This window comes from Myotis yumanensis, unplaced genomic scaffold, assembly GCF_028538775.1.
Source record: "Myotis yumanensis isolate MYYU_CA2020_CCGP unplaced genomic scaffold, mMyoYum1.0.hap1 SCAF_11, whole genome shotgun sequence".
NCBI lineage: Eukaryota > Metazoa > Chordata > Mammalia > Chiroptera > Vespertilionidae > Myotis > Myotis yumanensis.
The window spans coordinates 40,205,156-40,349,334 of NW_027223762.1; the positions used below are offsets into that span (position 1 = coordinate 40,205,156).

The following is a 144,179-nucleotide window of genomic DNA, read 5'->3' on the forward strand; positions in this document are numbered from 1 at the left end:
CCCTCTGAGTCTCTGAGGGAGGATCTGCTTGCTGTCTCCTCCAGCTTCTGGAGGACAGGCACACCCCTTGCTCGTGGACCCCTTTCTCGGACCACTCTCACCTGTGCTTCTGTGCTCATGGCCACCTCCCCTGCCTCCCTCTCACATGTGAGTACACTGAGCCCACCTGGGTAATCCAGGATGATGTCTTCATCTCAAGATCCTTGACTTAATCACACCTGCTAAATCCTCGTACCATGGAGAGTAACACATTCTCAGGTTCCAGGGATTGGAATGTGGACATCTTTGGGGAGCCATTATTCTCACAACAACCTTGTCAGTTATTGTTTTAAGGGAATGTAGCATTATTATCATTACTATTTAACCATGTCTGTTATGTCCCAGGAAATTTACATACATGAAACCTAACCCTCACAGAAAAAGCCCACAGTAGATCTTATTATCCTGTCCCTGTGGATGAGAAGCCTGGGGTTCAGAAATGACAGGGTTTGGCACCCTGACTCTCATGCATCCAGGTTTACTGTGTACCTCTTGGTACCTGGCTCATGTCATCAACATAATCACCTGATTTATTCCCCAAATCAGGACGAGCGACATCAGCCAGTCCAGAGTTGTCCACTCACTGTTATGCCCACGGATCTAAAGCCCATGCTTACTTTGAGAAGGAACTTTTGAATGTTATGCAAATACCAGAGTGATGGTTTTGCTCGACCAAAGCCCTAGCAGCTTCCTGTGTGCGATCAGCCGACTGATCAGGACTCATTTCTAGAAATCACACACCCAGACAGGAAGGTCCCCACCTTTAAGAATCACAGGAATCGGACATAAATGCTGACCCTTAGCAGGGGGCAGTGTCAGACGCGTCACTCTGACGAGCTGCCCTGATAAACTGTGGCTCAGACTTTTGGTGGGGCAGAGGAGTGAAGCTAGGGCAGAACAGAGATTGCAGACATGGAGACATTTCAAACAGGTTTTTACAAAAATAGCTCCTATACTTGCTCTGGAAGCTTTTCGAGGGGCAGAGATCAAGTTCCCCTCCATTATGTGGCTATAATCACTTTGTTACTGGAATCATTCAAAAGGGTAAGTTCTTTGTACATAGAACCACAGTCCGCTCTCAGCATTTTCAACCTCCCAGATTCAAATGTCCCTTAGTAAGGTAGGCAACATCTGTGTGATTTAAATTTATAAGCTATTTTCAATACACTCCCCACCTCCAGATATTTTGGAATATTTGAAGGTGATCCTAATAGACTCCCCTCCTTAACCAATATTATCTTTCAAAACTGAAGCAAGTGTTTATAGAAATCCACAGATGTGATTGGGTGGGGAAACACTTAAGACACCCCCAGACTCCAAAGCCCCATAGCATCCTCATTCTTTTTTCCTGCCCCATGTGTCTGGAAGCACACGTGAAATTTCTTGGGGATAAGAAGTTTTAATAACTAATACCAACTCTACTTTAACATTGGAAATAATCCTGTTTCAAATGAAAATGTGCACAGTTTAAAATTTCCCTGGCTACTTAAAATTTTATAGACAAAGCTTTTTTAAAATAAGAGATAAAACAAATTGTTTATGAAATGGGCCCAAACCTGAGCTTTTGGCTGTCAAAACTAACAATCGAAAATGAATTCATTGCTTTATTTTGAATGTTATACTTTATGTTAAGGATTATGTTGTATATTTTCTGAAGAAGGTTTGCAACAACACATGGACAAAATACAGATTTCTGACCAACCCTCTAGGCATATTTCCTCTCCCGTACTTGCCTCAGTTTGCTTATCTGTAAAATGGGATAAATAATATCTGCCCTATTTACATATAGAGTTACAATGAAAATCATGAAGGGAAAATAAGTTTGCAGTGGGTATGAAAGTCCAGTGTTCTCTCTGCCAACGTGTGGAATGGGTTTAAAATGAAGTTCACAGGCACTAACGCTTCCCTTCCCCCAGCAGGGTTTGGCTGTTCTGTGTGTAATTACTCAATGTGAACTGTGGGTTTCATATCACCTGCAAAATCAGCTGCCTCTGTCACTTCCCGTTCTGGCAGTGCCCTGCTGAGCACCTCGTGATCTCAGGAGCGTAGACGCTGGCTGGAGGCGCGGTCCAGGTTTGGCTTAAAAACACAGTCCTTGAACTGTTGGGTTAGGTTTCCTCGCAGCAAAACCCCAGGTAGACAGAAGATGACATGTTTGCCTTTCTGCCACTTGGATCCCTTTCCTTTCCCTGGGTGTCGCTACCTCTGCCCACAACACCACTTCCTTGCCTTCGGTTATGTCCAGCCAAGCCGATCAAATTGGGTGTGTCGTTGTTTGCACATGTGCTGGGCAGGCCCCAACGGGCTCTCGAAACCACACCACTGGTTTGTGGTCCAGAAGTAGCATCTCAGCACTGCAGTGCTTTGTGGACAGACAGCTCCCTTTCATAACCTCTCTGGGCCCCAACCCAATCGGCCCCAGAGGGCTTTGCAGCTTGATAGGCCTCTTAACCAAGAACAGCAGGACCCTCCTGGTCCCCAGGTTGGAGCCAAAACAGCATCTATTACCTTGTTAGCTACTTGCTTCCTTTCTTATTAAGTCCTAGGAAACGGAGCTTGGAGGGCTCTGAAGGACACGTTATTTCAGCCAAAAGAAATTATTGTCTTCTCTAAGGTTGTTTAAGAACTTGCCACATGCCAGACACTGATGTGAGTGTTTTTTGGTGTATTATCTCATCAGCCCTATGAGGTAGGCATAGTAATTACCCACATTTTGCATATGAGAGAAGTAGAGCTGAGAGATGTTAATCAACATGCCCCTGGGCAGCTGAGGAAGCAGGATTCAAACCAGGGAGCTGGGCTCCAGGGCCCTTGGTCATAGTGCTTCTCACCCCAGCTCAGGCTCCTGAACCCCCAGACCCTTCCACATCACTGTGGGCACACGGGTGCTCAAGGACAGCTGTGTACAGCACTGTGCAAAGGGCTTGGGGCAAGCACTTGGCCAACAGGCCCCCCGTTTCCCCACTCTCCAACCTGGGGAGAGGTGAGCTCGGTGGGGGTTCACCCGGATGCACACAGGCCGGTGTTCCAGCAGAGGGGCTCCACCACCTCTCTGCTCTCTCTTTATGGGGCACATGTGACTGCTGTGTGTGGCACTTGAGCTGGTCATTCCAGTGCTCATTTAGCCATAGCATTGGCTAGGGTTGGTAAGGAGTGTAGAATAGCCAGCCGATTCCATGATGCTGGGCCCACTGGGAGGCAATGGTCACAAACGGAGTTTCAGTTGTCAGAGCTTCCCAGCACATGACAAAGCAGGTCATTTATAATCTAACCGTCTGTGGCCGTCCACTGGGGAGAGGTGGACTTCACGCCGTGAAAACGCATTCAAGAAAGTAAGCCCCCCATTCAGGAGCAGGGAGCCTGTAAAGCTAGTCTGCTCACAGTGGGCCCAGCTAGACCCTCCGGGTTGACTACTGCTCACTTAGCTGTCCACAGTGCAGTGTTCTATGTCCAACACTCCTTGTTGGCCTTTCCAGGCCGCAGGACAGTCACCTCTCTGTCCTGGGTCTGAGCAGGGACCCTGCAGGCCTCAGAGGTCTGCTGTGGGTGCACTATAATGGCTGCTACATCCAAAAGCTCCTTGGGGTTTTTCATTCCAAAAGCGGTCCCTCCTGCAGAGCACACTGCACATGCGTGGCCGAGAGGAGGGGACCACAGATATCTGCTGGCAACTTCAGCCCATGGCCCCAGGCTGCACAATTGATGGCACCGGTGTTTTCCCTGGCAGAGTGAGCCAATGTGGGATGAATGACAGCCACTGAGTGTGCAGAAGGGGCCCACGAGGGCTTCCAGGGTGGAAGATATTTCCCCTTCCCCAAGGGTGATAGCAGGTCATGGGAGAGATGTAACCAGGTTGACCACAATGTCTTTGGGCCACCAAAACCCTTGAGAGAGTGGGCCTCTGGCCCTCAGAGGGGCTGTGGTCTGGTGGCCATGTTTTCAGCCCTCAGAAACCCTGAGTAATGGTTACCCACAGCGGGGTACTGGGGCCACAAGGCTGCTGCCTTCAATTCTTTGCTACCTACTCATGATCATGAAGGACAGGGGAAGAATGGGACCAAAGGCCTTAGGGAGCCTAGTTTTCTCACTCCAGAAAGCCCCAAGGTATATCTGTACAACAAGAATCTCCAGCTGGAATCTTTATGCAGGTGAGTAAGGCCAATGACAGGCAGTAGGGGGTTAACGTAGAACTTTTTGTCGTAGAACAAGGTATCTAGACTGGCCGATGCAGAGGGGCAGACACACCTGCCTCAGCCGTGCACTAGACCAGTGATGGTGAACCTATGACATGCGTGTCAGAGGTGACATGCAAACTCATTTTTTTGGTTGATTTTTCTTTGTTAAATGACATTTAAATATATAAAATAAATATCAAAAATATAAGTCTTTGTTTTACTATGGTTGCAAATATCAAAAAATTTCTATATGTGACAGGCACCAGAGTTAAGTTAGGGTTTTTCAAAATGCTGACACGCAGAGCTCAAAAGGTTCACCATCACTGCACTAGACACACACTGAATAGGTTTACATACCTGTATGGGGTAGGTAGCTTCCCAGAGACTCTGGATGCCAAGTTGAACACCTCTGCCAGGACTGCAGGCATCACCTGGGCTCTGCCTGCCCTATCAGCATGGATTGTCAGAACCTAGGCAGGAAGGAGTCAGTTCCCAGATTCTAACCAGGAAAGAGGAGAGAATGGGCAGAGGAAGCCCAGGAGGGAAAGGTGAGTGAGCCAAATCGGCCAGGAGAGCCCCTCACAGGGTAAGAAGGCGAACAGCATTTTTTGTTATGGAGAAATGGGGGCGTTTTTAATTCTTAAACCTGCGGACAATACTGAAAGCCTCAAAGGGAAAGCCAGGCCCAGCAGAGTCTGAGGAGAACCCAGGCTTGTGTTCAAGGCCAGAGGACAAAACTGGGCTTAAGAGAACCTGTGGGCAGCCATCTTGGTGCCTGCACTGTGGCTGCTGGCAAGGCGAGGGGGCAGGATGGTCAGCCAGAGGGAGGGGTGTTCTGGTGGACTTGCTTATGTTGAGCTCTGGGCAGCCTGCCCAGACCTGTAGACCTACTGTGGGACCAACTGTGAAACAGAACACCCATAAACTACCCGAAAACCTGGAGAGACCTTTGGAAAACTATAGGAATAGGCTACATTTATTGGGCACCTCCTAGTGGCGGATGCTAATAGTTGGGACAGAGTAAGAAAGGGCAGATGGAAACCTAAGCAGTTATGAGAAGGAGGGGGGCCATCAGAGCATGGTCAAGGTAGGAGAAGGGCAACAAGGGCTTCCTGTTAGCTCTAGGGCTCCCTCTAGGGATCAGTGAGCAAACTCCTACTCCCCACTGGGTTCTGAGGAGTTGGAGGAGAAAGAAAAAGACACTGAATCTTGTCATCTTGACCATTTCAATCCAACTTTGGGGTCTTGTGTGAGCGGAGTGCTTGGGAAATGCTGATATGGAGGGACTCCCTGAGGGGGGCAATCATGAGGCCCAGGATCCTTTGTTCTGGGGAGACTCCTGATCCTGGAGGGTGGAGGCATGAGGATGGCGGAGGAGTTACCCTGCCAAGCCCTGCTTACCTGGCCTGCTGGCTTGGTTGTCCTGCAAGTGGCTCTGACCTGTCCTGGGGTTAGTGCTCACAGCTGCAGGACACTTTAAAAAGTATTTTTAAAAAGGGCTTGAGGGAGGGGAAGAGGGTGGAGACAGGCCCCCTCACTGCCTACAGGCAGTCCGTCTAGGATGGACAGGTTGGACATACAGACATGTCTTGGCGATTTTACTAACACGCTTTCTGGTCCTGAAGGTCACATGTGATGGCAAGATGGAGCCTCCCAGAGTTATTGCTCTAAAGAGATGAGTAAATAATTTAGCTCACTTTGGAAGGAAAGAAAAAGCCCAGTTGGTTGGGCTTGGACAAGTTCAACACTGGGAAGTGGGAGGGGTGGGGTAAATAATCTCCCTCTTCTCACGTCAGATACAGCAGAGCTGATGACGAGCCTCTGCGGTGGCCGGGCAGAACTTTAGCTGAGCAAGACCATCTGCTGAGTGACCTGAGGACTTCTTTGCGTGGCTGAGAATCCGGTTTCCCTTCTCCCAGCGAGGAAGGTTGAAATTCTTCTGGACTCAGCTTCTCACTGGACTGGGGCCCCCAGCTCTGCAGGTGTTAGAGAGGTGGTATTTCCCCAACTCCCATAAACACCTGGCCTGTAATTCAGTCCCTTTGACACCTGAGCCTGTGATGTTCACTTCTCCTGGGCAAATCTCTCTCCTATTAGTCCCATAGGAAGGAGAACAACCTTTGGCAGCCGCCCCAGTTGGGGGCAGCCCCACAGTGTGTAATTTCTACGAGATGCTGAGAGAATGGGGGCCTGGGCGCTGGGGGACTCTTCAGGTTATTACCAATTGCACTGGCAGATGTTCTTCCTGAGCCACTTTGGGGATCCAAAAAAGTGTAAGGTCAAAGAAATGTCTTTTTAAATGATCTAAAATGTCCATTCAGTAGACCTCAGCCCTGAACACCAGACTCATATCCAACTGCCCCCTGGACCATCTCCACTTCGATGTCTATGGGACATCTTTACCCACAATGTGCTCACCCCCACCCCCTCTCCCCAGACCGCTCCTTCCCAGTCTTTCCCATCTCAGCAAGTGGGAATCCATTGTTCCATTTTCTCAGGCCATGATCCTTGGAGTTTCCGTTTCTCTCGCATCCCATCAATCCAATCTGTTAACAGAGTTGAAAGGATTGATCCAGGATCTCAGCACTTCTCACCAACGCGCTGACTACCACCAGAGCCTGTGCTGGTCCTTATGGCATTGCTTTTGGAAAATTCAGAAAAACATCACCCCGGTGATTCATGGGTACTCAGAGCCTTTGTGCAGAAAGAAGTGCCCCTTCCTCTGGAGCGACGTGGCCCCACATTAGGCTCTGGGCCCTGGCTGGGTTCCGGCCTTCCCCCAATGGCACAACCATGGGTGGTGGTGGTCTGCTGGCTGGTCCACGTGGTGTAGACCCACCATCCTGTCTCACACGCCCCGAAGCTTCTGAGGTCTCTGCTCCTGCTTTTGCCCTCCTACCTTTCAGACTATTCCCCCTTTTTGCTTCTTCCCTCCCTGCTTTATCAGGGACCTCTCATTTCATCTCTGGTCCTTGACATGGATGCCAGAGCGATCTCTTAAAAGGTCAAGTCACTCTTCTGCTCAAAACCTCACTCCAAATAGAACCCGAAGTCCTGGACAGGTCCCAGAAAGCCCTGTACAGTTTGTCCCCTGTAACATCATCAAGTCTGTCCCCAGCAAGCTCTTTCTTCTTCCCTTTGCTCCAGGCATACAATCTCCTTGCTGTCTATGGTCGTACTTGTCTTGCTCTTGCTTCTAATGGGGCTCTTGACCTCTCTCTCCCTTCTGCTGAAAGGCTCTTCCACAGATATGTCCCTGGTTCATCCCCACTTTCTCAAGGTCTTTCCTCAAATGTGGCACTGTTGAACTATTTATACGTGCAGCCACCCCTCCTAAATCCCAAAACATCTTCCCCCTTCCCACAGCACTTTCACTTCCTCCACAGCACTCACCACCATTGAACATATCATACTTATTTTACTTATTTATTGTGTTTGTCTGTCCCTTCTCAACAGAATAATTCTCATAAAAGAAGGAATTTGTGTCTGTCTTGCTCTTGGCTGTATCCCAGCTCCTAGAAAGGCCTGGAATGTAGTAGGTGAACGATTCATTTGGTATTTGTTGAGTAGGTGAGTGGCAGAAGCAGAGTAGGCATCTTACATGGAACCATATAAAATCATTGTTTTGTTTTTTTTAAAAAAATATATTTTATTCATTTTTTTACAGAGAGGAAGGGAGAGGGATAGAGAGTTAGAAACATCGATGAGAGAGAAACATGGATCAGCTGCCTCCTGCACACCCCCTAGTGGGGATGTGCCTGCAACCAATGTACATGTCCTTGACTGGAATCGAACCTGGGACCTTTCAGTCCGCAGGCCGACGCTCTATCCACTGAGCCAAACCAGTTAGGGCTAAAATCATTGTTTTTACAGGCCAAAAGCAGTCAAGTATCAGCAATTTCATGATAGAAATGTAATCCACATCACTGACCCAAAGGAAGTGTTATGTGGGAGACATTTGACCCTGATTAGCTCTGGTTCTATTCTGACTATAATCCCTGGGTAACAAATTTCTTACTGAAAGAGACATTTCTCTCCTTAATCCCATGACCCATGGAACAGCCTTTCTCCAGATAGAGCCTTGGCAGCAGCAATACTAGTCTTGTTGCTGGGCAGGACTCTAGATACATTTGGGTGGAGCTATGGGATAGTTAGGGAAAGCAGAGGTTAATAGGCTATCAAACCGTGACCAGCCATCAGAAGCAACATCAGAGACTAGGCAGAGGTGAGATCAGTACGGAGGCAAGGCACAACCTCCTCACTGCTCAGGCCCCGGAGGAAGGAGGCTCTGAACCCAGACTCCTGACCGAGTCCCTTGAGCTCAAGCGGAGTGTTCAGAAGACAGAAGTCTCTTCCTCTGCCAGGTTGTTTGTTTGTTTGTTCCTGTTTTCTCGGTATAGCCAAGGGAAAAGGGCATAAAGCCTTGAAGTTGTACTTTCTAAATTTGACTTTCTTAAAGATATAGACTATTAAAATCCACATGAAAAAATATATATATATTTGGAATCTCCAAATGCCACACTCCAGGACACACATACGGGGGAATCCTGGAATTTGAGGTTTCTTTTAAGGATGATAAAAATGTTCTAAAATTGATCATGGTAATGGTGGTACAGCTCTATGAATAAACTAAACACCATTCAGTGTACAATACTTTAGATGGGTGCATTGTATGGCCTGTAAATTGTACCTCAAGAAAGCTCTTAAAAAGCAAAACCAGTGAGATGAGGAACAAACATGACAAATTGTGTCAAAATGCAGAGGACAATAGCACAGGTGGCGAAATGAAAGGTGGCAGTAACAGAGTAGAGAGGTAGCACGCAGATAAGGGGAGTTTCTGAAGGAGATCCTGAAGTGAGTGGAATGAAAGCCACAGATAAAGACATAAGAAAACCTGCTTTGCTGATTCCCTACAAAACCACTGACACATGGACACCTAGCCATATCTGACCTGTACAAATGACCAGTACGCCCATTAAGAAATAACTTCAGTTTCACTATTTGATGAAGAATTGTTTGCTTGAACAATTGGCAATGATTTATTAAAAAATATCAACTGCTAATGAGGTCACGAGGGAACTGGGCCCCTTAGGTATCACTGATGGGACATAAACTGGCAGAACCTTCCGGAGGATAGTTTGGAAATATATATCATGTCTTAACTTTCTTAATTCACTTCCCCACATTTCTATCTATGAGAATTCACCTGGGGGCAGGGAGGGGAAGAATGAATTAACCTAGATCTGTACACGAATATTGTGAAAATTTGTATACATCTCAAATGCTCAATGACACAGAGATGTGTTGAAGACTGTCATCACATAATTAAAAACTGTGAGGTTATGAAGTTATTAATAATAATGTTTTAGAAAATGCTTCATGACAGATCTGTTTTTTTGTCAAGGGAATATAACATAACAGTTTATAACACAACCTGCACACTATTTTTAAATAATTTAATTTTTATTTTTAAAATTTATCTTTATTGTTGAAAAATGTTCCCTTTTTCCCCCCACTTAGCTCCTGCCCCCTCCCCAAGCCTTCACGGCACTGTTGTTGGTGTCTATGGGTTATGAATATATGTATATAAGTTTTTTGGTTAATTTCTTCCTTCTCCCCCTCTTCCTCCCTTTTTCCCTCTGAAATACTTCAGTCTGTTGCATGCTTCAATGTCTCTGGGTCTATTTTGTTTGTCAGTTTATTTTGTTCATGAGATTCCACATATAAGTGAGATCTGGTACAACCACTATTTTTCAATTTTAAAACACATACATACGGGGCTGAATGTACAGCATGGTAACTATAATAATATGGTACTGCGTGCTTAAGAAGTTGCCGAGAGTAGAGTAGATTTTAAACATTCTTACCACACACACACAAAAAGGGTAATTGTTAACTATGTGAGGTGACAAGTGGGTTAATTATCTTGATCTTGGTAATCATTCTACAGTGTATAGGTATATCTAATCACCACATTGTACACTTTAATCATATACAATTACACATGTCAATTATTTCTTAATAAAGTTAAAAGTGCATATATACATATATTACATATACAGATAAACAGAAAGAATGAGAGAGATGGAAACTGAGAATGGGAAAATTTTTCATTACACATTAAATGGTAACAATGATTTTCATTTTCTTTATGCTCATATAAAGTTGCATAGAAGTCTAAAATGGTAAAAATAACAATAAAAACGTTGTTTAAAAACTCCTCCAATGACCGCCTCTTAGGACAGAGTCCAACTCCTCAGCCAGTGCCAGAGGCTCTGGCCCAGCGGCCCCTGCCACCTCTGCTGTCCCCTCCTCCAGCTTTGGCCTGTAGCCACACACCATTCCTGGTACTTCCCTAAAAGGATTTATCATCTTAGCAGCGATCTGCTATTTCATCTCTGCTATTCCATCGGCCCAGCACATCCTCCTCCCACGCCCCACCTTGCCTCCTGCCCGGCTGCTCTCTCCTGGGTCCCCTGTCCCGGGAAGCCATCCCTGGCCACCCAAGCAGAATTCAGCCTTCCCGTTCTCACCCCGCCCTGTGCGTGCACTATTTTTGTACCTGGAACAGCACTGCCGTTATGTTTACACGCCTCTCTCATGAGTCATTTGAGGATTAGGTTCTTAATCATCCTTGTTTACTCAGCATCCAGCACAGTCTCGGATAAATGTTTATGGAGTGAGTGAGTGAATGAATGAATGAATAAATAAATGAATGTCTACTGAGCTGTAGGTTCACATACCGGCAGGACGTCTGTACTTAAGTGCCCCTTAGGTCTCTAAACATAGCATTTCCCAAACTGAACCCAGCATCTTCTACCTGGGCTACCTCGACAGCCCACCCCACTCCTCATTAGCAGCCCTCCACCTTGTGCCCTGCCCATCTCTGTGACTGGAGCCTCCAACCCTCCAGGGACTGGAGCCAGACTGTGGTGGAAATTCGCTGGGGCTTGCAATCCTATCACCTGGGTGCTCTTGAGTTGTTTTCCTTTCTTTCCCTACACACAGCCACAGCCTCATCACCCCTGCCCCAGGGTAAAGTCAAAACTCTTTACCAAGGCTTACCAGGGATCCTGCCCCGGTCCAGCCCTGTCTGTCTCTCCAGCTTCATCTCTCCTCTATCTTACCTCTTTCATCCATTTCAGGAGCCACCTGATGAGATCTTTTCTGCCTCTGTGCCTCTTGCATGCGGTTTGCTTTGTCTGGAAGCCTTTTTCCAATCTTCTTGCCCCCATAACTCATTCATCAAGCTTTAATTTAAAGGACACTTCCTCCAGGAAGCCTTTCCTCATTCCCCAAGTCCCAAGTATGCCCCTCTGACATAAACTTCCATAGTTTCCTTCAACATAACCCTTCTCATGCTGTGTTTAACTATTTACTTAATTGTGCTTCACTCTCAATAGATAGTAAGTTGAACAGGAGCAGAAACCAAGACTGCTTGTTCGTGAGTGTGTATAGCAAATTCAAGTCCTTCCTCAATAAATGGTTAGCACTCAATAAGCAAATAGATGAATGCATTTTTGCTTTTGCTATTACAGATGCTGATTGTAGCTTCGGGACCAGATAAGACATCTTGTTCTTCATTTTCTGGAAGAAAGGATGAGGGGAACGGTGCTGCAGTGGGGAGCTGCCCAGTACCCCTAGCCAGGCAGCTGGCTGACCCATCCTGTGGAGTTATGGGGGCTCTTCAGAGGGAAGGCTGCTGTGTGAGGCCTTTCCGGGGGTGCCTTTCCTCCGATCGCCGTTTCCAAGTACTCACAACCAACTTCCCCCTCAGTCATGAGTTTTTCCAAGACTTACAGGAACCCACCCTAAACAGTAAAGGAAGTTCCCTATATGTTTCTAAGTGCTGCTTCACAATATTGTCAGAGTTCCTGAGTTAAAGGTCCCAGGACTGAAACTTTGGATGGTGAAGATGCTGCTGGGGCTCAGGGTAGCTATCTACTACCCCAACCCAAGTCAGGGCAGAAAAAATGAGCAGTGGTGTTTCTGTCTGGCAGGTACTAATGCAGAGGGTGGGGGAGCTTCAAAGTTTCCAGTTGGCTGAGTCAGGTTCAGAGGAGTCCTGCAGCCCTGGGGAGACCAGAGGGTAGCTGGGTAAAGTGGGTTGGTGTGATGAGTTGGAGTTTTTATCAGCAAATAAATATTCCCTGCCTTCTCCTTCTCCCATCCCCTCAGGGAGGGTGTACTTCCTGCCTCACTGACTTTGGACTTGACCATGTGATGTGAGCTAGCCACTGGAATATGAGCAGACATGCTGTGACCAGAGGCTTTAAGTATACTTGTGTGGTTCTTCCCTCTTACGCTCCTTTCATTCACAATGAGAAGAATATGCCTCAGGTCACCACTCTTTCTTCAGCCTGGTCCCCGAAATAGAAGTTTCAGACATGTCTAGTTTGAGATGGCAGAGATATGTATGATCTGGGGTCCAGGGGAGGGTCTGGCTGGAAATCTATACTGGAGGCATCAGACAGGTGACATTGAGAGCTTTGAGACAGAAGGACTCATCATGGTGTGGGTGTGGATGGAAACGAAGCCCACCGAGACTTGATTTCCTTCAATATTTAGAGGCCGGAGAGATGAAAAGAAAGCAGCAAAGAAACAGAGCTGGAACATCCAGAAAGGCAGGCAGACAACCAGGCCAGGAACAGTCCTGGGAGCCAAGAAGAAGGAGGCTTAGAGTTGAAGACAAGGATCAAATGTGTCCAAAGCTGATAAGTCAGTGCGATGATATGGAGAAATGACCAGTGGGTTTACTGACAGCGATGTCATCGATGCCCTTGATCGGAGTATCTCCTGTGGAGTTATGGGGGCAAACACATCAACAGAGGGCATTCGAAGAGAATAATAGCAGAGACATTTGCAAGTGTAGACAATTCACACCAAAGCTTTGCTCTGAAACAAAGAAGAGAAACGGTGCTGTCCGAGAGGAAACTGGCATCAAGAGAGGCGTGTTTAAATGATGGGCTAAAAAATAACAAGCTTGAATGCTTACAGGAATGATCCAGGAGAGAGAAGAAATGGATGATGCCGTAGAGAGGGAGGTGTGATGACAGTTGGTTCACCCACGGTGACCGGGAGAAGGCTGAGTGTGTGGGCCTACATGCAGGGGGGTGGCAGATAGGGCGGTGGGAGCCTGCAGACATCCTCTTCCAGTTGCAACAACTTTCTCAATGAAACTGGAAGCCAGGTCACCAACAAAAAAGTGAGCTCATGGGAGGTAAAGAAGAAAGTATGACGGAGTCCTCCAGGAGAGTCCAAGAATGAATGGACTACGATGTGTAGCTTGCATGTTAGCCAGCAGTGACTCTGTTATCTGCTATCTAATAAGGCCCCACGCCAGCCCTATGAAGCAGCGCTATTATTTGCTTCATTTACACATGAGGAAATTAAAGCACAGAGTGGTCAAGAAACTTGTCCTTCATCACACAGTAAGAAAGTGGGAGAGCTAAGATTTGAACACAGGTGGTCTGGCTCTGGGGCCAAACACTTAAAGACTAGGTTAGCGTGACTCAGTTAAACCTATAAAAGCCTGTCACGGAACTGAGCTGAAGAGAATTAGGGTTGACATAACGTTTGTGGTGCAACCACTGTGTGTCGAGTTCGGTGCTAGATGCCTTCGCTGTTCCGTGCAGTCACGCTTATCATCAACCCCATTTTACCACTGAGGACACCGAGGCCAGAGAGATTCAGCCACTTGTTAAAAGCTGCAGAGCTAGGAAGTGGAAGAACTGAGTTTTGACCTCATGTTGATCTGATTCCCAAACCCACACCCTGCACAGAATGCCAAAGAACCATTAAAACATGTGCGAGGGTCTCCCCATCGAAAGCCAACCTACTAGCTACATACGTGAGAACCCTCCCTAGATCAGGCCGAGGTCACTTGGCACCTTTATCCTGAGCAGGTGGAGAACTTACCATGTGGTCCGTGGAGCAGGAAACATGTCAAGGAAGGTAGGTTTGGGGGGATGCTGCTTGTCTGACTGATCATTTTTGGATGCCTCATCCATGTGGTGAGGAGGAGAGCTTAGAGGTAGATGGCGAGAGTCTTGGAATGTTCTTTTTCTTGCAATCAAAGCTCTAGCCCTCTAGTGTAAGGGCACTCATTGTACTTATGCAAGCATTTCCAAAAAACCTCTTCTTAAGAAAGAGTGTTCAGAATGTATCATCTACACGGAGCAGCCACCACTTCCTCAAATGCAAGGAAGCAGACAGTTAACAAAAAAAAAAAAAAAAAAAAGCCGAGAGGCAGCAGCGTTGTTTATGAGGACCACGCCTCAGAGAGGCCTGAGATTCTCTCAACCAGGGGCTTTGCTTCCCACGACACAGAGCGAAGTGGCAACTGGGATATTTCTGCTAAAACTGAAAGCAAGAGAAGCAGGGTGCACACTTCACGAGATACCAGCCCCTGGGGGCTGTGGGTGGGGTTTGGTGGGGGTTTGGGTGTCATCCCTCAAGTCACAGATGATTGGACCTTTCATCCGAGAGAAAGGAGGACACACGCTGGCAAATCAACCTCAAACCCAAGACCGCCCGTGAAGCAATCTGAAAGGAGAAAACACAGGCACCAGCCACAGCCACAGGGAAAGCTTGGAAAGGCCGGCTGAACCGTGGCAGGCTCACTGCTTCAGCAGCTGCTCACCAGAACCGGAAGCAAAATGTCCCTGAAATTGCCAAGAAACTGGGATTTCAACCTGAAAGGAGAGGCTGGGAAAATAGGTACGGTCCGTGTCTTTTTGCTGCCTTCGGAGTTCTTCTACTTGAGCCCCCACCATTTGCATGTTGGTCTGCAGGGAGAATAGTTTACCTAAAAATGGGTCTTGGCAAATCTGGGTTTGGGGGGAAATTTGCATTCAAGTTGATAGGTTGGCTCAAAGTTTCCAAATGCCGGGAGGGGTTTCTCTTTTGTTAGGAGGTGGCCGTGGAATGGAGCTCCCTGGTGTGTGGGATCTGGGTCACTTTGGATGGGTTAAAGCTACCGATCGCACACAAAACTGTAAGTTTTTCTCTATCATGGAAGGATTATTCCCCTCCTGTGTGGACACTTATCCATATTTGGAGTGTGTTTTGGTCAGAGCCCAGATTGTGGTCTTTGAAGTGCTTGCTCTGCGATCAAAGTCAAGGTAGCCTGTTCCATGAGTCCACTGGGTCTCTAGGCCCTCGCGGCAGGCTCGTGGCTGAGGTGGGGCTGAGACTTGCAGCAAAAGGAAACAAGGTAGACAAGACAGCAACATGGAGACATGTAAAGGGATAATAAAGATAATTTTAGTTAAAGGGACAGGATGGAAGGGAATTCTTAGGTGGAGAAGTTGAAAAAGAGCGATGCATTTTAGATTAATTATCTTAATGGACGCTGGCATGTTTTCTGAATTCGCTGACCCTTAAACCACACCTCTTCTCATTAATGATAGTGACACCCTAACTTCCATTTGTTATATAATTATTATTATGTGTTTCTCTATATGCGTTTCTTCTACTATTAAATTGATCACAGTAATTTAGGTAGAGCAATTGGGCCAAAAATGATTCCTCATGCTTTATTCTTCTACCCATATGGTGAGATAACTTCCTTGATATTAGACAAGTGTTAGGTGTTTCTAATGGCTTGGAACAAACGTTAGATTTGGGCTTCTAATGGTGGTTAACGTGTTGCTAAAATAAGTGATCCATTGCAAAGTCACATAATGGAATGTTAATATATAGGTCCGAGAAAGGATTTGAAAGAAAATCGAGAGTGATCACAGAAGCCATTTATCTTGGTAACCAGGAAGGTTAATCCTAATCAAGCCAGGATGTTGGTTCAGTGAGTAGCTAGCATGTATGTCTTACATCAGCAAGAGATTCTTCTACTAACCAATGTATTTGGTTGATTTACATTCTGTTATATGTCATAAACATTTGTTTATAGAAGTAAAACTTTTATGGTTCTGTTCCATTTGGGTGTCCTGCTTCTGGTTACATGAGGTCATTCTACCCTTTCACCATCTGTGTTTGACAGGTCTTACTCGCCTTCTGTTTAAAAATGGGAAATGTGAGACCAGGAATGATTAGATGATTAAAGAGTTACATTTTTTTTCAGGGTTATAGAAAATTACATTAGCTCTCAGGTCTGCATATTCTCAGGCCTGGGAATGGGTTGGGTAGATTTTATGTTTTCTACCAATGTTCCTTAAATCATGGTCCCATGGGTAGCCTGTATCATAGTCACTTAAAGTGCTTGCTCAAAATGAAGATTCCTGGGCACCATCCTGACTTGTGAACTCAGAATCTCCGGAGGGAGGCCCAAGCACCTGCAGTTTAACAAGCACTCACCTCTCCATCCCACTGGATGAAGTCTTGCTGTAGGGGCTATGGTTGAAGTTAGAAGATTCCGAGAGTTACCATTCATCTAGAGTAGAGCACAGTGCCTGGTCCTAGAGGGCCCACAGTGAATGTTTGCTGACCGAATCAATGACTGATTACCAACAGAAGATATCGTTTAGTACTAGTTAGTAAAACATAATTGTATAATGAAATATAAAGGAGCGCTTGTCATTATCCAGGCCATTTATAAGTTTCTCATCCCTAGAGACTGGACTGCAGTCGGAATACCTTTCATGAGTGTCCCATCAATGAGAATTCAGATTATAAGCTGAGGCCTCCAAGAGGAGAGAGTCCCTGAATCATAGGACCTCCAATCCCCTCTCCAGAGCCCTGTGTCCAGGTGGGGCAAAAGTAGGTATACAGTTGTGAGTATGTGAAACACAGAGTTTATTCTTGGATTATTATTAATTGTATTGTTTTCCATACAAACAACTACAAACCTACCTACTTTCGCCCCACCCTGTATGTCAGAGAAACTCACCTCTATTAAGAAGATGTGTGGAGCTGGGAATCATGTCAGGGAAGCCAATGGCTTGTGGTTTTTCCAGCCTGGCCTAGTGCAGGGTAGATCAGGGTTTCTCAACCTGGACACTATGGGTATTTTGGTCTGGGTAGTTCTTAGTGATGGGGGCTGATCTGTGCATTTTAACACAATAGCAGCATTGTTGGCTTCCACCCACTGGATGATAATAGCACCTCTTCCCCCTACCACCACCGGTTGTGACAACCAGACACGTCTCCAGACATGGCCAGACGTCTGGGGAGGGACACCTTCCCTAGCTGAGAACCACTGGAGGAGATGATCACCAAAACAGTGTGACTTTAAGGTCACTTGGGGCTGGAAGCCAGATGTTACCTCGTGATTCACTGTCCTGGTAAATTTTCAAGAGGCTCTTAGCAAGATAGAACTTCCGTGGCCCGGGCAGTAGCCTGCAGAAGATGCCGGGTTCTGCACTTGCTTAGGAAAACAGCAAGACACAGACTCATTATGTAGCCCAGAAAGGGGCCCCAGCCTTTCCTTTTTTTTGGTGATCTGTGCTTCCAGTTTCCCCTCGATCTTGTGGGTGCTGAGCCAGGCCTGCTGTGAAAGTGAAAGTGTCTGAGAGTGGGGGAGGGACTCTCCACTGGACTCCCATCTCAGAGATCGGGGGAGGCCCCGCTGGATGGCAGAGCTTCCCGGAGACGACCACCGTGGACCTGACATGGGTGGGAGGAGCTGACCCTGGCTCCCCTGCCTGTGACCCATGGATCCTGGTGGAGGCTGGAAGAAAGGGAAATGCAGAACCAACAAACTTCACTTGAGGCGGCTCCCAGGGCACACATTTCTTCTTTTGCTTCTTGATCATTCATTTTAGTCCAACAATGAAAATCGTGACAACCCTCCACTGCTTTCTCACACTGTTACTCAAAACTCTTACTCTTTCACATGTCTTCCTAATCCATTGTACGCCCTGAAGGGTGGGTTGTGGGACATAGCATCCTTTCTTGCACTGTCCGGGGGGTCTGACATCCAGTGCTTGGCATGTAGGCGCTCTATTGAGAGGGTATTGACCATACAGGGAAAGCCCCTGCTGCCTGTGGTTTGGGAGTGTTTAATTGGAAGATTGCTGGGTGAATGTCAGGACCACCCACACTGTATCCAGTCACAGGCACATCTTTTTTTTCTCTTCTCAGTTCCCCCAGTCAAAGTAGGGCAGAACAGGCCCTAGAGAGCTTGTGACTCTGAGATACATAATGAAAGTGACTATGAGGGGGGTTGTTTAAACTTTTCTTCTCTCTGAAATTTAATGTTGAAAAAAATTATTCAGAAACAAAAAAATCATTATGCTAGTCTCCAAAAGGTAAAGTGAATAATGACAACAGTGGTGGGTTTTTCTCCACTTAATTTTTTTCCATCTGATAAATTATAATTTGTCTGATATTGGGTCTAGTTCTGTCCCTTAGAAAATCAGAGTAAAGGGAATGAAAACTTTTGTACTTAAAACCTTCATAACTAGAGCAATTTATAAAACCATATGGCTTTATTCAATGCAGGTTATTATTCTTATTAAAAGAAGTCTTATTTGAAAGTGTGCTTTTAGATAGATGCATCAATAGATACATAGATATACAGAGGTAGAATTAAATATATAAAGCAGTACTATAAATCAATAAAAAATGATAAAAAATTAACAAACAACATGAATGGATATTTTTCAGAATAGGACTCCTATATAATAAAAGCCTAATATGCTAAGTGTCCGTCATCCCGTTGGCCATTCAACCAATCAAAGTGTAATATGCTGATGATATGCTAAGGCCACTCAACCTCTCACTATGACATGCACTGACCACCAGGGGGCAGATGCTCCAACTGGTAGGTTAGCTTGCTGCTGGGGTCTGGCCAATCAGGACTGAGTGAGATGGGCCAGACATGCCTTGGAGCCCTCCTGCAATCCTTCCCCTGCTGACCAACCTTCCACATCCCTCCCCAGCCCCATCCTGCACTGGTGGGGTCCCTTGGCCTGGTCTGCACCCTCTTGCAATCTGGGACCCCTCAGGGGATGTTGGAGAGCCAGTTTCGGCCCAATCCCACAGGCCAGGCCGAGGGACCCCACTGGTGCATGAATTCGTGCACCAGGCCTCTAGTAATACAATAAAAATGGAACTATTCCACTCAGCCCATAGTGAGCTGGTCGGTTTGGCTTTCAGCATTGTGAAACTTACAATGTGCTAACCTGGTCTGGCCTGGGTTCTGGACCAAATGTTGTCCATTTGCTGTGGCTGAAGCCTCTGCACTCCCTGAGCAGCTCCTGGTCCCTGATAGATAAAGGTCTCCACACGTGCAAGCAGCGCCCAGGACAAGAACATGCCTTCCTCAGATAGTGAACACAGACACAGAGGAACACCTGTTAAGGTCCATACCTGTCTTTATTACTGTTCAAGTAAAAATGTCTGTCCCTATGTTGTCATTGACTTACCTTTAGGCATAAACTAAGCTCTTTCTGAAAGGCACATGCCTCTGACTGCCCAGGTCGAGAGCCTCCTGGCCACCTGGGGGATAGGGACTGATATTACCCTAAACATCAGGAGAGAGAGGGCCAACTTGAGTGATGACAGGAAGTCAAAATCCTGTTTGCTGATCCCTCATGGACAAAGTACAGATACACTTGGGTTGGCAGAGGTGAGCTCAGTGGCTCTCAGTGCATGTATCTCTGATAAAGGGTCTAGAGCAGGGGTGGGCAAACTTTTTGACTCGAGGGCCACAATGGGTTCTTAAACTGGACCGGAGGGCCGGAACAAAAGCATAGATGGAGTGTTTGTGCGAACTAATATAAAATCAAAGTAAACATCATTACATAAAAGGGTACGGTCTTTTTTTTTTTTTTTTTTTTTTTTTTTAGTTTTATTCATTTCAAACAGGCCGGATCTGGCCCACGGGCCGTAGTTTGCCCACGGCTGGTCTAGAGTGAGGATGTGGCATGGTCCTGGCCTGGTATACACAGCTGCAAGTGCCTCCCAGACATGGTAGTCTGCCGTCTTTGGTCTAGTTTATAAAGCATGTACACAGAGTATCTATTGGGAGAACTATCGAGACACCATCCATCCCCTTTAGAGCTGGAGCATGGCCCTTCAAGTAGCCAGTGCCTTCCATGGGGGTTGAAAGATCCAAGCACTAACCGAGAAGAGTAAGTTGGTGATGATGGTTCCTTCACACACTTGAAAGAAAAGAAGTGTAACCTCTCACGGGGCAGCACTGTGCTTGGCTAATTGGATGCAAGAGAAGGGAGTGTGTGAAGAGCTGAAGTGAAACCCAGCTGTGGCTACAGTAAGTGAGACAACAGGGCAGTGTGGAGAGCCAGGAAAATACCATGGGAGCCCAGGTCAATCAGAGTGATTCCATCCAGGGGATGGTCTGTAAATTTTGTAGACTCCCCAGAGGGGAACTGAGATATGGAAGTTACAAAGAGAGAAAATACATTTCTTGTCTTATGCTTTACTCATCACCATTTTTCTCCTTGTAAACTTTTTTTCTGCTTTGGACAATATTTAGAAAACAAAAAATCATCTTACAAATAAAAAGGCATTCCTGCTCTCTGTTTCTGCAGGGCTCATTGGCTAGTGGGGGCAGAGATGAGGAGAAAACTTATAAGACATCTAGACAAGCACTGGGCTGAGAGCAGCCGTGGGAGCCGCAGGACAGAGCCTATGAACAGGAGCTGGTCCTGCCAACATTCTTCCCATCACGGCCATTTCTTTTCTTTAAGATTTAGATTTGTATGTTCTTCAGTGAGTCTAGGATTTGCCATTTTTCTCACATTGGTTTTCCTGTACACAGTCTCTGTTTCTCCAGAGAAGAAAAAACTTTGTAACTTTGTATAGCTCCTCCTTGTGGAGGGATTAAACCGGAAGTCCTACGTCCTGGCCTTGCTCACCCTCCCACCTGTCTCTTCCCACACCAGCCCCCTCAGGCACACACACTCTCACATGCCAGACCTCAGTCACTTATCTCTTTCAGTTCTCTGTTCTTTCTCATCTGCCTGGAGCCCACTCTACTCGGGGCTCCCCTACGACCACCCAATTCCTCCCTGTGATTTAGCCACAAGTGTGGACATCTTGTCCTCTGGGAGTCCCTAAATCTGCAAATCACTGGAAGAGTATCATACTCCTTCCTCAAGTCGTTTAAACAGAGAGGCTCATAACTTTAGACACTGTGGGCTTCCTTTGAGGTGAGCTCAATGAACGCTCCTGAACTTGCATGATATGAGTCGACCCTACCAACAGATGGCTTGGTTTTCAACAGAGAAGTATGTCCTTAATCAGTAATATCTAACGCCAGTGCTCTCGGCCTTTCCTAGAGAGAATAAACTCGAATAGCCTGGAAAAAGCTGCACTGACAAGATTGTCTAAGGCACTGAACTGCCCATTGGCTCTCCTTTCTTTCTTTCTTTCTTTCTTTCTTTCTTTCTTTCTTTCTTTCTTTCTTTCTTTCTTTCTTTCTTTCTTTCTTCTTTCTTTCTTTCCTTCCTTCCTTCCTTCCTTCCTTCCTTCCTTCCTTCCTTCCTTCCTTCCTTCCTTCTTTCTTTCTTTCTTTTTTTATTGTTTTATTGCTTAAGGTATTACAAAAAGTATTACATATGTCTCCTTTTTTCCCCTGACCTTGACAATCCCCTGGTCTCCCGTAGCCCCCAGTGTCTTATGTCCATTGGTTATGCTTATATGCATGCATACAAGTCCTTCGGTTGATCTCTTCATTGGCTCTTCTTGATGGGAGTGTGGGAGGGGAGGAGGCTGTGGGATACAGAAAAGAGTGCCTGAGCTTGGGACCCTTCTGCTACTTTACAGTGAATCCCAAGGTCAAGTTGCTTAGCATAATTATTCAATAGAATTCATAATACGTATGTTGAGAGGAAGAAAATATTTCATGCCTATAACATACGGTAGGCGTCAGCAAACATGTGTTTCCTTTTGAATAGATAATCTCATTTCCAACCTCAGATCAAACTACATTATCTTGATACCCTCACAGTATGGGTGCACTGAGTTATGCTTTAATGTTACACCCTCATTTTTTAACCATTACTGCAATTAGTGATTTCATGGAATTTGTTTCTGAGTGTTCTGTGAACATGAGAGCAAGGAATGGACAATGCCAGCCACTCTCCTATGTGTGACTTGATGTGAGAAAATTTGTTGAGAATTGAGTGCTCAGAAGTACTATGTGTCCTTTGAGGGGCTGCCATGCTTCCTCCTTTCTGGTAAGACAGCTGTGCAATTTATTGTGTTTCTTATTTTGTCTTGGCTCCCAGGAAACTCAGAGTTAAATGGAAGCTCAGAGCTAAATTGACCCTGAATCACAATATATTTTCCTTTGTCTTTGAAATATATTTATGTCTTGATTGTAAATAAAATTTCTATTTAAATATGAAAAACCCATTACATCTTTTACTTTAAGAAGAGCATGGAAGTATAGGCATATCGGTAGCCACAACTCCTCAGATATCCTGTGGGTAGATGTCATACTTATTAGTAGCAACTAGACATTACAATTTTCAGTTCATAAATCAAAACACGGTGCTATGAGCACTCATATTCTTTCCCTGGAGTTGCATAAAACAATGGTATCTTTAGTGCATTGAGGCTGAGCATTCCATTCATTCATTCATTCATTCATTCATTCATAAAGCAACTCTTTGCTCACCTCTATATGATAGGTTCATTTCAAGGAGCATCCTCAATAGTGGACTGCTCATTCTGACAGCACTCCCTCACTCACACCTCTATCTTTCCAAAGAAAAAGTGTTTTTCAACTTTGGTGCTGCCACATATTTCCCATAAGCTGTGAGTTGTCCGGCACCAGAACTGTGACTAACTCAGGTGACAACTGCTTCACTCCCTTGCTCCCTCCCTCAGCTGCCCATCCCCCCTTCCCAAATGTGCACACACAGATCTTAGTTCCAGAGGGGCCTGGCGATACTCTACTGCTGGGTCTCTGGCCTATGGCTTGTGAACCATTTATATGCTTCCTTGTTGGTTTGGGAGTTTCAAAGTGAAAGAAGAAGTGCTACAGTATAAAGATTTTGAGACGGATGCAAAATATTTCCTCAATATTTTAAAATAATTTTATAAATTTAACAAAAAGAATTTTCTGACAAAGTCTGAACTAGCAACAATAAAATGAGCCAGTTACACATAATATGGTATTAGAAAGCTAGCTTTGGAGTCAAACTGCCTAAATTTGAATCCCACTATCCCTAATCACTAGCTATGTGACCTTCATCTTTAGCTTCTTCATCTGTAAAATGGGCACATTTGTAATATGGTTATTGTGAGGATTAAAAGAGATGATCTTTGTCAAACACTTCCTATAAAAGCACCACTGGTATGTGTTTCATAAACATCAGTTGTCATCATAGCACCACTATGGGCCTTGCTACGATGTAGGCATGATATTAGCTCCTCCTAACCAAGTCATTGATGAAAGCCACAGCCAACAGTGCTAGAGCTTGGCTTGTCCTACTCCAGTTTAGTTCTTCTTTCTTTTCTTTAGAGAAATAGTGTTTACAACATCTGCTGATCCACTTTCCTGGCCCACAGCCACGCTGCTGGCCTGTGGTTGATGGGCCACGTCTTGCTTCCACTCCTCTTACCTTCAGTGTTTGAACGTGCCGTCTTTAATGCATACGACTGTTATCAATCATGTTTATGGAGTGATATCAGTTTCCTCCTTGTTTTTCTTTCTTCTCTCTCTCTATTTTATTTTTGGCCATTTCATTCCCAAGTCAGTAAAGCACCTGAGCTGTGACTCTCCAATAGAGTAGTGAGGAGCTCCTGTAAGTTTCCTACTGGCTGTAGAGACGCCATGGTCTCTGAGCTATTGCGGTGAGAGCAGTTCCTCCAGCTTCCCTTCCTTTGGGTAGGAAAAGAGTGACTGTGGGCTGTGCGCCGCCTGGAAGACCCTCCATTCCTGAGCAGCCGCTTCCTCCAGAGCTGCTACGTCCCCTGCTGTCCCGTGGACCTCGGACCGCTGGAGTGAAGCTGAATGTTGTTTGTCTGGGTCTCCGTGGCGCCAAGGTTTAATGCCTGTGATCACTTACATGTGGGTTACAGCAGCAGCCGCCGACTTGTTTTTCTGATTTACTGTAAGAGTCCTGCACATGGCCTCTTCATTTTCAGGCCCTTATTTTTAGATATAATTGTGAGAAAACAGCCGGACCTTCGACATGAGACTTTCGTTTCCTTGGACCCAGTTTCTGCTGTTGCTACTCAAGGGTTCTTGTGAGTGTTTTCTTCCTCTCTCACTATCCTCCGGAATTTATTCTCTTCACTTGGTCATTTAGAACCCAGAAATCCACAGCCGGTGGGTGAGAAATCTCACCACACACAAAAGCCAGCATTATGATAATAATAGGTACAGTGCACGTTGTCACCCCAGCTCTCAGCCAAGGTCCTTGTGCCCCGTTCTGAAACCACCCTGCCTTCCCTTCATGTGGCACTGATCCCTTTCTGAGCCATTCTCAGTTCTCTGGCTCAGCTAGGGTGACCAGCCATTCCAATTTGTCTCAGAGTCAGAGGTTTCCACAATATGAACACTCAGTAAAAAACCAGGAAAGTCACCCTGACCCCAGTGCTCTATATTTGAGAAAACCAGGTATCTTGAGAAAATAATGCCATCATTGTGATAGGTGCTCTATATATCTACTGAGTTAAATTTCCAGTGAGGTCACACAGTTTAATGTGGGAAAAAAGAGAGTTCAATTATGGGGAAACTTTAAAACCTTATATTGGGGTGTGTTTTTTCAAACCCCAACTCAGAAGTTCTTTCTTTTGATATATATCAATTATATACATATATATATAATTATATATATATGTATATAATTGATTTCAGAGAGGAAGGGAGAGGGAAATAGAAACATCAATGATGAGATAGAATCATTGATTGCATTGATTCGCTGCCTCCTGCACACCCCACCACACTGAGGATCGAACCCACAACTTGGGCATGTGCCCTGACCAGGAATTGAACCGTGATCTTCTGGTTCATAGGTCAATGTTCAACCATTGAGCAACACCGGCTGAACCAGAAGTCCTTTCAAATTCTTTCTTTAGCCTACCTGAATCTGACATGTTAATGACAGACTGAATCTGTGCTTATGACATTTTTTATTCTTATTCATACTGGAAGGATTGGGAGCCACACCTGTCAGTCACATGGAAGGGAATTTCTTTTCAGAATCACACAAAAACCCCTGCCCTGTGGAATCTATATCTGATTCCTAGGTTTGCCATTCTGCTTTCTGGATTTCTTTTTTCAACTCTACTACTCCCTCCGCATCACCATGGTCACCACCACTCATCTCCTCCTGGAAGACTTCCTGGATTGCCCAGGTAGAATTAATCTCTCCTTCTGTGGAATTATGCCATGTGGCTCATTTTCCTTCCACTCTGATTGACACATTTATCAAACACCTACTGTGCACTGGGCACTGTACTAATGTAAGAAGATTAAAAAGATCAAGCTCTTAACCTCAAGCAGCTCACAGTCTCATTGAAGAGACGCTCAGAGGGAAGTGGAGCTCTCCTACTGAAGATAATCAATTCCTAAGTGACACCATTGCAATTATGACACTTAAAAAGCTGACACAGGGTTTGTTCTGTAACTAAAGTTTTTTTTTTGGTTTGTTTTTTGTTTTTGCCTCCCGAGAGCTATAGACTATTCTGCTTAATGGCCAATAGAGGGCGTCCACAGACAATGTACAGTAGTTGTATTACTACTGATCAACTTGTTTTGTTTGCATTGTTTCCAGAAAGTCCTGGATTTCACCAGTCTCTGGCCAGCACAAAGTTATCCCATATCTCACCCTTCTGTGGCCTGAAATGCCCAGGGTTATAATGAAAGTGAGTGATGATTTAGTCATCTTTGTGTCTTTACAGATAAAAAGTGAGGTTCCAGATAAAAAGTGTTTCTTGAATGAAGACACACCCCTCCCCCTCAACTCCACTTAGCTAAGAAGCCAAACTGAGTGTAGGGGGATGGGATGTCCTTAAGAACACCACCCTTGAAGTCAGATAAACCTGGATTTGATTTCCAGCTCAGCCTTTAATCACCTCTTTGAATTTGTGAAAGTAATTAATCTCTCTGTACCTGTTTTCTCATCTGAAAAACAAGTAGTCCTGCCACTTTATAATGCTGTTATAAGAATCAAGTAATGTGTGTACAAGTCACTTAACATCGTGCCCGGCCACCAATTGTTGTTTTATTATTGGTAGTATTTCTCCTTTAATGGCCCCATCTCCAATAATACGTCCTCCAACCAGCTCGGCCACTCATACTCATAAGTAAACCATGTCATCCCTATAATTGTAACATCTCTGAAATCTTGTTTTCAGGCTTCCCACGCTGTGACTGCCACACCCTTTGAGCCCAGCTCACCCACTCAGCAATTCTCTGATCTCAACGTGCTACTGCTCCCATGGTTCTGTGACTTTTTTACTACCAGTCATCCATTACATCCCCTTTAGCGTAGATTCCCAATTCCGGCATTGTAGAAATACTGAACAAACACCCTCAAATCTCCCGCCCCTCTCTCCTGCTGTCTAACCACGTGGAAAACCCCCTAAACCTGTTTAAACAATGGTCCACCTTCTCAGTGCCTGTACCTGGGCAGCTGAGCATGGCTGGGGAACATGAGATAAACGGGTCACCTGGACTCACTTAAATTTGTGACCGAACATTTTAGGTAGACAAGCATACTACGCCTACCTAGTAAATCTACTTTCCTTTTCCCCAATACTTATTTTTCTTTTTCTCCTCAAGGCCTTACCACCTCCTCCCACCAACACTCTCACTTTTATATTTCATAAAGAAAACATATGTTCAAATGAATGAGAACCCCCTCATTTTACTGCCACCAAGTCCTTTCACCTACCCACATCTTCACCTCCAGTACTACCCGTAGCCCTGGGCAATGAGGGCCCCCATCCAGAGACCCAGATCTTACAGGGTCCAGCTTCTGCTGTATTCCTCCTCATGGGGTGAGGTGTCTGGCCAGGGGAACGTGCCCACATGTAGCCTGGATCCTGCTTGCCTTCTAGACCACTTGGGACTGTGATATGCCCTGGAGGCCAGAGCTGTTCCCAGGGCCCACACAAATGTTTCACTGGGTCCCTCTAAATTCTTCTCTTTAACAAATTCTTATCTTCAACATCTTTAGTATCCAGGGAGCTCCTAACTCAGGTGCAAGGCAGCTTTACTCAAGAAATACAAATACTAAGGTTCTACATCAGTGTTGTCATATGGTCAGTTGGTATAAGTGGGTAGCTGAGGTAAGTGGTGAGGAGCAGCATGGAAAGGGGGAAATGAGGAAAGACAAAGAGAGTAAGACAGAGGCGCCCAGATGGAAGGATCTGGTAAAAGGAGAAGGGAAAAGTGGAGAGTGTGAGGTGAGTGGAAGAGAGAAGCCTCCATATGGTTGAGTGGGAAAACATCCCATGGGTTCCCTAGTCCACAGTCTTTTTCTGATCCAGTCTTCCTGGCTGGGGCCAATAGGATGCTGACACCTAACTGAGAAATTCCTAGAATTGCTTCTTGTTTCTAAAATGCAGGTCCTAGCCAGCCAAGTGACTGCATCCTGTTCCTTGATGTGCAAATGAAGCTGCCCATGGCCACCAGATGGCAGCACATCAGCCAGAGCTGGGGTGGTTTGGTTGGGGCAGCCAGACCTCTGGAGCGGCCACTGGCAAGCTGAGCAGGTTCATGCCACCATTTCATCAGCTTCAAAATAACTTGACGTGTGTGTACAGTGGATGATTGCATTTGGGGCTCTGCTTATTGTGTTGGGCAGTGATTTACTGCACTTTCTATGATCTCACTTGGTTCTTATAACAGGCAGGCAAAAAATTACCTTCCGCATCCTCTCAGCTCAAAGGAGGGAAAACTTGGACCTGCCAAAAAGAAGAAAAACTTATTAACGTGCATGAAATCAGCCATGCAAACTGTGGAACATAGTCATGGTTTTGTTTGTTCCGTAGCAAAGATTGCAAACTGTTCTGCAAGATCAGAAAGGGGGAAACGACAGATTAATAATTCCTTTTCAAGGAGAGACCTGCTATTTCTCCTTTCAGGTGACCTGAGGCCCATGGCCCTTTGTTTAGCAGTAGGCTTCTAGAAGAGAGGTGGCGCTATTGTCACTTTTTTGGATGAATATAACAGGGCTCCTTGAGGCTGTTTCACCAGCTCTTGCTCTCAGAGGGCTCCCAGTCTCCATGGTTGGCCACAGGCGTGGCCTTTGTAACCTTGACACTTTGGACGGTGTTGACTGGAGCAGGGTGGGCAGATGACTCAAGATGCATCTATCTTGTTTTCTCCCAGCCTGAAGTCCGTAGAGAATGGGTGTTTGAAACTGAGCCCTGAAAGTTGTAGGGCACTAACAGGATGGCCCTTGAGCTCTGGTAAGAGCTCATCACTAGCAAAATCTACCTTGATTTTTACTACTCTGAAGCCATGTTATTTTTCTCAACATTTCTTAGATTTTTTGAAATAATATGCTATCCTTAAATAATTGTACACACATGCACATGCTTTATCTATCTACCTACCTATCAATAGATATGTATGTGTCTATATTTATATCAGGGTTTCTCAACCTCAGTATTATTGCCATTTGGGGCCAGACAATACTTTGTTGTCTGGGGCTTCTCTGTGTATCGTAGGCTGTTTAGCAGCATCCCTGGATTCCACTCAGTTAATGTCAGTAGCAGCCCTCTCACTTGTGACAACTAAAAATATCTCCAGACATTGCCAAATGTCCCCTAGGGGATAAAAACCATCTGTCTGTCTATCATCTATCTATAATCTATCTATCTATCATCTATCATCTATCTATCTATCTATCTATCTATCATCTATCTATCTAATATTATAAAAGGCTAATATGCAAATTGACCAATCTGCAGAATGACCAGTCACTATGGTATTCACTGATTACCAGGGGACAGATGCTCAATGCAGGAGCTGCCCTCTGGTGGTCAGTGCGCTCCCACAGGGAGAGTGCCACTCAGCCAGAAGCCAGGCTCACAGTTGGCTAGCACAGCAGTGGCACAGCACTAAGGATGTCCAACTGCTGGCTTAGGCCCGCTCCCCATGGTCCTAAACCATCAGTCAGACATTCCCTGAGGGCTCCCAGACTGTGAGAGGATGCAGGCCAGGTTGAGAGACCCTCCCCCAGAAACCCCCACTCCTCCCAAGTGCATGAATTTCATGCACCAGGCCTCTAGTCTATCTATATTAAATCAGCTTGACTCAGAATCTGTTCCTTGCAGCCAAAAATTTGTTGACTAAGACAATGATAAAGCATGGAGAAATTATGTGAATACAGCAAGTTAGCAGCATAACCGAGACTGGATAGCAGGTTTCCTGGACACTACCCAGTGGGCTTCCTACTACTTTCCCCAAGAGAATTCCTTTGCAAGGTCTTTAAACCCACTATCTTGCCAACATTGTGCTATTCCTTATGCTAAAACCAGTACCACTGGAATTAACAGATTGTGTGTGTGGAATGAAACATCCCTTGCTCTAGTCTCTTATTTGTCTGGGACACCACAGTGAATAATCTGTGTGAGGAGCACAGTTGGATGTTTTTCACAGGAATGTGGGCTTGTTGCTGGGGATGGCAGGCCTGGCCTTCCCTAACATCCAGGAAAGGGACAAGCTAAATGTAGGGGCACAGATACCAACTCTGTTATCCTGTTCCCTTACAACTTGGGGAGATTTAGCTTGGTATGTTGGTCTTCCCACATTTCCATGTTTTTTGAGGCCATACACCTCAGTCAAGTCACCAGGAAGTGGTAGATATCACTTGTTTTCCATTCAGAACTTGCATTAGCTATGGAAACTTCTGAAGGTCAGGACAGGGTGAGAATATCAGACGATTCTGTGTAACAAATGTGAGCAGATGAGAAAGATTGTTTTGAAATCGAATAAAATGTGTTCATTTTGGTCTGCAGTTAGGAGTTTGGCAAATGCACAGTCGTGTGATAACTACCACAACCAAGATACTGAACAGTTTCATCTCTTTTTTTTGTTAACCGCCCTTCACCAGCCGCAGTCCTGGGTAACCACTCATCTGTTCTTCATCCCTCTCGTTTTGCTATTTCCAAAATGTCATATAAACGAAATCATACAGTAGGTAGCCTTTGGAGTCTGATTTATTTCACTCAGCAGAATGCATTTGAGATTCACCCATGTTATTGCTTAAATACACACATTTTTGTCCTTTTTATTGGTCCCTAGTGTCCCATTACATGGATGTAGCCCTTCGTCAGTTGAAAGACTTCGGGGTTGATTCTAATTGTTGGAAATTATGAATAAGCTGCTATAAATATGTGATCACAGGTGTGAACATAAAGTCTCATTTCTCATGGGTATATTTTGAGGAGTGGGACGGCTGGGTCATATGTTTAACGTTGTAAGAAATTGCCAAATTGTTTTCCAAAGCAGCTGTACTATTCTGTGCTCCCACCAGCCATGTACGACAGTTCCAGCTGCTTCTCATCCTTACCAGGCCTTGAGATTGTTGCTTTGTCTTTAAATTTTATTTTAGTGATCCTAAAATGCTTGCAGTGGTGTCTCATTGTGGTCTTACTTATTGTCTTCCTGCTGACTAATCACATTGAGCATCTTTTCACTAATTGAAGTGTCTATTCAAATATTCTGCCTGTCTTTAAAATTGGTTTGTTTTCTTATTGTTGAGCTTTGAGAATGCTTTAGATATCCTGGATATAATTCCCTTGGCCACATAAGTGATTGAAAATATTTTCTCCCAATCTGTGTGTGGCTTACTTTCATTCTCTTAGTGCCTTTCACAGAGCAAAAACTCCTTATTTTGATGAAGTCCAATGTCACATTTTTCTCTCATAGACTGCACGTTTGATGTCAAGGGCTGTTTTCCAGAATCCCAACCCAGGATAGTGTGTAGATATCAATATGTTTCATAAGTGGAAAAGACTCTTTGATCCTCTCCTTCAGCCTCTGCAATGGTTTGCAAACATGCTCTTTCGTTTTTCCTCTGCAGCTCTGCCCATGTTAACACACCCACACACTTCAGCATTACAAACACAGATTTCCTGTGTCACTGTGAACCTCAGCCCTCCCTTCCCAGGCCTCCTCCCAAAGATCACAAAAGTCACATTTTCCAAAGCATTTTTTTTTATTGTGCAGGGGAAAGTGCTGGGAGACTAGAATAGTCAGTGCTACTTTTATAGTTGAACACTCTCAATCCTCTTTCGCAAACTTATGCAAGTAGGAAAGGCATTCTGGGAGCCCATCTCCTCAAAAATACATTCGTACAGCAAAACTCGAGCTATGTATCAATGGAACTTAATGTTCAAGTCAATTAATTGGCTATGTTTTTCTATTTGTATTTTGAAACTACCTTCCCATATATTAAAAGGAAGAGATGTTTTCAGGGACTGCTTTTAAGCCCGGATATAGCTTCCTCCCACTTCTCTTGGTTTGAAGTCAGCCATATCATAGTCGGTACAATAAAATAATGCTAGGAAAGAGGAGAGAGGGCAAGGGTGGAGTTGAAGGAGAATAAATGGTTCATCCCTGAGCACACAAAGTAAATCCTTTCTTCCATTTTTTAAAATTGATGTTAAAATATTATGAATTCTTTCCTAAATGTGCCCACGACAGTTTGTTATGAGACATATCAATTATTTTGTTGGGTGAATCTCTATTTAGTGCATGTTTGGAGTTTAGTAACACTGTCCCCTTAAAACAAAACCCACCCAAACATTGCAATCAGTTTTCACCTGGAAAAGGTCTCTTATGCCATAAGATGTGCCAGGTCAGAGGTCCTTGAAAATGGAAGTGAATCCTGGTGTCTCAGTGTCAGTCACAAAGTCATTCGTTCGTGGTTCCCTTCTCCCACTTCCTGTTTGTCTGTCTGAGCTTCCTGCTTCTTCAGCTTCTGCATCCAGGACTTCAGTGTTTTAGTTCATCCTTCAAGTGACCATCGGCTGAAAGCAAACACATGGGTAAAGAAAAAAGAAAGGGGAATAACATTCTTCTAGTTCTTCCATGGGCAGCAAGAGAGTTGGTGTAGAGGCGCGAGAGCCGTCAAGGCATATCAGGGCCAGGCCTGTGTCTGACCAAGAAAGCCCAAGTTGGACAGAGACACTTTGGTTGCTCACAGATGCATGCAGACTAAATCCTAACATTTCTGTGAGAACCTTGGGTGATAAAAGGGAAACCCCCAAGCCATTTCCCCCCCAGACAGCTGATAACGTTTGACAGCTTAGACGAGGAGGCAGGATGTCAGCAGCAGAATCACAGGGGAAATTCTGCCTTCTGCAAAGCCTCACCCATGTACTGCAAAATGTAGCCTGCAACGAACAGAAACACCGGTAAACAACATACTTTTATGACAAAGTCAATTCTCAATAATGTCCCACAAGTCAGCAGTTCTAAACACGACATTGCTGTTGATTTTTTTCTATGTATGTTTCCTAAATTTTAGAATGATTCCTTTTGTCAAACCATAAAAACTTTCAACAGCATTGCAAAATGTCACAGGGATAGAAATTTTCACACATTCCACAATTCTCAATTATATGAGATACTAGAAATGTCAGAAACTTTTTGCTGTGTCATTTTTTATTTCTTTGAAGTGTCTCACCTGTACATCATTTTTCCTTGCACTGCTAAACTACCAAACACTTGAGCTGATTCCTAAGAACTTATGATTCTTCTACTTTTCAGTAGTTGAATTTTCAGGGACATAGAGTACTCTCTCAATTCCCTCCTGCTGGTTAGAGACACATTCTTTTTTTTTTTTTTTTTAAATATATTTTATTGAATTTTCACAGAGAGGAAGGGAGAGAGATAGAGAGTTAGAAATATCGATGAGAGAGAAACATCGATCAGCTGCCTCCTGCATATCTTCCACTGGGGATGTGCCCGCAACCAAGGTACGTGCCCTTGACCGGAATCGAACCTGGGACCTTTCAGTCCGCAGGCCGACGCTCTATCCACTGAGCCAAACCGGTTTCGGCTAGAGACACATTCTTTACCACCTAAGGAAGTATTCTTAATAATTCGTTTTCTGATACAAATCAATGTTGAACTTTATCACTGCTTCCACTGTGGGTTCCTTTGTGTGTGTGGCAGCTAAATAGATATAGTTCTTGATCTTCCTTATTATTGCTTTATTGTGGTACAATTTAAATGCCATAAATTATTTTGTTTTATGTGTACAATTCAATGATTTTTAGTAAATTTATAACATATAGCATCAGTACAATGCAGTCTTTGTTGTTAATCCTCAACCCATGATATTTTTTCCATTGGTTTTTAGAAAGAGTGGAAGAAAGGGAAGTAGGGGGAAGAGAGAGGGAGAGAGAGAGAGAGAGAGAGAGAGAGAGAGAGAGAGAGAAACATTAATGTGAGACAGACATATCAATTGGCTACCTTCTGCATACACCCCAACTGGGACCAGGGATCGAATCTGCAACCTAGGTACATGCCCTCACCAGGAATTGAACCTGAGACCATTTGGTCTGCAGGCTGGCTCTAACTATGAGAAACACCATCGCAGGGCAGTCCAGTGCAGTTTTAAAACAGCTTTACCACCCCCAGAAGGTTGCCTCCTGCCATTTCCAGTCAATCCTTGCTCTCACCCTCAGCCCAGGCAACCACTCACCTGCTTTCTGTCCCTAGAGGATTGCCATTTGTGGGTATGTTTTATACATGGACTCATAGTACGTTGTCTTTTGCATTCAGCTTCCTTCTCTTCGCATAACGTTTTTGAGGTTCACCATGTGTAGCATGTGTCAGTACCTCATTCCTTTTTATTCTGGGGTGGGGTTGCACAGCCTGGCGATCCTGCATTGTGTTTACCATCCACCAGCTGATGGAGCCTGGACTGTTTCCAGTTTGACCATTATGAACACCCCTGCAGGGGACATTTGCATGGAAGTTTTGTGGACGTGTGTCTCACTTCCCACGGATAGATTCCTAGATGTGGAATGGCTGGGTGGCATGGTAAGCTTATGGGTAATGTTTTAAGAACTGTCCAATTTAAAGAGAGTAGCTCCTCCTCTGTTCAGGGAGCTTCTTTTTCTCCTATCCCTTTCCCTCATCAGTGCAGGGCCTCAGTTTAGGAGCCAGCAAGACAGGGCCACCATTGATTTCTCTGGCGGGACTCTGGGCACCGGGGGTGCACTGGCAGTCACATGCCCCAGCCAGGCCTCTGTTCTGTGAGCACTTCCGGAAGTGGCTCTTGGGGTCTCCACCTGACCCCCGCCTCCAGCAGTGATGCTCTTTTCTGGATGTTGGTGCAGAATCTTTATGGAACATTCTAGCCCCTGTTCCTGAGGCAGCTGTTCCCTATACAGTATATACTGAATTGTGGGTTGGTTAGCTTTTCTGTCAGGTCAGATGCCCACCACCTGCATCTTATAGAAATCCTCCCAAGAGATAGCACACAGATAGCATCCTTCCTTACTTCTACTTTCATTTTCCATTTTTCTTTCATTACCACTGAAGTAATTCTTTGGCTATTGCAGTGGATATTTGGAAATGGAACTGTTACACCATGAGGTCAAACCGCATGGAATTCCAAGTGGTTCTTCCTTCCTGAGCACTCTTAGAGTAACCTCCTTTCATGCCCCCTCGGCATTCCCGCTGTCCTTTCTTCTTAGCCCCAAAGAACATGGTCAGGCTCTATAGTTTCTGGGATGTCTTGGCTGACAGCTCCAAGCTGTACTGGTCCTTTCCTTCCCAGAGTGCTTTTTCCTTTATATTCTTTCCCAAATAATGAACCCCTCATCTGCTGCCGTTTCTCTACTTGTATACTCTGCATACATTATGGTACTGGTAGAAACTGTTAGTATGCAAAAAATATAAGAGTTGGGGGGCTGAGAAGGATCTTAGCAAGCATCTTTGTCAACAACCTCATTTTATGTATGTATAAACTTTGTGAACAACAACAAGAATAATAAGCAAATCTATACCTACTTTACATGTCGTAAAGGACACATACATTGTCTCTTGCTGGTACAATGTCCCATCGGGCACAGAAGGGTGATTTGCCCAAGGTGACAGAGCTAGCTCTCGAAATGCTCAATTTCAAAATTTTTGGAATTTGCTTTGGTTTAGATTCTGTAAATTCTTCCTAACACTGGGACAGATTCCTCTCAGTGATTTCATCTTTCTTGACCCACTTTAAGTCTTAAAATGTGTAGATTGGGAAACTCAGCCTTCAGGTCATTGAAGAGAAAACGGATATAGAACATTTACAAATAACTTTAAAAAAAATTAAAAAATGACAGCAAATAGGAGACAGAAAAATTAGCCATAATCCAACATCTCTGGAAAATAATCAGTCTTATGTGCATCTTGCCATTTTGTTTTTCTGTGCTACACCTCATGTGTATCTGTGCTTTTCCTATGTCACAATGTGTGTGTATAACATGTATTTTTTTTTAACAAAATGTACTTACCCTATATGTACTATTTTGGAAGAAGCAATTTTTAACTTTACTCATAAATTCAATGTGTTCACATGAATTTAAAGCATTTACTTTAAGGCTACATAGTATTTTACTTTATGATATAGCATACTTCATTCAACCGACTCTGTGTTACTGGACATTTAGTTGTATACATTTTTTACTACAGTGAATACATTTGTAAATAAACTTAATATACATATATTATTGTTTTAACTAAATTATTAGAAGACGTCCTTGAATAAAAGGGCCATGGATGCATTTGCCGTTTTGATATGTAAAGTCTGGTTTAGAGTTGGAGAGATCTATCCAGAAGGTGGTGGTTCTGTGATATTTGGGAGTTCAGGTATTACCCTAGAATAAATAGGCCACACAGCCTATTGAGCTGTCGGTCCTTGAGTAATAGTTACAGTGACTTTTGTCTTCCTACTTCCCACCCTGTGTTTTTAAGGGGACTGCAAAGGGGATCTTCTTTAACTTAATATTAAAACTCAAAAACACTCTAACCAGAAACTTATCAAACCATCTTGTTTAATCAAAGTCATCCAGAGTATGTATTTTGCAAAATCAACTTTTCTTAATCAATTAAAGGAATGCATCTCTAGAGGCATATGTTTTTGGTGTAGAAATGGAGTCCTGCATCAGGTGGCAAAATAAGTTTGATGCATTGCACCTACAATAGGATTACTACACAAAGCATATGTTTTAAAGGTCAATAAAAAAATTTAGAGTTGAATATGTGTTCAAGATGGTTCATTTCCATCCTTTTATTTTACAAATGAGGAAATGAAGGTTCAAAAGGGCCCAGAGAATTGCACAGCTGGCTTATGTCTGAGCTAGAACTTGAACCTGGGTCTCTTGATGCCTAACCAGATACACCTTTCACTGCACCATACTGCCTGCCCCTCTACCACAGGGCCAGGGGAGCTATCAAGTGTTGATGATTGTGTTACATTGGTAGATTGTGGCCTATCAGTTCCTCCAACTTTTGCCACTGCAAACATTGATAACCAGTCACTCCATTCTTCTAGTGAGCCTGTACTAGGCCCCAGATGCCCCAACGTTACTCCCAGTCAAAAGGAATTGTCATTTGAGACAAAGCCTTCCCTGCAACCACTCTTTTTCAAAGTGGGGCTGTCCACTCCTCTTTCTCAGACACACACACACACACACACACACACACACACACACACACACACACCATCAACATCACTAACTGAAGAAAAGTTGGCTTTACAGGAAATACTATCCATAACTGGAAACATCAGGAGTCCCTCGGTTCTTCCCCTTCATTAACTGATAAAATGACAGTGCAGGGGAAATGGATGGGCAGGGTCTGTTCTGGAGGGAATGTGTACGTGTGTGGTACAGCATCTGCATAGTATCATTCTGCTGTGCTCGGAGAAGTCACTAACAGGTCTGGAAATGCAGGCCTGGGAAAACGAGCAAGTTGAAGTTCAGGGTGATAGCTGATGTGTGAAAAAAAAAGCCTAATAGAATCTTAAAAAAGAGTGTTTTTATTATATACATATTTCAAACCGCAACACAAATAAGTATAATGAACCTCCATGTGTATCTTTTACTGAACTTCAATAATTGTCAAGGTTTTGTCACATTTGCTTTATCTATCCCTTTCTTTGCTGAGATGTTTTTAAGCAAATCCCAGGCACTATGTTTTTATTCCTCACACTTGAGTATACATCTTTAAAAATATGAACATTTATTTTTTTTAGCAGTTATTGGTGGAGAGAGCTCCATGTCTCCACTGGTTGCTAGTGGGAGTGGGCTCTTTGCGATATCCTAAGAAAAGGAATTTTCTGAGATTCGCTCGAGAAGATAAGATATCGTAGGAAGCTTTATTTCTGTGGAATCAACCCCCTGAGTTTCCAAGGTCCCATAGAAGTCCCATTTTGCTTTCAGTAGAGCTAAAATCAAAGTCAGTGTCCAGAGTCTCTGTACTATGGTGGGTATAATCCAATCCAGCATCAGGCTAGTTTAGTGTGTGTTTCCTGCTGCAGTCCATCAGTCCATTGCATATAGGGTCTGAAGGGTCACATGGCTATGGAGGAAACATGGGCAAATGCAGGAAGCAGGAGCAAAAGCAAAGGAACCAGAGAGCCAAGAGCCAAGAGTCACAAGAGAGCTCCTTTGAGGGGTTTTGTAGTCCCAAATTTTCATGGGTTTGCAGTGGCCTTGCCTACTCTAGCCAATTCATGGTTCCCCAGGCTTGATGATAGGCAAGTATCTTACCTATGTCATCTCGACTCACTGTGCATATGTCCATCTTCCCCTTTGTCCAGCCCCTTCCCCCAGTGTTTAGCAGGGAATGGGCTGGTGGTTTCCTGGGGAGTGTGAATTTGCAGCTTCCTGGTGAAGCTGCCCAAATGACACACTTATAATGCCTGCCTTCCCTTTGCTTTTTTCCTATTATTAATAACTGCCTAATTACAGTGCTATCACAGCTGCATTGCCTGATCACACTTACCAAAACTAATTAATAAATACAAATACATTAAGTACAAATATTAGTGACTGAGCAAAACCTCTGACCTAGAACAAACGACTGGCTTTGACAATGAAAAGGTTAGTACCTCTAATGCCCTCTTGCTTTAGCACACCATGTTGCTGCAGAGCACAAGGTCCCATAGTCTTGCGTGATGCCAAGGCCTTCCTTATGTGGCTGTCTGGGAAGGCTGTTAGCTTGATACACAGTTAAACAGCCACATCGTCTACAACAATTGCCAAATCTCCACTTCTCCTTGTGCTGAGGAATAGGCAGCCCCGGCAGTGCTTAGGAGGAAGCAGTCACAATTCTGTAAGCTTCTTGTTATTATACTTGGCTTCCTGTTATGCAAAAATAGGCAGAGGGGGCTGTGAAGTGTTGCAACTGATAGAGCCATACACCCACAAGAAGCAACTGCACTGGAAATTCCTGTGAAACACACAAGCACACCAGAGGGGTGGCCCTGAAAGGCATCCAGTCAAGTGAATTTGCCAGAGTGCCAAAGACTTTGCAAGCCTAAGATGAAACAGAAAACCAATTCTCTCTCCCTTCCTCCCTGTCTCCACCCCCACCTTCTCTTTTTCTTCTCTCTCTCTCTCTCTCTCTCTCTCTCTCTCTCTCTCTCTCTCTCCTTCCTATTGCTACCGTTGCCATATTTTTGCCTCTTCCTGCAAAAGACATAGCCATGTATGCTAAGTCCCTTTCCAAAGCAGAATTTGCTCTTTTGGGTTGAAATGCTCGCTTGTCAAACAGTGAAGGACATTTCTACAAGCGATAGAACATGGGGAAATTAAACCTGCTCAATTCCTGCAAATGGTAGCAGGCAGCCAGGGAACAACTTTTAGATCTTTTTTTTAATGAGGGTATGTAAATTTGTTTCCCCTGTGAGAGTGCTGAAAAACCCCGTGTGATTGAATTGCAGGTGCACACACAGAGCAAGTCCCTTTGCTGTCCTCAGTCACAGTGTGTTGCCTTTGACATGGGCCAGAGTTTTCCCTATACCAACATTAAAAATGAAACTTAGAAATAAAAAAAAAATCTAGGAGAGTAATCACAGGATAAATTCATTCTGAACTCTACATGCCAGGTTTTGAAAGTGGAAAGATATTAAAAGTTCCCCATTCAGGAGGGTGATTTATCATGGAGGGTGGAGGGCTTTGGAGAGGGGGATAAGGGGGGTAGAGAAAGCAAGATGCGAGTTTCTGAAGTTAGAAGACCTAATTTTCTCCTATGTGGGCCATCTTCCCTGTGTGATAATTGGACAGAGTGTCTGCATGTGTGTGGTGTATGTGAGGATTGTGTGTGTGCGTGTTCATGTGTGTGTGCGTGCTTGTGTGTGTGCAAGATGTAGGCAATGGTGTAGGTATCTCTGTTTATCAGGGAGGCAGTGATGTCGTGTCTGCTACTTCACACATCTCCCAGCAGCTCCCTTCTCAGCTGGGGTGGGGCGTGGGCTGTGAGCTGGCTGTGAGGGCTGGGCCCACCTCAGGTTGGTTCCATGTTCCTTTCTCCCACGCCTCGGCCACACTGGGCTTTGGTCAGAATCCTTAAATCTCTTCAAATGAGCTTGGGCAGAGGGCTGGTAAGACACAGCAGGACTGCCTAATATGTCTATTTCCTGTTGGGGCGTCAGCACAGCCTCACGATGCACTTGAGGTTTCAGTGCCATTACGTTGTCACTTTTTGTTCCAAGGCCAGCTGAGCCTTGCAGAGCACACATTAGATGGAGAAAAAAAATAACACAGATTTGTTTATGCATAATATTAAGGCAAAATGGGTGGAGGCTGAGGCAGGTGCCTCACGTGATGGGTTAGGAAGAATGGCTTTGTTCCCTTCCCAGATGAAGAGGGGTGTCGTCTCTCCTTCACTTCACTCTACTGTCTAACCCTGTGAATTATTATACACTGATTCTCAATGCCAGTGCCTCTCCCCACCACTACAATACAAGCTTCTCCAGGTGCTGCGTGGATACTGGACTTTGAAATCAGATTTCTAGCCGTGTAACTGGGGCAGACCATCTCACTTCTCTGAGCTTCAGTTGCTCGTCTATAACATGAGGATGACAGTACAGTGCTTACCATAAAGCATTTGAGTGAGCATTAAATGAAATGAGACTTATAAAGTGTTTGTATCAAACATGTCACTATTGATATGGACTGTTATTACATCAGGAATGACATCTTCTACTGGCCACCCTGCTGAGGGGGCAATTGTGAACATATCTAGAAATTTCACAATTAGGTAAACTGGCCAATATTTGTTGCCAATATAAAATGCCCGATAGTGGCTCACATTTCATTCTAAAATGTTCATCTGATTCACTCAGCAAATATGTACTGGGCACCTTCAATTGGCCAGATGCGCTTCTAGGAGGTGTGGTTACATTGGTGAAGAAAAATATATAAAATTCCCTGCCACTGGGAACTCACTTCCTGATGGTTGAGCTTCCATTCTACACTTTCATCAGTGGTACTCTTTTCTTGTTCTACCAGATAAACTAGATGCTTACCTCTCCTTAACACTTTGTAATCCATGACTTGATTGCTAATCCCACTTTTTTACTCAAGACAAATATGACATCATGAAATGGGCTGCAATTGAGGCAACCATGGCAACAGGGAGTGGTGGACTGCATTTTTGTGTGCCAGATGCACAGTAAATATTTGAAACCCCGTATAAGTCTCGGGTTCACTAATTTAGATGGTTTCTTTTATTTTTAAAACCATGCCCTCCCTGTGCATAAGAAGTGCCCAATAAATTTTTCTGATTGATTAGGGATAAGAAAGATGAGTTTCTTTGTTAAAGGGAACCCATGCTATATATGTTTTATTTGAACATTATTTTCTCTCTGTGTAATGTGCCCACACATCTTTTCTGTCTTGTATCAAAGTTTATCTCCATAGTCTCAAGTTAAAAATGCTTCCCTCGCCCAGCTAGTGAGGCTCAGTGGTTGAGTTTCAACCCATGCACCAAGAGTCACGGGTTTGATTTCCGGTCAGGGCACATGCCTGCCTCACAACTGTCTCTCTTGTTCTTTCCTTTGCTACTGCCACCATCCTAATTCAGGTCTCTGGATTTGCACCTGAAATATTGTACAATGTCCAGCTAGTCTTCTCTTTTGCTCTCTCTCTCTCTCTCCTTTCTTCATCCCCTCCCTCTTTCATTTCTTCTTCCTTTTCTCTCATTTAGCATAAAATTGAGCCTCTCTCTCTCTCTCTCTCTCTCTCTCTCTCTCTCTCTCTATATATATATATATATATATATGGCTTATATGCAAAGTGTCCCCTCGGGAGTTTGACCAGGAGACCAGGAGTTTGATTGCTCGTTATGACGTGCACTGACTACCCGGGGGTGGCGCGGAACGAAGAAAGGCTCCAGCCGGCAGCCAGAAGGCCCTGATCAGCCCTGATCACCGGACAGGCCTAAGGATCCTATCCATTTATGAATTTCGTGCACTGGGCCTCTAGTACTATAAGAATAGTGCTAATAATAATAGCTTCCATTTATAACAGCTATGTTTTAAGAAGCAGACATTGGCTAAAGCCTGTCCACTCATCATTATTAATACTTATAGATTAGACACCTCTCAAGGTATGTATTATTATCACAATTTCACAGAGAAGGAAGCAAACCCCCAAAGATAGAACATGACTCACCCAGGGCTGTGTATGTAAAAGCATGTGCCCTATTTCACCCTGCCTTCTCTTGGTCTCTTTGTCAGGAACTGTGGTAGGTGCTGGGGAATACAAGGATGAGCGAGGCCAAAGCATCAAGACAGAGTCCCTGTTTTCTTATAGTGGAGAGGGAGGGCATTAAGAAAAATGATCAGGCAGGAAGGTAAGTGCTTTGATGGTCACACGACCCAGTTAAGAAGGAATGGAGCCCAGGAACTAACTGAGTCTGGCTGGGCTGAGAAGGCTTCTCATAGGAGGTGTGGCCTGAACTAAATCTTAAAAGATGAATGAGAGCTTTCTTAGAGGTAAAATTAGGGGTGGATGGGCATGGATGGGGAGGATATTCCAGCAAAGGGAACAGCATTTTGTCATGGATGAAGTGTGGGCTGGTATTCAGGAAGAACAGGGAATGTAGTAGGAAAACCACCACGGACTCTGAACCCCATGGGAGGGAGTTCAGCCTCCATCTTTTAGGAAAAAGATGTTGGAGGGTCATCTGAGGCTTTTAGGCAGGAGAGTGACATGGCCATATTTGTGTTTTAGTGGGACCATGTCATGATGTCGTCAATGGACTAGAGGTGGGTCTGGTAGGAGGAGAACAGGTCAGAGAACTATTGTAGAAATCCAAGGAGAGGACAGAATGGCCAAAAAAGCCAGGTCAGGTTAGTGGGGAAGGCCCTGTGTTTAGTAATGATGACACTCAGATTCAGAGAAGTGCTGACTGATAGAACTTTCTGTGATGATGGACATGCCGTCTATGTTGTCCACCACTCTAGCCAGGAGCCACAGCGGGATACTGAGCACTTGAAATGTGGCTGGTGTAACTGAGGAACTGAATTTAGTTTTTTTTTTTTTTTTTAAATATTTTATTGATTTTTTACAGAGAGGAAGGGAGAGGGATAGAGAGCTAGAAACATCGATGAGAGAGAAACATCGACCAGCTGCCTCCTGCACATCTCCTACTGGGGATGTGCCCGCAACCAACATACATGCCCCTGACCAGAATCGAACCCGGGACCCTTCAGTCCGCAAGCCGATGCTCTATCCACTGAGCCAAACCGGTCTCGGCCTGAATTTAGTTTCTTAATTATTTTCATGGACATAGGCACTCATGGCAAGTGGCTACTGCATTGAAAGCACAGTGCGAGGGGCTGTTCTCTCTCTCTCTACTCCAGTAAGGGTGAGTTGCTGACTTCACGAGGCACTCATTTCCCCCTGGTACAGAGTGTTCTGTAAACGCTTAGCAAGTGCCTTCCTCCTCGCCTCCCTGGTCTGCCTGCAGCCCCCTCTCCAGCCCACAGCCTGGTTCAGAAATCCCTTCCGAAGGCCTGGGAGCATGCACACAGTGTGCAAGGACTGGCTCCCAAGCGAAGCTTATCACAGTTATTATTTTCATTATGAGAAATAGCTCCATAAATAGTAACAGATTTCTTTGTTTACTTTGTCCGGGAACAAGTCACACCCACAAAGAGAGACTGTTCAAAGGAACTAATAGGAAAGGTTAGTTAAAACTAAGTGAAACTCAAGGCCCAGCAGGCTTTCGTCCTTGATATTTAAATCATCTCATGATATGCCTGGCTGATGAGAAACGCTGAGGGCTGAGGTGGGAGATGACCCTGACACAGGACAGAAAGTTCCCCTGCTTAGTTACTGGAGTCCCGCCCTGTCATCTCCCCCACGTTGGGGCCTCAGCAGTGCAGAGGTTTGCACTGAGCCATCCACACCCTAACTTGTAACACATGACCCATGACCACAGTCACACCGCCCACGTTGGAGACTGTCATAGGCACTCCAGAAACACGGTGCATGTATGGGTGGACAGCGTTGTATCTGGAATATAAAAGATGGTTAGTCAAGGCCTTGACAATATGCAGGCAGACAGGTGGCTGTCTACTTGTTACGAGGGGCATCTAACCCTCTCCTGGCTGAGTCTAAGAACATTAGATTCACATACCTCCTCCTGCCTTTGCCAGGCCATTCTGCAATGCACAGACGCTTCCAGAGGGAGGTTTGGGGTTTTGTTTGTTTGTTTTTGTGGTTGTTGCTTTTGCCACAACAGAGCATAAACAATTTCTCAGAACTAACCATAGAATAATATCCCAGCAACTGAGTTCTTCTGTGCGGAGTTAATTCTTTTCAGTCTACAGTGTTTTATTGGCTTCTGTGCCCCCATCCCACTTCTTGGGTGCTGTTGGAGACCTTGAGGTTCTCCTGTCTCCTGTGGTGGTTCCAACGATTTCTGTGGCTCTCTGGGAGGAGCCCATGAAGCTTGAGTCCTCATAATCACCAGGTGGTACCTGTCTGTTTTCCTCCTCTCTTGTGCTGGCTCCTCATGGTGACATGATCATCCAGAAGCTTAGTGAAGACTCCAAATTATGCCCCTGCTAGGACCCCTCCCTCACCCTTCCTCCCAAGTCTAATGTTGCTTCAGCTGCATAGTGACAAAAGTCACACTGGGTTAGGCCACACAGAGGTGAAGAGAATCACCCAGCATCTTCCACAACGCCTTAGTCTTCCCTGTGTGTGTGTGTGTGTGTGTGTGAACCACTTTTCATTTCTCCCTACTATCTACTCTCTTTCAAGGTCAGATATGAGTCTTTGCAAGTTACAGTCTCAGAGCTAGAGAGCCACAGAGCTGTATGCAGTTCTTCAGTTCCCTCCTCCCCGTTGTATTCCTGCTGAAACCCTCCTATGGTTCCTTCAGATTTTTTACACAGCCTTCGTGTAAGGGACCAGCCCTGTGTCTGTTCTGTGGGTTACAGATGTAAGATCTGGAAGACAGCAGCTAACTAAGGAGCAAGAATCTGAGAAGAATTTTCACTGGGGTTCCAAGACTCACAGATGCAAAGCCATGCTGCTACATTGTCATCAAAATATCAAATTGCTTTTTACTGCAGTTGAGTGTATGCACTCATCTGATGATGTCTGTCCAGAAGGAGGTTGTTGAATCAAGTATGTCTTGTCGCTTGTGTACAACATAGTATGACCTCTCCAGTCCCTGGTGGGAGGTAAGGGGTGACTGCCAGCTGGTATGTGACAAGAACACAGACCCCTAGTGAGGGTCAAGGGAGCCCAGTTAGCGCAGAGTCCTCATCAGACAGCAATACAGGATTGAAAGGCGACATGTGGATAGGATGATAACTCTGGATACAGTTGGAGTCAGTGGGAGAAAGATTCTCTTTGATGAGTGTCATTGAGTGGGAGAGAACAGGTCAGAGAACTATTGTAGAAATCCAAGGAGAGGACAGAAGGGCCAAAAAAGCTGCCGGACAGGCCTAGAATGAGATAGAGAGAAAGGAATCAAAAGCAATGGGAAAAGCTGCCGGACTGCGTGCGCGCTGGGCCGCGGGCTCTCCCCTCCTCCTCGGGCTCCTTTCGGCCGGCCTTGGCCTGGGCGGGAGCAGGCAGCTCTCTGGGTCACAGGGGAATTTTCTCTGATACAGATCTGGACCCTTGAAAGATTCTCTTTCAAATACAACTTTGGTATTTGAAAGTATGCCATGAACATAAATAAAGCTCGAAGACCACAGGCCTAGAATGAGATAGAGAGAAAGGAATCAAAAGCAATGGGAAAAGTTGTCAATTCGGTGCATTAGCGATAGGGATGAAGGAAGAGAGAAAGCTTGCCGATGGAGTGACTTTTTGAAATGAAGGGGAAGTTTAGGGAGCTCGCAAAGCTGATCTCCACCCTTGAAGTAGGAAGTAAAGTCACCTGTTGATAAAAATGAGTAACATATGCTGCCTTGAACCAGGGACTGTGCTAAGTGGTTGATATATGTAAGCTTGTTTAATCTCTATAACAACTCCATAGAGTGGGGGCTATTATTATCCTGTCTTAACCAGGGAGGAAACTGAGGCACAGAGAAGTTGCAGAGTGGACTCAGGGTGAAAGGAAGCACTGGTCTCCAACCAGGTGAGAGGCAACTAGGGGAGAGTGGAGTTGGCTGAGTTCAGTCGTGGCTGTTCTGGGAACCCACAAAAGCTGAATAAAAGCATGGTGAGACGGAGACTTCCTCCAGCAAGGAGAGGAGTGGAGACACTGGGGACTGGCAAGTGTGGAACACAGTTCAAGGTCAAGGAGATGAGGAGCTGCAAGGTGGTTTCAAGGGCACTGTTAAACTGTCTGGGAAAGGAGGTAGGTGAGGCTCAGAGGACATGCTGAAACGGGGCCACAGGCAGGGTGATCCCCCCTCATTCCCCGTGGAGGAAAGAAAAGGAGAGAGTTGTTCTGGATGGAGTTACTGTGCAGACAAGCTGTGGAATCCGGTCCTGTTCCAATGGCAGGCAGAGCTCTTACGTAAAAACAAAAGCCAACAACATAATACAGTGGATTAGAGGGCTTGGATTCAAATTCTGCTTCTGTGTTCTGCTGGCAGATCCATTTTCCTTTCAAACACTGTGTGCTCTCAGTCACATGGGAGGGACAACTGGACTGAAAAGCAAAGAACGCAGCTATGGGAGGCCCTTGGTCCAATAGAAAAGGCTGCCAACGCTCTCAGTGAGCAGGGGACAGAATGGCACTCAATGACACTCATCAGGAAAATTCAGGAGGTGCCAGCTTCCTGCATGCGGGCTGTGTGGACAGGGCCCGGGGTTTTGCGGGGGGTCTGGGTTTTGGGGGGTCGGTTGGGGAAGGGCCCTATTTGATAGTGAGACCAGAGCGAAACACACCAGCTCCCCTGGGCAAAGAATGCCCGGCAGCTTCCGGTGCCTCTGCAGCTGCGTGGGACTCACCCTGCACCCTCAGAGCGAGGCATTATTTTCTCTCTCTTGTCAGATACCGACGCCCACGCAGGAAAAAGGAAGCACCTTTTGTCAGATGCTGCGGCCACTTCCTCTTCAGAAGTCTCCAGCCAATCTCGCGCTTTGCAGAATGAGGGGGCCGAGGCCAGCTGCCGGACTGCGTGCGCGCTGGGCCGCGGGATCTCCCCTCCTCCTCGGGCTCCTTTCGGCCGGCCTTGGCCTGGGCGGGAGCAGGCGGCTCTCTGGGTCACAGGGGAATTTTCTCTGATACAGATCTGGACCCTTGAGCAGGACCTGGCTGGGGCCCCAGCCGCCTCTCCACCCCCTCGGGGGTTCCTCTCTGGCCTCTCCACCCACGCTCTGCACACTGCTTCATGTCCCTCAGTCAGTCTGCCTGTCTGCTCCTCTCCATAGCTCGGTCCAGGAGCGTGATGACCGGCGAGCAGATGGCAGCCTTCCACCCGTCGTCCACCCCCAACCCGCTGGAAAGGCCCATCAAAATGGGCTGGCTGAAGAAGCAGCGGTCCATCGTGAAAAACTGGCAGCAGAGGTACTTCGTGCTGAGGGCGCAGCAGCTCTACTACTACAAGGACGAAGAGGACGCGAAGCCACAGGTACTGCCAGGCTGTCTGTCCCCATTACCAGGGCCCTGTCCCCAGGCCTGCAGGAGGCGGGTATGGAGCCCCCTTACATCGCAATCAACTCCCAGGGGCCTTCGTACTGGGACTAGGCACACATTTATTTGAGAGGAGGTTACTCGTTCCTTTTCAGCATTTTCTAGATAAGAGACCTGAGTTGCAAAGATGACAGGGTGACCCTCCTCCAGGAAACCCCAGGTGAACGCCATGGACCTTCCTAAGGGCACCTCTAAGTCAAGGCTGGCAATGTGGTCTTGATGGTAATGCTGAGTATGGGGGCTCAGAGGGAGTGGATTTGGGGGTCAGGAAAATGGATTTGGGGCTTTCATTTATTTGTTTGCTCAATCGATATTTATTGAGCATCTATTATGTGCCAGACAGTGTTCTGGGTACTTGGAATAAACCAGTGAGTAAAATAGATAAAAATCTCTGCCATGTAGAACTTAGAAGATGAAGGGAAAGGCAGAGAATAAACATAATAAATAAAATGTATGCAGTTTGTTAGAAAAATCACTAGTTCTATGAGAAAAAAATAAAATGAGTTAAGGGGGGAGGTCAAGCATTTGAGGGAGGTGTTACAATTTTAAAAAGGATGGTCAGAATGATCTGTGAAGAGAGTGACATCTGAGCAAGGACTAGGGAGGAGAGACAAGTAAGTAGTCAGGCATATCTCTGGCGGAAGAGCACTTTCAGCAGAGGGGCTAGCCCGTGCAAAGGCCCTGAGGCGGAGCACGTGTGAGGAATAGCAAGGAGGGCAGTGTGGGATCAGCAGAGCTAAGGACTAAGAGAATCAGAGGGGATGAGGTCAGAGAGGTTGCGGAGGGGGAAGGATTGGGACACACACTGCAAAAGCTATTGTATGCCATAATAAGGGCTGGAGTGTTCATACTGAGGGTGATGGGGAGGAAGGGGACATTCTTTGACTTACGTTGTAAAAAGATGGCTGTCGATACAATGTCCAAAAATAGATTCAGGGACAGGAAGGAGGCACAAGGTGAGAGGTTATAATGTTTAGAATCTCAGTGGGAATTGTGAGCTGGAGGGAAATTGGTCAGATGCCTGATATACTTTGAAAGCAGAGCAAACAGGATTTCCCAATGGAGCTAGAGGGCTTTGATCCTAAATCTTGGGCCTAGATCTTTTCTCCCTGCATCACTGATTCCTCGTGGCCATCATGCTGCATGAGAGCGAAAGAGGTGCTTTAGCAATTACCCTGGGACCCCAGGTCTAAACTCTGTCTCAGGGCAAACAGGACAACTGGTCACCTATCTAGATCTCATGTCTCTGGAAGTGGAAGACAGACTTTAGAACAGTAGTTCCCAATGTGGGGCACAGGGGGCAAGTTGATTTTTAAGGGGACAATTTGAGAATGAGTTATTAACAGTGAATTTTTTGCATTTCTTAAGGTTCTAGGGGCTTCATGTACAGCATATAAATATATATTGTGACATTTATGCATTTCAGTTCTCTGTTTTGAAGCGTTATTTGCTATTTTTTATATCACTTCATATTATTATTACTTTTTTTTTTTTTAACAATTTCTTAGTGATTTCTTCCTCAGTACTTCAACTGTCCTTTCGTTCTTTTATTTTTCTCTTCTATGGATGCCATGGTCTTTGGAAGCTTGTTCAGACCAAGTTAATGGCCTTTTAGGCTTCCTCCACGTGAATAGGAGTTCACTTTTTGAATAATAGGAATTATATGTCACAGGGGGAGGGGGGCAGGCATCAGGATTTTAGAGATGCTTAGGTGGGGCATGGCTAAAAAAAGGTTGGGAACCACTGTTCTAGAACCTTCCGGAACCAGAAAGAAAGCCCCAGGAAGGGTGAAGATGTTGGGGGTTCTTGGCAGGGTATGTGAAGAAATGAGACTGTCATTTTGGTAATAAGAGTTCTCTTTAAGGACAGAGTTAAGGATCCATGATGCGTCAGCAGCCCCTGGCTAACAAGGCCCTCCAGTGGGGGCTGTGATGTCTGTCACTTCAGAGGCCACAAAAGGGCCAGAAACTCCACCCCCGCCCCCCCTCCCCCAGACCCGGTTCTTGCTCAGTGTCCTGTGCATGGTGACCAGATTTCCTTCACTTTATGAACAACCCAGTTCTATCAGATCCAAGTAATTACAGGCTCAGAGGGTGGTAACTGGTGCATTGATAGCTGATGCCGGAAGTCTTCCCATCAGCAGAGAGCAAGGGAGATGGCAACAATGTGTGGGCTTTCCAGAATGAGCAGAAAGGACAGCTCAGCGGGGTCTCCTTCCGTGAGGTGAGGAGGGTGACATGTGTGCTTTCTCCAAGCTTGTGTTCTTTTCCTGGCTCTACTACCATCTGACTATGTAATTATTTAATTTTTCTGGACACCCCCTTTTTTTGGTAAAATTAGACAATCATACCTGGCCTGTATTTGTCATAGGATCAAATGATATGTACCATGTGTAAGAAAATTCTGTTTTGAAAAAGCATAAACGATGTCAAAGGGTGAAATAAATTAGTGAAGGTCCTAGCTTCTCTCCCTTAAGTCTGGAAAGTCCTCTCAGGATTACATTAGTCTGGGAAAATTAGATAAAGCTGCTTCCAGGATGACAAGTAGGGTTTATTTTGTAGGAAATCTCTTAATATATTTGGTCAATAGGTAGAGAGCAATATATCAAATGAGAAAAACTACACAACCCCTAAATTGATGGCTGAAAAAAGCATTGGGTAAAATTAAATAATAATTTCAGATATAAAAAGTTTATTTTAAAAAAAGTTTTTAGGAATACAGTAAATTTCTTAGAAAGAATATTTTACTTTATTTGAATATGTATATTTTGATTACAAAAGCTATATGTGTACATAATGGGAAATTTGTAAGATGTGGGAAAGCATAAGGTAGGAAATAAAAATGATCCCATTAGCAAAAATAACTACCCAAATCATATATATATATATATATATATATACATATATATATATATTTAGAAACTTATCTCTTCTAAATGCAAAGTTAACATAATAATATTCTTTAGTTAAAAATTTAACAATATGTTGTGAATATTGTCCATCATACAAATATTCTTCTACAATGTAATTTTTAATGGTGGTAAAATAATCTATTGTATGGACATTTTATAATTCATTTAACTAATTTCCTCCTGGAAATTAGTTGAGAAGTTGGGCTGATGTTTCTATATTATTATTACAAACAAGAATTAAAAGGATATCCTTGTAGACGTTTCATATATCCATAATTACTTAATTAAGATAAAGAAAAATCTATTCAAAATAGAGTACTTTTATTATGCTACCATTTAACATTGTTTGGGGATTCACAGGCATTGCAAATACCTAAAATGAAATGGAAGTTACAGACATGAGCTAAGTTCTTTGGAAAAAATAATGGCATAGTTCCACACCATGTTTTATTCCATTTATGCTTCTGGGTGGATTAAAGACTTAAATGTAAAAAAAGGAGCTAATAAAAATCCTAGAAAAAAAATGTAGTTATCCTCATAATCTTTGGGAGGCAGGTGTTTTATAAGCATAGCAACAGAGACAGCACTAGGGAAAGCAAATTTAATTGCATAAATTAAAATGTCCATACCTTACATAAAAACCAACATAATAAAATAAAAAGTCAAATAATAAGCAGGAAAAATTGTTTATGTACATATAACAAATACTTTTAATATTTAAAGTATTCTTTAAAGACTATAAGAAACAGCTCAATAGAAAAATGAGCAAATGACACAAGTGGATAATTTCTCCAAAAATGCAATGGACAAAAATGCACATACAAAGTTCAATCTCATTAATAATTAAAAAACATACAATGTAAACCAATGAGATACTACTGCTCCCTTATCCAATTGGCAAGGATTTGTTTTGTAATCAAATTGCCAAAGATTTTGTAGACATTTTAGTGTTGTAGGGAATAGGAATTCTCATGCACAGCTGGTGGAAATGACAATCCATACCACCTTTCCGGAGAGGAATATGCCTTTTAAAAATGCAAACCCTCCAGTGCCTGGGAGTTCGTGGGGCCCACTGAATGCTTGAAAATTGCCCAATTACCCACCGTCATTCCCAGCACAGAGAAGTCCCTTACATACGTTTATTTCCTTGCCTTCCTGTTTCACAAAAGAAAGATCAAGCATCAATGTAAAACCAACCCCTAGGAAAGCCTGTTACCTAAGGCTCCTTATCACCTGAGCCTGAGCGCGACCAGGTGCCACCGGATTAGCAAAAGCAAAACCTTGAACTATTTCTCTGTCAGAGCCCATCATAATTGTTATATGCATCATCATCATCATTATTCAAAGGGCTTCTACTGATACTGTTTTCTTGAAAATATTTTTATTGGTTTCAGAGAGGAAGGGAGAGGGAGAGATAGAAACATCAATGATAGAGAATCGTCAATTGGCTGCATGTGCCCCAACTGGGAATCGAACCATGACCTCCTGGTTCAGTGTTCAACCATTGAGCCATGCCAGCTGGGTTCTATTGATATTCTTTTATTTCTATAATTCTGTTTTGGGGTGTGTGTGTGTGTGTGTGTGTGTGTGTTAATGATTTCAGACCCTACTCCTTGGGAAGGAGCCCAAGGAGATAAGATGTAAACTTTAAAAGCTCACACTGGCCAAAACCGGTTTGGCTCAGTGGATAGAGCGTCGGCCTGCGGACTGAAAGGTCCCGGGTTCGGTTCCGGTCAAGGGCATGTACCTGGGTTGCGGGCACATCCCCAGTAGGAGATGTGCAGGAGGCAGCTAATCGTTGTTTCTCTCTCATCAATGTTTCTAACTCCCTATCTCTCTCCCTTCCTCTCTGTAAAAAATCAATAAAATATATTTAAAAAATAAAAATAAAAGCTCACACTGGGTGAATGTAATACAAAGCCAGGCTCAGGAACTCCATTCTCACGTTAATAGGATACTTTTTTAAACATCTTAAATTTTGCAAAGTATTTTCACACTTGGTGTCTATTTGATCCACACTCAAAACCTTTGAGATATGCAGATCACAAAATACTAGTCCCATTTTGCAGACAAGGGGACAGAGACTCGAGTTCCAACGCTTTGCCCAGGTTCACAGAACCCCATGTGGGACTGGAATCTGTAGCCATGCCCGCTCCCTTCTGGTGTATCTGGCTGGAATGGACAGAAAGACAGAGGGACGGCTATCCAATTCTCTTGATCAGTCCAGTTCTGCACCCTTGCTTCTGCACAGGTGTAAACGTCCCTGGACCATTCTCCTTCCTCTGCCACCTGCCCATTACCCTTCCTCCTCGCACCCAAATGTACAGGGGGCCTGAGGAGGAGAAATGGTCCAGCTCCTTCTGTCCCAGCCTCCCAATTCACTGGTCCCATGCTCCATTTCAAATACAATAAGACCTTTTGAACATTTCTTTTAGGTGGCTCTTTATATCTTTTCTCTTTGATATTTTCTTAAAGGAGAAATTCACTAAGGAATCAACTCTGGGTCACCCAATCATCAGAAGGGAGAGGGGACCCTGACCTGTTTGGCTCAGTGGATGGAGCGTTGGCCTGCGGACTGAAGGGTCCCGGGTTCGATTCCGGTCAAGGGCATGTACCTTGGTTGCGGGCACATCCCCGGTGGGGGTGTGCAGGAGGCAGCTGATAGATGTTCCTCTCTCATCAATGTTTCTGACTCTATCCTTCTCCCTTCCTCTCTGTAAAAAAACAATAAAATATGTTTTAAAAAAAGAAGGGTGCGGGGAAGGTAGGATCAGTTCCAAAATTCAGCCACTTATAGTCAGAGGGGGCTCTTCATTTAATTGAAGATTGGCAATGAAGTATCTAAATTCCCCCAGGAACAGGCCTAGTCCTATTGTTTAAAAGCAAAAACAACTATTCTGAAGCAGAAGTGAATTCCTTACATCTATCTGAACCCCTGTTGATTTACAACCATAAGGTAATTTGCTTCAACTAATTCAGTTCCTGTTCCCTGTTCAATTCCTTTGTGCCTTTTAACTAACGTTTTAATTCTCTTTTGTGCTTTTTGTGCCACCAAATCAAAGTAAAATTTATCTGTCTTTCTTTAAAAAACAAAAACAAAAAACCAAACCCTTTGACCCTGCATTTCTATTTTTAGGAATTTAACCTAAGTGGACAATTAACATTGATGTAGGCAATTAAATTTACCTGTACAGGTTTTCACCAGGGTGTTGTTTATAACAGTGATGTGGAAACAATGGTAGGGGCTAAATTATATCAGGGAAAATATAGATATAGATAGATATAGATATAGATATAGATATAGATATAGATATAATTATATGTGTTATATACAATAGAATACATTTCAGCCTTTGATGCCTTAAATTAATACTTGTTGAAATTGGAAGACATCCATAATATAATTGTTTTGGAAAAGAAAGCCATTTATAACAAAGAATTATGTGTATAGAAATCCCATTCTTGAGGGGGAAAATCATGAATGTGTATTTATGGGAAAAGGCCTGGAGAGAAACACAGAAGTGTTAACTGTGGTTATCTCTGAGTACTGGAGTTACCCATAATTTTAATTTCCCTTTTTTTGGTCTACTTTATAATTTTTCTATGACAAAAATATAAATTCATTGTCAATTTAAAAAGAACACATGCACATTGACCCCTAAAAACCTCAAAAAAGGAAGCTACCCCCCAAATCTAAGAGCAATCAAATGAAAGGGCCCTCAAATGTACTGATGATATGCATGTAATTGGTGCAACCTTTCTACAAAGCAATGTGGCCATATCTCCAAGGGCCAAAAAAATATCACATCTGATCATTTTGGTTTTAAGAACCTGTCCAAAAGCAATAATATATGCAGTGCTACTTACAGTGAGAAACATTGGACCTAATGTCTAACAACGGAGAATGATTAAAAAACATGAAATGCTAAAGATGGACTCTTGTGTGTATGCTTTTGAGAACCTCTAGGCGTGATAGAAGACAGTCTGTGCATTTTTTTCCCTTTGAGGTCTCAGAAAGGTCTGTCTAATTCTCACACCAATTTTTTTAAAGTGTATATATATATGTATGTATATATATATATATATATATATATATATATATATATATATAATTGATTTCAGAGAGGAAGTGAGAGGGAGAGAGAGATAGAAACATCAATGATGAGAGAGAATCATTGATTGGCTGCCTCCTGCACACCCCACACTGGGATCGAGCCTGCAGCCCAGGCATGTGCCCTGACCGGAAATCAAACCATGACCTCTTGGTTCAGTGGTTGATGCTCAACCACTGAACCATGCCTGCTGGGCTCACACTAATTTCTGTGGTGTAAATACTCCTACTATGGCTGATTGAAACTACTAACATGACATCACTGAACACAGAGTTGAGAAGAAGAGATATTATATAGAATGTCTACCACATAGATAGATTAGATGTGAATAACCACATGGACAAAAATCATGGTTAAATATAGTAAATAATTAGGAAGTGGTGAATTCTTAGTACTATTACCTTTATTTTTAATATAAAATATTGCTTTGTAAGTTTATATAACAACTTTTAATAATGCTGTGTTTAACAATTGGTTCACAGAGTTCCTGAAAATGTAATAGTTCTAAGCCAATATAACCAGGTTCTGGCATACCATTGACAAACCTCTCTCCCCAGGATCATTGCTGTAGGATTTGTGGCCTCCAGCATAAACCTCTCCCTCCTTCCATCTTTATACAGGGTTTACCCCAATCTACTTGTCAAGTAGGCAAAAGTGGCCATGGGCAATTTAGGCCCTTCCTTTTCTGGGACAATACTTCCTTCCCTTCACTGTTCCCACCCCACCCCCCATCCCTAATAATGTCTTTTTCAGTATTTTCTACTCTTCCTCTCTCTCGTTCAAGGTTGTTGTGCTCAATATGAGGAAATGGCTTGCAATTTGTCATTTATGCCTTGGTATGATTTAGTTTAACTCTGATCATTACTTCTTCCAGCAAGGAAATGGGGCCAGTAAATAAAGCCTAACTTGTAATTCGGGAATCCCACTGACCAAGGCTTAAGTTATAGCTTTCCTATTAACTAGCTTTGTGATCTTGAATCAGCTAACTAACCTCTGGGAGCCTTACTTCCTTATCTCTCCAATGAGAAAAATATCAGTTATCCCTCATAGAGCTCTTCTGAAGATTATATGTGATAATATATTCAGGCCATTTAGCATAGAGCCTATCACCTAGTAATTGTTCAATAAATGGTATTTTATTTTACTATTTTTGGGGGAAATGATTTGGGTTATCAAATAATAGTTTAGAGAGGCACTTGGGAGAGGCACTTGGGAGAGGCAGGTACCTCTTTTCCCCCTTCCTATCAGCAATGCTCCCTTCTGTCTGAAAATGGTGCCATAGGTCATACAAATGCCTCAACAACACAACCTCAGGGTCATTTTTTTATGAGACCGTTGATGTTTAAAGATGGTGAAGACCATGTAGATGGAGGTTATTTTTAGTAATGAACTTAGAGAAATGTAAAAGAAAATGCAGACTTCCCTTTTATAGACAATTTTTTTTAGTTTTTTTCTCCTGCCCTCTTCCTCTCCTCCTCCTTCTCCCCTTCCTTCATTTTCCTTTTCTTTTCCCCTTTTCTCCTACTCTTCCTCCATTTCTTCTTCTTTTTCTTCTACTTTCTCATTCTTAGACATTTTTATTTCTAGGCACTCTAATAAACATTTATTCTTTTGGGGTCCTGATCTGATCTGAGAATTCCTTAAGACTCTTGCCTTCATAGCTTCTTTGTTGCCTGTCCTCTTCACCCACACTTTGTTGTAGAATAAAGACACACATGCCTACTCAGCTCAGAATCAGACATGCTACCTCCAACAGCCAGTGCGATGTAACTTATGAGTAACTAATGTAGTACGTAATCACTATGTCTCTTCGTGCAGTCACTTAGACTTTCAAAGCATCAGTTTCCTCATCTGTAAAGTAGAAGTGGCAAATCTTGCCATGCTCTTGATATGGAGCTTTTCGGGGATCTGATGAGCTAGGCTTGTGATCATGTACTGTGAATGGTAAAGCCTCAAGCATACTAGTACCCATGGTGGGAGTGACTTGTTTGTCTAATAGCATCTTCATGTACAAGGGGTTTTGAACTCACTTCTGAGATGAATTACTATTCTGTTACTTACTAGTTCTGTGATGTTGGGCAAATTTCAGAACCTTTCTGATCCCCAGTTTTCTGCCTTGTAAATGGGCATAATGACATCCTGCTTGGAGGATTGCTAGAAGGACTAAATGAATAATATATTCAAGGTGCTTAGCAAGGGGGAAAACTCCATCCCTTTGAATGACTACCTGTGGCTCAGCCCTTAATGCCCTCTCTTGCAGCCCAGCAGGTAGCATGGCCCACCCAGCCTTCACAAAGACCTGACATCTGGTTTGGCCAGGAAGTCAGGTCCTTGGAAAAGTGGGAAGAGGCAAGCGTTGGTGAAGATGTCCCCTCAGCTCATTCTCCTGTCAGGACCTTATCCTTTTCTCTCCAGACACCTAGCTTGCTCTCCGATAGCTACCACTTTATTTGATTGAGGCCTGAATAGCAGAAGGGCCTAGCTTTCCATGTTCTTCTCCATCCCATCACTATCCTACCTGTCTTCCAACTTAATGTTAGCTAATAGGTGATACAATTGCTGCCCATCGTAAAGGCCCGACTTTTGATCTTTCAGGGTTGTATGTATCTACCCGGAAGTACAATCAAGGAGATTGCCACAAACCCAGAAGAAGCGGGGAAGTTTGTCTTTGAAGTCATTCCAGGTAAGTGACAAACAGTGGGCCAGAGGTATATTACATTCTTATTTTCTTCTGGATCCTATAAGTCAAATATATATTCAGTGAGTTTGTCAACCAACCAACCTAATAAGAATGCATAGTAGGCCCTAGCCAGTTCACTCAGTGGTTAGAGCATCGGCCTGCGGACTGAAGGGTTGTGAGTTCAATTCCTGTCAAGGGCACATACCTTGGTTGCTGGCTCAGTCCCTGGCCCTGGTTGGGGTGCATGTGGGAGGCAACCAGTTGATGTGTCTTTTCCACATTGATGATTCTCTCTCTTCTCCCCCTCCCTTCCATTCTCTTAAAAAAAAATCAATGGAAAAATATCCTCGGGTGAGGATTAACAAACAAACAAAAGAAGAATGCATAGTAGTTCCGTATATAGTCAGTGAACCACGCTAGCTCATTAACTAGCAAGCAAACTAAGTGGGTGCGCATTCGTTCAACTCTGTCTGCATTCCCTGAGCATGGACTTGGAGCCGGGTGTTCCACTAGGCACTGGGACACTGATCTGGAAAGTACATCATCCCTGCTCACTAAAGGAAGTTCAGTCTAGAAGGGGAGTGGGACATTAAAATTAAACTCTAAATTGAACCATGTGAAATTGCCATTTTGGTAGGTGGAAAGTAGTTGACAGTCAACCGTCTCTCCTGTGGTTCAATGTGACCTAACAAGGAATGACAGCTCTGACTTGCTGAGCACTTAGCTCGTGTCAGGTGCTGCAATTCACCTATGGAACATGCTAGCAGCACACGGGAGGGTGCTTTTCCCAATCAAGAGTCACTTTACCTTCCTGGAATGCATGTGGGACAAGGGGAGCTTGTCTTGCTTTGTCTCAAGGGGAGTTTGTATTTGCGTGAATCCATCACACTTAGGCTGCTTCTCCCTGTCTCTTGCTCCTTTGCCAGCCCGGCCCCGCCAGGAACTCCAGGTCTGCTGCTTAGGCCGGGCAGCCAGGCAGCTGCACCACGCTGACACAACAGGGCAGGCCACACATCCCCTGAGCACTGTTTCCCTTAGCTCCCCCCTCACCACTCACACGAGGCAGCTACATGCATAAGAAACTTGATGGAAAAGGCAGTGTAGTAGAGAGGTTAGATGTGCCCCATCTGGAGTCATCCTGCCCGGGTCCCAAACCTTTTCCTGCCATTTACTATTTGTGTAACTGTGATCAAGTTCTTTCATTTCTCCCTGCCTCTGTTTCTTACGGGGCCAATGATGATAATAGTGAGGGTTAAATAAAGAAATATATACAAAACACTTGGTACAGTGGCTGGTATACAATTAATGCCATGTAAGTGTTTGATATTTGGGGAAGAGCTAGAGGAAATTATAATGTAGAAGCGAATCCTAAAACTGGCTATGACTATTCGTATAAAACAAAGACAAATATTTCTTTTTAAATTCTGCTCTTCCCAGGGAACCTCCTCATGGGTCCTCTCTTGCTTTTTTATCTGAAGGTCTATCCATCTCTCTTCCTCCTCAGAAAAAGAGTTTATTTTTTTAGCCTCTCCTCTCTGGGGAAACCCACCTCTTTCCCAGGATTCTCTCCCCAGCACCATTCATGGGTTGCCACCATCCATGGTCACATGTGTTTCAAAGCCTGAATTTTCAATCTAGGGTAGCTCTACCGAAAACGCCAACTGCAAACTCACCATGGTCTTTGCACCAGTCCAGTACTCTCAGAGATTGCTGTGCTGGGGTAAAATGAAGATTTATTCTCTCATTTTCACTCACACGTGCAGGCTGCTGGGGAAATTCTTTGAAAACACACACACACACACACACACACACGGTCTCCTAAAGAAAAACAATTCTAAAGCATGGTAAGGTTGGGAACAATTTTTCTAAAGGTGCCATTATTTCCAAGTCTCCTCCAAGATACAACCCTTTACATTATGATGCAGAGAATTTTCAGTCCCTCTTTTTGTCATTCTCCTGTGCAAGATGATTCTCAGGGGCCATTGCTGGCATAAGAAATGACCCTGCTAATCAGGGTCATTTTTTGCAGTTATGTTTTTCTTTATTTGGGACAGGCAAAAATTTAGGGCAAGCTTCCTTCTCCCTTCTTACCTCCTGCAGAAAAATATCTGGTCTCCTACCCAAAGGGAGTCCCCAGGAATAAGGGGGTTATTTCTTCCAGTACATATGTTGCCTTTGATTCTCATACTGCCTTATTAGATGTCATTCACTTATTCAACAAATGTATTGAGCATCTACTATGAGCCTGGCACTATTATAGGAACTAGGAATCCAGCAAAGAACAAAATAGCCTGCATATAGCCATATATGGGAGGAGACTGACAAGAGAAACAAATAAATGAGCAAATTGTATAGTTTTTATGCTGGGATAGTACTATGAAAAAAATGAAGCAAAGAAAGACAAAGTGCTGGCTGAGATGGGGATGACAGTGGTTGATTTGTCATTTTAAATAGAGCAGGAAGAGTAGGCATCATTGAGAAGGTGACCTTTGAGGAGCAATCTCAAGGACCTTAAGGAGTGAGCCAAGTGCCCATCTGGAGGAAGAGCATTCCAGGAAGGGGAACAGTCAATGCAAAGTCTCTGAGCCTATTCACATGTTCAGGAAACATCGAAGAGACCAATGTGGTTACAGTGGAATGATGACAGGAAACAAGAGTAGGAGATTCAGTCAGAGGTGAACACAGCTTTTACTGGTACTTGCAGGCAGTTGTAAAAAGTTTAGTTTTTATGCTATAACAATGGGAAGCCATTGGGAAGCTTTGAACAAAGAAATGACATGATCTGACTTATGTTTTTCCACTCTTTTGAGTTGAGAATTAAAAGAGACAAGGACAGAGCAGGGAGACCAGTGAAGAGGCTATTGCAATCATGCAAGTGAGAAATGAGAACGGTGAAGGGGTGAGAAATAATCATTTCTGGATACATTTTGAAGGTAGACAGGACTTCATTTGCTGATAGATTGGATGTGGGAAAGAGAAGCCAAGGTTGACTGCAAGGTTTTTGCCTAAACAATTGGAAGGATGTATTTGCTGAGATTTGTGCAGCTAGCAAATTTTGGGGGGAAGAGCAGGCTTTAGTTTTGGACAGCTATAATAATAAAAGCATAATATGTTAATTAGACCAGACATCCTTCCGGATGAAGCCGGGGGGAAGCCCGGGTCCCGGGTGCCAGAGGGAAGCTGGTACCAGCAGCCAGGGGGAAGGAAGGCCTACTCTTGCATGATTTTCATGCATCGGGCCTCTAGTATCAAATAATTGCCTAGATATTAATGATAAGGAAACTGATGTTCAGGATAATTTAGCTACTGCTGTGAGAGAGGTAAGGATAGGATGTTAAGGGATTTAGAATAGGGACTCCCCACTTACTTTGAAGTGGGAAGAAATGATATTAAGAAATATCCCTAGAGAGGATGACATTTGAGTTAGGTTTTTAAAAATGGGTAGGAGTTGCTCAGGCAGGGAAGAAAAGAAGGGAGGCTTCTTTCTTATAAGGGAAATAGCCCAATATACGACACGTTGAACAAACTGTTTAAGTCAGAAAAAGCATGTCCCTGAGGGCAGAGTTGCTATTCATGGGCTTTGTATTAATGTTAGGCAGTTTCTCCCAAAGAGAGCTCATCCTAGCACTTCAATGTGCATTTTTTTATGGGGCAACAAAAGATATTCAAAATCCTTTTGGACCTGGTTTCTTGAACCTATATTAATATCACTGTGCCTCGCCTTCTCTACCCTATGGGATGGCCGGACTTTGAATCTATGTTGACATTGGGTTATCAGATCTCCTGACCAGAAGTGTGAGTCCATGGAAGCCTTGACCACTCTGCAACATCTTGAGAGCTGGATGTTTCTCCATGGGGTTGCCATGGTCACACTGAAGGATCTCTCAGGAATCAGGGCAAACTGAAAGGCAGTTCTTAACAACAGAATGGATTGGGGTGTGGAAGGACACCAGATAAATTTTCGCCAAAATTAGGAGCAATATGGCCCAGTGGAAACTCTTCTTGGAAGAAAGGAGACCAGTAGCCCTGCCCTGAGTTTGGCAGTAACTTACTGGGTACAAATGAGCAGGTGCCTGTGAATTTCTGGGCTTCAGTTACATTATCTGTGGAGTGGAAATGATACTAGAACAAAGGGAAATTGTGATTTCTATAGAATGTTTCAGTTCTGCCTTGAGAACTTTTTACTTCCCATTCTACTTTTGGAAACACCCAGATCTCAGGATGTTCCTGAATAGCCAGGGCTTCCGTGGACTGACACTTCTGGTTAGAACAGCGGATGACCCAATGGTAACATAGATTCAGGATTAGGTCATCACAGAGGATGAAAGAAGGTGTGGCTTGGTGACATTAAGATGGGTTCAAGAGACCAGAACTGGTGGGAATTGAAAGTCTTTTGCTTTCCTGAAAGAAAAAGTGCTTGTCTAGAGAACTAGAGTGTCCACAAATATGGTACCAAAACAGGCTCTCTTTGAGGGAAATGCCCTGACATTGAGAGAAGATTGGGTTGATGTCTGCAAAGGCCTTTGAAATTTAATAGAATCTGATAATTGAAAAGGGTTGCTATTATTTTCTTGTCCTTCCCAGGACCCATGTTTGATGCTCTCCTTCTTCTTTTCTCCTCCTTCTCTCTCCCTATTGTTCTCTATTACATTTTCTCTCTTGGTCTCTCCCGTACTCTCTCCAACCCCTGTCATTTTGTCCACCATTTTGTCCATTTGAGAACATCAATTCAGGAAATACTACATATATCCTTTTACAATCTTGTGTTTAAAGTAAAAAATGGTAAATAAAATCCTAGCAAACTTCATTTGTCAATTAAATATGAATCGAGAACCTAACATTTGCAATGTCTTGTACACGCGGGAGAGCAGTAATCCTGAGCAGAAAGCACCGATTTCATGAGAAAGACACACATGCTTTTATTGTCCCTCCTTCCTGAGTTGCTGTTCCATTCCCCACCCCCACAACTGAGTTCAAGGGTAGCTTAGGAAACTATGATTGGCATGATGAACTGAACGAAGTCTTCAGACTTGTATGGGATGATCCTGTCTCCTCTAATACGGAACCTACCCTGTGAATTTCCTCTTCCTTTTTGGTAGCAAATGGCTTCTGTCCTCTACAGGAGCAGCTGTCAGCCCAAGTCACCCTCCCTGACTGCAAGCCATTGTGGTCAGTGCTTTTCTAGAGAACTAGAGCTTTAGCAAAAACAATAAGGGGGCACAGATATTCAGTGCCACTGAGGATAAGCAGATAATGCTTTGGTGTTGTTTGAAGGATTGTTTAATTGAACCATGGAAGCAATTCAGGTTCACTTCTCTTTGCTTCCTCCTGCTCCAGCCCCTTTCCACTCTAAGACCTTCATTAGTGTTGCTTCTTCCTCTAGCCTCATGGGACCAGAGTCGCACGGGACAGGACTCCTATGTCCTCATGGCCAGCTCCCAGGCGGAGATGGAGGAATGGGTTAAATTCCTTAAGAGAGTCGCTGGCACACCCTCTGGAGGTAAGGATCCCGGCAGGCTTTTGTGGTCAGGTGTCTGTAACATCTCTGGGAAAAGGGGGAAGTAGCTCTAGATTTGATCTTTCTTTGAACAGTGTCCAAAGGCCAGAGGACAACTCTGAGGCCATGCTCATTGTCAAGCCTCTAGCTTCCTGCCCCAGGTGATCTCAGCTGATGTCTGGAGTCCACCTGTGAACCTAGGGTCTGGGGCAGGGAGGCAATTCTGGGGCCTGTGACCTGCCATGTGGGGGCTACAAGAAAAGAAGTAATTTGGATGGGACAGCCAAACTCAGGAGTGCCTGCCTCAGTCATCCTGAACAGCGGCAACCTATTACAAAAAAAGAATAACATGGTTTCATTAAACATTTCCCAATTCCTAAACACAATAAGTTTATGGTGCTAATCAGGCTGAGATGAAGCTTTTATATACTAAAGCTCTATTATATGCTCTCCAGCCTGCATAAACGTAGCTTCAACCTTCCTTATTGCCCTGGATTGTGAAATGGTTGACATTTTCTGTTTTTCCCAGCCCAGCACGTTAGGCTGTCTGCATTGACAAGGGTCGTGGATGTTGCCTAATCGTATACCTGCTCTGAGTCAAAATTTTGCCTGTGTGCTGTAGCCAACATCTGTGTCCCTTGTGCTCGGCTCGGCCCTGCCACTGCACACTGCTTTACTGTGTCATTATCCACATGGGGATTTCTCCCTCCTCCCTCCCCAAGGCCAACATCCTAAGAAAGTCAAGCATAAGTCCTGTAGGCTGGGGAAAGTCCAAGGGAGGAGTACAGCACTATCTATTTATTCAAGGAACAGGGTTTGGCTTTGCTATGGCATTTCAGATGCTCTTCAAGCCTCTCATTGAACCCAAATGATAGATCTCAGGATGGGAAGGCATTTGAAGATAGCAGAGTTCAGTCTGAGGTCCCGGGGCAAGCCAGACATTTGTTCTTCCTGTTTGTAAGTCAGGAAACTTCAGTCCTGAAGAAGTAAATAATTTGCCCAAGGGATCCAGCCATGGAGCAGCAGGGCCAGGGCTCTTGCCTCTATAGGTAGCTCACTTCCACTTGTAAAGATCCCTTGGTGCCGTTAGCTGGGCAGGGCACGCACCCTCACCCACTGAGAAGTCTGAGAATGCTGCTGCCGCCTCATTTGTGAAATGTCCTATGGATTTTCCCACCCAGAACCTGCCCACTGCTCATGACCTTCACTGTACCTTCCTGTGAGGTGTTATACTGTTTTGTCTGAATTACAGTCGTCTTCAACAGAACAGCCAGAATGAACTGTTAAACCTGTTTGTCAGTGGAGGTCCTCCTCCACTCAACACTGTCCCATAGCTTCACTGCTACCTCGAGGAAAAGTCAAAGGCTTAAAATTAATCACAGTGCACAGTCTGCCCCATCCATTACCTTTTACCTTGTCTTCCAGTACCTCCTCTTGTGCTTATTTCACTCCAAACTCACCAGCCTCCTTGATCTTCTCCAGACACCATGGCAATGTTTCTGAACCAGGGTCCTTGCGCTGTCTGTCTGTAATTCTCTTCCCCCAGATAGCTGTATGGTTTGGTCTCTTGCTTTGTTCCTGTCTTTGCTCAAACATCACCTCAGTAAGCCTGCCCTTGACCATCTCATTTAATATTGAACCCCTTCCCCACCCTTCTCCCAGCCTCCCTATCCCCCCTTCCTGCTTCATTTTTCTCCTTTCCTACCTTCTTCTAACATGCTAAATAGTCTACTCATTTGTTTTGAGTTGGTCTCCCCTCACTAGAATGAAGGCTTCAATCTGCTTTGCAGGAATTTTCCCCTCTATTTGGGGGAGTGCTGTATCCCAGAATCTAAATAGTGCCTGACAGAGTAGTTGCTCAATAAATGTTTATTAAGGAATAGGCCCAGGAATGGTCCCCTTTATCCAAGCAGCACTGTGTTCTACTCCCCTAGGCTGTCTACTTTGATAAATGACTACCAGCTTATCTGCAAAATTATTCGGTAAATGGCCTGCTCCCTCTAGAACAGTGGTTCTCAACCTTCTGGCCCTTTAAATACAGTTCCTCATGTTGTGACCCAACCATAAAATTATTTTCGTTGCTACTTCATAACCGTAATGTTGCTACTGTTATGAATCATAATGTAAATATCTGATATGCAGGATGGTCTTAGGTGACCCCTGGGAAAGGGTCATTCGACCGCCAATGGGGTCGCGACCCACAGGTTGAGAACCGCTGCTCTAGAATGATCTTCCTTCAAGCACATTAATGATGAGCTTTAGTGAAGTTTTTTAGGGTTCATAGACCCCTTAAAGAATTCAATAAAAGCTTTGGATACTCTCTTCAAAGATATGTTCAGACAAAATAATTTTGAGTTCAACTGCAGGGTATTTTCAGACCCCAATAGTCATCTACACCCCCCAGGTAATGAATCCCAACTTTTCGAAGTCACTCTAGTGACAGTTCTGCAAAGCTAAGGCCTCTTCTTGTCCCAGTCCCCTTCCTGGCCCCCTTTCTCCCTTGATGGGAAAGATGGCCTACGTGGTTTCCACAGCATACTCAGCTTCTTCCCTGTGGCTCCTCCTGCCTGGTAGCTGGCCCTGAGCATTCCTCTCACCTTATCTGATTCAGGACCCAATTCCAATGCGAGTGTGTGGATGTTTCCTACGCGTCATAGACACCAGCTGGGAGTCCTACAACTTAACTCAGTACTGACGTTACCCAGATAGCATCAGATTCCACAGCCTAAGGGCCCAGTCCTACAAGACTGACCCCCATCACGTACACACTTCAGATGTCATGGCAAGTCCAGCTGGCACCTGTGCTTCAGGATGGCTGACTATAGATGGGAATTTCCAACAATGACCTCCTTGGTTTTGATTAATTTGCTAGAGTGGCCTACAGAACTCAAGAAACCAGATTACTGGCTATATGCCATGTATTATAAAAGGATATAACTCAGAAATAGCCAGATGGAAGAGATACATAGAGCAAGGTATGGGGGAAGGGATATGGCACTTCCATACCCTCTCCAGCAGCTCCACTCTCCTCTCATCTCCATGTGTTCACCAACCCAGACGCTCTCTGAACACTGTCATTTTGGGTTTTTATGGGGCCTGATAACACAGATATGACTGATTAAATCACTGGCCATTGGGAATTGATTCAACCTCCGGGCCCTCTCTCCTCCCCTGACTTCTGAGTTGAGAGGGTAGAATTGAAAGTTTCAACCCGCTCATCATCTGGTGCTTTCCAAAAGATAAAAGATACCTTTATAACTCTCATAATGGAAGTTCCAAGAGTTTTACGAGCTCTGTGCCAAGAAACGAGTCAAAGGCCAAATATATATTTCTTGCTATCAATCACACTGTCACACCTTAGACAGCAGCACCTTCCCCAGAAGTTCTGGATGCAATTCCAGGTTTTTGCAATTTAAGTAGGATAAAGGGAAGAGAGGAGATCACATCTCCACCACTGGTGACTTGTTCTCAGGCTCAGAGCTGCCCGTTTTCTTCAAAACACCTTCTCCTTTTAGTAAGAGGGCTCTGCCTCTGCTGGATCCCCACATTGAAACCTGGTCTCTGTCCCACCCCCAGGGATCAGGCAGTTCACATTGCAAATTGCTGCTCAGTCGGGACCCGTTCTGCCCACTTCCTCTGAAGGCTGGCCATCAGGGGCATTTCTCAGGCCACCGCTGGGCACATAAGCACTGCACTAAATTGTATATACTAGTAGGTCTGCTCAGCCCAACCAGATAATAAGGCCCTAGAGTACTAGTAGGTCCCATGCGTTAAGCGTCTTTGTGTGTTTGCCAACACTAGGCATAGGGTATATAAGTATGGAATTAAGTGCCTAAGTTCCTTGGCTTCCTCTCATTTTTGAAGTTCTCTTGTCCTTCAGAGCATGATTTCACAATCTGTAGCACAGTGTGGCTTGTGAGAGAGTGCTGTGTCTGTCATTCATTGTTCCATGTGTTCTGGTTCTTTCTCTCTAGCTAAACTGGACATTAAAAGGGGTGATTTTTAAACTCATTTTCATTAATTCCCTCATTCTCCTCCCCAAGATCCTAACACCAGACAGATACAAGTTTATTCATGAACTCAACAAATGTTTCTTGAGAATGTGTCATAGGCCAAGCATTGTACCAGCACCAGGGGTACAACAGTGAAAGAGAGAGGGGTGGGAGGGGTGAGGAAGGAAGAGAAGAGAGAAAAAGGCAAAGTCCTTTCTCTCAGGGATCTCATAGTATAGTAGAAGACACAGAAACTAATTTTAAAAACACACAAAGAAAACCATGTAACTACAACTCAAAAAAATACCACAAAGGAAAAACACATGATAAGATGGGGGGTGCTGGGTGAGGGGGAGGGGGTAATTGTATTTGTTAAGAAATTCAGAGAAGCCCTGAACTAGTGATGATTAAGCTTAAGTCTGAAAGGCTAATCGAGGCTAACTAGGCAGAGAAAGAGGAAGAGGAAGTGTCTGTTAGAGAAATAGCATGTGGGAATGTCCCGTGACAGAAAGAACAGGCTCTGGACTGAGAGGAAGGTGAAAACAGTGAAGAGAGCCCTGAAAAAGATGTTGGTCCTCATTTTAAGGTGGCTTGGAAGAGGGTGGTGATGGTGGAGATGGAGAGAAGTGACTAGGTCTGTGCAGCATTTGAGAGGTAACATTGCCAGACCTGGGAGTGAATTCAAAATGAAGGAGAATGTGGGTCCAAGATGAGTCCTCTATTCCTGGCCTATGAGTGAATGGAGGGATGAACGCTCTTGGTTGGCAGCATCGCACTGCCCACGGCCTTTCCTGGCAATCCTCCCTGCTCCTGCCAATCGCAGCCTCACTCCCACCCCCACCCCCAACCCCCATTTCTTGCCCCCGTGATGCCAAAAGTCCATTTCAAGTCTCCTGGGCCTGTCTGGTAGGGTTGCTGCACTCTTTGCTAAGTCATCTCCACGGGAGGGGGAAAAGCATCTCCATTGAGCCAACAACTCATCTCCAAGACTATTCTCTCTGAAGGCTTGACCGAACCACCTACAACTGTGAAAGCGTTCCCAGAGAAGGGTGGGCTGGCTTCATCAACGCTAAGTGAAATCCTGTGTTCCTGCCAGATGCTTTGATATATGGGGCAATGCTGGTAAGGGCTTGCGTGAGGGAATTTTTTTTAACCCACCTCCGTGGTATCCCTTGAATGGCAGTTGACAATTAGCTGCTAAGTAAAAGGAGGCACTTATTTTTATTGTGGGCCCTGACAGCTTTATGTTCACTCTTTAAAAGCCAAGAGTCATGTGTATAAAGGTGAGTGGGGAGGGGAAGTGGTGTGGGAAGGAGGAAGGGAGGGCCCGGGGCAGGTGCCTACAGATCCCAGAGTTTCTGTGCTGGAGTCAGAATCCGAGCAGTATTTACAAGCATGTGCTGGTCTGGAGGCGAGAGAGGGTGGCTCTCGCAGCCTGGGGAGGAGGAAAGGCTTGAGGCTGGCCCAGCAGAGGCTGCGATTCCTCGCTGTTGCCTGCCTTGTATTCCCAGGATGCCGCAGCGGGCAATGGGCTGTGGCTTTCCCTCTCTGGCACTGCTCTTTGGCTGGACTTTCAGGAAGAAAATCCACAAGCTCCGAAAGAAAGGTATTTCTTTTCTATTGTGTGATTCAGGTCTTCCTCCAACAGACACTTAGCCCAGCTCCCCTTCCTCCCTCCCTTGTCAGGGATGGGGAAGCTCCTGGAACTGTGCCCACGGGGAAGCAGGTACCAATGCTTAGCAGACAGGGCCAGTGGGAAGGGGTGAAGCTGAGAGCAGGAGGGGGCAGGCAGACTCTCCTGGTGACTGGGGGTGGGGGGGTGGGGGATAGAGGTTGTGGGGGAAGGGCTCTTGTCTTGAACCCAGGAATGTTTGAGTAATGATGAAGGAGAGACCAGGAAGTAACAGCTAATCCTTCCATTTTAATTTCCCCAAACTAACCCAGTGTCCTGTTATTGTTTTTTGTTTTGTTTTTAATGCGTGTGTGTGTGTGTGTTTTTAGCAAAACTAGGGAGGGGTCTTGAGATATAAAGGCTGGATGATGGCCAGTAAGCAGAAACTGGGCATCAGTCCACCTCTCCCTCCCTTCCCTTAAGACATGATGCTGTCTGAAATTTCTCCTAGACAATTGTATTCCACTGACTTTAAACAGAAGGTATTAAATCACTGGCTTTGTAATCATGGGGCAAATATGACCTTGAATAAATTCCTGATCTGAGTCTCAGTTTTCTCATCTGTAAAATGGGACAGTAATATTTACTTCCCATGTTTCTTATGAGGACTAAGTGAGAGCTCATGTGAAAGCTTCTTGAACAGTTTGTCATAGAATTAACTTAATTAATTATTATTATATGACATTGTGATTAGCTAATCATTTAAAATTTGTATCTGTTAAAACGGAAATGCCTCTGTTAATGTTGACTGGTCCAACATGATGAGCAGTTTCTAGTGAATGAGTGGCTGGCAGAAGGTAGAAAGAGCACTAGTGCACTGAAGGAGCAGGTGCAACCTAGGAGGCCACGGTACAGAAGGGAAGCCTTGGGGTAAAGAATGGTCTTTGAGTGTCTCCCACCCCCTTCCTCCTTCACTGCCCCTTCCTTAGTTTCATTGGGATATCTCAGCTCATCTATTCCTCATATTTGGCTACTTCATGTCCACCCAGGATCAGAGGGGGGCAATCAAGACCTAGAAGGCAGAGGTAGGCAGAGCTCAGGATTGGTCTCTGGCTTTCCAGGGACGTTTTATACCAAACTCCTCATATTCGATCTGAGCTGAAGAGTGGTGAAGCCTGACCTAGACAAACTAAAGCAAACAGGGATGCTCCTCTCTCGTAAGAAGGGACCCTGTTGGTCCTGATGTGTCTAGAGCTTGCAGCCGCTATGTCTTGTTGGAGAGAATAGCTTTGGCTGATTTGTAGGCTGGAGATGTAAAGTTCCGAAGTCTTCATCGTATGGGTGATATTTAAAGCTGTGAAATTTACAGAGTATGTGCAGATGAGGAAAAGAAAGCCTGGGACACTGACATTTGGAAGACAGGGAGACACAGAAGGGTCATCAGAGAAGGCTGAGAAGGCACAGCCAATGAGATAAATGGAGAACTGAGAGAGTGGTGGTCCAAAAGCCATGTGAGAATTTTATCAGGAAGGAGGGGTAATTTGATGGGGGCTGATAGAGGAATTAATATGAAGATGGAGAATGTGACCCCAGGATTTATAAATGTAAAATAGACCATTGATCTTGACAAATGCAAGTATGAAGAAATGCTGATCAGAGCGTATTCACGGGAGACAAGGCTGAGTACAGGAGGGTAGGGGACAGCAGGGAGTAACGGCTCCTTGAGGACTGGTCCATCATGTGCCAGGCTCTGTGCCAGGAGATAAAAATAGATGGTGAGCCAGACAGGCTGTCGGCCTTTGAGGAGCCCACAGTCCAATGGAAGAGAGAGATGTTTAAATAAATCATTGTAAAATCCATGAGAAGTGATGGAATAGAGGTATGTACAGGGAGCTCTGTGAGCACAGAGGAGAGTGATAAAGTCCCTCTGAGGCGATGACGTTTGAACTTGGGCTATAGTAAGATCAGGTTTCCAGGTGGGGAGAAGGAGGAAGGGCATTTGTTCCAGAGTTTTCAAGAGCAAAGACCATTTTTCACTCCTTCTCTCATAATCTCTAGCTACCACAGCAGATGCTCAGTCTGTATTTGCTGAGTGATTTGTGAATTCCAGTGAAAGGAATTTGCAAGAAACAGAGTTGCATAAGAAATCATTACAGTAATTTTGAAAGTGGCAGCAAGGATAGAGGGGAGAGACAGTTTAAAGTGCAATTTAGAATGTACTGATCTATCTGGAAGGAAAGAGGGGTGTTGCAGATCATTTCAACACTCACACTTTTGCTAACTGGGCTGAGTGCAGGTACCTTGTATTAAAGTGCTTGGTGTTTGACTGCTGGATTGACCAAATACTATGGCTGTGAGGAATGCTATAGGAGAAGGGTGATTTGTGAGGGGTCGCGGGGGGCATAGAATGAGAGTGAGGTTGGAAAAGACACTGGGAGAACTGCCATTAGGTGTTGGACTTGTGGAATAGGAGGGAGAGAGAGAGAGAGAGAGAGAGAGAGAGAGAGAGAGAGAGAGATGACGGAGATAGAGATACAGAGAGACCTGGAGCAGATATGTGGATTTTAAGTTACTGGTTTGTAGGTGATATCCCAATGTCTAGAGTGGGAGTACATCTGGAATGCCAGGAAATGGCACAGCAGGTGGAAGAAGGGGCACAGTAAAGGACACTGCAAAAGAGCCCATAGAGATGTGGGGATAGAATGAGAGTGGGTGATTTTGTACTCATGTAGGGAGAAAGTCTTGAAAAGGAAGAAGAATCACCCCCATCAGAGTCTTCAGTGAAGACCAGTGGAGTGTGAGATAAGCAGAGGAGGGCACTGGAAATTTTATTGGGCAGACTTGGTGGAAAGATGCAGGCTGATTAAACCAGATGGAGAGGATTGAGGGGTTGGGAAGTGGATGCTAAGGGCAGAAGTAAGGGCTGTGAGGGTGGACGACTCTTTCAAGAAGTAGACTCATCATTTTTTGGATGAATATACTGGTGAATAGAAGAAAGGAAAACATTGGGTGTTTGAGACCTGGGGTAGGAGATTAGTCTTTAATAAATTAGCAAAGACTTAGACACATGTGGGCTCTTTCAATTGAAAGAGAAAAATACAAAAAGAGAAGGAGTGAAATCTTGGAAGAGGTGAACAGGATGGAGGACAACACTATCTTGGAGGAAGCACAGGGTCCTTTTCTCCCTCTAAGAGAGACAGGCAGACAGACAGGAAGAAGAATGAGAGAGGCAAGGACTGGAAATGAGGGAGTTCACTCATGATGTCCTCAATTTGGGGCGATAAGGGAAAGAGGAGACAAGGTCACCTGCTGAGACAGGAGAGGGAATGGCGGTGAGCTCAAGGGAAGTGGTGTAGCTTTGGAACCGATATTACAGAGATTGGAAATACACATGTCCATGAAATGTTAGGCTACATTCCTGCATGACTCCCAGTGGCCTGATAAAGGCGTGGAGAGGGAGTGGAAATCAGCAGAGTGGAGATGATGGAGAGAAAAGATGTGGGGAATGAGTGCACTGGTGAAAGTGACATTGAAATGACTGACTGTGGAGTATGGGAGGAAAAGAGAAGGAACACAGGACAAGACTGATGGACTCAAGAGGAGAAAAGTTAGAGGACTGACTACGCAGAGGGGTATAAGAAGGAGCTCGATTCCAGATCACCTGCAAAGTGGACCAGCCTTCTGCTTGGGGACCTTGGAAATGCTGCTCACATTTGACAGCTCTGACAGCTGTGTGCACACTGTCACATTTTCTTTGGGAGATCTTCCCTTAGGAGGCCCAGTGGGCCCCTTGAATTCAAGTTTCATCTCCCCAGAAACACATCCACCTCTCCCTTTGAAGTGCTTCTCCCTAGACCCCCTCAAAGGGAATTTTACAAATGCCGTGTGGCCTATATTTTAAGTCAGATCATTTTAATTATTTCCCTCCAATTTGGGGAATATATCTACCCAGGTCATTTCATGGACAAAATAGAAATCTAATTTTATATTGTATTGACATTCTCTCATTGTTTTTCATTATTTTGCATGGGGTCTTTTCATTTTCATAATTTGATGACAAGCTAATTGAGCATAACAGTCCCTTCCTGTGTATAGCCAATGGAATGCCATGTGGCCTGCTCCTGGCACATGGCAGGGTACTCAATAAATGTTAGCGTAAAGCTGAATTTATCTGCTGAGATCTCGACTAGTGTTTAAACTACATAAATGCCAAAATTATCATGAATCATGGAAAGCATTTGCTTGAAGATGAAATGACTTATTAAGTAATTTAGCAAAATTTGTTGACTCTACGTGTGCCAAGACCTACGCTAAACACTGGGAGTAAAAAGAGACCAACCCCATATTTCTGGCATGAGGGAGCCTGTAGTTATACAGAGGGCACAGGGGTATATGCATAATTACAGCACAGCGTGGAAAGGGATTGGGATATTTGAGAAGGATACGGATACACAGAGTAGAGATAGAATCTCTCAGGCTGGGGTCAGGGAAGGCTTACCAGAGGTGACAATACTTGAAGGGAGCCAAGAAGACCAATGGAATTCCAGCAGACAGAGAGGGGAGAGAAGAACAGACGGGGCAGTGAGAAGGGACCATTCAAGGGCATGAACACTGGCGAGCACTGTGGGCTTTCGGAACACCAGGTGAGGTGCCTTTGAGGGTGTGGCAGGAAGTCAGGCCAGAAAGGTAGGTGGGTGCCAGACTGAATGCCAATCTAAAGAATGCCAGCCCCAGCTTCCAAACTTCAGCCACAGAAATATTTAATCAGTGTCACTGAAACACAAGTGAAACAGACAACAGCCCAGCAGGTCTGGTTGGGAGTAGGGAGAACAGAGACCCACTTGTTCAGCTGCTCCTGGATCCCATGCCCTCACCTCTCAAGCACTTGATGTTGTGAGGGAAGGGCTTCAGAGGAAACCCCGAGTATTTTGGGGGGTAATTTGAAAAACACTGCTGTGGTAATTTGGGAAGAAGTGGCTGACTATTAAAAATAAGGGGGAATACGCTCAGGTAGACCAGTGGTTTAGGAAGGTAAGTAGTAGGAGGGCTTTGAACATAGTAGAAGAGAAGAAACACCATCATAGATGAGAGAGGAATCCAGCCTGGGCTGGCCTGGGACAATGGGTAGGAGTAGAAAGGACATGGGAGATTCGAGAACCCATTAGAGCTCTTAATAGGTGGAATCCACATTAATTAGAGACTCGTCCAGGGGACCAACTAGAGAGAGAATCATGGGAAAAAAAACCAAAGGCTTTGGGAACCCGTGTCCAGGGCTTGAAGTGGTTGGTGCCACAGACCTAATTATAACAGAGGGAAACTCAGGCAGGACAGAGCTGAAACCATAACCTGTCTTCTGAACTTCCAGGCCTCGTGGGAAAAAATGAGTAGCCACTGATTATCCTGATTTAGAAATTAACTTTATTACACCGCTGGGGTGGAAAAAGGACAGAGCCAAGCGCTGACAGGGCTAGGGCGGAGCTGGTCCATGCATGCATTGCTGGAGGCACTGTCATTTGGAACAGTGTTTTTGGAATGCGATTTGCATACCATCGAGTGATTAAAATGTCCAAGCCATGTGAACTAGTAATTCTACATGTGGGACTTTGCCCTAAGGAAATAGTTCAAAAGAAAAAATAGCCTGGGCTCATCCATCCAAATGTCAAATAATTAATTAAACAATTAATTAGAAAAAAATACATTGTGCTACGTACATTCCAGGAACTCTGCTAGGCGAATGAATATGTTCTCTGTGTGGCAATGTTAAAATAGTCAAGCACAGTAAACCAACCTAAATTATTCAAATGCCACACTGGTTTAACACGCTCTGAGACATCCATGTGACAGACTTATGCTTAATGCGATATAACACAAGCAGGTTATTCAAAATCACCTGTTCGCTGCTGTGGTTAAGAGCACATTCTCTTGCATGTACTGCCTGGACTTGAATTCTGATGGTACCATGCCCTGGCTTCTGACCTTGGCAAGTTCATCAGTGCCTCTAAGGCTCAGTATCTATAACAGTAAGGTGGGCATAACAGTTAATACCACTTCGTAGGATTGCTGTCAAGATTAAACGAGAAAAGATATGCAAAGCGCTGAACACAATTCCTAGCACACTTGATAAAAGTGACTTGTTACTTTAAATACGTAAAAATGTGTGTCAAGAGAAAAAGACTGACAGAGACTGGCCCAGTTTCCAGCCCCAGGAAATATTGTGGGCGACTTGTTTCCTCTATTTTGTTTAGTATCATTTCCCCAAAACCTTTGAGGTCATAGGCAACACAGAAATTTCAAGAAATAGGCAAAGCGCTCTGACCTGTCAGTTCATCCAGCGGGACTCAAAATAATGGGCAGGTGCTGCTTTTCTCTTCCAGCGGTGTTTGGCCAGCGTTTGGATGAGACCGTGGCCTATGAGCAGAAATTTGGCCCCCACCTGGTGCCCATCCTCGTGGAGAAGTGTGCGGAGTTCATCCTCGAACATGGCCTGAATGAAGAGGGCATCTTCCGGCTGCCTGGGCAGGACAACCTGGTGAAGCAGCTCAGAGATGCTTTTGACGCAGGGGAGAGGCCCTCCTTTGACAGGTACGCTGCCTTCACCTCACCCTCCCCTCTGCCTTGACTTGCGTAAGAGGACTTTTCTCTTCCAGTTGAGCGATGGGACTCACACAGACACTGGCTTGCAACAGAAAGAGCCTTTGTTTTGCTCGTAGTTTAGAATGTGGGAGCCAGGGGCACAGTTAGGAGAGCATGGTGATCCATTACCTGAGAGAGATGTGAGCTCCACCGAGAGCCTGCTGAGCAGACTCAGGAGATGTTTAGGATACAGGAGGAGGGAAGTATGGGGTAGAGGGAAAGATGTGTCCTAGTTCCAGGCCCAGCCTTCAGGGCAGATAAGGAACGTGGGGCTGAGTTGCCTGTACAACAGACTGTGTGTGGTGGAGAACGCACCATGTCCAGATCCAAGGGCTGTGATGGTCTCCCTCAGCTTTCCCGAAGCGACCAGAACCGGCCCTTGTTAGTGCGGGAGAGCACAGTCCTATCCAATTCTGAACTTAGTTCTGAGCCCTTCTGGTGGGAGTACATACTAACAGGTTGGCTGCCTGGTGTTTTCCCATGGATATTGCCCACCCCTGTTTAGGGCATATCTGGTGCAGGGACATTTCTCCCCACCATTCCCCTCCCTCCCCACCTCCTTCAGCCTCCCAGCCGAAGTTTTCTTGTCTGCCACGCTCAGCTAGGACAACCACCACCCTACATTGCACGTGCTCTGCTTATTGTGCAATATTTGCTTGGTTGCTTGCATGCACTTGTCCTGCTGGCAAGAAAAAGTCATTATTCTTTCCAAATCAGCGGCCCATAAACTAAGACTTAGCAATTAAGGCCTGAGCACTATCCAGTTTCCAAAGGTTGAAATTCTTCACAAGCTTATTGAGGAAGGAGGAGCAGAGCTGATCCTGGGGAAGGGTGAATAGCTGGGTGTCATGCTGTGTGGATAGTCTCACTGCTCACCTCTCCCTCTGCTCTCCCTCTGGTCCCCAGTGTGTCCATTCTGCCTCCGAAGCATCTCTAACACCCATCCATTTCCATTCTCACAGCCATTGTCTTAGTTTGGACCACCGTAGGCCTGTCTTTGCTGCCCTTGGCACATAACAGGTTAGTGTAGCAAGGGTGCTATATTTTAATAGGAAAGCGATGGGGTGTAGTTGTTACTGGATTTATACCAGGTTATGGGCATGAAATTTAAGGACCTTTTAGCATCACCATAAATTGATTTTCATTACCAGGCACTCGCTCAATTAAGCTTGCCACCTTTATATTCACTTTTCTTCTTATGTTTTTAATTAGCTTTGAGTTGATAAAAAGATGCAGGTGGGTTGTTGCAAAAGCCATATGAAGTCAGCCAGGAGGCATAGAGGTGATTTGGGTTTCCAAATACCTGCCCTAGCCTCTTGCGTGTATAAAATCAGCCTGGGTGGTAGAGTCAGAGTCTTTGATTCTTCTGAAATATTTGGATCTGGAAGGAGGAAAGTTATCACACATCTCTGCTGCCAGAACTGAGGAGTTCCCACAGCCAGAAATAGGAAGGGTCCTTCAGGGTCTTCCCAGGACTGGTTCTTTGGGCCCACATGCGCCTTGTGGGTACTCATCTAGACCCCTACCTTGGTCACATGTACAGTTTCACTGTGAGTTCCCCCAAATTGCCTCTCTGGATGAAGGAAATCAAAGGAACTCTGTTGGCAGATTCTAGTACAGGTGTGTCAGGCTCTCATTCAAGATAAAAACATGAATTTAAAAAGCTCTTTGTCCAGCCTCTACTAGGCTGGCTACTGCCTGATCACAGAGCTAGTACACTTCCAGTACCTATTGTCTCTGGGAGAAACGCACAGAGACATTCTGCGTTATAAGATCAGTGCTTCAAGGGAAGGTGGGCAGAGCTATGGGGAGCCCTGGCTCATCTCTGCTGGACCAGGGCTTGAACTCAGAAGCCACCTGGCTCCTGACTTGCTCTTAGTCTTTGATTTAAAACATTACTTAAGGATGTTCCATTGGGTTGGAGGAACAGCAAATTCAGGAAATATCATGCTGGAAATTTGGACTATAACAATGACATCCGAGTCAGCCCTGTCCCAATGGGGCACCAAAAATTTACAGAAATAACTGTAATTTTCATTGTATTAAGTGCTAAAAATGAAAAAGAGATGGTACTGTGAGAATTTAGAACAGGGGTTTTTGACATGGTCTGGTGGATTTAGGAAGCTCCCCAAGAAAATGACATTTAAGCTGAGACACAATAAAGAAGCATGAGGAGTTAGCCAGGTGATGCAGCCTTATCTTCCCCTGGTAAAATGAATGGGCAGCTTTCTGTGCATTTCGGTGCTCTAGGATGATTTACACAGCTAACTGTTCTTTGATGCCAACTTTGAGGTATCTATATTGTATCTGTGGTTTATAACCCCTTTCTCTTCTAATGTTGGCGATTCATGTTGTCTTAGTTTCTCCTGACTAAACTGTCTAGTAGTTTTTATTATTGTTTCTCTTCAAAAGACTCTGTTTTCTTGACATATCATATCCTCCATGCTCTTTTTCTCATTCCAAATTCTTTGTTTTCTACATTCCTTCTGTGGGTGTGTTTTGAGTGCTGGGGGCTGTGCCAGGCCACACATAGTGCACTGGAGAATGGAACCCTGGAGACAGGAGGCTAGATTAGGAGGCTGAGCAGTCCTGCTGCAGGGGTTGGCACATGCAGGGGGAGAGACAAAAAAAATCCTCCTTCTGAAAAGTGGAGTGGAAAGAGGGGAGGGACTTGGAGATATTCATGTGACATTTGGATAGTAGAATGGAGGGGACTTGGGAGACTAATTGGATGTGGGGTGAGAGAGACCCCAATCAAACCGTAGACCCTGGATTCTGATTAAGACCTGGGTCAACGTGACATTAGGAGAATGCTACTCCTGCCAGGTGTGCGCTGGTTGATTTTCTGACACTTTCTTGGGAACTTCTTGTGTATTTTGCCAAAAGGGATTTGCCTGGGGATATTTTTAGGCAATGAATCAGCAGGGAAGTCTCTTCCTGAAACCCCACCCCCTGACTTCCTGAGGGCCGCCATGGAGCATAGACAGCCGTCTGGTCTGTGCAGGCGGAGGTACAGAGTTCACGGGCTGCAAAGGGGTTGCCTCCAACCACTGGCTGTCAGAAACAAGTGTTAAAAAATGTGCACACAGCGCCAAGACAGAGCTTTCTAGTCAAGTCCTGGCATTCTCACTTCTGCTGCCTCTAAGGCCTCCCTTCTCCTCCTCCTGTCCAATCCACCCCTCCTGTCTCTCCCTAGGAGGTACTCCACCCAGCAGATTCTATATTCCCAATTGCTGACCAAAGGAGACACTCAGATTATCTGAACCTCTTCCCACATCACAGCTTTCTAAATACTATCAGGGCTATCTCTTAAGAACATCAGTTTTTCTTGATATGAAATAAATCAATATTTCTTTACTAATGATCTTCCAGTATATGGTAGATTCAGATTTATTTTCTCTATGGAATAAATGCAACAGCTCTATAAACCAGGAGTCAGCAGACGTTTTAAAAGGGCCACATATGAAATATTTATGTGTTGTGGGCTAGATGGTCTCTGTGGCAACTACTCAACTCTGCTCTTATCTCAACTTGGCCCAAGACTATACAAAAATGAATGAGCATAATCACTATAGCACTTTATTTATGGGAGCTGAAATTCAAAATTTATGTCATTTTCACATGCCATGAAATGTTCTTGAGTTATTTCTCCAACCATTAAAAAAATGTAAAATACATTCTTAGCTAGCTGGCTGTACAAATATAGGCAGCGGGCCAGATTTGGCTCTGGGATCATGGTGTATCAACTCCTGCTGTAAACCAGAGAAGCTGAGCTGAAGAGCCCGTGTCTCTTTCTGCTAATCAGGTGATCTAATGAACGTTGTCTCAGTTCCTGCAGCAGGTCTCCTCCCTCCGCCTCCAGGCTGATCCACATGCTGCCGGCCCCATGCTTTAACTCCTGGTCACTCTACAGATCTTGACGGAAGAGTCCCTTGTAGTCCCCAACTCTGCATTAAGTGTCCCTTTCCACATTTCCATTGATCCCAGGTCTAGGACTTCCCTTGTCATGGTACTAACCACACAGTATTGTAATGACTTGGTAACATTTAAGTGAGGTTCGATGAAGTGAGGTGTCCTGTGTGTCCCTTGGGTTCACTGCTGAAAGCCTAGTGCCTGACATAGTATCTTGCACTGAATAGTTTCTTTCAAAGCTTGTTGATGGAATAAATGATTGCATAAATATATGAATGAATCTCAGAATTATTTTAAGACTCTGAGGGATCAAATAGATCAATGGACCATGGATATAAAGCAGTTATCACATGAAAAATGAGACACTAAGTACAGAATGCTAAATTGTGATATAGTAAGAGACTTGGAGGAAGAAGAAAGCAATGAAGATTAAACTCTTGAAGGTTTAATGAAAAAGTAGACCTTGAACTTGCCTTTGATGCAGGTAGGCAGAATAGATAAAGGAAAATGTATTGGGGGGGATTGTTCCATAAAAGGAATTAGCAAAAATATTTTGGTCAATATACCTTTATCAGACTCTACTCCTCTGCAAAGCTTCCCTTCAGAACCTGGGTTCTATTCAGTGGATCACCAGGGGGGAGCTGAGGAGACTTCTGGAGTTTTGCTTTCAAAGGGTGTTGCTTATTTTCTTCCAGAGATACAGATGTGCACACGGTGGCCTCCCTGTTAAAGCTCTACCTCCGAGACCTCCCAGAGCCTGTGGTTCCCTGGAGCCAGTATGAGGGATTCCTGCTCTGTGGGCAACTCATGAATGCAGATGAGGCAAAGGTTGGTATCTCATTAGAGTTAGGTGTCCTGCTTGGAAAGAAGGTGATGGCTACTGAACACTGTTCTGGTAGGCAGGGAACAGTGTGTCAGGAGGTCCATACCTGTTGGTGAGATACTTTGTCCAACAGGAACTTCCCTGGAAACCAAAGGCAAATGAAGCCAATCATGGTGACAGCCTTCACGGGAGGTAACAATCCAATAAAGAATTGGCCCCTAATCTAATACCCCAAAGTCACTTTAGAGTTAGTAAGAGAGGGGGGAGGCATTTGATAAGGGTTTCAAGCAATATGGCCTTGTTGAGACCCACTGGGACACGAGGCCAAGCTGCCCAACTTGGAGAGCAGGTGAGAGGTCTGACTGTACTAGCTCCATGATGACCACAAGTGTCAGACATGGGCATACAAAGAATGCACGTGCCAGAGAGAGGAAGGACAGGGAGCTTTTCTTGTTCCTTTCAGCTTCAGATGCCTGTGCGGTCTGTGGCTCCCTGAGATAATTCCTCTTCTCAGAGTTTTGTGTGTGTCTTTCAATAACTTTTTATTTTGAAATAACTGTAAATTCACAAAATGTTGCAAAAAACAGTATGGAGAGGCTCATTGTTTTTTTTGTAGTGTTACTTTTTTATTTGTTCTTCTTCCAAGAACCCGAGGCAAGAACTATCAACAACTCATACCCACAGTAATTGCTTAATGAACACTTGAGATGTAACACTCCAATAGCACTGCCAAAGTGTTGCTTCTACGCAGACACACCAATTAGGTTCCAAGGTCTCATTGCTGGCAAGTGAGCAGGCTCATTTACTGGTATTAAAAATGTCTTTCCAGGCTCAGCAGGAGTTGATGAAGCAGCTCTCCACCCTTCCTCGAGACAACTACAGCCTCTTGAGCTACATCTGCAGGTAGGAATCCCCTGGTATCAGCTACACAGTTTCTAGTCAAGGGGGTGAGGGGTGAAGGGGGCCTCATATAGATTATGCAAGATGATCTGACTTTGGGGGATAGGTACACAGTGCAATATGCAGATCTTGTATCATAGAAATCCACACCTGAAACTTATATGATCCTATTAACCAATGTTACACCAATAAATTTAATAATAAGAATATAACTAAGCTCCTGGATAGAGAAGGAAAGAGTGTCTCTGTGAATTCAGAGACTCTAGTTCAGATCTTTGGAAGGTCAACTCTATTTACATAGCTCCGAGGTAGTTTCCTGTGTCCACAAGATAATTTAAAGGACCCTCTGAAAGTTTGATCGGCATACAAAATGTACATGCTTCCTCCTTAGGCTTTCCTCAGCACTGCTCTGAGTCCTAGGGCATACAATAGAACCGAAATCTTTATAATGTTTCTAGAATTATCTTCCATCATTCTGACTTAGTGCCCCAGAGGCATACACTCCAGTTCCCCTTTCTGAGGACTTGCTATGTGTCATCTCTGTGGCAGCATGTAACATGTGCATTGACCCAGACCTGCTGAGTTGGGAGCCTGGATCTCTATGCCAGACAAAGCTGAAATTTATCTAAATTTTAAAAAATCATTTGTTATAGTTTCCAGATTATAAAAAGTGATACATGCTTGATTTGGAAACCAGGAAAATGCAACATACTGTAAAGAAGAAATAAAAATTACCCACAATCTCCTTACCCAATAAAAATCACTATTAAGACCTGAGTGTTTTTCCTTCTGGATGTTTTGTCTCTATGATTGATTTTTACACTCATCAATATAAATTTACTGGAACAATTTTTATACCAAATTGGAATTACATATATACATGTAATTACATAAAATTACATATATATATTTGTACCCTGCTTTCTTTTTTGGCTTAATGTTCCATTGTGAACACTTTCTTATGTCATACAATAGGATTATAAATAACATCATAATATTCCATAAGCTTTTCTCATTTGGACAGACCAGCATTTATTTGATATTTTCTCTGTGTTTCAAATTTTATGTTGTTCCAGCCTATCCATTTAAAAATGGTTTCTGGAAAAAGTAGAAATTCCTTTGTTGGCTGTTTAGTTTTTCTTTAATTGTGAATCAGAAGTGCATGCCTCAATTGGGTAGAATTATAGTAAAAATTAATTGTTAATTATTGAGCATCTGCTGAGAATTTGAGATACTTGGTGCTATAATTGGAGGAGGAGAGTGAGGAGGCACTGGGATTCCCATCTCTGATATTTTCCTCTCTGGAGACTTGGGTGTGATGGGTGCTGAGAGCCTGAGAGATAAGCTTATAAAGGCAGGACAAGGGGCAATCAAATGCCCATTTTGGTCCTTCTAGTCTCCTCTTAGCTCCCTGAAACTGGATCCTGCCTTCTGCCAATGTAACTCCCCTCCCTGCTCCCAGAGCAAGGCCACCACCTCAGCTGGCCAGGCCCCTCCTGGTTTCTATTCTTCCTTGATCTTGAATCTTTGGGGGTGAAGCTAAACTCTTCTGGGAAGAGCAGGCTGATCCCACTCCTGAGATCAGAAGGAGAATCGGGATGCATCTCTGAGATTTCGTTGGCAAAAGTGCTTTCTTCTGGCAAATTCCTATTTCTTACTCTGGGATTGCCTGTCTGTTCACAGGTTCCTACATGAAATCCAGCTGAACTGTGCTGTTAACAAGATGAGCGTGGATAACCTGGCTACTGTGATTGGTGTGAATCTTATCAGGTCAAAGGTAGAAGACCCTGCTGTGATTATGAGGGGTAAGGATGGCCCTGTGGTAAGACAGATACAGAGGAACTAACGACAGTTACGACACTAGCCCTTATGTCTGGGCACTGATCTGCAATTTGCCATGAATTTTCAGCTGATTATTTTGTCTGAGTTGTAAAATAGCCCTGTGAAGTCGGCAGGGCAGGAATTATGTCCATTCTCCAGATCACAGCAGTGGTTAAAGATTTACCTAAAGGTCACACAGTACATATAATAGGCTGGCACAAAAACAGTTAGCTAATGTTTCTTAATCTTTTATTATGTTTAAATACCCTTAGCCAGAGAGAGTAAACAAGTTTCATTTTATAAGCCAAGTCACAAAAAGAGTACTTGTAAAGCTGTGTTGAAAAGGCTTCTGAGGCTGTGTCTGGGATCAGTGAGCAAAAGTCCTGCCATAGAGTACTGATACCTGCCATAGATCTGGGGAGGCAATATGCCTGGCACGTTTTCAACTGTGTGTGCAATAAAAATCGCATGTCACATTGAAGACCACATTAGGAGAGACACATGTCTTAATTTTCTCTGCTGTTAGATTGCTAATTTCCTGATTAAAGGCTGAGCCAGTGGGGTGTAAACTGAAAATGACCACCTTTCACTCCAATCCACGTGTTTGTTCTAGCCCATCCCTTTCACCACAGTGCCCTACCCCAAGCAATTATGAAGAGTCCTATGAGGAGCCAAATGAGGTCCTTTGGGGCGCTGTGGTTTTAGACACACTTTTGGAAACATCTCATGGGTATAGAGACCTTTGAGGACTACGCCATGGTCCAGCACCACAAATCTCTTCTTCTTCCAGGGACTCCTCAAATCCAAAGAGTGATGACCATGATGATCAGAGACCATGAGGTCCTCTTCCCCAAGTCCAAGGATGTACCCCTGTCACCCCCGGCTCCCAAAAATGACCCCAAGAAACCTCCAGTGGCTCGAAGCTCTGTGGGCTGGGATGCCTCTGAGGACGTCCCAATTTCTAGGACAGACAGCTTCAGTAACACGGTAAGGTGCAAAGAGCCTTCGGCCTTCCATTAGACTCATCCTTTAATCCAGGTCATTCCATGTAAGAGCTGCTGTGGGTGGCAATTTGGGGGAGTTTTTGATGATGCTGTGGCTATGGGTACAGCTGGTACAGACTCATTGGAATGCATTTATTTATTTATTTATTTATTTATTTATTTTTATTGTCTAAAGTTTTACATATGTCTCCTTTCCCCCCAATTGACACCCTCCCCCCACCTCCAGCCATTCCCATCCTGGGCATCTTGAAAGCTTGGCCTCTTTCAAAGTCTAGTCTCTGCTTGCATCCTGGAGGGGAGATTAGTGTTGTGTGTGCCAATGACTGAGCAATGGAACTCTTCACTGAAGCACACTCTGGAGGGATACACTTTGAAACACAGTCCAGAGCAGTTCAATGGGAAAAGAGATATACCACCTTGTGAATGTTTGAGTGAGGGTTATTGAAAATTCTGGGTCAAAGTCCAGAGAGAACTGGTTTCCTGCTAACCCATGAAACGTGATTTCTTTCTCAGAGCATGTGATGTGTTCGTGTAATATTTCGCATGCTCTGATAAACTGTCTCAGCAATGTCAACCCCCTCATTTGTACTGACGGCTTGGGCCTCACGTTCCCAATGTCAGAAAACTCTGCAGAGTCTGAAATTTAGATTGTTTGAGGGCAACAACTTACAAAGGTCAAATATGTTTTATATATTTATAAAACAAGTTTTTTATAAAAGAACATGTGAACTTTATATAGCAGCCTGATTCATTATGTGTGACCAAGGAATGAACTGCAAATTTCGGGTTGACCTGGTAATGTAAGTTGCCTATAGTACTTTTAATCTTGAGGATGAATAAGAAAGGATGAGGGGGAAATGTAGGCAGTGGTTGGTGGTGATGTTTCTTAGGTAAAGTCTGGACACAATGCATCTTACTAACACTCAACAATTAAATTAATATTTAGAAATGCTCATACCTTGTGTAGTGGCATCATCCTAGAAGTGCTTCAGATTAGCCATTGTTGTGCTCACTCGACAGGTTTCTTCTTTAATGGTAACAGTGTGGGCAGTTCTGGGCAGGCACTTTGCTGGGAAATGTAAACAGATCAGCTCTGGACTCCTCACTGTAAATCTATTGGGTAGAATTTATCATGCACATTTTATGTCTCAGGACCTCAGTCTCAGGGAGGTCGACCAGATGGTCCAAGGTGGCAGCACTAGAATGTTACAGAATAAGATTTTGATCTAGTTCTCACCTCAAAACCCAGGTGCTTCTGACCCCAGACGGGGTTGCTGAAGCAGTTGAGTAGCAGAAGCGTTAGAAGAAGAGTTTCAGCCCTTATGTTCAGATTTTAGGTTTATGACTCATTCTTTTCTTTTTTTTTGGTCTTTCTCTTTCTTTTCCTTTTTAATTTAACTGAAAAAAATAAAAAGGAAGAAAAAGAGCTACATTGAGAAGTCCTGATCCCTCCTCTACCTTCACCCACTCCATCCTTCCCTCCCTTTTTAGTTTCTTATTTATCTTTCCAGTGTTCCTTTATGCAAATGTAAGCAGATATGAATGTAAATTGTTATTTATCTCCCTTTTAAACAAGATATAACAACCTCTTTTGAGTTCTCTCTCTCTCTCCACATACATACAGACGCACACACACACACACACAACACACACACTCCACTCTGTATCTTGAATTTTTCCACTTAACAATATATACTGGAGACCTTTTTATGTTAATACGTAGACAGTTACCTCATATGACCTTATGTTTTTGCAGGTGTATAGTGTTCCACTCTTGTACCATAATCTACTTAACCAGCCCCTTTGGATAAAAAGGTGGTTTTCATTCCTTTGTACTACAAATAAGGCTGCAAAGAATAACCTTGACTAGGCTTCATTTTGTATGCAGGCAGATGTATTTCTGGGCTAAATTCCCAGAACTGGGATTGCTGACTCAGAAGGTACATAGATTTGTAATGTGTAATTTTCATTAAAATTATCAAATGAAGTTTGTGCAATTTTGTACTTCCACCAGTGATGTATAAAATAATCTGTTTCCCTACAGTTTCACCAGCAGAGGTTACTGTCAGATTTGGGGTTCTTTTATGGTGGGGGTCCTTTTGATAGGTGAGAACTGATTTGTCAGTAATTTTAATTTGAGGTTTCCTATTATAAGAGAGTCCAAATATCTTTCCTTATATGTAAAGGCCCGCTGCATTTTCCTCTGTGAGCTCTTTATCTTGTCCTTTTCCCATTAGTTATTGGTCTTTTTCTTCTCAATTTTTATGAACCTTATATATTAGGGAGAGTGATATGCCTTGCAAATATTTTTGCCATTTTGTTATTTCTTATTTGATTTAGCATGTGGTGATTTCTTTGTTTTAATTTTGTTCTTTTAAGTTTGGGGGCTCATGCCATGTAGGTTGAACTTATCAAATATTTCTTTTATGGCTTCTGGATTTTGAGTCCTAGTTAGAAAAGCCTCCCCATCCTAAAGTTATAAAAGAATCCTGGCTTAGGACTCTTTTACCTTAAACATATAATGCTTTTAATCAGGGCTTCACCTTTAGAATATGAGTTCCTTCAAGTACAATGTCCTTTCAGAAAAAAAATGCCAGTCAGATAATCAACTAATGTGACCAATGAATAGATGGTCTTCTAATGAAGAGTTTCATAGGTGTGCTGCCCAGAAATGCTTTCTTTCAAGCCTCTATTTTTTTTTTCCCTTGGGAACATGACACATGGGAAAAACCCATGTAACTTTCATGGCCATTTTTTTTCTAGGCCAGCGACTCAGAAGCAACCAGCCCCACGGAACAACAGCCAAGTGACATGTTTCCGGAACACAGCAGCAAAACTCCCAGGGAAAAGCCAGGAGATTGGAAGCTGCAATCACGAAAAAGGACTCAGACCCTCCCTAATCGGAAATGTTTCTTAACAGCAGCTTTTCAAGGTGCCAACAGCAGCAAAGTGGAGATCTTTAAAAATGAGTTCTGGTCGTCGTCTTCAGAGGCGAAGGCCGGGGAGGGGCATAGGAGAACACTGTCTCAAGGTGTGCAGAACTTTTCTGATGCCCAGAGGACTTCCACCTACGATAACATCCCTACCCTGCCAGGGTCCCCTGGGAATGAAGCAGGTGCACTCGCTTCCCATGCCTGCGACTCCAAGAGAGATAGTCTTTCGAGCCCAAACTCTGAGACTGGGCCTGGGACAAAGAACTCTGGAGAAGAGGGACTGGAGTCTTTGCAAAAGACGGTCCAGGAGCTGCAAAAGGAAATAGAAACACAGAAACAAGACTACGAGGAACAGATTAAAAGGTAAGTCACATACCGAGGGGAGCCACTCAGCTTCCATCGTAAGAAGCAATCGGGATTGTTCTCATCTGCCAAAGAAGTGACATTATGAACCTTCAGTTTGGAGAATACAGTAATCTCTAGCAGTTAGGCCTGATAAGAAAAAAGGGTAAAGGGAGTGATGAGTGACTAAGCTAGTGAAAACTCTGAGCTTCAAATTAAATTCATGAAAAATTATGTAGCTTAATCAACTTTCTAAATAGCAATTCTTTAAGGTTCAACATGCTTAGTAAATTAAGATAAATTTAAAACTTTTTTCACATTAGTGTGATTTATCCATTCTGAAAATATTGATTGAGCACCTATTGTGCTCCAGGTGACATTCCAGCGACTGGGGAATAGCACTGAACAAAACAGACAAAAGTCCCTGTGCTAATAGAGCTTTCCTTCTAGTGAGGACAGACAGACAGTACAAATAAGTAATGAAAATATATGCTATGCCCACTGGTAGAAAATGCCATGGAGAGAAATAAATCAGGGCAGGTGGTTGGGGGATTCCAGAAGGGGGCTCCAATAGGGTTGTCAAGAAGGCCTCACTGAGAATATGGCATTGAAGCAAAGGCCTGGAGGAGAAGAGGGAACAAGTCAGGTCTACCTATGAGAGAAGAGCAGGCCAGGCAGAGAGACCAAAGGTGCAGAGGCAGAAGAAGGAAGCAGGTCTAGGTGTTCATGCACCAGACCAGTGGTGGGCTAGAGCAGGAGGAAGTCACTGAGAGGAGAGAGGGCAGGGAAGTGGAGGCCAGAGCACAAATCAGTAGTTGGTAGAACTAAAAGCCTGGTGTGACGCCTTGGCAGTGACCAAAGCATCCTGGAGAAGACTCCCACTGTACTCTAACATGGATGCCACTGACAGGGTAGGGAAAGAACTGTCTGCCATGGAGGCGGCCACTCCTGAATGGAACAGTCTTCTGAATCCACCATCAGGGACCTCCCAGCCTTGGTGGAGGGAGAAGAAACAGTCCGGAGTGTCTAAGCTTCATGCTTCAGACACATCTGTTCATGTAATCCCTACAGCAATCTTTTGAAATAGGTAATATCCCCACTTTACAGAATAAATGGGGGGTCAGGAAGGACAAAGGATTCCTGAAGGTCACACAACTAATTATTGGTGGGGCTGGGATTTGCACCTGCTTCAGCCAGCTCCCAAGCCCATTCAGATCTTACCTCTCCGCTAAAATCACTGGTCAGGATGTAGCATAATGTCTCATTGGAGATGTCTCCCGAAGCAAGAGGTATATGGAGAATTTGGAGAAGAAAACGAGCTTTGTAATGAAAGGACCAGAAGGAAGGAGACTGATTTAGTTTTAAGAAGCAATAGGAAGTGGTAGACAAGAGGCATTATATGCAGAACGGGGCAAAGCCCTTGAAGACAGAAGTCAGGCATGGGCTCAGATGGGAGCCTGTCTCCATGTAAAATGATCAGGCATTTGGGGGAGCAGGGAGGCAGTACCTCTCAGAATGAAACTCTGAGGCAAATTTCCAATCACACAATCTTCCCACAAGCCCGAAATCCCCTCTTTTGGCTGAGAAATGGCATATGTATTTTCATTCCTGCGAGTTAATTCAGCATAGCCAGGTAGGGGGCCACCTGGGACTAGATTAGGATTTTGGCCAGTCACAGTGAAAAGCCTCTGAATTCAGGAATCCAACAGATTCTTCACCTGGAGCAGGATTCAGAAGTGAGGGTGGCACTGCCAAGACTGCTCCAAAGGGAAGTTCCCTGTACTTCTCCAAATCTTGGTTCCTAGGAGGCCTTGGTTCCTAGGAGGACTAAGGGAAGGCGCTGGTCCATACTCACCATTGAAGCAGGATGAGAAGGCTCTTAAGCGTACAAAGGTGTTGGGAATGGAATCTGTGGAACATGGATGGGGTTTCAGTAGTCAATATTTCTATTGAGCAGGACTAATGCAAGGTGCTGGGAGGCGGTATTGAAATAAGTATAATTAGATGTAGTCCCTTCTTTTAAAGACTATTATTGGGTGGAAGACATAAAACATAAAATGACATGAACAACAAATACAAGAGATGTCACAAGATGGTGTTAAATGACAAAACAGGCTCAGACATGCTGTGGGAATTCAGTTTCCTAGGAAATACTCACGTGGGGGTTGGGATGTAAACAAGTGGTACAGGTTGGGTATGGGTTTTGTGATGTGGAAAGGCAAATGGACAGAGGAGGGTGTGAGCAAGGGTGAAGGGGGAGTCTAGAGGTAATACTCAATTCTTTCATTCATTTCTTTCCTTCCTTGTAGCCTTGAGAAGGAAAATTATGACGTCTGGGCTAAGGTGGTGAGGCTCAATGAAGAACTGGAGAAGGAAAAGAAGAAGTCTGCAGCCTTGGAAATCAGCCTCCGCAACATGGAGCGCTCCCGGGAGGATGTTGAGAGGAGGAACAAAACCTTGGAAGAAGAAGTCAAGGAATTTGTCAAATCGATGAAGGAGCCCAAGGCTGATGCATGAGAATCCCAGGAGTACAGGGGAAGCAGCCCACAGAGGCCCAACACTGCTCCCTTTTTCCTTGCTATGTGACAGCTGGGAAGCAAAATTACTCCCTAAGAAGAGAGGACATTTGGGAGGAAAACATCACATTTCCCAGTAAATAAATCAGTGGAATTTTCAGGAAGATAAGGGTGAGCAGGGACAAAGGTGGACATCCGTTACCGCCGGTGGCTGTGTTCAAAAGGATTGTATTATTCCACTGTCGTCTCAGGCTGAGTGACTTGGAACTTTCTCTGGCTGGATGCCTATGTCCGATGGAGACATTTGAACCAGGTCACATCTCAGGACCCAGGGAACAGGCTGTCCCCAATTGAAGCTGGACTGAGGCTTAGTTCTTTGTTGTCTAGGTGTGGAACAACTCGCCTAGTCACATGGCCGCGGGGCATCTCTGAGGCAGAAAGGCTGAAATTGACCTTCAGCTTCTGAGTGCTCACCATGGTTTTGAGGGGCTGCCCTTACTAAAGCCAGAGCCCCATTCTAACACTTCCCAATGATGCTCCATCTCCAGGAGCTGGAAGCTCAAAATTATTAGTAGACTAAAAGAAAATGAGCAATAAACTGTATTTATGAAAGCAACATACATGAGAAAATTATATTCAAATAAAGTAACACAATAAATAAATAAAAGCAGGGCTGTTGATTCTTACACCTTTGTGAGAGTTAGTAAAAGGCCCTCTTCCCTGGGGCAGAGGCACCCCTCCACGGGCATACGGCTTGGTGAGTGGAGCACAGACTAGATTCTGGTCCTTATTTGCCTTTCAGTGGCCATAATTGCACAGGGCGGAACCACTCTGCTGTGACTTCCTTTGAGGATGGTTGGGAGTTTCGGTAGTGACAGTCATATTAATAATATTTTTTTCTGTTTCACCAAAATACAAGTGATTTCACCCTTTAAAAAAGGGACAGGAGGCCCTAGACCTTTCTAGACAGCTGATTATTTCTTTAAGCCAACCTGGCAGAGACCTCTGTGAGGTCCCAGGCCTTGCCAGGTAGGATGGAGGAGTCTTTAATGGTTTTCTAGCGAGGTGGCCTCCAAGCTATTTTGACCATGTTACCCCATTAGTAGAAAACATTTGAGCATTCACCATCCCGATATAGAAATATTTATTTACTTATAAATTATATACATGTCACTATGTCATATATATTATAAAACATGAACAGAAATTGGGTAATCAGATAAAAATAAATATAAGTAGACGTTCTCAAATATGCTTTCAGCTCTGGAGACCATTGGCTTGATTTTCCTGCAGGTGTTATCTGCACTAGCTTCATATGTCATCCCATTGCTCCCATAAATTCACTTGACTCTTGAAGCTTCGTGGCTTAATCAGTGACTTGAAACCTATGGTTACCACAGTTCAGCATCTGTGTCTCCTCCATTTTTTATTTTCTCCCTCTGTTTTCTTACTTTTTCTCCTCCTTTCTTTGTTCTTCACCCTGGTTAGTTTCTCCCTGCCTGTGGCCATGACCTATTATTCACAGAGAGAAAGGGGTAGGGGGACAGTGTTTCTCCGTCCTGTTACTCAGGCCCTGCTCCACCCACCCCAGTCCCCTGAGGACCAGACTGATGGAGGGTGAGGACAGCACCTAGGGCATGCTCTCAGAGCCTGCTTGCAGAAGGTTGGGAGGTGGAGACATGATTTAGAACATATTAAAGCAATAAAACATTAGGTTTCCTGGGGTTTATAGTTTTTAAATTACAGAGTAGCAAACGTGGAAATACTCACTGAACACCTAATTTACATTGATGAGTGTGTGCAGTTCTGCCAGACGTATGTTCCCTCCCATGTTCACCCATGGGTTCCTCTCACTAATTCTGTGGGTGCTAAAACCGTGAATAAGGAAGTAGCTGGCAGCACAGTTCCAAAGGGAGCAAACATTTGTGTGAAGGTGCAAAGAGGAAGGCCTGGAATCTGTTGTTTGGAGGTCCATGTTACAGGGCCACACTGGGTCTTGGAGTGAGAGCTTGGGCTGAGCGGAAGGGCCACGTTTGAATCCAAACTCCCTCTTGGTCTCGAGATGCCTCTGGTACCACCCCGTCCACCAACACAATGAGACAACAGAAGCTGGAGTGTCACTTCCTCTTCATGATAAGAGGAAACTCTGCTGGCTTAGGCTGCCACAACTTGGTCCTGTGCCAACTCCCATAAAAGGGGAGCACAAGGAAGAGTTTTCCAAGGACTCTAGGATATCATGAGTCCAAGGAAAGGCAAGGAAAGATCTGGGGTCAGGTGCTACTGTCTTCAATGCCCTGAAAGGGTGCACATAAGATGCACGACACGGTGGCTACACCTGGACCAAGGTACTAGTTTCTAGAAAACAGAACTCAGAGACTGACCTATGTCATCGGTGCTCTGTTGGACTCTGGGGCTCCCATCTTCACTTTCAAAGCCCTTCGATGAGCAATATCTACTCAATCTGCCTGTTTCCAGCCACCTTACCACCCCCTTCACCTTACCACCTCTTCTATCTGCACAGAGACCTAGAGCCTAAAACGATCTTCAATCACGTTTTAAAACCCCTTGCCTTTTTCCTAGCTAAATTCTTAATTTCCCTCACAACCTCAAGCATGCGTGTGCACTGGAGAGGACACATTGCATTAGGGCATTGGCTGGGATGACTCCTGCCTTGGTCTGTTCAGGATGCTTTAACAAAATACCACAGACGGGGTGGTATTTACTTGTCACAGTTCTGGAGCCTGGATGTCTAAAATCAGGGCCAGATGAGAGCTCCTTCCAAGTTGCAGACTTTCCTTCTATCTTCACATGGTGAGGGGGCTGGGGATCTCTGTGGGGATCTCTTTTATAAGTCACTAATCTGGATCATGAGGGCTCCACCCTTATGATTTATGTACTGTGAAAAGGGCCCACCTCTTAATATCACCATCTTTTGGGGCTTAGAATTCTATATTTGAATTTTGTAGTGGGAGCAAATACTCAGACCATAGCAATTACCTCCTAATGAATTTTGGTCAGACTCAGGCCTGGAGAGATCCAGTGTGACATCACTAGTACATAGCCTGCTGCAGAGGATGTAAGCAATAAGCATTTTTGTTGTTGTTTTGACCAATTCCTTAAGCCCTGCTCAGAGGCCCACCCCTCAGAAAAGCATGAAGCAGGAGACTCAGAGGAAGCCTCAGGCCACTAAGCTGGGGGGACAGCGAGGAGCATCAGGGCACAGCAGCCGTTGGCTGGGCTCCGACTCAAAACAGGAAGATGTGCATGCACTGTCGTCATGTAAACTTCCACATTCCACCACTTCCTCTGCAGATGCCATCAGTGGTCAGGCCATGTGCTGGCTGGGAGCAGAGAGATCACTCAGAGGCTGCCCTGCAATTCAAATGGGCTGCCTTCACAAGACTCTCACGAAAGCGTTCATCCTGCCAGAGAAGACTGGGTGGAGGGAAGTTCAAGGATGAAGATCCAGCTGCCTCTCATTCGAGGGGCCAAGGCTGGCGCGTGGCCAGCATCAGAGAGAGCTGCTGAGTGACTTCAGACAAGGAATGCACAGAGAATACCAACACGAATGGGCAATGTCAACATCTCTTTTCTCTGAGGCTTGAAAACTATCTTAGAATAACAGCACTGGAAGACACCCTTACACTTATCTAATCTAACCTGCTCATTTAATGGCTAGGAAAACTGAGGCCCAGAGGCCTCCCTTCTGGCTTCACTTTGGTGCTCACACAGCTATCAGGTAGAAAATTAAGTTTGGATAATTTTTTTTTATTATATTTTATTGATTTTTTACAGAGAGGAGGGGAGAGAGATAGAGAGTTAGAAACATCGATGAGAGAGAAACATTGATCAGCTGCCTCCTGCACATCTCCTACTGGGGATGTGCCCGCAACCCAGGTACATGCCCTTGACCGGAATCAAACCTGGGACCTTTCAGTCCGCAGGCCGACGCTCTATCCACTGAGCCAAACCGGTTTCGGCAAGTTTGGATAATTTTTGAGAGCTCCTTTAACCCACCCTTCAGTAATTCTTGTGATTCTTGGCTTTTATCTAAGTGACTATTCCCCCTGATCATGATTTGAAACCCGCTGAACATCAGTTGCCAAGTGCTTCCAGAGTGTAGAGTGAGCTCATCTCTTGGTCACAACCAAGATCCACCTTATGTGATGTCATTCTCACCTACTTTGCATTACTGATGCTCTTCTAAGATGGTTTTCAGTCTTGGCTGCACAATGGAATCCCCTTCAGGAACTTCTAGAAGAAATCTGATGCTCAGATCCCACCTCATGTTGATTGAATAAGAATCTTGGAGCAGAGAGTGGAGCCCATGATTTTTTTTCTTAAAAAACTTCCCTGTTAATTTTAATATGTAGACAGTGTTATTAAACATGGTTTTACCAGTAAAACTGCTGCATTTGGCTCAAGTCAAGACTAATGATAATAATAAATCTACCTGCTCCCATTTTACATGTCCAATCAACACAACTAAACTCCTATCTGCCCTACTTGCTGGCTTATCATGTATTTACTCATTTAGGATAAGAGATGCTTAAGAGAAAGTAGATTTATGTTATCTACCCATTTTGCAAATGGGGAAAACTGAACCTGACAATGTTACCCAGAAATCTTAATATAACAGTAACTTACTCATGAACAAATCCATGGAATTTGAGAGTCACTGGACTGGCTCACAGAACTCAGGCAACCTGTTTATTCACTAAATTACCATTTGTTATAAAACTAGAGGCCCTGTGCATGAAAATTCATGCACTGGAGGGGATGTCCCTCAGCCCCACCTGCCTCCTCTCACAGTCTGGGAGCCCTCAGGGGCGGGAGAAGCGGTCAGGGGAAGGCAATGCCCCATCACACCTCTGCTGCTGCCATTGCTGGCAGCACAAGCCTCAGCTGGCCCTGGTTACCTGAGCCTCGGGTGGCCGTGGGCGGCTAGGCAGCCACCATCTGAGGCTTGCCTGCACCTCAGGCCGGCCCTGGGTGGCTGGGCAGTCACCATCCGAGGCTTGCCTGTGTCTCGGGCCGGCCCTGGGCGGCTGGGAGGCTGAGGGGACTGGGGGACTCCGAAGGCAGGTTCACGCCTGCCACCCCAGCAGGGCTGAGGGGACTGGGCACCACCATCTTGTGGCTGTGGGCACTGCCACCTTTGAGGGTGGGGCAGTCAATTAGCATATTCCCTCCTTATTGGCTGTGTGTGCCGCCATCTTTGTGATGGTGAGAGGGTCAATTAGCATATTACCTGTTTATTAGATAGGATAATGTAACTCAGGAAAGCCAGATGGAAGAGATGTATGGGGCAAAATATGGGGAAAGGGATTTGGAGCTTCTATGCTCTGCCGCATCTCCGCATATTCACCAACCCCCAAACTCTCTGAATCCCATCTTTTTGGGTTTTTATGGAGGCTTCATTATATAGGTATGCTGGATTAAATCACTGGCCATTGATTATTGAACGCAACCATCAGCCCCTCTTCCTTCCCTGGTAAATGATAAGGCCAAGGGTATAGACCAGTGGTGGGCAAACTCGTTAGTCAACAGAGCCAAATATCAACAGTACTTCTTCAAAATAGACTCCTCCAGGCTGAAAACTGACTTCTGCGCATGGGCCACGAAGTTTCAATCGCACTGTACATGCACCCGCACATGGTATTTTGTGAAAGAGCCACACTCAAGGGGCCAAAGAGCCGCATGTGGCTCGCGAGACGCAGTTTGCCAACCACAGGTATAGACCACTGAATTGGCCGTAGTGATTTCTGTCTATCTTCTTTTCCTGACATTCCCATTTAAATTGTTATTTTTATTTTTCACCTAGTGTAGTTTAAGTCATATAATTTAAATGCATGTGTGAAATTAAGTCCCAATTGTTTTAATACTAATAATCACTAACATTTATTGAGTGCTGACTATTGCCTGCCAGACTGTTCTAAGTGCTTTATTTGTATTGACTGAGTTAATCCTCACAAACCCCAGAGCTAGATAGCAGTACCCCCGTCTTACAGCGAAGTGCCTGGCTTCTGCTGTTGCTCCTGCCTTTCACTGTGGCTCTGCAAACTGTCTCACATCCAGAAGGAAGCTGTTTTCTGACAGCTTCTGGGGATGGAGATGAGCTTGGGGCACGTGAGGGCAATGCTAACACTTCAGACGATCTCCAGTAATTGGGTGAATTGCTCATCTGACACACTGGCTTTTGGCAAATTAGTCTGCTCCCACATATTAATAGCCATGCATGGCCAACTGGAAACAGATTTACTGGAAAGTAAAGTGAAGTGAGAAGCGAGGCAACAACGTAAGTGAAGCTCGCACCTGGCAGGAAACGGGAGTTCCACAGAAAGTACAACCCAAGGCCGAGGCCTCTTCCTGGACCACTGAACTGAAGATCATAGCCAAGTGGGGTGGGGTGGTGCAGTGGTTAGAAACCCTGCAGAGACAATGAGAAGGCAGAAGGGGCTCACCATGTGGAACCCTGGGGAGGGGAGGTGGTGAGTGCCTCCTGCCTTGGGCTGCCATGTGTAGTTGTGTAGCTGAGAGGGCAGGCACAGCTCCAAGTCACAGTCTGCCCTCCACGCCCTGCTCCCTGGCTGCTCACCAGTGGGCACAGGGCGCAGCTCACACCCAGGAGGCGGCCAGAGGACTCTCCCACAGGCGATCTCAGTGAGGCAGACCTGGCAGCGTCACCCTTCGAGAACAAGGAAGTTCAGGTGTTCCACCCTTGCCACATGTACTTTGGTAAAAGCTCAGAGACAAAGGGGATAAGAGGATTCTGAGATCACAAGAGATTTTCCAAGAAGTCCATCTTAAAATAGCTGTTTATTAGTACGTGGAGCTGTTGCCATTATTATTAATCACCGTTATTACTTATGGCAGATGAGAAGCACGTTTTGTAGGTAAGGAGGTCAGTGTCAAAATGTTGAGTGATGGAGAGAGCCAGAAGGCTGCTAACTTAGAAGCACAGACTTCCCATTCTAGAATGACCCCCTTCTCTAGTCTAGGTGGTGGGTGGTCCTGGTCAAGTTTAACCAGGAGTATTACCTTGGGGCAGTTGTTGCAAGTCTGTGGTTACTGAGTCTATTTCCAGGCACACTGTCCATCTAATAGCTCCGTCAGGAGACTCTGCCTCAGGAACCTCTGCCTGCCGACAGAAGAGGCTCACATACCTTCACTCAGGGTGGTGGGCCCCTAGAGAATGAACAGGCAGTGCCCCTTTGGCAGTACTCCTGTCCCACATCCTTGGTCCCGTGTTATCCCAGGTGCTGCCAAGTCAGCTGAACACGTCACTCATCCAAGCTTGACTCTTTCTTTGGGGCCCAGGACAACTTCCAGGACATGCCAGACAGTTGCACATTCTTTAATACTATAAAGATTTGGCCTCAATCTACGTTTTAACCCCTCAGTGAACTGTGCTAGACACCATGATAGCACAGGGACCCTTTGTACCTGGGCTGGATGTGAACTTGTACCTTTTATGATGGGCGCCCCCAAACTCACCATGCTGACGCTGAGAAAAGGCAGACAGGGGAGAAGCATCATCAAGGAAGGGACGGGGGAGAGAATTTTTCTTCATCCCTGTGTAGAGCTTTTCTACGCCGCTCATTCCAGACTCCCCAGCAGTCCTACCTATCTCCCAGCTGGTAGAAGGCAGGGATAACCTACAACGATAAACTAATCTTTGTGTGTGTGTGTGTGTGTGTGTGTGTGTGTGTGTGTGTAAAATCCACATCTCTTGATTCTTAACAGGCCTCAGAAAAAGAAAGACGTGAGGGGTTGTGATAAGAATGAGGTCACTTTACTCATCCCTCCTAGTAACTGAGGCTTTGGGTGTCAACAGTGAAGAGACATTCATAAAGGCCTGGAAACATCATTTTTCCCTGTGGGTCCACAGAGAACTATCAGTGTTTGGGGGAATGTTCCATTAAAGGTGAAGTTGGCATTTTTGAATGCTTCTTGCAGATCATAGACCTGACCAAGGAGAATAAGGGAGGAAACAAATGGAAAGTCGAGAAATGGTGGTGGTCCACTCCTGCCACTAGTGGGAGCTCTAGGTTCATGCCTCTTCATCAACCCCAAGCTGGGCTAGAACAGAGCAGTGAGTGTCTTTTTGGTGGGTGGGCCTTGGATTAGGGCAGCAATTTTCAATCGATGTGCCACAAGAATTTTAAAACAGGCAAAACCTGACTTTTTAGTCAGGGGCACTGACCTCTTTTCCCTTAGTTGTCAGTAAAAAAAATGACAACACAACAATAGCTGTCCTGTGTGAACGCCTTGTCTTGAAACATAATATACTGGTATAGATCATATAATAGAGTTACATCATATTGGTCTCATCGAGTAATAAGGTTGAGTCTTATTGGTTAATTCTTGGTACTAGAAATCCTTATATACACGTATTGACATCTGATTTTTTAAAAAAACGTCAATTTGGGACTGACTGGCTGGCATGGGTCAGTGGTTGAGCATTGACCTATGAATCAGAAGGTCATGGTTCAATTCCAATCAGGGCACATGCCTGGGTTTGGGCTCGATCCTTAATGTGGGGTGTGCAGGAGGCAGCTGATCAATGATTCTCTCTCATCATTGATGTTTCTATCTCATTCTCTTCCTCTTCCTTCCTCTATGAAATAAATAAAAATATTTTTTAAAAGGTCACTTTGGAGCAAAAAGTGTAGGTAATTACTATTCTTACTCTTTTTGTGAGTCAATCAAAATTATGCCTATTTTTTTTTTTGTTAGATTGGCAAAAACTATAATATACTTTTTGGTGTGCTGCAGAATTTTAGTGATCATTAGTTTACGTGTACCATGAAATGAAAATCGCTGGATTATCAGATGAGAGGCTGAGGTCAAAACTCTCCACCACGATGTTATCTTCTGAGAGTCTCATTATTCCACACAGCTAGTGGCAAGCAAGGCCTGCGGCCTTGCCCTTCCTCTTCAATTCTTTACATGCTGTGAGCTTTTAAAAATGGGATCTACAGCTGAGGGTGAAGGCCCGGAGCACAGAGGCCCTGGAGACCAGGCAGCCTGCCTTCAGGTTGTGAGCTTCAGCTTACTCAAGACTCGGACAAAAGGCATCCTTTCTAAAAGCCGCAGACATTCACCCAGACCCACCTCTAGGAGCTGTAGCAAAAGCCTTATAGGAGTGAAGTGGTCTTTCTTGGGGAGCCCCCTCTGAATATCATCACTGAGAACCAGGGGTAACAAGATGACTTATATGGGCTTCTCTGACCCCATCTGGATGCATCTCATTATGACTAACATGGTTATTTTTAATTCTCCAAAGTTGGACATACTGGTTTTCTTCTTTGTCCAAGTCATTGTTTTAGGAAGGATGGTGCTGAGTACAACTGAAAGTTTGTGGATGCCAAAGGAAACACCTGCTGAGAACTGCATGTGGATAGAGTGTTCCTTAAGGCCTGAGAACAAGGGCCCCTGGCAAAGTGCTGGCTTTACTTCCTTGCACTATCACAGTTTGCAAGAATGCGTGTTTAGGTAAGATGAGTTGATTAATATTGGTCTCATCACTAACCTGCAAGACTCAGGGGGCACAGACCACGATCATCTATTAGACCCCGTGTGTAGCAGAGTTCCTGGCACACAGTAATTGACTACTCTGGCGAGTCCCAAACTGTGTGCTGGGAGCCATAGCAAACTCACAAGGGCACCACAATATTTTATATTTTCAAGGAAAACACAGCAATTCCCAACATTTATGGGATCCAGGCCTCGCTTGCCACTAGCTGTGTGGAGTAATGAGACTCTGAGAAGATAACACTGTGGTGGGGAGTTTTGACCTCAGCCTCTCATCCCCTAGTCCTGCTTGAAGTAATGCACAGCTTTAATATTCAATCAACTATACTAGTACTCCTTTCAGTGATAGCAAATCTATTGAAGCTGAGCTTTTGGTTGTTGTTATGATAAGATGCACGTGTCGCACAAAAATCAACGTGGAGCAGGAAACGAGAGTGGCAGCGTCCAATCTGATTCCGAGCTTTGAGAAATGTGCGGTGCCCAAAAGCACACATCCCATTTGTAATTATAACTACTAACAATCTTTAATCAAGTGCATACTTTATTGTGTGCAGAATTGGAAAGGGTGGCCACTTGGGAAAAACTCTTGCACTAGCACTCTTCCTCGAGGGCTCTTTCCATGTTGTTTAAGAATAAAATAAAAACTAGTATTGCGTTATTTTGGTGTATATGTATTTATTTCAAAAAGCTCCTGAATCATTAAGACATAAATGCTTACTGAATGGTTTAGATGTAACTGTTTACTAAATGGTGTCATCGGGTATTCCTTTTGGCCCCAGGACACCACAAACCACTTCGTAAACAGCAGGAGCACTGTGAACTGAGGAGGTTTGGGAACCTCTGGCTTAATTAGAATTTGCTCATAGGTGGATTCAGGATTGCAGTGCTGGGCCTGATCACTTTGCCTATAAAGTAAATCGAACGAGAAGACTCCTGGGAGGAAGAGCCGCCCTGAGCTCCTGCTCTCCCTCGCAGCGAAGGCGGCTCTGCCACTGAGCTCTCTTTTTGAGCAACTCGCTGCTTATTGAATACTTAGCCATTAGCCAGGCCCCAAGTTCTTATTCGTTAATATTTTCACTCCCCCCTCACTTACTCCTCCCAGCAATCTTTTGAAGGAGGTCGTTCCACAGAAGAAAAACAGCCCAAAGAGGGAACGTGGTAACTACAATAATCAAAAGCAGATTGGTTTTATACTAACACCTATTCTCCTAATCATCATTATGATGATGATAAATTGTGATAATTTGTCATGATTAGTTATAATTTTAGCTAAATATACTTTTATTACTAAAATTTAAGCTTTAACAATAGGCCAGACATTATGCAAGCCATTTACATGGATTATTCAATTTAATGTGATAATAGTCTTAAGAAGTAACTAAATACATAAGCATACAGATAAATAAAGGAGGTTTGGCGAGATCACATCACTAGCCCAGAATCTCACCACTATTCCTAGTGGAACCAGGTTTCAAATACAGACTGTGTTCCATGCTAACAAGGCTGGCAAAACACAGCATTGTTAGGGGAAAACATGGTTAGTAGACAAAAAATTACTTAGAAGCAAGAAATAGTTACTGATGTCAAAAGCAAGGGGGTAGAGCCCTAGCCGGTTTAGCTCAGTGGATAGAGTGTTGGCCTGCTGACTGAAGGGTCCCGGTTCAATTCTGGTCAAGGGCAAGTACATTGGTTGCGGGCTCCTCCGCAACCCGGGCCCTGGTCAGAGTATGTGTAGAAGGCAACCAATCAATGTGTTTCTCTCATATCGATATTTCTCTCTGTCTTTCCCTCTCTTCCACTCTCTCTAAAAATCAATAGAAAAATATCTTTGAGTGAGGATTTTAAAAAAAAAAAAAGCAAGAGGTAGAGAAGCAAGGCTCATTAAATTCCAGTGTATGTTTGTGTAGCTCTGTGTGCTGCAGTCTTGAGAGAGCTGGGAATTTCAAGAAATGTGATGGCAAAGGCAGCTTCTCTCCCTGAGTCAGGGGCTCATTTTAGAGGAGTTATGTAGCCATCTGGGAGCACATGGGCCTCTCGGAGACAGGGCACTTAGCCTAAGTAGAGACTTAATTGCTTTGGGGGAGTGAGTTGTGTTGATGTGATGGGGTGAGAGCAGTGGACAGGGCATCTTAGGTGTCCTTCATCCACCTCTTCTACAATCACCCATGCAGTGTGCTCAAGGACAGGTATGTCAAGAAAACAATATAAAGAAAAATAAAAGATTGTTTCTTTTCTTATTTCACAGTGCCAACCAATATTACTCTTTCCTGGAGGAATTATTGGGGAAATAATATTTTCTTGATTCATCATTTTCACCTGAACAGGTAAGCTGAGCTGGGGACATTAATCGATAGGGCCTGGAATGCTGGGCTGGAGCTAACATCACACACCTCCCAACACTGGCTCCCTTGTGCACATAGCTACACATCTCCAGGGGAGCACGTGGACCTCAATTTCAAGAACCCTATACTAAGGAGTGGAAAGGGTTATGGTTCTTGACTCATTCCAGCTAGGAAAGAAATACCTGATGTAGGAAGTTCATTCAGACTCTCTGGCTGCAGCTTTTGTGTTGAAAATAAGAGGGTTGAAGTGGATGAATTGGAAGACATTGCCAGATCTACAAATATGTAACGTACAGAGTTAGAAGAGACCTTAAAATCAGCTTGCCAATTCCCCATCAAGTACTTAAACTGATCATTGGTAGAAGCTACAGGAAAGAGTGGCCAAATTTCTAGGCCACTTAAGAACAGAATTAAGAAACGCAGCGGACCTGGAAGCTCTACTTCTGAGAGTGTTTATTCAGAATCACACAAATATACGGAAGCTTTACCATGAGGTCACCTTCCCCCTTTCTCTGCAAGGCTGATGAAATATACACATCTGTCCGAATTCTTCTCTCAGTACTCCAGGCATCAACCGGAAGCCAGTTGCAAATAGGTGCACAATTAAACCTAGAGGGAGGCAACTTTGCTCATCTCCTCACCACCCTCATTTCTCTGCGGATGTGAAAGTGAATATTCTCTGGAACCTAGGGGGAGGTACTGCAAAGAGAGGAATGGACAAAACGGAATCCCTCTCTTTCTTTCTGGAGGAGGATAAGGAATAAGATACAACTTTGCATGAATTGCCAAATTCAGAAGAGGAAACACTCCTCCAAGATTCACCTCCCAACATGTTCAGCTGCTTCCTATGGACAAGTCCTGGCAAGGGTCGTCTCTTTTTTAAAACCTGGAATTTTCTTCTCAGTGTTCATTACAGTGTTGGCCTGTATCGGTGGGACTTTCATTGCCAACGGAGACAGTTTCAGAATAGCCTCATTTTAAAATGTGCTCTGCCCTTCCGGTGTGGTTCAGTGGTTAGAGCGTCAGCTTGCGCATCGAAAGGTCTCAGGTTTGATTCCCGTCCAAAGCCATGTACCTGGGTTGCAGGTTTAAACCCCGGGCCCTCCCTGGCCCCACTCAGGTCAGGGCACTTGCTGGAGGCAACCAATTGATGTGTCTCTCTCATCCTCCTCCTTTATTTCTCTCCTCTTCCTTCACTTCCTACCTTCCATTCTCTCTAAAAATCAATAGGAAAAAAATATCCAGGGGAGAGGATTCACAAAAAGAAAATGTGTGTTCCAACCCCCCAAATCTTTGTGTGCCAGCTCTATTGGGTTTTGGGGAATTCCTTTGCTCTCACTTAGAATGGACATAAGAGGAGCTCCCTGAGAGCTCTGTGCTGAAGCCAGGAAGGTTATAAGATGGCACTTCCTCCTGTTACAACCAACATCCCTCACGCACACATAAAAGTCTGATAAAACCAGCTTTCTGTCCAGCCTTATGGGAAAAGGATGGAAAGATTAACGGGGAGAGGTGAGCAAAACATCAAAGGTGGCCCAAGGTTTTCAATGTGAGGGAGCGGGGCTTCCTGCTTCCCTTAGTAACACTATTCATGGCATTTATTGCTTTCTCAGCCTTTGGCACACATTATCCCCAGTACTTTGCACATTAGCACACTTAATCTTCTGAAAGGTAGGTAGGTATCACTTGGCAAGTGAGGGAACTCAGGGAGGCAGGCTGGCTCAGCAGGCTTCTAGCCACTTGGCCACACTGCCCCTTCAGGAGGAGACGGAAGCAGGGCTGGCCGAGGGAGGACTGCATGGTATCTCTGTGTTCCCTGAAGGTTGGTAATCTAGCTTCGCTCTTCCTTTCCACACTTCTGGTCAGTGGCACCAGTGAATGTGAAAAGTACTAGCCACTATGAAAAATTTTTAAGAATCCTAAGTTTGTAAAAATATGGCCAAAAGAATGTGAATTTTTTTCCTGTTTCTGTTTCCCCTCCCGGCCCCCACCCTAGCTCTTCTAATTTTGTTACCTTCCATGTCACTAAAGTAGTCACAAACATTGTTTCAATCAAATAGATGTATGTCTAGAACACCTAAATAGATGGGTGCACACACATATGACAAATTTTAAAAATATGTTAAATTCTTCTAATAGAATTGGCTTCAAAATTGGAAGAAAACCTAAAGTTTATGTAATCCAGTGGGTCTAGACTGCAGGCACTGTCTCACCGCAAAGAGTTCTCTTGAGGTTCTGGGTGTTTCACAGTAATTGAGTGTGGAGTATGGCACTACCCACATTTAGTGGAAGAGCCAGGGATGCCAAATATCCTATAGCATGAGGGACAGTCCCTCACAACAACGAAGTCTTCTGTCTTGAATGCCAATGGTGACCCACGGATAAACACTGACTCGTGTTCCAAACTCCCATTTTGCAGTTGAGAAACTGAGTCATAGAAAGGTGAGGAAACTTTCTTAAGGTCACTGACCTAGTTAGTAGCACAGCCTGAGGTAGAATCTATGTATTTCTAGGAAAGGGCTCTTTTTGCTATACCAGAGGGTCCATAGAGGTCAGAGCTATTTTCATAATAATACTAAGACATTATTTGCTTTTATCACTCTCATTCTCTAGTGAGAGTGTACAATGGGGTTTTCCAACAGCTACGTGATATGTGATAATATTGTACAAAAAAATGGGTGTCAACATTTAGAAGATCTGTGAACAAATATTTTTCAAATAACAAATGCATGATGTTATATAGTTTCACTCTTGGGTAAAAGATCCCACAAAAATGCAAGAAAGTAAATGGATGTTAATGTAACTAAGTACACAGAATTCATTGATTTAAGATTTTACTTTGCTCCTAACATTTAAGAAATAAGTTTTAGTGTAGTGTTAGAGAATAATATCTACCATTATCTGAAAAAGCTATTAAATATATCTGTTTTTTTCAACTACAAATTTCAAGGTCCCATTTTCTTCATTTACTTCAACCAAAACAACATATGGCAATGGATTGAAGGCAGAAGTAGATAGGCGAGTCCAGTTGCCTTCTATTATGCCAGACATTGAAGAAATTTGCAAAATTATAAAGTAATGCCAATCTTCTCATGATATAAATTTTGTTCTGGGAAACATATTTATTGTTCACAAAAATGTTACTTAATATTAATGCACAATGAGTTTAATTTTTAAATTAATTGATAAATATGTGCTTTATAATTTTAAGTTTACATTTCTAATATAGTAAATATAAAGAGATATAACCCAAGCTACTTGGGGTCCTTAGTAATTTTTAAGGATGTAAAGGGTCCTGAGAAGTCAGCGTTTGGGAACTGCTGCCCGACATCAGACCCTTTGACTGAATATCATTCTCCTGGGTAAAACCAGGGACTCTGTTTTAAAAATTATTCATCAAATAATTCTGATGCACAAACTAGCTTGAGAACCATCAATATAGAGTGCCTCTTTGTTGAAGAAAGTCTCATTCTAATGTTTCACTGTAGGAACAATGCCAGATCCAGGGTGGGCCTTAATGGGGCTGGCGGGGGGGGGGGGGGGGGGGGCATCAATGATGCTATTGGGAAAGCACCAAGGAGAAGAGGCAAACTCCCCTGAACTGGGGGTTAGAAAGTACTGTTTCCAGCACCTGATCCATCTTTTTTAATTCTTTTTCTTTTTCTTTTTAATTTATCACTTGATCCATCTTGACCAAGAGAAGCACCTGGGAATCAAACAGAGAGATTGACTCTCAAGAAGAACTATTTTCCAATTCTGAACACAATGTTCACTACTATGGGATCAGTGAGAAAAGTCCTAGTCCTAGTCAGGAGGAATGTGATTCGCCCAGGGTTCCAACTAACATCAAGGCCAGAGAAGACAAAGAAGTCGCTTATGGGCCAAATTTGGCTCACAGCTTTGCATTATTTGTACTTTCCAGGATGTAGACACTGTCTGGAATCAGATGGAAAAATTCAAAATTTTTAAATTCCAGATTTCCAGTTTATCTTAACCACTGGAAGATCTGGTACACCTGGGCCTAAACTCTACTGTGGCAACAATTGTTCTGGAACCTCACAGCTGCTGCTACCAACAGACAGAGCCTGAGCCCTCTGGTGGTCCACAGTCGCCAGGCCACTTCACCTATTTGTGTTACTTGTCTGGCCTTTGGAGGGTTGCCATCCTCTTCTAGAATGCTCAAGTTAATGGTGGGATCCTTTGATGGTCTAAGAAGAAGATAGGGACTAGGGCTGTACTGGTGGACAAGATGGCCATGTAGACTCAGAGTGGCATGCCCGAGTCTGCAATCTGGCATTGCTCTAATTTGCCTGGGCACAAGGACTAAAGACTAACAGTTTGATCTTTCTCCCATTGATTTTAAATTATTGATAGTAAGAGCACTAGTTTTTGGCTCTAAAGGGCTCAAATTAGCTTTAGGTGATTGATTAAATGCATCTTATTGGTAAATATCAGAGCTCAGAGTAACAAATATTCTCCATGTAGTGTTTTTTATTTGTTTGTTTCTGTTCAAGAAATATGGAATGCTTCATGAATTTGCATGTCATTCCTATGCTAATCTTCTCTGTATTAATTTTACTATATGTGCTGCCAAAGTGTCTTTTTGATATCACTTGTGTGATCATAAAAAGAGTAATTATAATAAAATCCCTTATATCCTCCATATGGAAATCTCTTGCTGTGTTGCTGAATTTTCATATTCAGTCTTTGTTTGTCAAGCCAGTTAAGAAAAGCCACATCCTCAAGTGTCAGCTGTGGATCCAAAAACATTCAGAGATAAGCAGTTGTCATAGCAAAACACAACAAACTAAAGGTGATGGATCATGGGACTTGGTTACTGTACTTGCCTGGTGAATCCACACTGCTTTCAACCTTTACTTAACTCCACATGTAGCTTTTCAACACCATGTCCTGGGTTGTCTCAAAAGCACTTTGCTTCTCACTTTGCAGCTCCTCAAGCCAGTGACATTCAACCACGTTAGGTAGATCCTTATGTACTAAATAATATTTCTCAGTAGTATTTGTTTGTTAAAAATTGTCTTTTGTTAAAATGAATGCTTAGAAATAAAAAATATAGTCTAATAGGATCTGGATTTTTTGTTCGTTTTCTGATCATTAAAACAAACAAGTATTGAGGCAAACCTTAGGATATAACTTCACTAAAAAGATATAACTTCACTAAAAACATCTTGGTCATATGAGACTGAATCCTGATACAAGAAGTTGGAATATCTAGATCTTGTACTAAATTCTTCCACTGACTGATTAGATGACTTTAGTTAAGTTGCTTAATTTTTCTCCTACTCCTTTGTCCAAAAAGCAAGAATTCTGAATAGAGCTTTAAAATCTAATAAACAAAAAGAACTGAAAGAAGCATACAGTTCTAGCTTAAATATATTGCTTAGCTATCTTGAGTTTTAAAAAAAACCTTATTGTCATTTGACTTAATTTAAGAAAAAATATTTTCCTGTTAAGGAAATATTTTCCATGCCTACAAGTATTCTTCAAAACTTGACTTTGGTGACTCTCAATTCATTTTGACTGTATTCTCATTTACTCATTTACTTAGACTAACTCTAGTTTCTGGAATTAAGGGGAGGAGTAAGAATGCCTGCTCTTCACTTCAAATAAAACCACTCAGAGAGCTAGATATGTGTTTCCTACTTTTGCAGGGAAGGGCATCAAGGACTCAAGTCTAAGCCCCACCCAGGAAATCCAAGTTTAAGAGACCAACTGGCGAGCCGATCTGGTGGAGCCAATCTGGTGGAAGAGTGAAGAAGAGAAGTTACTGTTGAGCAGGGATGAGCTCGCTCTCTCAGGATTAGGCAGGGCAAGGAATACTGGTGAGTTTCTCATGGACCTGGTATGGTCCGGCTTAGAGATTTCTTAGATACCACTTATGGGAGTCTTAAAAGATGTCTGAAAATTCATCAGCACACCCCTCCTTCAGAAGATGGAATCTAATGCCCATCCTGTTGATTATGGCTGGACTTAGTGACTCACTCCGGCCAAATTGAACGTGGCAGAGGTAACACTGCATGTCTTTCATGGCTAGATAATAAAAGGCAATACAGTGCTCTTGGGACACACACTCTGGCAACCTGCCACCATATAAAGATTCCAGTTACTCGGGGGGAGCCACGTGGAGAGAGAGAGAGAGAGAGAGAGAGAGAGAGAGAGAGAGAGAGAGAGACTAAAGGGGCCGCTGGTCAGGGGCCATATGTGTGTGTAAGGAAGCTTCAATATGACGAAGCCCCGGCCACCACTTTATTATTATTGTTGCAAGCACCCTCTGGGTATGGCGTGTTACACAGTGATAGTACCGGGAACACCATCCAATCAGACTGCTTAAAGACATGAAGGGACATTAACGCAAAAGAACTGACCGGGGTTGGCCCCTGGTTCCCTGGCGTTACAGAAGGAGTGAGTCACTGGCTCTCAGGCCACAGAAACTACAGATTGAGAGGCAATTGCAAAATTGGAGGTTGAGGAAAAACTTACCAAAACAAGTGAAGCTTTAAACTTTTTTTCCCAGGCCCAGTGTGAATTTGGCTGATGATGGTCCTCATCAGGAAAAACTCTCCTATTCCCTCTACTAAGCCAGGCCAAACAGTGCTGACAGGACATTTTAATAACTTAGAGATGGGGAAACCGCCTGTAAGCATGAGGCACAGAACCAGGAAGCCCCAAAGGAAAAGATTTGACTAAGTAAACATATAAAACTTTTGAACAGCAAAATGTAATATTTCTGAAAAGTTAAAAGATAAGGAACAAACAGGAAAATGATTGCTAGCATATAGCAAACCATTAACTAGACAGAATATAGAATTTCAACAAATCAGATGAATATAAGCAATATAAACCGTAAGTTAAAGACAGAAAAAGTCTATGGGTAGAATAAAGAGAATTAGTCAAGAAATATATGAAAACATAGTCAAACTCACCAATCGTTAAAGAGATAAGTTTACATATATTTAATTAAAATTGTTATACTTAGCATCGGTATTAGTTTCCGAGGGCTGCTGTAACAAAGTACCGTGGCTTGAACAACAGAAATGTATCCTCTCGCACTTCTGGAAGCTGCAAGTCTGAGCTCAAGGTGTCAGTGGGGCTGGTCCTTCGGAGGGCTGGGAGGTGTCAGTGGGGCTGGTCCTTCTGAGGGCTGGGAGGTGTCAGTGGGGCTGGTCCTTCTGAGGCCTGGGAGGAAGAAGCTGGTCCTTGTCTCTCTCCTGGCTTCTGGTGGTTTGCTGCCAATCTTTGGAGTTCCATGATTTAGAGATGCCTCGTCCTGATCTCTGCCTTCATCTTCACATGGTGTTCTCAGTGTGTTCCTGCCAGTCTGTGTCCAAATTTGCCTCTTTTATAAGGACATCAGTCAGACTGAGTTAGGGCCCACCCTAATGACCTCATTTTAACCCAATTACCTCTTTGAAGACCTTTTTTCCAAATAAGGTCACACTCTGAGGTATTGGGCATTGGACTTCATCATATCTTTTTTTAGGGGACACAATTCAACCACATCAGCCTTCACTAAGAAAAGCAATAGTATTATTGAATATCAGAAACTTTATAGAATCAGTGCTCTTGTACCAGATAATAGAGTATAATTTTTGGTAAACATTTTGAGAGTAACTTGCTAATACCTCTCAGCATGTTCTAAGGGTGCATATCTTTTTCTGCAGTGACTTCACTTTTATGAATATAATAAAATCTAAAGGCAAAGTCAACATGAAAAAGAATTTTTGAATGTAAGCTGTCCAGGGAAATGGGGAGGAGGAGGTGTTAGGTATTGCTGCTGTTTTAGTATTGGCAGGTTTTGTGGTCAAGTGCATTTCATCTTCACATCTCAAAGCTGTTCTTTGACAATGAACCCTGATAGGTTGAGCTATGATCCTCTGAATCGCTCATTTGGGACTGGAGGGGAGAGGTATTTCATGTTTCTCTGGCTCTTACCACTCATGTAACCTACTGAGCAATATCTGACTAAGGCTGCCAGGTTTAACAAATAAAGACACAGAGAACTCAATGAAATTTGAATTTCACATAAGCAAGCTCGTTTTTAGTATGCAATATTTGAGGCATACTTATATTAAAGAAATTATTCCTCGTTTACCTCAGGTTCAAATTTAACTGAACATCCTGCATTTTACCTGGCAACCTAATCCCTGACCCCAAAAGCAGGTGGGCTTGGCCCTTGGGAGCTAGGATGCTATCTATGGTATGATTTCACTGTGTATATACTTCATTCAGGCATATTCTCAATTGTGTTTTGCAGGAAACTTTAAAAAAAGCAAAAATAACAACAAAGAACAAAACATGTGACAGTTGCAGCAAAAGATGTGACAGGAGCTGGTTTCATATAAATATTGTGTTAATTAAAACAGAAGGGTCTGGAGCATAAACAAAACAGCTGCGGGGGCTGGTTTTTGTTCTGGCTGGGGTGCTAAATATAGTAACTCCGTTCCCAGCCTGTTAGCACTCATTCCTTATCAAACATTGAACTGGGGTATAAGGAAGTTTAAATTACCAGTGATTGGAGATCCGTTTTCTAAACACTTCAAGCAGATGGTTTGTTGCCTGAAGAGCACACTTCTTTTCAGGGAATGCAGGGTTGAGCTTGGTTATTTCAGGAGAATATTTCACTGCGGCTCATGTGTTGACCTCGGGTTTGCCACACTGATGCACAGTTTCTCCTCCTTTCTGTCTCCTCGGATTCTTCGCGTGAGTTTGCCTATTGCACCGAGGTCTTATTTTTTAATGCTGCCTGCTTGCTGCTTAGACTCCACCTTAGGCAAAAGCCCAGTTACTCCTTCCACACAGCTTCTCACAGCTTCAGGAAGAGAGCAATAGCCATGCAAATGAAGACCACTTGAGAGTGTACGATGGATAGAGTTGGACCCTACCACTGACATTTTTTAAAAAATATATACTTTTATTGATTTTAGAGAGAGGGAGAGAGAAATAGAAACATCAATGAGGAGAGAGAATCATTGATTGACTGCCTCCTGCATGCCCCTTGTTGGGAATTGAGCCCTCAACCCGGGCATGTGCCCTGAACAGGAATTGAACCCTGACCTCCTGATTCATGGGCCAACTGATGCCACACCTGCCAGACACTGCCACTGACATTTTAAAAGAGTGCAGTCTGGTTATTTTGCAGAATGTTCTTCACACGGATTTACCTGGTATTTCCTTATAATTGGTCAGGTCATGTTACCCATTTTAGACAGGAATACTAATAAGGGGCTAGAACCAGATTTTCTAACACCGTTCCCATCTTTGTGCAGAAAAGTTGGCCCTGTGTCCTGTGAATGAAAACTCTTTGCTGGAGTCTGGTCTGACGATGGTGCTTCATGCCTTCCACCAGAGAATCTCAATTTGAACTGAGTGGCCTAAATTTTTGATAAGGTTCTTAGAATCACATTGAAGAGTAAAAATGGACTGGGGTGTCCATGTGTTTCTGGACTTTCTTCTCAGGACAAGATGAGCACTTTGGATCCGTGCTAATGGTCTAAGGAAGGTTAAGAGAGGGCAGGAACTGGTTCTTGTAAACTGACAGTTCGGGAGAGTGAGTCGGAGATAATCGTATAATCCATTTATAACCACCCAAGCTAACAAGCTCTCACCTTCTCCAAATAGGCCTCTTCTTTACAAATAGTCACTTGTGCGCAAAAGTGGGCTCTCGTCCATGTGATTGGAGTCACATGCAGCCAGTCTCATGGCCCCATTGTCCTGCAACACCACGGAGATCCATTCACGTTCAGAGCACTATTAGAAACTGTAACGTGTTCTTACGTGTTTAATATGAGCTTTGGAAATAATTCTTCACCCCCCAAAATAACTTGTGGCCATGTCTGCCCAATGCCATCCCAGGCCCTGTCAGTTATCAGTAGACAAGACCCTCCCAGAACAAAGGTGGCTGGTTCTGTGCTCAGACCATATATATGTGAAGAATGGATCCAGGCACCACACTGCGAGAGACATCCATAAATGGAATTATTTACAGAAGAGAATGAATAGGTTGCTAAAGAATTCGACATTATGACTAAGACTGGCTTTTTGTTGTTTTTCAGTCCAGCCCTGGCTTAAGCCCCAACCTGGGTTCTCAGCTCCCCTCCCTCCACGACTAGAATGCTTGTCTTACCCTTATCAGTTGTCCTAATAGTGAGGGACAAGGGCTGTGCTCGCCAGATACGGCCTGTCAGCCAGACTTCAGAGGATTCCCCCCAAAAGAGGTGCAGGGTGATTGTCTGATGGAAGGAATTTTAGTCCACCTGGGACTCTGTATCCCTCAATTCCCACGTTCTGCCATGAGGAGGAACTTCCTTCCAGAACAGGCAGCGAGGTCTGTCTGCCCATCGGGTCTATGACACACTCAGGGCCAGGTCTACTCCCAGCCAGGGCTTCCCGTGTGTTTCCTGCTGGCTGAGGGCTCACTGTGCCTGGCCATGTGCTCACACGCCCGCTACTGCAGGAAAAGGGGACCACGCATCCAGGAGGACAGGAGAGCTGTTTGCAAACCGTGGGGCTGGCATGAAAGTGGATTAGATATGTATGGGCCGTCTCAGGAGTTATGAACTGGGAATGTATGAGGGACACCCGGAGAGACCTCAGTTTCATATAAGGGGAACGCTAACAACTTCCTGCTTACCTTTGCCTCTCCTGCAGTGACTTGTGTGCATAATGAGCTAAACTATTTGTTAAACTGAGTACAACTGAAAATGTGATCGGCGCCCTTAAGAAGGCAGTGCACTCCCTTCTCTTCACTTCTATTTGCAGAAAAGATGGAAAGGGCTTTCGCTGGGCTGCTGGAGGGAGTGGAGCATGCAGATCACTTAAAAGTTCCATCTAAGCCTGAGATTCCAAGAGGTTCAATAATCAAATTTCAGTGAAATTTAGCCTGAAAATTTCCCCCAAACTAATTGCTCTCTAGTCTGACTCGTTCTAAACTCAGAGAAGAAATATTTCTCAGTGGTTGACAAAGAGGAGATGCTTTCATTTGCGATGTATGTCTGGCATTCATGGGCTTTACAGACAGTTGTGTGAAGTGGGAGACCATTCATGACAGAATCTCACTCTCTGGCGAGATCCCTTAAAAGCTAAAACCAATTTATTGTTTCTTCAGGGCATAGTCCACTAATCTAGCAAGAAATTTCATTCCATCTGGATAGACTGTGAAATGGAAACCAGAAAAAAAGTAGGGAAGGAGAGCAAAACAGATTTCATCTCAAGGAAAAATGTTTCAAATAATTATCAAAATAATTTTTCCATTTTATTTAACAAGATAACTCTGAATATACACATTTAATTTATGAACACGGTGTAAACTATTTCTTCCCGTCTTCCTTTTAACCTAGCAATTTCTACATACATTTGGACATGGATAACAAACAGATTTTACACAAGAAAATTACTGTGTTTCAGTCGATTCGGTGTGATCATGGCATTAGCTAATTGCCTGCTTGTGTGGAAGTTCGCGGGGTGGGCACGAGCACGTCGCATTCTAACTGGGATCAGGCCAGACACTCACAGGACAACTGCTCATGTGCACAGAAGCATGCTGATCACAACAAACAGTCATTCCCTGATGAAGTTATAAACTTATGGATATATTTCCACACCCAGAAACACCCTTTTATGTGGCTGTTGCACAGCATTATCTACTTTCCTTCCATCTAATGTGTGAAATCAAATGTGGTTGTTGGGGCCAGGAAAATGCACAGTCACAGTAGTGCCCCCTTTTCACCAGACAGTTAAAGGCCAAGTACAACCCCTGGTGACCTTCTGAGAAGATCCACAATTCTTAAATAGGGCAGCATCCCTTCTGTGCGACAGACAAATTGTACATTGTTCTGACACAGCCCTGCTGGGCTTTGTGGGCTGTTGAGGAGTCCGGTAAGAAGTAATATGTAAAATCTCTTTCTCTGAGAATATCTTTTACTTAAAGAATCTAGATTCTAAAGAATACCAAAACAATTACCAACAGTTCTGGGAACAGTATTTACCATTAGTTCCTCAGGCCAACAATTATACACAGGGAAAGAATTAGGCACTTTGAGGCTGACTCTTTTGGGAATCCATAAATGAACTTTTTTTTTTTACATGTATAGAGTAATTGATCCAATTACAAAGGGATTTACCCAACCGGGTCTTTGAACTGGTGGGCCAGTGAAAGCAAGGGATGCAGTCAGCAGAAAAGCACCTTGTTTGGGAATGAAAAGTGCCAATTATATACTGAACAGCAATCATAGTCCCTCACAGCCTGACGTTTGCCTCCGATGGAAAAATGACAGTGTCAACTCATGGAATGACATGACAATTTATTGGATAAATATTTTCTGGAACGCCTACACTTCAGTCAAAACTACAGCATTTAGTTAAAACTGTACTATTTGCACATCAGTCAATTTGCCAGGGGGCTCACAGCATGCCTACGAGACACAAATATACCAGATGGTGGCAAGCTTATGGCAAGGCTCCCTAAAATAACAGGAAGTTTTGATGTAAAAAGAGAGGATAAAAATACAGACCAAATATTGTAAAGGGGCCATACTCTGGGGAAGACACTACTTGAAAAGCATAGAAGACTATTTTATCCAAGAGGAATCCCAAACATAAAAATAAAATATTTGGTATTCTACACTATATTACAAAATAAATATATCCATCAATAAATAGCAGGACACCTAGAAACCTTTACATGAATGTTTTGGTGGTTGGTTGCCCAAGTCTCTACATTATACTTCTCCTCAAGAGTCATTTGGGTCGGTCAACTTCCATGATGTTAATTTGGCCATAAACCTGTAGAAAAGAAAGGCGTGGGATGCAGCCAAGGTCTATGATCCAAGAAGATGTTAGTGAGCTCGACTTTCACAAAACTCTTCACAAAACTCTAAGGTTCTGACAATTTTATGGCTCCATATTAGTGCAGCAACATCAGAGACATGCAGACTGATGAGGCCTGAAGGGAGCTGGGAGGATTCTCTGTTTATGGGTCATGTCCTTGCATTTTCTGATGAGAAGAAAGCAAAGAAAAAAAAAATGCCACTAGCAACATTTCAATAACCAATATGTGGCTTCTTGCACCCTCTTTCCATAAGGAAGAAGAAAATCGGGAAAATGCACGTTTATGTCTGGGCTGTGGGAAAAGAAGAAGCAGCTGGGATGTGCAGCCCAGTTGCAGACAGCCTAGATGTTCACATATCTTTTTTTTTTTTTTTTTAATTTAGGAGCCTTTATTAAGTTGGCCAGCGACTACAGTTACAGCACCCTGCCAAAGCAGAGGCTGAACTGCAGCCCCGACCAGATGTAGAAGTAAGCTTTTATTCACAAAACCCACAAAAACGGTTGGCTAAACACACACAAAGTTCATCGCTCCATTTCTCAACATAGGTCACAGATTCATACCTTAGAAAGGTCACAGGTTACAGACTCATACTCCCAAAAGGTCACAGTCTCATACCTTAGAAAGGTTAGGCTCTTCACCCCTGGGTAAACCGTGACCTGCTTGTAAAAAATGTTAAGAGGGAGCTGTGGTCTTTGCAACAGAGCCAGTCCTGGTTCCCAGGTACAGAGGAATTTGCTTTCTAAAACCAGTAAGATCACAATCAATGGGAGGTTCACATTATAATCAATAAGGCATTCAATCGAATGGGATGATTTATATACAGTGGGGCCTTGACTTATGAGTGTCCCGACTAACGAGTTTTTTGAGATACCAGCTGTCTCTTGGCAGATTTTTTGCATTGAGTTGATAGAGTAATTTGAGTTAATGAGCTCAGTCTCGGAACGAATTAAACTCGTAAGTCAAAGCCCCACTGTAATTCAGAAAATCAAAATAACTTTTCTATTGTTTTTTTTTAATTAAATCTTTATTGTTCAGATTATTACATTTGTTCCTCTTTTTTTCCCCCCATAACTCCCCTCCTTCCAGTTCCCGCCCCACCCTCCGCCCTCACTCCCCACCCACTGTCCTCATCCATAGGTGCACGATTTTTGTCCAGTCTCTTCCCGCATCTCCCACACCACTTTTCCCCCCAAGAATAGTTAGTCTGTTCCCTTTCTATGTCCCTGATTCTATTATAATCACCAGTTCATTCTGTACATCAGGTTATTTATTCACTTGATTCTTAGATTCACTTGTTGATAGATGCATATTTGTTGTTCATAATTTGTATCTTTACCTTTTTCTTCTTCTTCCTCTTCTTAAAGGATACCTTTCAGCATTTCATATAATACTGGTTTGGTGGTGATGAACTCCTTTAGCTTTTCCTTATCTGTGAAGCTCTTTATCTGACCTTCAATTCTGAATGATAGCTTTGCTGGATAAAGTAATCTTGGTTGTAGGTTCTTGGTATTCAGCACTTTGAATATTTCTTGCCACTCCCTTCTGGTCTGCAAAGTTTCTGTTGAGAAATCAGCTGACAGTCGTATGGGTATTCCCTTGTAGGTAACTGAGTTTCTTTCTCTTGCTGCTTTTAAGATTCTCTCTTTGTCTTTTGCTCTTGGCATTTTAATTATGATGTGTCTTGGTGTGGTCCTCTTTGGATTCCTTTTGTTTGGGCTTCTCTGCTCTTCCTGGACTTGTAAGTCTATTTCTTTCACCAGGTGGGGGAAGTTTTCTGTCATTATTTCTTCAAATAGGTTTTCAATATCTTGCTCTCTCTCATCCTCTGGTACCCCTATAATTCTGATTTTGGTACGTTTGAAGCTGTCCCAGAGGCTCCTTACACTATCTTCGTATTTTTGGGTTCTTTTTTCATTTTGCTTTTCCGGTTGGGTGTTTCTCGCTTCTTCACATTTCGAATCTTTGTCTTGATTCTTGCGCTCCTCTGGTCTGCTGTTGGGAGTCTGTATAATATTCTTTATTTCAGTCAGTGTATGCTTACTTTCTAGATGGTCCTTTATCACACCATCGAGGGTCTCATTAGATTTCCTGTACATCTCATCAAGTTTATCGACAGACTCTAGAAGCCTCTTGAGAGACCTCAAAAGTGTGGTTCTGAACTCAATATCCTCCCTTGATAGTTTTGTCCTGTTTCTTTGTCTCCGCATTTTTTATGCTTTCTTGGTACACCCCCTAGTGGTCTTTGTGTGCAGTCTTGTTGTAGTTAAGCCTTGATTGTTGTAGTTAATACTAGAGGGATTTGACCTCCAGGCCGACTGGCTGTGTTAATCAGCTGTGTCTGCAGTGGAAGAACTTGTGTCCTCTAGGGAGGTGCTAATCTAGCCTTTGCCTGAGGCTATCCGGCAAATGCCTCTGTGCAGGGCTTGGGTGGGCGGGTCCCATGGGATCAACAGGGCGGAGGAGGGAGCAGTTATGGCTGCTCTCAGTCCGTCCCCAGGGGCTCTGCCTCTCTGACCCAGCAACCGCTGCAAACCTCGGAGGGACTGTAGCCAGACAGTCCTGCTTCTCCCGTTTGAGTCTGGGTCCCTAGAGACTCACCCGGATCTGGAGCTCAGAGTCTGAGGCTCCCTCAGGATTGAAACAGACAACCTCGCCCTCAGCCACCAGCCCTCGCCTCTCGCACTCCGCACCTTAGTATTTTACTTCAGCACTGCGCCTCCTCTGATTCTCGGTTCCTCCTAGTTGTAGAACTTCCACTCAGCCAGCCTTCCTGTGGTTCTGGATGATGTCCGTTCAGTCTTTTAGTTGTATTTTTGAAGTGGTTGTTCGAGGCAGCAAACTCCGGCATTAACCTATGCCGCCATCTTGGTTTCCCCCAACTTTTCTCTGTTCACATATCTTTAATAGAAGAGTGACTATAAGTGCTTGCAACAAGATTTCTCTAGGAACCTGGCAAGTCGGCAGAAGGCATGAGCAGGGTGCTGATAGCAGTGGGGTGCCAGAGCCAGCAAACATGGCTCCTGAGAACAGTTGTTAAGTTCAGGAATTTTGCAAGCCAGTTGACATCACTTTAGTGCCTTGAAATAGGCCATGCGAATATTTCACCATTGAAATGAACAAATCAGGGCTAATTTACCCCAGGACTGCTGGCTGTAAAGCATTTACCAGCACACCACTGTCTTAAATATTTTAGACATAAATTTTTGCTTGATTTTTCTCTAACTAGAACTATCTTGTTAACTGAGGTTTTACTGTATGTCTATTACGGTGTCCATTAGAAGAATAAGAAGTACCGTAGAGTACATGAGTATAAAGTGAGTACCATGGGTGTAAAGGATGTACCACATCCCACTGAGGGGTCTGAGTGTGGCTATCCAAAGCCAGTTACATACACCACACACACACACACACACACACACACACACACACACACACAGACGTACCATTGTATATGGAGGTTATTCCATAAATGAATGGATCTGAATTGCATGACCATCTCAAATTGTCACTCACTGTATACTCACTGATAGTCAGAATACCACTTTTTCAGGCCAATGAATCCCCCAAGATATTCCCTCTGTTTGCTCTCAGAGTCTATGCATCTGGATTTACAGAGCTGAGGTCCAAATTGGGCAAAATGTCTTTCAAAATCACTTCCCTTCCCTTTATTTTCTAGTGCAATATGAGTTAATAACCCCAAGAGTTTTGTGAAAGGGAGGCTGATGGTTTCCTAAGTTATAAAACATGCCAGACTTCTTAGGGAAGCATTCAATGGGTGAGTGGGGACAACGTACTAGAAATCACATTCCTGATTCTAGCTTGAACCATCTGTGTCATCCGCCTGGAGCTGTCAGAACAGCTTGAGAACTGCACTACTCTGGTTCCTCCTGCACAAAGCCCACGATCCCTCATGGGGGTGGAGAGGTTTAGACCACAGCCAGAGTCTCAGTGTCCTTCCAACTGGCCAACTGCAGGCAGACCCATAAACTTGAGGTGCATAATCTTGAGGTGGACAAAGGCCTGACAGATCATTGCTGTCCGGAACATTTCCCAGTCCTTAGTCCTGTCCATTTCCCAAATGGGAAGACTGCAGAATGGGAAGGCTATAAGGGTTCTACCATGGGCAAACCTGATTTCAAAATTCAGGCTTAGCTTTCAGTCATCTGCTTGTATGTCTATGTATTAATTCATTTACTTAGGTGAATCCATTTGGACTCTCATTTTCTTTTCCTTATTCTTAAATATTCTCCACGAAAAAACATTCATAAAGGATATTGTTAAAAGCAAATCAAATTAAATGTCAGGGAGGAAACTAGAAATTAGAGCACTAACTCCACTTGTCTTGAAAGAAATGCTTCCAGTGTCCCTTTAGGTCACATTGGAGCAATGAAGGCGAGTGAAGACAAGGGACAGAAGAATGGGAGAAAGACACGAAGCTCTGGGGCAAAGAAGAAAGAGGGAAGAAAAAGGGTGGACAAAACAAACACAGAGGTGCAGAGGCAAGGGAGAAATACTAAGAATGGAAGAAAAATGGTAAGAAGTGAAGAGGCCAACAGACAGATCCCTTCTGGTTTTTCCCCTCTAGTTCTTTGAAAATTTTATTTTGTCCAAAAAATTTAATTCTCTGATTAGAACTGCTTATAATTTTACAGACACATCCTAGAATAACATCCAGATCCCTTTTCTCTCATCCCCTATGTGCCCTCTCCCACCTCCTCTACCTTCTGTAGCAATAAAGGCCAACATTGGCCTTGCTTTCCTATGATCTCAGAAGCAGATGTCACCCTGAAGCCCCACTTTTTCCTTTCTTGACCAGGCACTGCTCCCTCGAGCACATTGGTGCCACGATGGGTTTATTCTTTGCTAGTGCACCTTAAAGCCACTACCTCTTGAACCCATTTGGTTTCTGCATCAAATAACCCCTCTCCTTACACATACAACATCCTTTACCAGGCCCTGTTTCTCTGAGTGATGGCAGACACTCGACTGATGAAAGCTCCACCTACAGTCCCAATAATCTTTAGGAAATGTAATATTTCCTAGGATGGTGAAATCCCTGGTGCAAATTATCTTGACATAACTCCTACTCAGAGAAGAGTTGACCGAGAGCATACCATTGGCTTTTAATATATACATATTTGATTGAGTTTTGCATGTGTATGAGTCTAATCTACCTGTATAGAACCAATAGAGTTTTATAAGCTTATATGTACACATATACATACACATAAATCTATCTTATGACACTATATTTCTGCTTAGGGATTTTTTTTGTTTTCAAATTGACATAGAAGACAAATAGCATGATCTTGCCATTTGCTGTTGGAGGTGGCATTGTCAGGAAATGGCAAGTCCAGAGAAACACAGATAAGAAAGAATGAGACTGTATAACAAAATAAGCATTTCTTACAACAAACCAACCTGTCCATTTCCCTAAGTAAACCTCTATGATCTGTACACCCTTATTAAATAATCTTATTAAATAGGCACATAAAATATACACATATACAGTTATTAAATAAGCAACACAAATCCTCTTCTATCTGCAGCCACACTCAGAAACAGCCATGCCTTCATATTTAAACTTATAAGTGACAACGCCTTTGTCTAAATAGAGGATGGAGATGGGCTCCAGCTTGGTGGGCACACAGCAGGCTTTGGAAGCCTTCTGGGAATTCTTGAGGTGGACCAAGGCCTGGATAATCGCATGTTTTGTGGGTGTGAGATGCTCTGCCAGGGGGTAGTTGCAAACACCACGGCACTCGTAGGCTTCGTATCCAGGCGGGGCGATGATCCAAGAGTCCCAGCCAATCTCCTTGAAGTCGATGTAGAGCGGGGTCCTCTTGCAGTAGTTTCCTTTGGCATTCCTTCTGATGCGGGCAGTGGAGTCATAGATGATGTTCGACCTCGTCTGCAGCAGAGCCTCTTCCCCAGGACCACTGGAATAACCATCCAGGCCCTGGTTGTCCAGCTCCAGAAGTTGCTCATGGGTGATCATTTCACTCAGTTCCTCTTTCTCTTCCTTCTCATTGCTTTGGTCATCAGAAAACACGACAATCAAAGGGACATGCTTATTCTGGGCGCTGGTGTCTATTTCCAGTTGTCCCCTGCCAGTGCTCTCAGTTTCGCCGTGTCTGCTCTCAATGTGGACTTCCAGCTGGTGGGTGGATGAACCTGACTTTTGCCAACGTCTGATGGCACTGGTGACGTCAAAAGTCTCCCACTCACTGTTGGTTCCATAGATCTCCTCTGACACTAAGACCAACATGTTTCTTTCACCCTCGTTGTCCTCTGTGCTCTCAAGTACTTCAAAAATTGTAATTTTCCGGTCCACTCCATCATATATCATGCGATCTCTTTGCACCAGTGTGTACAACCTAAGTTCAGCCATGATGACCTCTTCATGGTGGGGGATGGACACATTGAAGAGGAGAGGGTATTTTCTGAGCCCATTAAAACTGGCTGGTTGGGAAAACAACTCTAAAAAAAAAAGACAAAATTGACATTTACAGTATGTCACAGAGAAAAACAGACACTTACTTATGTCATAAGAAGGCTTGTCTATGAAGGAAATTTGATTCAGAGAGAATAAGGGGATATAAATGAAAACAAACACAATGTTAACATTCTCTGACACAGAAAACACTGAAAGGTCAATGGTAGAATATTAGACTGAGTTAAGCTGCCAAGACTAAACTGGAAAATGGCAGTCTAATGAATCGTGAAAAACTCACCCAGCCTTGCTTGCTAGCTTGTCAGCCACAGAATTATAGCACTGGTATGGGCAAGTCCCCAATCTTTCTAACCAGTGAAGAGATAACAGATGAAACTTGTTATGGTTGTTCTTTTCTTTAAAAAAAAAAGTTTATTGATTGATTGATTTTGAGAGATAGAGAGAGACTTCGATTTGTGTTCCACTTATTTATGTATTTATTGGTTGGATCTTGTATGTACCCTGACCAGAGATTGAACCCTCAACCTTGGTGTATCAGGACCATGCTCTATCCCACCAGGGAAATTGGTCTTTTCTTGACACTTTTCAGAGAGCCTCATGGTTTGTCATATTTGCATGTAATGGGTGGAGTCCCCACATAGCTGGCTGGCACTGTTCTTCCTAAAGACCTTCACCTAGACCAGAGGTTGGTAAACTATATTCCATGGGTCACCAATCTTCAAAATAAAGTATTATTGGAACACAGCCTCACCCACTACTTCTGTATTGTCTGTGATGATGGTTGTACTACAATGGCACAGCTAAATAGTCCCAAGAGAGAAAAATCTTATATAATAAAAGCCTAATATGCTAAGTGTCCGATTGTCTGGTCAGCCTTTCAACCAATCAGAATGTAATATGCTATGATATGCTAAGGCTGTCAACCACTCGCTATGACGTGCACTGACCACCAGGAGGCAGATGCTTTGACCGGAAGGTTAGCTTGCTGCTGGGGTCTGGCCAATTGGGACTGAGCGAGACTGGCTGGACACACCCTGGAGACCTCCTATGATCCCTCCCCAGCTGGCCAACCTCCCACATCCCTCCTGGCCCCAATCATGCACCGGTGGGATCCTTCGGCCTGGCCTGCACCCTCTCACAATCTGGGAACCCCTCAGGGGATGTTGGAGAGCTGGTTTCTGCCCAATCCTGCAGGCCAGGCTGAGGGACCCCACTGGTGCATGAATTCGTGCACTGGTCCTCTAGTGTTTCATAAAACCTAGTATATGTACTGTTTATATGGCCCTTGATAGAAAAAGTTTGCTGATCCCTGCTCTAGACACCAAAGCCTGACAAGGTCAAGAAGATAGCTATATACCAAGAGGGTCACAGCAGTTGATTTGGGGTATGCAGTCCTTGACTAGGAGAAATAGGGAAATGAACCTTCGGGATAAATTGGTTGATTTAGTCTTATACCCTTAGCACCTGGCACGGAGTTTGGCACATACAAATCATTCAAGAATATTTATGAAATAAAATTTTAAAGGTCTTTTTATCTTAGAAACATACCTCCAAATATCATCATGTTGACTTTCTATGAATTTTATAGGAGTCCAACAGCTCCTGTAGTCTTGCCCCAGATAACACATGTCTAAAAGGAATTCCTGAGGGCATTTGTCATCAAACAAAGGGTTCCATGACACCGAAGATGATAAGCACCACCAACTGAGGTATTCTCTATCACCTTTAGCAGCATTTTCCCAACTGTGTACCCCATTCATGAATTTAATATTTTTATTTAACTTGATCTGATTATTTTATACTTTCAACCTCTTTTAGACTTTTCTTAAGCAACAGCATTTATGAAATGAGGGGTTTGAGGTGATATGTGGATTTTTTCTAATTTACAATAGTAAAAGTGTACAATTATTTCACATGATTTACAGCTTCCTCTAGATTCTACCTAAAATCATCTCATATACTTCCAGTAGAAAATATTGGTCAATGGAATGCATTTCAGCTTTCTAGCATGGCTCTCAAAACAGCTATAACCAGGTCTTAACTTCTTGATCCAGTCTTTACTCCCATTCATCCTCGCCAGTGCATGAAACATTGCAATTGTTCCATTGATCTTTGTTGAAAGATAAAATAAGTTGTAAACCCTGTTTTAAATAGACTGTTATCTTCATCACTTGTGAAAACACCCCTTTGCTTTATTGTATGTTTCACCTTGGGGTAGGTTCCTCTGACCTTTGGAAAGCCCTATCCCCTCATTTCCAACTACCTAGCTGTGACTCCTCCCTGTGGGACCTTCCCTTCCTTAACCTCCCATCTGGATATTCACTCCCTCCTGAATCACTTGAGTACTTACTCTCTATCTCTCCTTTTACCTTTGCCATGTACATCCTTGTATTTCAGTTGTCTCTTCATGAATGGATCTCCCCAACTAGACTGTCATCATGCTGGCAAGTACCACATCTTAAACTCCTTTTTATGTCTTCAACCTGCAAGATTACCTTGGAGGCAGCACTTTAAACATATTGATTAATTGATGATCCCAGGCATCAGACCAAATTGATTTATAAGTGCAACATATGTCCTTAATACATCAAGTAGCTTGGGAGTTGTTCCCTCCTTATAAGAATGGAGGAGACAGCTCACCTTGGGCAGGGAACATGTGAAGACCAAAAATAGGGGAGTGGACTGGTTGCTTGACCCATGAGAAAAGTGCAGAATAAAAGCTCACTCTAGTGAGAGGAAAGGATTACAAGGGAACACTGGGAAACTTGGTGATCATGAATATGTTCACTATTGTGATTGTAGTGATGGTTTCAATGGCTGTTTACTTATGTCAAAGGCTATCAAATTATACACTATAAATACGTGCAGTTTATTGTATGTCAGTTTTCTATAATAATAAAAGCATAATATGCAAATTAGACCAAATGTCCTCTGGATGTCCTTCCTTCCGGACAAAGCCGAAGCAGGCAGGGGCTGTGGCAGAGGCAGCAGAGGCAGCAGAGGCAGCAGAGGCAGCAGAGGCAGCAGAGGCCCCCGGCTGAGGTGGAGGCGGGTGGGGGCCAGGGCCAAGGCCCTTGCATCAATTTTGTGCATCAGGCCTCTAGTACTTCAATAAAGCTGTTTAAAAATAAATTCACTGTGCATTTGCAAATATAGTAGGTAATAGGTGGAGGAGTTACATTTCTAAGCAAATTTCATGTGCCAGGTGCTCCGTAAACATTGTTTTATTTAGCTCTTACAATGTCCTTCCAATGCAGGTATTGCTACTCTGTGCATTTTACACCAGACAAAACTGAGCCTCAGAGCCGAGAACTGACTACCCCCAGATGACAAGATGAAGTCAGAGCTTTGATAGGAATATTGGTCGTGCTTTTTCCACCTTCGAGGTGGCAATTGTTTCCCTTGATTAGTTAGATTTGGAGGGATTGGGGGATTTGTTTTGTTTTGTTTTGTTGGTCTTTGTCTCCTTAAAGCTGCACTGAGCAGACCCAAAGAGTCAAAGAGAGACAATAGCAGCCAGCAGGGCGAGCCCAGTGCAGCATTCCTGTCCTGGGGACTTCGTATTCCCACCCACAGACTGGCGGAGCTGCAGGCTGAGCTGTCCATGGAGTGAGGACCCTACCCTTGCTGATCTCTAGTAATGAGAAACTGTAAATGTTGCTTCCTGACCTGGATCATCCACATCCTCCAGGGGAGAAGTGAAAGCTGAGAAACCCCAATTTCCCTGGAGGACAGGAGTGGCACTTAGGGTTCAGCGCACAGAAATCCTAGGAAGGAAGGACTCCCATGGAAGAAGACTGTTCATTGGCAATTCAGACTCACCTCCAAAGGAATCTGTAATTTCAGCTTTGCCAATTCCATTATGTTACTAAATGTTACTAAATACCAGATCCAATGTGTTACTAAATATTATAAATTTTGGTCTGGCAACTAAATTTTTAAGGCAAACGGCATCTCCAGGACTAAGCAATACCTACTCAACATTTTCTGTAATGCCTAGAATTTAGGGAATTCATCAGGAATAACTAATGTTTCTTCAACACTTCCTAGGAAATGGAATGTTTCTTATCCAGAACCTTTTTTGAATCACTCTATTGTATTGTATCCCCAATATACAGATGAGGAAATTGAGGATCAGAGAAATAAAACTCATTATCCACAACTACCAAATCAACCTGGTCTCAAAATTCCAAATCTCTGAGCTATGTCTTTGACACCACCTTTCTCCTTTTGAGACAGTCTGGCCAAAATTGATCTAAACCCTATTTTTCACCTGGCTAGTGTCTATAAAAGCATAATTGGTAAATATTAAAGAATTAGTTTCTTTGGACCCACCGTTTTTACCATAGATATTGGATTTTTGGAGGGGTCAACTAACACCATAATAAACAAAGGATTCACTTCCAAGGTCATTAGATTTAGTTACTGAATAAAGATCTGGGAGGAGAAAACACATCTTTCCACTGATATGTAAAGCTTGTGCCTCACTCTTCATAAAGGCACAGATATAAGTTGGGTCATTAACTGGTCCGTGCACACTTCCTAGAAACTATAAACAGTGTTTCAAGGATATACATGTCACATCAAATGCAACAAAACTGTAGGAAAACCCTCTAAAATATAAGCTTCCATCCTGTTTGAGCATCGTTTAAATAAGGCCACAAAGGGGAAACTCGTCCAAAGCTTGAGCGAAACACAAATCACAACTTTCTGGTTTTTGTCTATTTTCATCATTTTTAATCAAAATAGAGGTTGACAAACTTTGTAATCAATCAAAAGCCAAGTGTAAACGGAGGCCTATCTGAAAAGTGACCAACAGCGGTACAGTAGTAGGCCAACATTAACTTTTTGTATTACTTGCTGTCAAAATTTAAACATTTTTCAAGATCCCATTATAATGTCAAAATGGTAGAGAATTTATAACTTTGAATTAAAAGATATTCTTTAGTACCTTTCAATACCATTTGGAAAAGAAGCATTAAAATGATATAGGCCATAATGTGTATTGCTTTGTAGGTCTGTAGATCTGTATTCACTCTTATTCGCTACATCATGCATTAGAAATTTATCACTCCTTGAAAAAGATCCAAGCCAAATGTCATCGATAGAATGTCAACTTACCTTCATTTTTGAAACTCCTGATGATGTTGGCAGATGGCATGGAGGTGCGGTCGGTGGCAAATTTATTGTAGAGTTCCAACATGTACTCGGGCGGGTCCACCTTGGCGGAGTCCTGCATAGGGATGTCAGACAGGTTCAATGTTTTGAGAAACTCATTCTTCATGCTCTGTAGCAGTGTGTCAAAGTCAACACCATCTTGCTCCGAGAAGACATCATCGAAGAGGGGCATGTCTTCTTCCAGAGGCGACTGTTCCAGGCTCATGATGGGGCTTCCAGAAGCAGAGTGAGCTGCCAGGCAGAGGAGAGCGCACAGTTGCAGGGCCAGAGAATCCATGACTCTGCTCAAACCCCCAGGCCAACCCAGGAAGGTTTAGCTCCCCTGGGCTCTAAGTGGCAGTTTTATCTCGCTGAGCGTAAATGTCTCCTGTCACTGGAGACAAGTTTGGAAACTCTTCCTCTCTCTCCCTCCCCCTACCATTCTTCCTCTTCCCCCAAAAGTCAGGTTGCAGTAATTGGATAACAAAATACCCTATAGGGGCCTAGCCTTTCTTATCTCGCTAGTGTAAACTTGTGCACCAGATTTTGTTTCTATCTTGCAATCCCTTTTTCTTTTAATGAGCATTTTGTAAACATTTCCACATTCTGACACTGGCTGAGAGATAGGACAATTTTCTCCTTGCAAAGGCTCTGCTTCTCTTCCTTTCAATTCACTTCCTTTTGGCAGGAATGCCTAAATTCTGCTTTTGAGCGGTTCAATTTCACACATGCATGTAACAAATATTAAGAATCAAACACGATACACATCGATGGCGGTATCTATTAATTCAAGTAATGGGGCTTCCATCTTCACGTACATATTTTTGAAGAAAGACCAAATATCCAAAATCTTCAAGTTAAATTAATAGATATAAGTGAGTTTACATAAACTTTAGAGTCAATAGTCTTTTTTTGTACAGATTTGATCTGGCTAAAATGACTTAGAAAAATAAGGAGAGTGCTTCATTATAAAAGGAATCAAAATGTATTCGGTGCTTTCCTACAAACAGGCATTGTTCTAAGTGCTTTGCATATCACCTAAAGTGCTCCCCGTAATAACTTTATTATCATCCCCATCACACATATGGGTCACCGCCGTTCAATAGCTTGCCAGAGGTCACAAAGCTACAAAGTCTTAGAGCCAGGACTTGAACCCAGACAGTCAGACTCTTGTAAAAAAAAAGAAAAAAAAAAAAAAGGAGACAATCTGACTTTTGAATCGGTGTCTCCCTAGACTGCGGCATGAGCAGCGATGCTGAAAGGCTAACTAGTCCCAGCCCAGCTCTTCCCCGGGGAGTTCATAGTCAGGAGGCAGGCAACAATTTGCAAGTCCTTCACCCATGCAATGAATTATTAAGATCACCAAAATCCCTAACAAATCTACCTTGATGGCTCAGTCAAAACGATCATCACGTGGCTCTAGTAAAAGTTTGATGCATAACATCATTAGGCAAATGAAAAATGACAAATGCCTTGGTCCGAAAAACCATGGTGACATTGACTGGAAAGACAAAGCAAGTTCATCTTACTTTCCAACCCCAATTAGTGGTACTAGCAGCACTGGCCTGCCAGGATTGTTGGGTTGGAGTGGGTGGGTGGGGCTTTTACCACTGAGGCAGCGGGACTGGTGGTGTCTCCCTGGCTGACACTCATTCCCTGTGTGATGATTCAGGTGCCCTGGCACTGTGCTTAGAGGGCTGTGTCTAGATATTGGGTACATTGAACTACTCTTAGGTTCTGAGTTAAATTTTTCTGCATTTACTCCAATAGGTTAGCTACAGAATCTTCACCTTTTACTTCCTTGAGGCTCCCAAGGTTAATAATCATTTTTTGATTTTTTCCTCTCCTAAAATGCAAAATTTTACCGCATTTTAAAAAATTACCTTAAGAAGAACCGGCTTTTAAAGAAAAAGAACCTTTCCTCAAAATTGTCCATTTGTTTAGTAATCGTTGATTTTGCTTCATTGCTCCATTTCAGCTGAAGCTTCTGCTCCTACATTAAAAAGGTGACCATAGACTGAAAATAGATTACACCCTGACCAGGTCCACTGTGAGTGATCCGGGGCCGGACCACATCCTGCGGGTGGTTCGTTTTAACATGAGTTTTCTGACAGCATGCCAGCAGGGCTCCTGTATCATATCCCACATCAAAACAAACCCCGTTTATCTTCACACACACAGATGTCAACGCACACTCCAGATCTCTGAACAGCAGGCATGTGCGTGTAACTGCCACAGGACAGCAGAGTAAGTGGCGGCACTTATAACCCGGGTGCACCATCTCAAAGGTCAGGAGGAGAGACGGGCATCCTACCTTGCAGAGCTCTAGTTCTTTCCATTCTCGGGGGTAAGACGTGCAACTGAGCTATCACTGGCCATCTTATACACCGTGCCAGGGTGACTATGGGGTTTAATATTGGGACCAGTTTCCTAATCATAAATGTTTATATTTGGGGCTGATCGAAAGATAGAATAGGAAAATGTCTATAACCACATCTCAATGCCTATGGCTTCCTTAGCTGCAATGTCCTCAAGCCCCACACTTCTGCGGGGGTAGATGAGGAGGGAGATTGGGTTTCATACACGGAGGAAGGGGATATAACTTTCTTCCCTTTTCTAGGCCTGGGATAGCTTATAATTTAACTGCAGAATCTCATTACCCCTCTGATTTTCTGTAGAAGCTTTTCCTGATGATTCTAAAAGGTTCAAATATCTCCACATTCCTTCCCCTAGCTCGATTTTTCTGAACACCAACTATTACTTTGCAGTGATCTCATTCTTTTGGATCCTACTACACTTCCCAATCTCAAAGATTTAAGGCTAGTTTCAATAACTGCACAAATCTGAAGGATCTAATCTTCAACTGCACTCAGTGCACCCATTCCCTGTGTGATGATTCAGGTGCCCTGGCACTGTGCTTAGAGGGCTGTGTCTAGATATTGGGTACATTGAACTACTCTTAGGTTCTGAGTAGTTCAAAGGGATCTGTGGTACAGACAAGGTGCGACCCCTGGGCTATACCTCTGTGAATTCTGATGTTTCCTGTAAGTAAAACATAGACACTGATAAATGTTACTGATAAAGTTCTCCTGACTGACTAGAGGTCAATGAAGTTAGGAGGTTTCTGAACATGCATGACTCCAGGTTCTTGAAACCCTCCACCTTGGACCCCACTTTGAAAACATTACACTACTCTTGCTACCTACTCAGCAATCTTCAGGTCTTTGGGGTGTACCTTCTCAAACCAAGTGTGATAAAATATTTAGCAAGCTATATACCAGGCCCCAGCCAATCAGAACAGATTCCAGCTATAGTGCCAGAGCAGGACCCCAGAGGCCCCACACTTCCTTCTTGAGCTTTGGATCCTGAGGAGATGGGATGCTGGGGGATGGGCTCAGGCAGCAGCTACTTACCACTTGCATGGCAACATTTGAATAGTTTAGCACTACCCAGGACTGTTGTGCTATGTATTACAGGTGACTATAAGTTCAGCCTAAAATTCCCAAGCCGGAGCTCTATAAGCTATGGGCATTAGAATTTGCAAATTCAATATAAGGACAGATGGTCTGCACTGATTTATTCCCTTGACTGCTGTCTGGATGTCCTCTCATTCTTCAGTACAGATTTTTCCCACTGTACCCAGACCTAGGAAGCCATTGGGGGTGGGGGTGGGGATAGGGTTGTCCCTAGAATGTGTCAGGGAGCTCTGCTCTTCTCTGATACCGTCTATCCCATCACTTCCTTCGAGGGTTAGAAGTTGCCTTGGCAGTGGCATTTCTCATCAACTCCAGATTCCAGAGTCTACATTTCAGTAGGAGAAATGTTTCCTTGTCTCTAGTTACCCCTCAGCCTTCAGATTGCTGCTTACCCAAGGCTTAGCAGTCTGCCATATGGTTCTCACACAGCAACACACAGAGGCCATGCCAACTCAACTCAACTCAATTCAACTCAACTCAAAACTCCTTCAATGATGTGCTTTAAATAGTCCTAAGCACCCTCCTTCCATAACCTTCCAGGTAATCCCTTCACTGTCCCAGAGGGCCGTTAATGTGGATTACCATCAATAATCAAGTTAGCAACAAAAATATTTGAGGTTTTGTAAGAGTATTTAATTCAACAAGATTTCTTATGTGTACATACTCTGTGTCAGGTACTGTTCAAAACCAAAACCTGAAGAAAATAGACCAAACTGTTGACCTTGTGAAATTTACTTTCCAATTGGAGGGAGAGAGATAATAAATATACAAATAAAATAAGTACAATGGAAAGCACAGACCCAAGTAAGAGGATAGGAAGTGCCAAGGGGAGGGTTTGCTATTTCACTGTCAAGGCTGAAGAAGGCCTCCCTGATAGAGGCTGGGGAGGTCCCTGGGGGCCCAAGAGCATTGCAGGCAAAGAGAACAACCTCTGAAATGACAGCATGCTTGTAAGGCTTAAGCATCACCAAGGTCAGAATGGTTACAGAACATCCAGAAAAGGGGAGAGTTACAGGGAATGAGGTCCAAGAGTAAGTTAGGGCTGGACCAACTCGGAGGAGATGGATCTTTTTTTTAATCATACTATACAAATACACAGCTTTGCCTCTTGTGGGGTTTTTTTTCAGAGAATATTCCATCTTAAGGGTATTTTATGGTATTACTATAAGTAATCTTCACAGCAATGAATCATAGTAATTGCCTAATTCCATTGAGTGGATGCCCCATAACCTTGTAAGAGGATTTTTTAAGTAGTAAAGAAAAACAATTCTATTGAAATGTAAAGACATTGGATTTTTACACTTGAAATACGAGTGACAACATATTGTAAGATTGAGAACATAATATATTTGCTTACTTGACAAGTGGGTAGATGGAAGAAAAAAAGCAGAGTGGTCAAATAACATTTATTCTCTGTAAAATGCCATTAGCCTCAGAAATAAGTGGAAACTAATAGTCTGTGCCGTGTTACTTTTTGTCTGGATTGAGGAAGTAGGTTACTAACCAGGTCCCCTGCCTCTGCTCCTGCCTCCTAACAGTCTATTCTCAACATGGCAGCCAGATGCTGATATGATATTAGATCATCACTCAGAGAAAAAGACAAAGTCTTGCAAAAGCCCTGGGATCCCTCCATTACCTCTCTGATGTCATTGACACGTCAACTCCATGCCAGCCCCATGACCTCATTCCTGTTCCTTGAACCCTCCACTTGGGGCCTTTGCTTCAACTGTTCTCTCTGCCTGAAACAATCTTTCACTGATAATTCACATGGTCCATTTCAACATCTTCAAGTCTTGGCTCAGAATTAACCTCCTTAATGAAACCTGCCCTGTGACCACCCTAATCAAAATTGCAATTCATCAGACAACCCTGAATCTACCTACCCTGCTATAGCATTTACTCATCACTTTCCAGCATAAGATAGAATCCTATATAATAATAGAGGAATATGCAAATTAGCTGGGATCCCATAACGTCACTACCAAACAGCAGAAACCTGAGGCTGCAAGGTGCCTGGCTGGGGTGAGGGACTTCAGGCCACTCCCCCTGCCCCACGGGGCTTGATGGTGAACCTTAGGCCACACCCTCCACCTGGCAGGGCTTAATGGGGGACCTCAGGCCATGCCTCCCGCCCAGTGGGGCTTGATGGGAGAACTCAGGCCGCGCCCCCCGCCCCAGCATTAGGCCAGGAGACCTCATGTTGCACCCCCACCCTGCCCCAGCACCAGGCCAGAGGCAAATAGCAACATTAAAATATTTCCTGTAATTAATTCCCTTTCAATGTGCATGAATTTTGCGCACCAGGCCACTAGTTTATTAATATGGCACACTCCTTGCTTTATGTTCATCTCCTTCTGCCATTCCCCTCACTCTCCAGCTAGAATATGTGTTCCTTGATAGCAAGGATCTTTGTTTTATTCATTGATATAGCCTAAGTGCCTAGAGCTTGGCACATAGTAGTTAATAAACAGTCTTTAAAGGAATATATGATTGCAAATAATTAAATATTTTCATCTTTAGATTACTTATAGTAATACCATAAAAGCATAAATGTCACTTAAAATAAATATCCATTATTAAAGTATGTAGGCATTTCTTTGAAACCCTCTCTATAGGTATTTATTTCTTTGAGATCCTTTATATAGTTTATATGCCACCTTACACTACTGGTATCCATCTAAAAATTTGCAAAGAATTAATTTCAGATTCTTCTAAAATTTTATTATGCAATGTGCCATATGCACAAAATTTTTATATAAAGTATATAAAAATGTTTGAAGGCAATAATAAAACAAACACAACTGTATACTTACCACCCAGTTGTAAATGTAGAAAAGACTAATACCTTTAAAACCTCTAATATAACCCTTTCCAATTCTTCTCCTTTTCCCCAGCAGAGGTAGCTACTAGACAATTTTCTGCTAATCACCTGTTACATTTTTACGATTTTACTACATATGAACACATCCCTAAAAATACACAGTTTAATTTTGCCTATTTATTGATTTCAGAGAGGCAGGGGGAGATAGAGAAAGGTAGAAACAATAAATGATGAGAGGAATCATTGATTGGCTGCCTCCTGCATGCCCCACACTGGGGATTAAGCCTGCAACCTGGGCATATGGCCTGACCAGGAATTGAACCGTGACCTCCTGGTTCATAGGTCAATGCTCAACCACAGAGCCACGCCAGTTTTGCCTATTTTTATATATAAACAAAGACATGCTCTATATTTTCTTGCTTTTTGCACTCAACTGAATGTATTTTGATGCACACATGTTGATGCATGTAGCTGTAGTTCATTGATTTTTACTGTTGCATAGTTATTGGTATTAGAAATATATAAAAATTTGTTTTCATTACATCATTGATAGACATTTGGATTGTTTCTTTTCCCTCATCATATACAGTGTGTTATCAATAATCTTATTGCCAAATTGTTTTCCCAAATGATCTTCCCAATTCACTTCCTCTCAGCAGGAGTTTTTTACTGTTTCACTTCCTTGCCAACGCCTGTGTTGGTTGACTTTAGGGACTCTGAGACTGAAATTCTCTTTCTTCTGCTGCTCTCCCCATTCATTCCTGGGATCGGCGGCACAGCATGAGGCAGTCTTCTGGACAAAAGAATATATAAGGGCTCAATATGTAAAAACAATTTTGAACCTTTATCTTGGTCATATAAAGACCCTTGGGGAAGTCCTGGGAGCAGAACTCCTTTCATCCTAAGAACTAGTGCCTCATATGCTATCTCCAACCCTAGAAGATAACAAGTAGCTAAATTATTATCCTACTCCCCTTTGCTAAAAAAAAAATGTGGGAGGAAAAAGACAACCCACATTTTAAAAAAGTATGTAAACTGATATTATCTATAAAATTCCAAAGTAGTAAAATAGTATTATTACCATTAGCTTTAGAAAAAATTCACTCTTCCTTGGAATAGTGAGTTCCCACATTGCATTTTAAATGGAATTTGTTGCACGTACCCTCCTTTGAGAAACACATTTATTCATAGAGTGAGGCAAGAAGCTTTACACATTGTGGAAGATTACATTCTCTGTATCTAAAATAACATTTTCATCGTTTTTAAAATCTAACAAAAATTTTGTTGGCTTGCCTTTCTTAAGTAGTAAATGCTAAAAATGAAAATGCCCACTGACCTAGGATATCCTAGGAGTGGAATGGATTGTCCATCAACATGCTCTTAGAATCACTCGAGGTGTTTGACAGCTGTGCTAAGCAACCGTACCGAGTGCAAAGACAAAGATGTAAACCCAGCCAGGGCGCTCTGCCACCACACTGCGATAAGTCAAGCCCTTTAACACCAGAGACTGGCTAAGGGTTTATTCCACACTCTCAGCAAGATAAGCTGCCATTCATGCCTCACAAGACACTCAGGTCTGGAAAGCAGCTCAGAGGGAAAACTAAGAGTCATGAGTAAGAACGATCTTTCAGTGAAGGAAATTAGTAGATTTCCCATGGTTTTGACTCTAGTTCTATGAGGAGCCTGTATGCTGGGCTCTCTAAGCAGGATCATGTGGGCAAAGGAATAACCCCAGTGTCGGCCATTTCCCATGCATTATCCGATCTCTGCTATGCAAGGTGGCATTTTGTTTCCTCATTTTACAGGTGAAACTGTGGTTCAAACGGTTAAATGAATCATTGCAATGTCACATGCTCGGGAATTTGGTTACATACTCACCTTCTTGCCACTGCTCCCTCCGATTTGTCGAACCAGACTTTGTTAGGTTACTTACTGGTCCACATAGTTGGACTCTGAGAAGGTGGATAGGGCATGGCAGAAAACTTTCACTGTGTGATTACACACTTGTCTGTATTCGCTGTTAATGTGGTTTCCCTGAAAGCCAAATGAACCCTCTAATATTTTTAAATTTCCTAGGACAGTTCCAATTTCAAATGTTTTGTCCTGTTTCCCCGGAAGGATAGGCAAAATATGAGCCCCCTTTCTTTTTTCCATTAAGAAAGTATGGTCACCTGTCTGTAGAATACACTTTGTAGGAACAACACGCATTCCTTCTTTGAGTTATCACCACCAGGACCTTCCTTAGAGCTGCAAGGTCAAGACAAACCAACCCCCTCCCCCATGATATTATTGAACTTGGAAGGTGACTATGACAAGATGATGAATACCTAGAATAAAGATAAACATGGTTTTATTAAAAAAAAAAAAAAAGACAGGATTCATTTCAGTCATGTCAATCTGTGAATGTCAGTGTCACTGTCTGAGAATGTATAACCATACAGAACATTACAAATGTAACCCCTTGTCCCCCAGCTTCATGATCCACGGAGGCATATCATGTCACTTAGAACCGTTGACTCTTGAAGTTGGAAGGAATATTGGAGGTCAACCCGGCTGGCCTCAGACAGCTGCAGGAAGAGAGGAGGAAGGGGAGAGAAATAACTGAGACCCACCTTATCAGGCCGCCACTTTTCTGACTACTTTCACTTGACAAGTTCTGAAGGTTGCATGCCAGAAGGGCTTCTTGGAGAAGGTCTTCCGTATCAGAGTGATAGCCTGAGTGTGTTGTGACAGAACTGTTGCTGAACATCACACATTTCTTGGTGAAATCAGAGTCTACATGTAACCCATCTTCATTAAATGCCATGCATAGAACAAAGAGAAAAGGAAAGCATGGATGATCTTTGGCTTTAGGCAACGTGGAAATAGCAGATCTATTTACAGAAACAATTTTCTGGCTTCTAAACAGAAAGGGGTGGCCAATTCTGCCTTAAAAGGCTGTTACCTCCCAAGAAAATATTTTTTTCTTTCTTCCCATCAATGGAAAAAGGTCAAGTTGCAATGTAATCATAGGATGGTCATAAGACAGCAATTCTTACAAACCAATGTGAATATATAACTAGGAAATGACAAAGTGCATTTTAGATAAGGGCCCTCAATTAAGCTTGTTCTGATGTAATTCACATTGTGTGGAAGTCCAAGGGACTAAAGCCATGTATATCCTTCACATGCCCACCAAAATTGTTATTAGAGAATTACCTATCAAGGTTTTGTGTTTAGGATTCATGGGTTAATATCTCTGGGGATTTTGTACAGTTGGGATGGATAACAAAATGTAGAAGGAATTCTAGTTGAGGATAACATTAGAATTCTTTAAGTAGTCAAACAGACAACCAAATGAAGTTTGGGTAGCTGAATAATAGAAAAATGTTAAGACTTGTTTTAAGGAGATTCTAAAAACTCTTGCCTGATTCTGCCACTCTTGCCACACAGCAAACATTGGCTTAGCTAAGATAATACACCCAAGTGAGCTCTGTAAGAAAGCCAACTGACCAAATTTGTGATCAAAAGAATTTTAAAATATGCATCCCCAAACTGTTATTCCAGGCACAGAAATGGTCATGATCTGTTGCATGGTTGACATACTTGTGAGTTGTATCAGCTTCCCTGAGATAAGGTTAGAATGCCTGTCTTCTTGAATACATGGACAACTTGAGAGTAGAGACTGTATTTCATTAATTTATTCCTGGAATCTTGGCACACAGTACATGTTCAATGAATCAATAAACAAAAGAGTACATTGGCAATGAATATTATTACATATTTATCTACATTGGGTTTTATGCAGCACTATACAGAGAGTAAAGCATAAAGATGTTCAAAGGAACTTATATATAAATTAAAGATACTAACCTGTCTAATGTCCCAATATTCCTGAAATTGGTGGCGCATTCTAATCCTTAAATGCACTTCCATCTCTTGCCTCTTGCCATCCACCTTCTGTCCCACATCAGAGCCACCTACTCTCCTTCCTCAGGGATCATTTCAAAAATAGAGATTCCACTGGCTATTTCTCTGTGGATTAAGTATTTTGGGAATATTAGCCAGGGCTTAATTCATGAGAATCCTGGTCCTCCAATTGGCTGATGAGACAAGAAGGATCTGGGCATCATTAAGTTAGGAGGACATATCCTTCCCAACCCACTATCTCCTTCTCTAGGCCTTCTGGGTGAAGAGGTCTCTGGGCCCCTTCTTTTTTAGCTGTGTTTTCTATACAGTTTTGTTTTGTTTTGGTTTGGTGTTTTGGTTTTTTAAACATATTTTTTATTTATTTCAGAGAGGAAGGGAGAGGGAGAGAGAGATAGAAACACCAATGATGAGAGAGAACCATTGATAGGCTGCCTCCTGCACACCCCCAGGAACCGAACCATGACCTCCTGGTTCATAGATCCATGCTTAACCACTGAGTCATGGACTGGGCATGTAGTTTTTTTCTTATCTGGGTTGAGACAAGGACACTGCTTCTGCCCTTGGGTTCTAAACTTTGAACCTTCTTAAGGTCAGAATAAAAGTGTTCCTCTGCCTGGTCCAGTCCAGCTCATCAGGAGACTACATTAGGTTTTGGAGAAAATCCTCATAGAAATAAAATTATTCTGCCTGGAGTGTGTCCCTGCTACATAAATGTTGCTCTCTGGAACTTGTGCTGGTGATATCAGGCAGCTCTTTGAGAAATTAAGAATCTTGAGCCCCAGCCAGAGGCAACTTATCATGGCTAATAATTCATCATTCACCACCACCACTAGAACAAATGTTTATTAAGCACCTACACCCTGTAATGCACAGTGGCACTAGGCTGCAAAGACAGGCACTGCTCTGGCAACTCCAACAGACACAACAATAACAATAAAAAGCTACCATTTATTCAGGTCTTACTCTGTGCCAGGTACTGAGCCCCATAATTTCTGGTTATTGTCTCATCTAATTCTCCTCCAAAGTCTATGACCTAGGTGCTATCATCATCTCCATTCCACAGATGAGGATGCTAGACAGAGAGCCAGGAAGAAGAGCCAAGATTGACAGGTCCAAAGCCAGTCATTCACTTCAACACCATTGCACATTCCCAAGGGGAGTTGATTTGATGAAATAAGTGGGTGGCAGAGAGACCACAGCTGGGAGGAGAAGGAAAAGGCATAGAAAAGGGAACAGCTTTGCCTATAAGGAAGGGAGAAAGAAAAAGATGGGTGGAAATACAGCCATAGTTGAGGTGGTAGGAGAAGTTGAGGTACTTCATACCTAATAGCCTCAATTTCCTCTGGGAAGTAAGAGGCAAAATTATCTGATGGGTAAAATGAGAACAAGAATAAGGTAGATGTAATAATAATGATGATGATGATAACAATAATAATAACAGCAAATGCTGAGTACCCTCTGTGATTGACAATGCAGTACTTTATTTCCAGGAGTGATCCCTTTTAATTCTCACAATTCCATGAGGTAGGCACTTTTTTGCACCTCAGGAAACTGGGGTTCAAAGAAGTAAAATAATATGCCTATTGCTGATTGTGCAATAAGTAGTAGAACTAAAATTTAAACGTAGGAATTCTAACTTCAGAGTCTAAGCAGCTGAGAGAAAAGTGAGACGTCTGCTCAGGAACATATTTAAAAAATGATTTTTCACTTACTTTTCATTTAAAATATAAAAAATCGGAAAAATTTGTGGTCTTAGAGGTGGTTTGTGTTTTTAGTTTAGCACACTTGAACTGAAAAGGGAGCAGCAAAGTCAACATGTCAGGGAAATAGCTGAAAATGCTGAAACTGAAGTTCAGGAGAGAAATTATGTGTAGCATTTGTGTGTGTGTGTGTGTGTTTTAAATAACCATGTTTTCTTGACTTTTTTTAAAGAGAAAAGAAGAGAAATGTTGACATGAGAAACATCAGTGGCTGCCTCCTGCATGCCCCTGATTGAGGATTGAGCCCACACCCAGGCATGTGCCCTGACTGGGAATCAAACCTGTGACCTTTCGGTGCACAGGACAATGCTCAATCAACTGAGCCAACCTGGCCAGTGTATGCGTAGCGTTTTCATAGCAACAATATGTTATTTAGGTATAATGCATTCTAGTTTCCAAAATTTTGACTTAGTGAGCAGTACAACTCAATCCATATATCCCAGCACCAATAAATGTCACGAAAACATATAATTTTCCCTTCATAAAGTTTGGTAAAATATAACAAATTTTAGGCAACCCCTAGAGAATCTTAACCAGTCAATACAAGTAGGAATAAAGCCATTTCCTAATTATTAAAGTGAACTCTACTTGGCATTTCAGTAATATTGAAGTAATATTGCAAACTTTAGTTGTAAAGTCAACTGGGTCCACAGTACCACAGGGCTGAAGACAAATACTGAGGGCTGCTCTGAGACACTACATGAACTAAGCATCCGGTAAAGAAAATGAATAGATGGTACCAGAAGCAGTCACCTTACAGCAGGACGAGGTCCTCAGTAGAAATAGTGAATTCAACAGTGAGAAGAGGAGGATGACAGCTGTGAAGGAGGCTGCCAAGGCCCAGAGGGAGAGGGCCTTGCAGAAATAGGGGGTTTCCCAGGGAGAAGATAAAGAATAGCTTCTGCTTTATTTCCTTTGCTACTTTGCTATTCTTTTCTTGGTACAAAACCAGTTAGAGGTCAATTTTTCCAGAGAACGAAGTTCTTCTTTTGTTGCCGAATTTCTGCTATAAAAGGTGTCAGGTTCCAGTGTCACTCACTCAAGTGTTTTACTAAATTAATGAACGTCCCAAGTAACTTGGTAAAATTCTATAACACCATCTTTACCTTTTGTTTTGTTTGGTTTGGTTTGGTTTACCAGCATGGCCAACGTTTCTCAGACTTTTTCTATCCATTTTCTTCCCACAACCCTCAATCGACTCTTTCCCATCACCCTCAGCCAAGCCCACACACTCTCTTGCTCTGTGCACGTGTGGCTGGCTTGTTTCTTTCTGTGCTCTGCAGAGGGAAACTTCTGCAGGGACTTCATCCACTGGGCTTTCAACAAGCAGTCAATGTTCGTTCGGGGATTGTCCTTTACAGCATCTTGGATGTGCATTACCCTGCAGCAAAGTGGTGCTCCCACCTCAGCTGTGAATTAAATCTGTAGATAAACTTCTATTCTTTTTATTCCTATGAAATTAAAAAACCTTGCACACTTTATTTTCACTTTCATGGCTTGAGAATAGAACTCAAACACATGGCCCAGAATCAGATACAGTCCAGCCTAGGGTTTCCTGTGGTTCAGAGTGTGACCTGTGATCAGGGAGCCTTGCTACTTGCTTTGATTAGGCAGTTTTCTTAACCCCTCGGGGCCTCACCTCTCCCATCTCCAAAGCAGGGATAATGGTGCTTGACGTAATGAGGCTTTGTTCTAATAATTGTTACCATGTAATAAGGCTTTGTTCTCATATTCATTACCATGGATTTGGAGATCTATTTAGCTCCAGACTTTAAAACTGCTTATTCTTCCTTTTAGGTAAAGTCTTCACATAAATCTTCAACATCAGTGACATCACTTGAGCCACTTTTCAAGTCCTTTAGCACGGCTTCCAGATCTTATCAACCACTTCCAAGACAGCTGCAGTGTCAGCCTTTCCTAGAAAACTGATCCCAAGCGCAGACATGCACTTGGAAAACATTAGCTGTTAGTTTTTTCAATTGTCCTGAGGTGTATTTTTATGACCTGTCCAGGGTAAACACCTATTTTACTGCCTTTTTAAGGCCCTTTTTTCTTCTTCTATCATTCAGTGGTTGCTATTGGAAGCATACTTCCAAAAATACTTCCAAAATATGAGTTACATTTCTTTGCTTTTTAAAATTTTGTCAGTTCAAACAGACAGACCTCAGTAAATATGGAACTAAGGCAGCAATTCTCAACCTGTGGGTCACGACCCCTTTGGCAGTGGAACGACCCTTTCACAGGGGTTGCCTAAGACCATCCTGCATATCAGATATTTACATGACGATTCATAACAGTAGCAACATTACAGTTATGAAGTAGCAACGAAAATAATTTTATGGTTGGGTCACAACATGAGGAACTGTACTTAAAGGGCCAGAAGGTTGAGAACCACTGAACTAAGGTTATTAGATTGATGTTTTCCCCAAGCAGAACTTCATTAGTCAACAGAAAGTAATTGAGACAGTAATTGTAGGATGAGACTTTGTAAGGCTTCCCATTTCAGGTGACCTCTTCTCTGACGGAGAACTTTGGGGGAAATCCTTGCCTTTCACTTGGGCCTATAGAAGAGCTGTTCTCTGTGCTGAGACTGGGAGAGGGTTTCATTTGCCTACTGACAGTCCAACCTCTGACTGGGGGATGGGGCTGCCTACAGGCAGCCCTGGGAAGACGGAGAAGTGCACGCAGGTCAACATGGAGATCTGTTATTGGGGTGAGGTATCAACCTGCAACTATGTGCCTGTATTTTATGAGCTATCGCTTTACAAGGCCATAAATGAGGCCTTTCATCAATATATGACCATGGCTGTCTCCCAGGCTGCTTTTCTGGCAGAGTGATAGGATTCCACAGAGTATCTGTTTGGAATGTTATACATTCATTCATCATCAGAATTTCAGTAGCTTTTTCAGAGCAGTTGACATTTAGACCTCTGAATGGCGAGTATTTCAGAATGGACCATGTATGGGGAAAACTGTGGGTAATGACAGCCATTCCAGAGGAGGCAGAAAGGAGGACCTCAGATTGGAAACTAATTTTAGTTATCCTGCACATGCTCACCCTGTCACACTCCTCTGTATCTCTCCTCTCACCAAATGGTTTGCTCATGAGGCAGGCAGTGCCTGATAGCATTTATGGCCATCTTCGTGATGATCTTCCCAGAATGCTTTGGAAGAATTTAGCATTGCCCTTTGGTACCAATGACTTATGAGGACGACTTGTGCCATCCATTGCCTAAAAAGCATCAGTAAATGTCAAGGATTCAGAAATAGCTGTGTAAACAGTTGCCAGCACACAGTTTGCAAAAGAAAAGCCTTATAGAGGGGTGGATTGCAATGACAGAATTTTGCGAAAGCGAATTCATCACAAGATGGAGTCAAGTGGTTCACACATTGGTGTTTTATCAGTTGTTGATTGTTGTTAGCAAACTCAGAGTTATCCTACCAGACACATTACTTCTGCCCAAAGACTGCCTGAATCATAGATGTAGTAGAATTCTGTTGGAATGTATTAGGAGAGGACCCATTCACAGTTCATATATTTCTTCTACTGATTGTTCCTGTCACCATTAATTTTTATGAGTATATATCTTATCTCTTAACTTGTTTATGGTTGCATACTGGGAGTGTTTGAGGCCCCATTGAAAGAGAAGAGCTTAATGTGAAAATGAATTTTTTTTGACCAACAGATTGAAGATTCCTAATAGTCACCAGATTACTGACTAAAGGAGAATTGTGTGAAACCTCCATTTTTCAGAACCTCTGAAAATAAAATCAGGTGGAGATGGGACTCATTGGGACACATTTTACATCTTGAGGGGAGTTGTTCTGTAGCTTTCAGAATATAAAAGAAGGGTATGGAAAGAATTTCATACTTTAACTTTTTATTAACATTTTTTTTTTCATATGGTCAATATTTATTTAAATTTATATTTAAATTTTTTTCCGGCTCTTGTTCTTTTCTTACAATTTTCATGTTCCTTTTGCATAAATAATATTCTGTAGAATTTTTTTTGTCTCAGTTTTTGTTTGTCTGAATAAATCTTAAGGAATATTTTTCCTGGGTATAGAATAATTCTGGATGGGCAGGAGTTTTGGGTGCTGTTTATTCAGCATGTTAAATCAGTCTATAATCTCTGGTTCTCATAACTTCTGTTGATTTATGTATTGTCCTTCTAACTGTTGCTCCTCCTTGGGTACTTTGTCTTTTTTCTTTGGCTGTTTTTATATCTTTCATGATCATCTCTTTGGTTTTCTGTAGTTTCAGTGGAATATGAGTAGAGATGGATTTCTTTGTAGTATCCTGCTTAGGGGGTGAGTAGGATTTCTAAAATCTGTGAATTAATGTTTTAGCATATAAGTTTTATAGTACACATTTTGAATGTTTTTTTTTTTAATAATTTTTATTTCTTAAAGTATTACAAAGAGTATTACGTATGTCTCCTTTTTTCCCCCCCTTGACATTCCCCCGGCCCCTACCCCCCGCCCCCCCCCCCCGCCCTGTGTCTTGTGTCCATTGGTTAATCTTATATGCATGCATATAAGTCCTTCAGTTGGTCTCTTAACCCCCCCCCCAAGCCCTCCCCAGGCTTCCAACTGTAGTTTAACATTCTGTTCAATGTTGCTCTGCTTCTGTATCTACCCCTGTTCATCAGTCCATACTAGTCGCCTTTATTTGTCCCAACCTCACTGGAGTAGTCTCAACCTCACAAGGGCCGTCTGAGCCTCACCAGGGCCGTTTCAACCTCACCGGGGCCGTCCCTACCTCACGGGGGCCGTTTCAACCTCACCGGGGTCGTCCCTACCTCACGGGGGCCGTTTCAACCTCACCGGGGTCGTCCCTACCACACCGGGGCCGTTTCAACCTGACCAGGGTCGTCCCTACCTCGCGGGGGCTGTTTCAACCTTACCGGGGTTGTCCCTACCACACCGGGGCCGTTTAAACCTGACCAGGGTTGTCCCTACCTCACGGGGGCCGTTTCAACCTGACCGGGGTTGTCCCTACCACACCGGGGCTGTTTCAACCTGACTGGGGTTGTCCCTACCACACCGGGGCCGTTTCGACCTGACCAGGGTCGTCCCTACCTCACGGGGGCCGTTTCAACCTCACCGGGGTTGTCCCTACCACACCGGGGCCGTTTCGACCTGACTGGGGTCGTCCCTACCTCACGGGGGCCATTTCAACCTCACCGGGGTCGTCCCTACCTCATGGGGGCCGTTTCAACCTGACCGGGGTTGTCCCTACCACACCGGGGCCGTTTCGACCTGACCAGGGTCATCCCTACCTCACGGGGGCCGTTTCAACCTCACCGGGGTCGTCCCTACCACACCGGGGCCGTTACAACCTGACCGGGGTCGTCCCTACCACACCGGGGCCGTTTCAACCTGACTGGGGTTGTCCCTACCACACCGGGGCCGTTTCGACCTGACCAGGGTCGTCCCTACCTCACGGGGGCCGTTTCAACCTCACCGGGGTCGTCCCTACCACACCGGGGCCGTTTCGACCTGACCAGGGTCGTCCCTACCTCACGGGGGCCGTTTCAACCTCACCGGGGTTGTCCCTACCACACCGGGGCCGTTTCGACCTGACTGGGGTCGTCCCTACCTCACGGGGGCCATTTCAACCTCACCGGGGTCGTCCCTACCTCACGGGGGCCGTTTCAACCTGACCGGGGTTGTCCCTACCACACCGGGGCCGTTTCGACCTGACCAGGGTCATCCCTACCTCACGGGGGCCGTTTCAACCTCACCGGGGTCGTCCCTACCACACCGGGGCCGTTACAACCTGACCGGGGTTGTCCCTACCACACCGGGGCCGTTTCAACCTGACTGGGGTTGTCCCTACCACACCGGGGCCGTTTCGACCTGACCAGGGTCGTCCCTACCTCACGGGGGCTGTTTCAACCTGACCGGGGTTGTCCCTACCACACCGGGGCCGTTTCGACCTGACCAGGGTCGTCCCTACCTCACGGGGGCTGTTTCAACCTGACCGGGGTTGTCCCTACCACACCGGGGCCGTTTCGACCTGACTGGGGTCGTCCCTACCTCACGGGGGCCGTTTCAACCTCACCGGGGTCGTCCCTACCTCACGGGGGCTGTTTCAACATCACCAGGGTCGTCCCTACCACACCGGGGCCGTTTCGACCTGACCGGGGTCGTCCCTACCACACCGGGACCATTTCAACCTCACCGGGGCCATCCCGTCCTCACCGGGGCCATCCCAGCCTTACCGGGGAAACAGGAAGTTTGGCCCTCTGTCCCCTGCCGGCTGCTCCCCACCAGACAAAATCTCCAGGCGTTCCTGGTGGTTGAACATCCAGCACTCCTGCCCTCCACCAAGTGCACAGATTGCCTGTCTGCTGTCCCCCAGCGCCCCACAAGAGACTGGGACCAGTGGGCATGTTTGTGCGCTTGCTGGTACAGCAGTTCCACAGTGCCGGCGGAGTCAGGCCCAGCCCTGGCCGGCCCCGGACCCGACTCTGCCCCCCGATTGCGTCCCTCCCAGATGCAAGGAGCTGAAATCTGCAGCCTGCTGGGATGGGCTCTGTACTTGGTGCCTCTGCACATCCTACTCAGTCTCAATGCGCTTCTTTCTATGCGAGGAGTTGAAATCTGCAGTTTGTTGGGTTGGGCTCTGTACTTGGTGTCACATCCTACTCAGTCTCAATGTTCTTTCTCTCCTTCCAGTTGTAGAGCTTCCACTGGGCCAACTTTCCCATGGTTCTGTATGATAGGTGTTTGTCTGATATTTGGTAGTTTCGATGTTGTTGTGTGAGGTAGCACGCACAGGTCTCTTCCTTATGCTGCCATCCTGGTTCTCCTGGGTCTGCTTCTTGAGTGTGTCTCCCATGGCTGCGAGCAGTTGAAGTCTGCAATTTGTTGGGATAGGCTGCAAAAGCGCAGGTGGGTCTTTTTGTGCACCTGGCACAGCTTGGATGGGGATGTAAATTGATTAGGGCTGAGACTCAGGGAGTCGCCATGGCGGAGCAAATAGCACTGGCTGAGTCTCCGCGGCCCCTTGA

General features: G+C 43.9%; 2 protein-coding genes across 5 annotated transcripts; one reads left to right on the plus strand and one right to left on the minus strand.

Moving 5' to 3' along the window:
* Nucleotides 1–14,574: 14,574 nt before the first annotated feature.
* On the plus strand, nucleotides 14,575–93,247 carry ARHGAP25 (Rho GTPase activating protein 25). Of its 4 annotated transcripts, none has more exons than XM_070429379.1 (11): nucleotides 14,575–14,933; nucleotides 46,908–47,107; nucleotides 56,788–56,875; nucleotides 62,256–62,372; nucleotides 74,348–74,555; nucleotides 79,214–79,346; nucleotides 80,171–80,244; nucleotides 81,925–82,046; nucleotides 82,853–83,049; nucleotides 85,830–86,362; nucleotides 88,651–93,247. In XM_070429379.1, the coding sequence occupies exons 1-11, from the start codon at nucleotides 14,873–14,875 to the stop codon at nucleotides 88,856–88,858; spliced, it is 1,941 nt and encodes a 646-aa protein (XP_070285480.1). In that variant the 5' UTR covers nucleotides 14,575–14,872; the 3' UTR covers nucleotides 88,859–93,247. The 4 variants fall into 4 exon arrangements, with proteins under 4 accessions (XP_070285480.1, XP_070285481.1, XP_070285477.1 ...); XM_070429376.1 differs by lacking the exon at nucleotides 14,575–14,933 and adding an exon at nucleotides 14,989–15,210; XM_070429380.1 differs by lacking the exon at nucleotides 46,908–47,107 and having other exon boundaries at nucleotides 14,914–14,933; nucleotides 88,651–93,246.
* Nucleotides 93,248–118,831: 25,584 nt separating this feature from the next.
* BMP10 (bone morphogenetic protein 10) lies at nucleotides 118,832–125,492 on the minus strand. Its single transcript, XM_070428455.1, has 2 exons — nucleotides 125,159–125,492; nucleotides 118,832–120,063 (listed from the first exon to the last, which is right to left on the minus strand). The coding sequence occupies exons 1-2, from the start codon at nucleotides 125,490–125,492 to the stop codon at nucleotides 119,123–119,125; spliced, it is 1,275 nt and encodes a 424-aa protein (XP_070284556.1). The 3' UTR covers nucleotides 118,832–119,122.
* Nucleotides 125,493–144,179: the final 18,687 nt, after the last annotated feature.

Bases quoted from the DNA above. Each gene is read 5' to 3' on its own strand.
- BMP10 (XM_070428455.1), bottom strand. From the start codon at position 125,492: ATGGATTCTCTGGCCCTGCAACTGTGCGCTCTCCTCTGCCTGGCAGCT. The intron at 120,064-125,158 runs GTAAGTTGACAT...TTTTTTTTTTAG, and splicing joins CAGGAGTTTCAAAAATGAAG to AGTTGTTTTCCCAACCAGCC.
- ARHGAP25 (XM_070429376.1), top strand. From the start codon at position 14,994: ATGTTGGTCTGCAGGGAGAATAGTTTACCTAAAAATGGGTCTTGGCAA. The intron at 62,373-74,347 runs GTAAGGATCCCG...TTTCTCTTCCAG, and splicing joins CGCTGGCACACCCTCTGGAG to CGGTGTTTGGCCAGCGTTTG. The intron at 82,047-82,852 runs GTAAGGATGGCC...TTCTTCTTCCAG, and splicing joins CCCTGCTGTGATTATGAGGG to GGACTCCTCAAATCCAAAGA.